The following is a 123497-nucleotide window of genomic DNA, read 5'->3' as shown; positions in this document are numbered from 1 at the left end:
GAACAAACACATGAGTAATCTATACAAAGTTCTTATAGATATAACTTTCTATTTTTTTACCATCTAAATAGACGTATTAATATATGAATATTCGCATCCTAGTCTTATGTTAAATCAGGGTATTTCAAATTAATTATTTTATATAATAAATACTTCCCAAAAAAAAATTTTGAAAAAAAATCTAAAACAATGAAACCTCAACACATCGAGACAAACACCTATAAAAACTTTCTAAGTATCTATTTGTACGATAATAAATATTTTAATAAATATTAAAAAGAGTTATTAAGAACATATAAAAACTTACATTTACACTTATCTAAATTACTTGTACAATTTATAAAATTTCGTTACGCCTTCACTTGTTTATTTGTTGTCATATTATAAATGTATGCATATGAAATAAAACACGTGCTATTTAAAATACGATTTATACGAAAAAGTAAACTAACGTCGGTGCATCGTGCACTGTTATGTAATTACTGTAACAACTGAAATACAAGGCCGACACAGTATGAACAGATTTCCAATCTTTCGATATAACTATATTTAAAATAAATAACTCACACAATTTATTAACTTTTTCTTCAATTTCTTCATTAATAGTTATACATGTAGTATATGTTTAGATACATATTGTATTTAATTAATGATTTTTAGAATGTCGTTATTACAACTATAGTAATGGGTAATAGAAACAGCAGTAACAAAAAACCTAATTCCCGCGTATGCCAACGCTGTCTTTCCTCATCTTCATTGGCTATAACTACTATACATGTGTTTTAAAATGTCTAGAAGTCTAGAACATTTACAAAACTATCGATTGATCGGATTGTAAGTTACTTATTATCAATAAATTTGTTGTTACCTTACGAATTCCATTACAAAAAGTACAATCTATAAAATCGTAACTTTTATTTTCCTTTATAAATGTAATCTATACACTGCGTTACTTTCTTGTTTGCTCGTTAAATGTGAAAGTATGTAATCATAGCCACAACACTGTTTAAACAATTATTAATATATAATAATAATAATAAAACTATATCGTAGATTAATTTGTTACAATTACAGTAATTATTATAATTTTAAATCGTGATCATTGTTTTAATTTGTAAAAATAAGTGACTTAATTATTTTGAAAATTATTTAAAATTTGTGTAATGACAATAAAACGAACGAATCATTCGCAGATAATTTAACTAAATAATCAAAAAGTCAAATCTAGCCAATTAAGTTATTAACAAAATAATAAATAATGCAGTACACTACATGCTACAATTTTTTTGTTAGGATAATAAATAAATAACAATAGATAATTATGTAGACATTTAGTTTCGGTGCTTTATAGATAATACTTTATTATATATACATGATTAAAATACGTCACTATGGAGTTATTTTATATGTAAATGTCGTTTTGCTCGATCCATTTTAGATACGTAAAGTGTTACATAATTATTGTTTTTAATAAATATACAATTTAATAGAAATAGCTTCTCTATATTTTTTATACCTATATATTGATAGATATGTAAACATGTCTTATTTACATCCGTGGTCTTTTTTACATATTCGTATAATTTTAGTTTATGTTATTCAAATTACAGTTTATATTTTTCTGTTTGAGTATCATTAAGTAAAAAAAAGTCTTTAAATTTTAAGTAAGTTTCATATTATCTATTTAATGAAAGAAATTATGAATTTTTTTTAATGTCATTAGGTCATATACATAAAGGTTATTCGCACTAACAATGTAAGGTATGAAAGTAATTTATTGTCACTTATTATTTTTTTGGATAAGAAAGTTTCATTTAAGCGATTAATTAAAATGACGGCCAATCCCTACGGGTAATAGGCGTGATTATATGTATGTATTATTTAATTAAATATTTTTATTATACTTAATCTTGTAAGCTTAGAATCAAGACCGCGTTTTCTGATTGTCATCATTTTATTGAATTTTTTGATTGCTATCATTAAAATTGAAGACTGACGGTATCAAATGAGGAATTTTTAGTTACATTTTAATCTAGAAAACCTTACAACAATCCTAAAAATATAGTATTATATTGCATGTTAATTTTTCCACAATAACAACTATAACAACATATATAGGTATATATTTTTATTATTTTTTTTTTTCGTGTTCCTTAGAAGGACCGGACCAGGCATGCCTGATCTGGACCGGATAAGGTATGTAACGCAGATTTGTCTGAACCTGATCAGGATGAGATGAGATTTCCTGATCTGGACCCGATCAGGAAATCTCATCTCATCCTGATCAGCCGGTTCGGTCCGGTCCTTTTAAAAAATACGAATGTATATTCTTGAAAAAAAATTTTAATAAAAAAAGGGAATTGATATTATATATAATAGATGATCCACTGAACTTCGAGAAGCGAAGTTCGATCATTATTATATTTCGTTATTTCATTCGAAGATATACTTATAATTATGTAGTACCTTTATCCTACAAGGCAGCTCGCACTATTTAAAAGACTTAAATCAATTGACGTGTCATTCAATTGTCAAAACTGTCATCGGATCCACTCGGCCAACACTGTCACATTAACTCATTCTTTTCAGAGAGTATAAAATTATATAAATCTTGTTTTTGTTATAGGGTAAGGTGGGCCGGGTGTTTATATCTTCGAATGAAATAACTCATATAATAATGATCGAACTTCGCTTCTCGAAGTTCAGTTAATCATCTATTATATTTCGTTATTTCATTCGAAGATATACTTATAACTATGTAGATGTTTAGAGATAGGTGTGCTAGTTTGAAATTACAAAACATATCAAACGTTTTCGTTAATGTTTATTTAATTTTATACAAAACAAATGAAAAAGAAAAAAATAATAATTATCTACAATTAGTTTTATCAGATAATCAATTAATTTAACAAATATATTGATTATTTTACAATTTTTATTATATTAATTATTTGTAACTATTTGACACACTGATTCAGCAAATAGCCTGCCTGTTCTAGATACAGTATCTGAAATTGGGCGATTATAATATTTTGCAAAGGTTTTGGAAGATTCTGACCAGCCAGCAGTTCTTCTTATTACGTCAATACAGATGCCAGCAGAGGCCGACGCCGACGTGGACGCGTGTCGCGTGCTGTGCGCGCTAAACACGCCAACGTCGACCCCGCCCTCTGCCAATGTCTGCTTAATCCATCTGCTAATAGTCTGAGAGGATGCTTTTCTATAAGGCTTTTTATATGTAATAAGAAGAGTTTTTGTGTTGGGTGGTCTTAAATCTTTTGTGATATACATATAATCTTCTAAAGCCATAGCAGGACATATATTAGGGTTTTCTTTAAAGAAGGGTAAGAACAAATGGGGCTGTTCTTTACCAGCTGAAGACGTCTTTATCAAATCGGTTATTAATATTTTATCCATATATCTGGCCCATGTTGAAAGTTCCCACTCTATATCAATATTAAGTTTTCTAGATTCTTGGTCAGCTTCGATGTTATCTTGAGAATTTATATATGAAGCAAAAAACCAGATATTGCGCTTCTCACACCACTGCCTATGGGAATTGAATTCCACCCATTCGATTAATGTAGCATATTGCTGTTGTGTTGTCTATACGTAACAGAATAGAGCCGTTTGAAAGATTCTTAGCAAAGCACTTAAGTCCCATTAATACAGCTAATAACTCTAGGTAATTAATATGTAAGGAAAATTCACTGTCTTTCCATCCTCCATTTACCCGATTTCCATTACAGAAAGCTCCCCAACCCGTCTTCGACGCGTCTGAGAATATTTCTAACATAAATTGATTATGTGGTCTTAGAGAGTTATTAGACGAAGTTATGTTATTATTCCACCATTGTAGATCAGGTAAAATATCCTTAGGAAGCTTAATTTTTGTACTGTAATCATCATTCTGTTGCAAGGCTAAGAATTTTGCTCTTTCGAGACTTCGTGTGTAGCCAACCGTATTTTATAGCTGGGCATGCTGCTACAAGTACACCAATTAGTTGTGAAAATTCTCGAATTTTGGTAACGTTAAATAAATATTTATCAACTTAGAGATCTTATTTCTTTTGTCTACGGGCAAACCTAGTGACATTTCAACTGTATTAAACGTGAATCCTAAGAATCTGCAGTTTTGTTGGGGCAACAACATACTTTTTCCCAGTTAACGACAAAACCTAAGCGCTCTAATAAATTTAATGTTTCTGTGACATTTCTGACACATTCACTGAACGTATCACCGATGCATAAAATGTCATCAAGGTATATAACAGATCTATATATAACCCTTGGATCTCAGATGATTCATAACTTCTTTCATTATTTTTGTAAAAATACGTGGAGCAACAGATAGACCATATGGTAGACATTAAAATGATAAATAAATAAAAAAAAATAAATAAATAAATTAAAATGATAGATTTTTCCATCAAAAGCAAAACATGAGTACTTGCGGCAACTTTTGGCGATGGGGACTAAAAAGTATGCTTCCTTAAGATCAATAGTAGCCATAAAAGCGTTTACTGATAGAAGTTTAATCACTGTCCTATGGTCTTCCATTTTAAAATGATTATTAATAATAAATTTATTGAGTGGTTTTAAATTGAGGATAAATCTTTTATCGCCATTAGCTTTTGGGGCCAGGAAAGAGCTAGAAATAAAAATATCGTCGTTTTGTTTAGACAACGAGATAACACCTAAGTCTAATAGTTTTTTGATTGCAAGGGACATGTAAGTTTTTTCGTTTGTGCTTAATATATTTTGGGGAATTTTCCCTTGTTTTACAGTGTTATTAAATTGTATAGAGTACCCCTCGCGAACCCATGTAAGAAGGTAATATTTTGCCGATTATTATAGAAATATTTTAATCTACCCGCATGTACCTGCAATGTTGTTAAGTTGCACGTGGGGTTGTCTTCGTTAACTTCGACTGGTTCATCAGGTGACCTCTGCGGTAGCTGCCTCCCGCAGTGTTGGGTTTCCTTAAACCCCCCCCCCCGCTCCCCCCCGTTTGATAGGTAGCGAGGAGGGCCCGTCCAGTTTGCCTGGAGTCTAGTGCGACTCGTAGATGGCTGAGGTACAAACGATGAAAGAGGTTTAGGGGTAGGGACAGCCCTTTTAATTTGTAGACCTTGCTTTTTTATGACTTTGGAAGCTTTGATTTGTTCTGAAAGCTTACTACCGAATAGCATTTAATCTCTGCTTACCCCTTGTACCATTGTCTTAAACGATTTATCAAGGCCAGTAGTTATAATTTTTTTTCTAGCTACAGTCTCTACGTGATGGAGGTCGCATAAAATGCGGCAACTATCACTAAGAACCTTAATTGCCTCCAATTTATTGTTATCGCCGTTAAGTAGCAGGACAAAGGCCCTGTTAATGGCTGTGACACCAAGACCTAACTGTTGTTGAATTGATTCAACACGCTTATCTCTAGCTCGAGATGGTTCTGAGATGGCAGCTGCGATCTCTGGATTGAGAGTAGGTGGTTGTAATAGTGGACAATTTTCGGGAATCAGCTATTTCTTTAAAAGAGTATCTTTACATTCCTTGGAAAGCCCTGCCCGTAGTATCGGAGTCCACAGGCGCGCCAAGTTGTCGTATATTTTTTCTCCGAATTTTGGTGCCTCCTCTGTGGTTTCCCCTAAGGCTTGTATGATCTCAGGGTCTAACTCCTCGTGTTCTGTCGCTTGAGTGTCGCCTGTTGGCAACACACCATTTTCAGAATTCTGATGTGTTTCTTCATCGAGAACGTCCGGTTCGACAGGCAGTCCTTCTGGTTCTGGAATTAGCAAATATATATATATATATATATATATTCCTTCTCAGTCTATAAGCTTCCCACTATTAAGCTTATCCCTTAGCTGGCTATTACAGCACAAATGGGAGGAAATGGGGTGATGACATATGTATTCTTAATAGAATATCCGTCACCACACGTACAACATATATTTAAACTTAACCCCCTGTTTGTGGGATTAAGTTAACAGCGTCATATGTCGCTAACTGTATAAGCCACGTGTTAACCCACGGTTAACCTCTAGGCATGATCTGATCCTTGTGTTCACCCGCAGTCAACCTCCAGTCATTAAAAGCAAAATTGAACAACTAATATCCTAATTAGTTGCTATATGCCTTCGTGATAAACCGCAGTTAACCTCTAGGCTTTGCTTAAAATTTTCTCACTAAGAAGTCGGTATTTATGCGAATAAATCACTTATAGAACACTTGCATAATAACATTGTTATATACCTGAATTGTTTTCAGAATCCGACGATTCTATTATTCTACGACGTTTCCTATTTTGTTTTTCTTTTAATCGTTTTAATTTTCGTTTATAACGATTAAATTTTTCTTGATAATCTTTCGGCATTTTTTAATTTAGAAAATGTGGGTAGATGAATTAAAAGAAAACTAGGAAGCAGGTGCGTGTGCGAACGTTGCCTCGCACGAGAAAAGAATGAGTTAATGTGACAGTGTTCTTCTTCTTCTTCTTTGGCTTTAGCACCCTTGCAGAATTGCCAGTATCAGAGTAGAATGTGACAGTGCTGGCCGAGTGGATCCGATGACAATTTTGACAATTGAATGACACGTCAATTGATCTAAGTCTTTTAAATAGTGCGAGCTGCCTTGTAGGATAAAGGTACTACATAGTTATAAGTATATCTTCGAATGAAATAACGAAATATAATTTATTTTATTTATATTATTTATGATTTATTGTATATAATTTATTTGTATGATTTTTATCTTATTTTGTTTGATGTACGTTTATTATACACCACCTACTTATTTCTTTTTTTTTTCCTCTAATCCTAACCCTAAGGTTGCCTGGAAGAAATCGCTATCGAACGATAAGGCCACCTCATTGTGCATTATACTTTTTTTCTTTACAATTTTGTATTAAATTACTCTATGCGGTGTACAATAAAGAATAAATAAATAAATGAACAAATTATAAACATGTTACCTAACATAATTATTATGATATTTATTTCCGTTTATTTTTTCCAATGTATTATTTATTTATGTTTTTACTTTAAATACTATTTTTTTATACTATTTATTAATTACTATTATTAATTAAATTTTATTTGTTAATTTCTAATAATTAACTACTTCCTACTGCTTACGAATGCTCCACTGTGTAGAAATGGAGAGCTCCCTGCTGGACTGTCCTGATAACTGTATACATACTAAGTGCGCTTAAAAACATTGATAGCGCGATTCAGGCTCAGTTCGCGTAATTTCTTTCGGGCTATCCTGATCTGGACTGGACCGGGTCCTGATCCAGTAGTATGCCTTACCATACTTGATTATATTTTACATCAGGCTATCCTGATCAGGACCGGGCCGGGTCCTGATCCAGTATGCATTACCATACTTGATTATATTTTACATTAGGCTGTCCTTATCTGGACCAAACCGGGTCCTGATCCAGTATCCCTTATTATACTTGATTATATTTTACATCAGGCTATCCTTATCTGGACCAGACCTGGTCCTGATAGAGACGGATTTGGCATGCCTCATTCTATCCTGATCCGGTCCAGATACATGATCTGGTTAAGCCTGACCTTTTCCTAGTCGGGATTAAACGTGTTGAACGGTAATGCTTGACAGATTGATAGAAAGTTATTCTTAGTACTGGTATTTTGTGCTTGGGTAAAAGGAAGTTAAATATATCGAAATTTGAAAAAAAAATGTTCAAAATTTTGGATTTTTTTGAACAATGTGGTATTATAAAATTTAATATTGGTTTGATAATGATAGTATATCTAACAACTAAAGTCATAAAATAAATGTAATTATTGTTTCATAATTTTACAAAAGATGAAATACTGTTCCTGCCTTGTCTTGTTGTTAAATGCCTCTAAAGTATGCCTAATGATAGATAGACAATAAATTACGTAGTCAACATTGTATTCCATGAGAAAATCGAAGAATATACCTACTGGTTATTGTATTTGACGGAAAATATAAACGTGAATTTAGGTGTCAAGGACTGAGAAAACGAAACATCCTTCCCGAAGAACAATACAATATTTTACTATGCGTTTTGATAAGAAATTACCATAAACGGTACGGTCAACATAAGTTCGTTTATAGACACAAGAATGTTTCGTTTTATTGATTTTCCGCCATTCCTTACACGTTTTTGTTTCTCAACTTCTACGTATTAAAAACTGTACGATAATGTATGAATATCTTATTTTTAAAATGTTGTGAAAAAGTTTATTTATTTTTATATTAGTCCTTTTATGTATTATTATACTAAAAAAATAACCATTATTATTAAGATTCAGTCAATAACATCCCACTGCTGGGCATAAGCCTCTTTCCCGATGTAGGAAAAGAGTCGAAACATAATTAACCACGCTGTGCGTACGCGCACGGTGTCTATGATAACAACGGGGACCGACTGTTTAACGTGCTCTCCGAGGCACGGTGGCAGACCTATAAGTACAGACTCTCAAAAATATTCATCCGGATCGAAAATCGAACCCGCAATCGCCAGTGTATGAGCGCCCACATCATGCATACCACTACACCAGAGCGATGTCTAATTAATAACCTATAAAAAAAGTCTACATGACATTGGCGAATTCATCTGTACTCATTTGGTACTATTGAAAGCCATTAACCCTAAAGAAGAAAAAGAAGAATAATAAAAATACCGGACCGTGCTTAATTGACTGCCAATCGTGGTGTAAATGAAAAGTAATAAAAAAGTAAAAAAAGTGAGTGTGTTTTAGACCACTCGACTGAAGTAAAACTTCTTTAGCAATGGGCATGCACAATAGGCCTGCACTGTGTCTTAGATTATACGAAACTTAACTGGCATGAGAGAAAGAGAGAAATAAATGTGTGCTCACACTCTCTTGCTCCGTTCGTCCCGACCGATCACAATTTTCGTAACGCTCTCGTCACGCATTCACCAGCTTACTCCCCAAGTCAAGCTCGCGTAAGGAAGTTATACTTCAAAAATAATTAATTATTGTAATTATTTTTACAAGACGTAGCCCCATATTGAATCGTGTAAAAGGATGTAAATGTGAAGTAATCATCGCGAGGCATAATGATGGGACTCACATATAGTTTTGCATTAGCAATATGAACAAGCGATCTGCACTGACTTTTCATAAACATAATTAGGGAGTTTTTTCCTTTAATTAAACGTCATACAGTGGTAAATTTTATGTCATAATCCCTCAATTTGTGTCGGATTCGAATTGTTTTTGTTTACTCATTTTGAATTTTGTGCCCCATCAAACATAATTTAGTTATAAAAAAATAGTTTAGTCAATATTTCGCAATTCAAGACCAAGAAATGAAGGCCGATGCCGGCAGAAACTATCAATGAAGATGTGACCGCAGAAATGTGAGCAACATTAAGTACTGCACGAATAGTTTGTACACAACAACAAACATTCTTTGAGACTCGCTAAACAAATATTATGTTTTCACAACTTGTTATAATGAGGACAATGTTCATCGACACATTTCAGTTTTCCTTCCTTGGTATAAATCAATATTAATGATATTCGAAAATAAGTACATAATATGTACATAATTTACGTATCTTCTTTTTCATACCCAATGTTTGTTTAGAATAAATCGTTCTTAGAGCGATAGACACCCATTGTAAAACTTTTTTTTTTATAATTATGTTTTAGTATATTTGTTCTTTTTTTGTGGTATACTTACTACAAAAATATTACTAGTAATATCTAAGTCGAGGTTTAATTTCCTCATAATAATAAATAAGTTTGTTTATTGATAAATTTCTGAGGGTTATTTGTGTCAGTGGCAACAACATCTGTCCTCAACATCACGCTGAGGTTTCAATTACCGCTTGTAAATACAAAATATTTGTGACGGTTTAGATATTTTTTTGGTTCCAACACCACATACTCGAAATATTCATTATCGGCTTAACGCGAAAATTATGAACGTAGGTATTATTTAAGTTGAATCGTAAAAAATCTTATCTTTTATAAGAGGAAATGTCGTCAAACGATGACGAATAATGGGAACATCGTTTTAAAATTAACCTTTTCATTATGTTCCGCTGAGAGATAATTTTTGCATACAATCACCGTTTAACGTAAAATCTTCAAGAAACATAAATACATGTATTGAGTTTTTTTTTTTTTAAATTAATATACAAATTATTTATTATAATATATACGTAATAAAAATGAGAAAAAAGACTATAGTCGTTATTCATTCATGGCCTATTTTGTCCTATCTAACAAACTTTTTCCCGATATTTTTTATCGTTCTCTCTATTTTAGATCTCGCAAATCTCGTATTCTGCCACCTTGAAGATATTTTTTTTAATTAGTCCGTCACTATAATTATTTTTCCATCAAATGGAAACAACTTACTCGTTAGTTCATAGTCGCATATATTTGGTTAAAAAATATACCAATATTATTTTCATTGACGTCATCGGGGCTTACAATGACCATTTTACTATAATACCTTCAAAAGTGATTTTGTCTTCAATGGGATATCCTCTATGAAATCAGAATTTATTATTGTTACGTTTTATTTATCTACTCTAAACTCTGGACTGTTTCATTTAACTATGCTTTCGATATAATCATTACCAAATGTGTATAATTTTTGATGAATTAGATATAAATATCATATATAGAAAATGTTAGTATTATTAATTTTTAGGTACGAATTTTGCACAATTGGGCAGTCCACCTAATGATAGATCTAAAATGATGGCCAAAAAGGGCCGCGAATAAAAATTAATTTAATAAAAATGTCTAGAAGTTCTTAAGGAGTGTGATTTTATTAAATACATTTACAATACACAAAAAGCTTTCCGTTGCAGAATAATAACGTAACAAAGAGCGGTATAAGTGTGCTTAGTATGAATATTTATTTCTTACATATATATTATATTTATTATTACATATTATATGTATTAAATAACAGCAAATTTTTCTTAGAAACTTACGTGACGACATTGAAATAACTCATTAAAATAAAATTTATTTATCCACCGCGCGATTATAAGGTAATATTTTTTAATTTTGTGTATTTCTTAGTATATGTCTATTATCAATGACGTCAAGTTATAGTTACACTGTAAAATGGTTTAGATACTTGATATTGATATCTGTTCATATGTTAAATTTATCGATAACAAGAAACAATGTTAATCAATAGAATAACAATTATAATATTAGTTAGTATAAATAAATAAAATATACAAATATCAAAACTACTCTAAATAAGATATATACAAATTCGTGAAACGCACAAAGCATTTTCAGAATTGAAGTTATAACCGTTACAGGGTCACTTGAGGTTTAATCTCTCAGAGATTTTCTGTTAGAACGACTTCGAACCCTAAGTTTAAGATGTGATGTTTTATGTGACCGGTACTATTAATAAATTTTGTTGTTATGCGTGTAAATAAAAGGAAAAAGGAAGAATAATAATAATAGCTTTAATAAAAAAATTAACTTAGATAATAAATAATTATACCACGTCAGCGTAGAACGATACGATACTAATTCAACATATGATGGTGACGCGTCGCTTCTAAGTTGTTGGGTCATTCTTGAATGCTGTGAAAGTGGGTTGATATGTGTGGTTAGAAGATCGTACAGTCCTTATCAACATATTTGTAGAATAAAAATAAGTACTGGTGATTATCTGTGAAGACCTGACACGGAGTCGAGAGTGAAATATTGAACGTAATTTCATCAAGCCTCGCTAGTGAGAGATAATACGTCACCGTGACGTGTTACAATGCAGTATTGTGATATGATAGATTATATATGTTGTTATAATCAAGACTCATCCTATTTATGAATATCCATCCCTAAATAATAAAGGTGTAGTGTCCTTATTTGTTTTAATACGCTCTCGTTATATAAATAAACGAAAACCTTATTGTATTAGATTACTTTGTTAGTTAAGGAAGTTCATCGACGATGGAGTATCGAACGGCGAACTCCAATAATGGGAACAATAATAATGATAAATTGTCAAAGAAAGGGACAAGTATTGAAACTCAGTGTAGGCGGAATTGTGCGGAATATCTGTTGCCATCTATCTTCTGTCTTATAAAATACGATAATATGTCCTGTCCCCGATAGCTTAAAAAGCGCATTTTCTATTTTGCGTCTGTGTTGTGCAACAATAATAGGTGCTTCTACTTACTTTTATTTTGTATATTGTACTTGTTTTAAAAATTAAATAATAATTTATGTACAACTTAATCTAATTCTACATTTATCTAGACATGTTATTTCTTCAATTTAAAATGTAATACTTTTACCAACGAAAACAAGTAATTACAATTTACGTTTAATACATACAAACATTTTTTTCCTTGTTTCACATCTTACTACTCTCGGGAGCAGCGTTATACCTCCAAAAAGCTTACTTCTTTTTGGGAAAAAGAAACCTCAGGTATACCTTTTATATTACGAGTATATCTGTTACTTTAAATTTTTTTAAATCTATAAAAACAACAATGAACCATTTTTTTAACAAACGGAATAATAAAATAATCTAAAACAGGTTGACTAGCCCCTTGGTGCCGTTTGCAGTGGCTGCTTCGAGGGTTGAGGGTTCGTTTCCCACCTGAGTTTTTTTTTTTTTTTTATACATAGATAGGCTGGCGTTTGCCGCTATTTCACCTGATGTTTATTTTTATCTTTATTTTGGATGTTTTATTCAAATTTATTTACCTCTATATTTTATTTCTATTTATATTTATATATGTATATTTGAATTGAAGATTTCGACATGCAAAGAAAATTATATTTGTATGCACCTTTTATGTAGCAAATTTATGGTCGACTCTATCTAGCACGTATGGGCTGTAAAGTAGAGACAAAGTCGAATTTCCAGTGAGTTAAACATTACAACAATCATAACCGTCGAGCAAGTACCATTGTATAGTCTTGCACAAACTAAACGTACATACTTATCTGGAATTCTAATAAAACTCAGTACCAGATGTTGTTTAAGTTTTAAGAAAAATCAATAGATTATTATTATTACCAATAACTAATTTGATTACGAACAGGGTTTTTTTAAATTAAATTTAAGCACAAGTATTTACATTTCATTAAAAGTTCTATTGCCCTGTTCTGATATCACGAGTATTGATATTTCTAAAGGCTTTATTATAAATATAGTTACACATAAATATACATTATTAATATATTCTTTATTGCAATTAAAATCAATAAAAATACAGTATGTTAAAATTTCTGTGAGCTAAGGCGGTTTAGTTTATTTAGGGCTTTCTGCGTTAATTTATTGCATTTATAATATTTTACCTGACACATTAAATAATTTCAAAGGTCGACTAACCGTAAACTTTAAGAAATATGGAAAAATAAACGTATTATTTTCGTATATTTTTTAACATATAAAGCGGTCTGGGTGGTAAATATCATAAAAAAAAATTATAAAAAAAATCACAACGCATCAAAAACGTGTAAAATTTAATGTTCGCCTATAAATAAAATCTAACCTACATATATAACTCATTTAAAATAAATAGGTATGAAAGTTACAATAAATAAATATAATTTAACAATAAATAAAAGTAATAAATATAAGTTACAATAAGTAAAGCTAATTGAAATAAGAGAAAATTCAGGCGAAACAGAGATAAAACTATCAACTAAGTGAAGTGAAACTTGTTACGGTGTGATCTTGACAACCATCTTTGGACTAGCATTTGCATGATAGATATGACATGTAAATAATCTATTCATCAAATCATCGTTTCAAGTTAATATTTCCCATCGAAAATTGTAATTAATGAAAAAAGTAAATTATAATTTGTGTATTATGTACATAACGTAGATCATGATAACATTGTTTAAAACCACTCGTCTACTAGAAACTTACATGTATTTAAGGAACTACCAATTGTAATAACAATTAGTCAATGTATCTCAATAATTTCTCGAAAAATCATGATAACAATATTTTGATCGTGTAACAAAAATTCGAAAGCGTTGTTGTTTTAAATTAACTGTAAAAAGTCACGGTAAATTCTTCGGAAATTCGCTATGTGCCGGCGGCTGTTGATCTTAGTGTGTCGAGTCAGAACAGCGGTGAAAGTGATGGACTCACTGCCACAGTCGAGGTTAAGCACTAAACAGGTTTTGTTATTTAATTTTTTAAAGGAAGTAAAAGTGCGTCAAACTTTACGTCCGAATTGCTTTTCATTGTGAAGGTCAAAACCAAACAGAAAAATGGGGTCGTTTGAAAGTTTTATCATATGTGTCTGTATGGCCAAATGATACTGTATTTATTTTCAAATATACTAAGAAAACGGGTCGGTATAATCATTATAAATTTAGTATTTTTTATACCTTATTGTATAAAAATAGTTTCAGATTGTGTCGTAATATGGGCGGACTTACGGCTATTTAACTATTTCCCCTACAAGACCTAATAATATTTCATTATATATTTAAGGTTATATGATGGTTTTCGCAACTTTCCTTGACATATATTAGCATAATCTAATAAATTCTACAAATATTAATTTCTCTACGACATGACATTAAAAGCCGAAAAGTTTTATAAAAACGATTATTAAAATATTAATATTGTTTATACCTATGATATTCCTGAGACTCGATTTGCAACGAAGCCGATCATAAATTAATATATAAAAATTATACGGTTAAATGAAAAATACAAATTTCATCTCTTACGGGTTTACATGTACTCTCTTACAGAAGCTTTCATGCTTGAAATTATAAGTATTATTGTTATATAAATTGCCAAAGAGCTGTTATTGGTCAGGTACCTAGGTATGCGATCACTAAAAGCTTTATGGAATCAATCCTATTATCGGATTGCATTAGAAATTTCCTGTTCTAAATCTGGAGCAGCTCATTTGAGGAAGCATCTTAACCTTACAAAAGAATACAGCTAAATGATATGGCTCTCAAGTATTGTGTTCTGTGGTGAACAGGGTAGTTAGAACTTCTAGGAAGCGTCCTTGCGATGCTTCAGGTTGGCAGGCGTAGATTAACTACGGTAACCATTTACTATCAGATGGGCCGGGCCGTACACATGTTCGTCCTGGCCTTGTATTTAAAGTATTTTTTCGTATAATAACTTTCGTTTTATTTATTAAGTTTTATAGTACGTCAGGTCTATTTAGCAATGATTTATTATGTAAACAGTATGTCAGACACAATAATCCTAAGTTAATTCGCTTACTAATTTCTTACCTGACAGCGGAAATTACTTAAAATTAGTTTTCATTTTATATCTACGAGAACTTGTGATGAATTGTAGATGAAATTATAACGAATGAATTTTATTAAAATATTTGTATATTATTTGACAAACTAATATACATGTCCCGACTATAATCTAAAACGTTATGAAAATATTATTGATTGACTTATAAAATACCTGCCGTTAATCCCTCTAATTGTTAGTTAATATACAAATTCTTATCGTCATCATCTTCATCATAACCGTTTTATTATATGACTAGGTCACCAAAAAAGGTTACTGCCCACCAAGGTAAGCGCTTATTGTAGCCTATAGACGGTTGAAACACCAGAAATATCGCAAGCGCTTTACCCACCATACCCACGGACCATCCAGTAGCTCTGGCCTTACTCACCAGAAGAACACTTACTCTACTTGAGAGTAGTGTTATTTAGCTGTGATCTTTTGTAAGATTGAGGTACTTCCCCAAATAGGCTGCTAAAGATTTTGAGCATAATGTATCCTGCTGTGCACTACCTCAATAATGCCATATATATTGTTCCCGCAACTCCTTCCGCGTAGAATCTAAAAAAAGCTATTGTTCAGTTCGCAGAGTTATAAAATAAATAAATTTCTAAAATAAGTACCCTAAGTTATTCCTTATTACATCAGCTATCTGTGAGTCAAAGTCCCATCAAAATCGGCCCAGCCGTTTTAGAGATTAGCCGGAACAAACAAACAGATAGACAGACAGACAGACAGACAAACAGACAAAAATTGTAAAAAACGTTATTTTGGTATAAATATCGTGTATACATCCATATTCATTTAGTAAACAGCGGTTATTTTAATTTTACAAACAGACACTCCTATTTTATTTATTTGTATAGATTCTTGTGCATTTCCATGACTTATTTTGATCATCTTGTAATAATAATAAATTTGAATTTGCTGTTCAAGATTTTTTTGTGTGCCACTTTTCACAATAATAACATTTACTTTTATAAAAAATCATTACTTTTTTAACCCAAATTTCACCCATTACATACTTAAAAATAAAACTTTTGGTAGAGTACACTGTATTTGACCTACATGAGGTGGGTATTCTGTTGAAATTTCTAAATCTATTATATTATAATAGATCTATATCTATATCAGATCTATATATCTTTTACAAAAAGCTCTAGACTAGACTAGAAAAGTCTAGACTGTTTTTTCTCAGAATCATGCTCGAACACAATTCTCTACGACAGTAAATTGTCGTAGGTCACAACTATATTTGATAATAATTACACTTTTTAGGATTCCGTACCTCAAAAGGTAAAAATTTAACCCTTATCATTAAATATGCATAAATATAATATAATAATAAAAATAATTTTAACAATTTTGTTTATACGGAACCCTGCGTGCGCGAGTCTGACTCGCACTTGGCCAGTTTTTTGTTTTAAAAAAAATTAGAACGTTTCTCTCTTCAATTTGTCGTCAAGCACGACTTAATCGTCGTTGGCGCTTTTAGATATTGATTCGCCTGTACGAGATGTAACAAAATTATATATAGGCTATAGCCTACACCAGCAAATAGGCTTTGTAATACTAGAATTAGTAATTAACTTGGCCTGGGTACCAGAAATAGCGCTTTTATGTAATTTATATATTTATTATAATTTTACTTTGTAAATAAAAAACGCAATGTAATTATAACAATATTCCATTAATTGGAAAAAAATGTACAAGTCGTGACTTTCTCTAACAGTAAATGGAATAAGCAATTCAACATAACAAAAATTTTAAAAGGAACGGTACTTTCTACACCGTTCAGATATTATATACACATCAAGTGTAATAGTACTTTGAATAGGTTCTTGCGGAGATCAGATGCGTCAGACACTTCACCTAATTTAGTTTACACAAATCAGCTGATTCATGTTTATATGTAGCCCAAGTACAGTGACAGTTAGAGTTTTATGTAAAAATTGTATTTGTGTATGTGTAATGCTTAAATAGTATGAAGTGTGTTACGGGACTCGAGCTGTGTTAGAGGGAAAAACAGCTTGGTAATGAAAAGCTTAATAAAACATGCTTATTATTATTTTGGTTTTATTGTTTACATTACTTATTGTTTCTTTAACACGTGGTTCAATAAGTCCCGAGACTAAACACTAAAAAAAGGTCTGTTTTATAAAATTAATTTTTATTCATCAACATAGTCTCCTCCCAGAGCGATACAGTTCCTCCAACGCTTTTCTAACTTTTCTATTCCATGTGTGTAGAACGATTTGTCTTTGGCTTCAAAATAAGCCTCCGTTGCTGCGATAACTTCACTATTTGAGTCAAATTTCTTACCCTGAAGCATTTTTTTGAGGTCTGCAAACAGCCAGTAATCGCTGGGGGCCAAGTCTGGCGAATAAGGGGGATGAGAAAGCAATTCGAAGCCCAATTCGTTAATTTTGGCCATCGTTCTCACGGACTTGTGACAAGGCGCGTTGTCCTGGTGAAACACCATTTTCTTTTTGTTCATGTGAGGCCGTTTATCCGCAATTTCGTACTTCAATCGCTCCAATAAGCACATGTAATAGTCACTATTTATATTTTGCCCCTTTTCAAGGCAGTCGATGAAAAGTATTCCATGCGCATCCCAAAATATAGACGCCATAACCTTACCGGCCGATTTCTGAGTCTTTGGACGCTTCGGGCGGCTTTCACCAGCCGCTCTCCACTCCGCTGCCTGCCGATTGGATTCCGGAGTGAAATGGTATATCCAGGTTTTACCCATTGTTACATACCGACGTAAAAAATCCTTTTTATAAACCAAGCGCGCTAAACATCGCTCTGAATCATTGATACGTAGTTCCTTTTGATTAGTTGTAAGCAAACGCGGCACCCACTTAGAAAAAAAGCTTTTTCATGGCCAAATTTTTATGTAAAATAGTGAAAACACTACCAGCTGAAATCTTCACTATCTCGGCTATCTCTCGCACTTTTACCTTCCGATCTTCCAATACGATTTTGAGGACTTGGTTAATATTTTGTTGAGTCACTGCTTCATTTGGACGACCTGAGCGTTCCCCATCATTGGTGTCCATGCGACCGCGTTTGAAGTCGGCATACCACCGACAAATGGTTGCTTTAGAGGGAGCTGATCCTGCATAACATTTTATAAGCCATTGCTGTGCTTCAACGGTATTTTTTCCCATTAAAAAACAATGTTTTATCAACACGCGAAACTCGTTTTTTTCCATTGTATCGAAATTACAACCGTAGCGTCACTTAAATGTTTCAAAATCAATAATTTTATTGTTCCATTTTTAAAAATTTGACACATATTCTTGTATTGATAGCCAGTACTTTTTAAAAATCAAAAGAGTTTTTAATATATGCGCCATTTCCAGGTTAGTCTCGGGACTTATTGAACGATCTAGTAAATAAATATCGTTAGTCTCAAGATCTAGCGACTGAGAAAAAAGTTCTGAATTTTACTTACATGTGCGCGAAATGTGTGAAAATTCTTTTTAAACTCCTGTATATCAAAAACAACCTGTCTGTACATATCTGTGAAAAAAGATAAAGAAAAATGATATTATTAAAAAGTTGTCGGTAAAATTTGAATTTATGTTTGTAGTTAGTCTAATTTATTTTCATTGTTTTCAGGAAAATAAAAATTAGGCGCGATGACAGCATCTGCTGTTCACAACACGACGTATACAAAAAGTGCTGACTGCGGCACACAAATAGTCACGACTCAAGGCAAAAGAAGAGATTATGAGTAAGCTAATTTTCGTACAAACTAAGAAATATTTAACTTAGGTATTAAAATGAAAGTTTAAGGGGCTACACTACCTCAGCTCGAATTCAGATTTCACCCGTACTAAAAACACATGAGAATTGAGAGCGCTTGGTTGTTCATCGCGCGAATTATATGTATTTTCTCCCCACAAACATAACCAATAGTTATTTTTTTAAAAACGCAACATATAAAATGTTCTTCATACTTATTTCAATTACCATGCTTAATCTCAAGTCCATAACTTCTATATTTACTGAGATATTAAGGTTTTAATACAAAAATAGAGGTAACTTTGCGATTTTTTTGTATCGAGAAAATTTAATGGAATCGTGTTTTCGAAACATATGAAAGATATTTTATGTCCTGAACTTTACCATACATAAATTTCAAACTTAAATATTCAGTTTTAGTTAGTTTGGAAGATATGGATATCCTGCCGAGTGGAAAATAAGCAATTTGAGGTAGCATACACTCTTAAGTATAGGAACTTAGCTAGCGACACGTTTTGTCTAAGTATACAAACGTGAATACGTTTTTGAGAATATAAATATTTTTACTAGTCAAAGATAAAAATATGTACATTTATTTGACACATAAACATAACTTTAAAAAATTGTTTTTAATACGCTTAATCCTATCTAATATCTTTATTTCTTTCAATATTTATTGGGTAGCATTTAAATGGTGATTTCATATTTCATATAAGATGATATTCATTGTTACGTATCCTTTTTTCTCACTGATTGCTTTCCAATAAAAAAAATGAAAAAAAAAATAAGACGTGCTTAAAATTTTAAAGTAAATTTAGCTGATCTTCTATAAGGTTTAGGTACTTCTGCCGTGGGGCTGCTCTATATAATGAGCAAGATATTGCCTACTGTGACCCAGCTCAATAACAAATTAAATGTCAATTTGCTATCAGATTTGCTATTAAAAATAAAATCAAACGTAAAATCTTTAAAACGTACACGTACCTATATTTACTCAACATCTATGTCATTAGCGTCGAATACACGAAAGTAGTATTTTAGAGTAGCTTTAAATCAACATATCCAAACGCAAAGTTGTGGAGATCAGAGCCTTAGTATAAGTAAATAAAAATATACTATGTATTTATAAAATACACAAGACTAATAATAGCTACGAAAAACATCGTATTTACCTAGTACTCGTCTGTTTTACTCCTAAAGTACTTTCTGTGTGTTTAATTTTAATCTGTATTTTTAAAATACACAGTAAAAACTCTTTATTTAAAAATATATTTATAGAAAAACATTCAGGCTGAAAGTCTCTTTCATTTAAAATGTCGCAATGTTGTTAGGAAAAATTTGGGATTTTTAACCCATAAAAACCATTCTCTGATAACGTAAATATTTACGTTCCGCTTCCGTATGTCGTTTTCAAAGTTTTACGTACAATAAGCATTAAGTTGTGTATTACAATAATAAGCAGCATTTGCTTTAAATGCCTAAAGAAAATGTTAGAAATTATGTGCTAAGTAATCGTTAAATTTTCAGATGGCAAATAGTATGGAGAAACGTTCTGGCGTTTATTTATCTGCATGTTGCCACACTCTACGCTTTCTACCTTATATTTACTGGAAGAGCAAAAGGAATAACGGTAGTATTTGGTATGTTAATTAATTTTATCTTATATGCAATTTCGTATGCGTAAATCATACTTCATTACAATTTCACTACAATTATTTATATATCACTTCAGCCTATATTCAGAATTTTTTGAAATTTATACCAAGCATTTTTTTCTTTTAATTCCAAATGTCGATATAAAACAATTTTTACGTCATTATAGTTTAGATAAACTTTACGTTTCTTTCAGGAATGGTTATTGCTATAATGGGTGGTATGGGTGTCACCGCAGGCGCGCACAGACTGTGGGCACACCGAGCTTACAAGGCACGATGGCCGTTAAGGTTGTTCCTAGCCATAATGCAAACAATGGCATTTCAAAATCATATTTTCGAATGGGTACGAGATCACAGGTAACATTTGTAAATTTTGTTTTAATGCTTTTCATTTTCTTTATGAAAATCTAAAAATGTTAGAGATACGGAGTTATGAAAATATTACACTTACCGCTTTACTCATATATTCATACGTTCTTACACATATGGTTGTAGTTCATCTAAATTAATGAAACCACAAAAAGTTAGGGCGTTCAAATATACCATTTAACAAATTTATTAGCTTCATTATCAATTTAATTAAATCAGTTTGCTAATTTGAATACAAGTTGCAAACGTAAAATCATGGTAGGACTAAATCGATGTAGGTTAATAAGCCCTCCGGACTTAAAAACACGAAAGGAGACTTACGTAACTAGGACCGGCTACTGCTAGTGTATCATTATTATGATATTTGACATTTTGTATAGAGTTCATCACAAGTTCACGGAAACGGATGCTGACCCACACAACGCCCGCCGAGGCTTCTTTTTCTCGCACATTGGCTGGCTGATGGTGAGGAAGCACAAGGATGTGTTTGAGAAGGGCGCCAGCGTTGACATGTCTGACCTCGAAAAAGATCCCATCGTAATGTTTCAAAAAAAGTAAGTCAGAGATTTTTTTAACATATATACTGTCGCCTGATCCTAAGGTCCAACTTAATGCCTATCTTTTAGATAACAGCCGGTCCATATACCTACATTAATACCTTTTTAACAAATGCATATATATCTAAGTTTATTTATATTCTCATTGAATCAAGGCGAGAATTGAACCCACAATCCATACAGCAGAAAGTACTGCAAACCGCTCTAACGGGCGAGTCGAATGTTTGGCACTCGTTTTGTAATCAGCTAGACTAAATTATGCCGTTTATATAATTCTTGTCCTCAAAATAAAGAAACACAAAAAAATTATTTAATTTAATGCAGACTCAAAAGTTATGTGCGTACTCACCGAAATACATATTTCGGCGAATTCTTATCTATAATATAAAAATGAGTCGCTGAATGTGTTGCTAAGCGCAAAACTCGAGAACGGTTGGACCGATTTCGCTAATTCTTTTTTTAAAATGTTCCTTGAAGTACGAGGGTGGTTCTTACGGAGAGAAAAATCCTAAAAAAAAAAATTTAAATTTCCTGAAGAAGTCTAAAAACAACACTTTTCTATACTCCCCTACAAAAGATTTGTGATAATACTTAAAAGTCAATTTGAACTTTAATACCGTACGATAAAGTTTGTGTTAGGCGATACGAAGTTCGCCGGGTCAGCTAGTTATTTATATATTCATAATTATTAATTTAACTAATTGACAAGGTAGCAAGCAAATAGTCACCTTTAGGACCTTTTTCCAAATCCTATCTCTATTCATCCTGTAACACCCCACTCCTAGGCATGAGTCTCTTTCTCCATGTAGGAGAAGGATTGGAGCTTAATCCACAAGAGCTTAACACACCATCCACTCTGTTCCAATGAGGGTTTTCGGATATATATTTTCCCTACCAAAGTGAATAAATCTAACTACATATAATAATAAATTGCATAGCTTCAATCAAACATTTTGAACGCTTTCGTATAGCAATGTTGTCTTGAAGTATATTTATAACTTTCACAGGCGCCTGTGAAAATGGATTCATTTGAAACAATGTCGCATCGAATACGTTTATATGCTCATACATTTTGTTTTATATTGTATTAAAACATTAGTTAATAATGATAAATATGGCGGCATGTTCGCACGTGTACTTTTACTTGAGAAATTCTTAAGGCGTATTTCACCAGTTGTGAATAAAGTTTATCCTGCAAATAAGCTACGGTTAGATTTTAACAACAGGATATATAATTATATTTGCTCGCAAACGAAAAAAAAACCGACTTTAACTACATCGACAAGTAATAAAACGTAAGTAGACGAAAAAACAGTCAAGTAAATACGCATTATCAAAGATTACTCACAAAGTAGTAATCAGATCTCAATCAAATTTAAATACAACTACATGACAAGTATAAGCTTTCGATTAAAGTAAGAATTATCAAAATTGATAACCCCAGTAAAAAGTTATAAGGATTAATATAACGTAGGTCGACGAAAAAATAGTCAATTAAATACACAATTTTAGATATAACTCTAAAAAGTACTTGTCAGATCTCAATTAAATTTAAACGAAACTAAATGACACGCAACACCTTTCAATTAAAATAAAATTAATTGAAATCGGTTCACTTAGTCAAAAGTTCTGATACATTTAAAAAAAATACAATGGAATTGAGAACCGCTTCAATTAAGAAACTCCAACTTTTAGGTTCATAATTGCGAATAAAATATACCAGAAATACAGTGGAATTCGATGGTAAAAAATAATAATACAGCAAAACTTTTTTATACGACGGAGATCGTCATCCGTAAAATAGCGTTATTCACAACTGGTAGAAAACATGAACATCTTCTGATTGGTTGATTTATTGACTTCTGTCTTATTGCTGCCTTAACTGATTTCCTCTGTGCGTGGTCTGTCAATCTAAGGCTATCGGTAGTTGTATTAGGAAAATCATTTGGTAGTTGTATCAGGAAAATATCATCCTTAGTTACGAAATTTCTATGGCATTTAACGATAATCTTTTCTCACATGCCTTGTTTCAATTGTCGGAAACACCAATGAACCAAAAAAAAGCAAATAGTAGCATATCGTTTTTATGTACAGAAGCCTGTTAATCAGACACTTAAATAAGTTTTTTTAATGTGACTCAAAGACTAATTAAAAAATTAAAAGGTGTGAAATGTAAAATTAAAAATTCAAATAGGCTTCAAGAGCACCTTCGAATCGTCATTTAATAAATTAAAAGTTATATTATATTTTAAAGTGAAGCTATACAGTAAGAATACGGTCTAAATATCTGTAGTATTACCCCATAGTAACAAACTGTAAGACATAAGATGTAAATTGCTAAAATATATTAAACTTTCAGTAATAACGTCAGTCAGTGTTCTAACTTTTCTAAGTACATATCCTGCGAAGCTCAGTCTACAATTCGTGGATAATAAATGGGAATCCCATCGATATTTTGAATCCAAATTTATCCATAAGAAAACTGTACTATCATTGAAAATAAGCCTCTTGTTATTTATTTCTACATTATAATTCGGATCCTTAACATTGGGCGACGCAAACACAACACACTTAATTTTCTTGACGTTCAAAATCTAGTTCATTGTTTCAAACCAATCTTGAATTCGCGATACAGAATTGTTTACGTCATCATAATTTACTTTTTTTCCTATCGACTTTAAAAATGGGTGATGTATCATCAGCAAAGACCACTATATCATATTTTTTTTTTGTTTATTTAACATACACACACGGTCGTCTGTTCTTGTGGTAAGCAACTTAATGCTTGTATTATAGATAACAGCCGACTGTTATAACTATATTTTTTTTTGATCAATATACATAGAAATCATACATATTTAAATACAAATATCATATCACACCCAGACTCAGATGGGAATCGAACCCGCAACCCACAGAACAGAAAGCAGGGCCACTACAAACTGCGCCAACGGGCTACATAAATATTCTTAACATATAATAGCAGATCATTTTTTATATTTGAAAAAAAAAGAAAAGAACCTAGAATCGAACTTATTATCGATCGAATGCCCATTTTGACGCACATATCTAGTAGATTTCGTTCCATTAATTGATACATGTTGAATTCTATTAATTAGATGTGAAGCAATAACACCAAGAGCTTTACCATTAACACGGTAATACTAAAGTATATACTTAATAAAATTGGTGGTCCACACTATCAAACACCTTTGATTAGTCACAAAATACACCAATCGTATTTTGTGACCTCTTTGTTTATTTTTATAAGAACTTTCCTTTTTATTAAATATTACTAAAGAGCAGTCCTTTACATTCTACATTCGATACATCTAACATTCGATAGTTATTAAAACATTCCATAAATTTTGCACAACAATAATTACGTTATAAAGGCAAAAACTACGTGTAGTTGATCACGTAGACAGGCGTGAGTCAGGCATTAGTTTGTAGTATATTGTAACCAACGAATTTAAAATCAATTTTTGTAAATAATAAGAAACTTGGGAACAAATTTGAAATATAGTATGGAATTTTTTCGTAGACTTATAGAAAAAGTATTTAATATACAGCAAGAAGGCCACGCTACTACACTGTTTATTAACCGACTCAACGACTCAAATATTGTTGTATTAATTGTCGATAAAAGGTAAAGTCGTTTTTATTTTCATTTTTGAGCAAAGAAAATTATTGGTAGATTTTCTTGTTATATTTTTAAACACCACATCGTAAAGTGCAAAAAAGAAAAAAAAAGAAGCGCTTAAGTTAAATCCGGGGATTTAACTTAAGCGCTTCTTTTTTATAAAGGCTGCATTAAATGATCCGTGAAGATGTACAAACATATTATATTTATAGCACTGATTCCCATTTTCCGTAATAGCCACAGGGTAATGAATTCGTTCGCACGTTACGCATATTACGGATAAATATTATTACAGATGTGATGAATCTGTTTATTTTATAAAAAAAGACTAGCCCGTTGGCGCAGTGTTCAGTGACCCAGCTTTTTGCTCTGGGGGTGTTGGTTGTTCGATTCGAGAAAAAAATATCCGTATAAAATTAAATATGATATTAAATAGCTATAGTATAGTATAAGTTCCTAACCCTAGGAACAGACGATCGTGTGTGTATGTTAAATATATTTATTTTTCATTTATTTAAAGTAGGGTAACTGAGGTAGGGCACAGCAGGAATTTCCTGCTCAAAATATGGAGCAGCCCGACTGGGGTAGTACCTCGACCTTACAGAAGATCACAGCAAAATAATACTGTTTTCAAGCAGTACTGTGTTCCTGTTGGTGAGTAAGGTGACCAGAGCTCCTGGGGGGATTGGGGATTGGGTCGGCAACGCGCTTGCGATGCTTCTGGTGTTGCAAGCGTCTATAAGCTACGGTAATCGCTTACCATCAATGAGCCGTACACTTGTTTGCCGACCTAGTGACATAAGAAAAGGGTGTACCCTACTGAAGGAAATATCTTGTTCAAAATTTTTGTAATAAAAGTTCTGTAATATCTTACTATATCAAGACGACTTAAAAATTTACCATCCTATATCACTTTTAATGATCACTTCAAATTTCAAGCAGATCTTCATAATTTTCTGTACTGTATTAACAACAAACTCTCACTCAACTCAACTCAATGTAAGAAAGTGTAAGCACATCACTTTCACTAAAAAGAAATATGTTAGTTGATTTCAATACGAGCTATGCAATGTACAACTAGATTCTGTTAAATTCATCAGATATCTTGGAGTTTCAATGGATTGTAAGCTACATTTTGATTTGCATATCGAAAATATTAGGAGTAAAGCTGTTGTGTTGTTAAAAATTGTTCGATTTTGTTATGCCAGCATTCACTGATTTTAAATAGCCATCCTCTTATATCTCTCTATATAATGCTCTGGTCCGCTCTCTGGATGAATATGCTATGCTTGTGTGGAACTCGTTTTATAACTAAATATTCTAAGATACTCAAAAACATTAAAGAAAATCCTTGAAGAATATACATTACAGGTGTTGTCTGTGCTGACTACCGTATGCTCACTTGATTAAGAAATATAAGCTCATTACCCTAGAAGCTAGACGTAGTCAACTTAAATCTATGTTTGTGTATGATTTGTGTCACAGGAAGTTTGATTATCCTAGTCTTGTGAACCAAGTATGTTGTAGAGTGCCAAATAGAACCCACTGTCACAATATTTGTAAGATGTTAGCCACTTCTCGCTACCGTACAAATGCTGGTAAGCGATCTCCACTGAATTTTCTTATGAAAACCGGTTTAAGGCTTAGGTTACTTGGATATAGATACCTTTTAATTTTGGCTGTTCATTTTGTAACTATGCTCGATTTATTTATTAATGTTTGAAGTTATCCGTGGTAAACGGTGTTGGTATTAAGTTAAGTATTTTTTGTTTATATATTAATTATATTATACCTACTGTAATACTGTTTGTTCAAAAAAACAAAGAGAACAGACTTCTTTTGAAGTAGTCTGTTTGAGGAAATACTTCAACTTTACAGAAGAGCACAGCTAAATAACACTGCTCTCAAGGTGTGTTGTATCCCTATGGTGTGAGGTAGCCAGAGCTCTTGGGGAGGGTCGAAAATAGCATCAGCAACGTGCTGACAACGCTACTTTTTCCTATAATACATGATATATCCTATGAGTATCTAGCGTCCATAAGCTACGGTATCCACTTAACATTATGTGGACCGTGTGCTAGTTTGCCACCCTATAGTAAATATATCTTTACATCGCACTTCAGCCTGTAATATCCCACTGCTGGGCATAGGGCTCTTTAGGGGAGAAGGATCAGAGCTTAATCCACCACTCTGCTCCAATGCGGCTAGCGGATATATTCCCTACTATGAATAACGATCGCTATCAGGTGTACATGATAACAACCGGGACCGACGGCTTAAGGTGCAGACCACGGCAAAAATCCGTATGGCCAATACAAATGTTTGTCATGTACGGAGATCGAATCCGCAACCGCCAGCACAACAGCCACAAACCAGTGCTGTGACTGTTGCGCCAACGCGGTGTCTGGCGGCGTTACCGGCAGTTACCATACTCCTCCAAAACGGCTGGACCGATTTTTATAAAATATTGTGTGTATATCGGGTAGGTCTGAGAATCGGTCAACATCCATTTTTCATATCCCTAAGTTATATGGCAAAGCAACGTTTGCGAGGTCAGCTAGTCTATACATAATATTTTTTTATTGTATTTGGCAATATTAAGCCGTTTTGAGATTTATAAGAAAAGAACTGTTTTTATACAAAATTTATTTCAACTAGCATTAAAGTAGTTATTTATTTTATTAATTAATGTTTTAATAAAATAAATATTTTTGTTGATTTGATTGAAGCGAAATGTCTACGGGCAATTAAAAACTTTTCATTATATGTCTTATAGAAAACTTGATCCTAAAAGTATCGGATAAATTATAAGTGAAGACTGTTATGTGTAAAAAATAATGTATTAACATTTCAATAGTGATACTTATAGAAGTTTAATTGGTATAAAAGTGATTTTAAAATTGTTTTCAAAGACTTTGATTCAAAAGAAAAAGCATAGCTTGTTAAAAGTTTACAAACATGAAACACGTTTGTTTTAGAATTAATGTATACGTTATCGATATTTTAACAAAGAACAGGTATATATCTTTTAACATACGGAGACAAACGATCTTTTACTCCTAAGGTAGTAAGCTTAACGCTTTGGTTTTAGATAACATCCGGCTGAGATATATTATTTTTTTATACATAAAAATCACACATCGAAATGAAATGAAATGAAAACATTTATTTCGTCATAAGGTGATATACACACTTAACGAAAGGCAAAATAATGTGTACTACAGTAAATATTCAACTTTCTGCAGATTTTTGTAAGATTAACTTTCATCACTTATTAGTCAAATGTAAGAGAGAGAGAGAGAGAGAGAGAGAGAGAGAGAGAGAACTTTAGGGACAGTGTTGAAAAACCTAACGATAAAAAAGTATCGCTTCTTCAAACCGTATCCTTCAAAATTGTAATGATTTCGATTGGTAATGATTTTAGTTATTCTTGTTTTTCGGTACACACATTTAAGAAATTAAACTATACCTAGTAAAAAAATCCGTTCTGTGTTGCTGAGTAGAGCTAAATGTTAAATTACAAAGAACACTAAGTTACCTTTATACAAGCATCAGAGTATTAGGTCAATATGATAGAAAATCATTACAGCATCTGTAGAATATTTTCATATGATTACATTATAAAAATACATGAAATCGCGTGAATTAAATTGAAACATAATCACGTGTTTATTAGTAAAGTACCAATGAAGTCAAAAACAGTGACGTAGTTTAAAAAATATTGAATAATATTTAAAAAATCATTTCTTGGGCTATTATTCTAAATAAGTCGATATATAACACTTATTTTAATTAATGATACAATTAACTGTACAAGTTTACAGAATTCATTTATTTTCTGCATAGTTCTTTAATTTTTCATTCCATAAGATCGTTCGATATCGATATTTTATTTCAATTTTAAACTTTTAAAATACCTATCGAGGACTATTTTTTCATTCTCGCATAATTAACGCCTATTTTTTTTCTGTATTTCAGAACATATTTGGTTATTATGCCACTCATCTGTTTTGTAATACCCACGTGGATCCCAGTGGTGCTATGGAACGAAAACCCTTGGTCATCGTGGTACGTGGCTGCCATCTTTCGCTACACCGTTTCTCTCCACTTTACTTGGCTCGTCAATTCTGCCGCTCACATCTGGGGCAATAAACCTTATGATAAGTAAGTGAACGTTTTGTATATATAATGCGTATTCATAATTATATGTATTTAGTGCTTTAATAGATATTTCTTCTTTCTTTTTAATAAAATTGTACACCTATACCATCAATATACCAGTACCTGCATCCTGAGATTGTCTAGAAGAGATTGCTTTAAAGCGATAAGTCTGCTTTTTGTACTTATTCCTTTTTTTGTTGTTTAAAAAAGTTTAGTTATCGTTTTATACTCACATAATATTTATTTCAAGAAATGTACATTACGAGAATATTAGATTTTACCGTGCAGAAAAATAAATGAGGAAAAATTATTTGCCTTCAAATTAATACGTAAACAGATTCTCGTAAATAATTTGCATAACGATTAATTGATGCGTATGATAAAGGCTTTCGTAGAATTAGTAAATAAATACATCATTCATTTCAAAGAATACTGCGTAAAAGTTTTTTAATGTTGACCTACTAAAATAATTTAAAATAAAAATTTAATAAAATTATTTTTACTATCAACTTGACAGAACGAAGTCTGTCAAGAAAAATCAATGTATTAGAAAAGTATAATGTAAACATTACAGTAGAGTCAAGCCATTAACTATCAAGAAACAACCTGCAAAACTATCGATTTTACTTCTCATTCTTTTAATTTAACGAAAACTTTATTTTATTTAATTATAACTATAATTTATGGAAAAAACACTTAATAACAGTTTGTAATTAGCATATATTACTTTAAATCGATCTTTGTTACTTTTGTTTTGAGTACAATAAATCAAAATCTAACTTCACGTTGTGTTGTGTTAGTTATAATGTTTAAGAGTCACTTGTTTATTCAGTGAAAGTTATAATGAATGAGTACATCCGACACTCGCGCCCGTCACTGACCCCATTTTAACTATTAACCGTCAGATTACTAGACTTCAAATATTAAAGATTTAGTATATAATGTGCGCAAGTACAGAAGTAGACACAATTTATATGGAAATTCAAAAACGCGTGACTGTTAACACATTCTTAACGTCCTCCGATTTTGTTTAATTTCACGTTTAAATAATTAATTAGGTTTAAATTAAAGTGAAAATTGACGAATGAAATAAATAAATAAACGATTGAGTGAATTTTTAATTTTTATAATTTTATACAGAATTCGTAATTGTGATATTAAATAAAACTGCAATTTAACCATTAAGATCATATGTTAATTTTCACCTTCTACCTAAGTTTTATAAAACTTTCTTTTATCTGTGTTTTTTTTTTGTTATTTAGATGTCATATTTTAATGATTTAGATCACTATTTATTACAAATACTAATTATTTATATTGCTAAAGTTTTAGAAATCTATATGGGTTAACTACATCTAAGAAAACTTAGAGAGATTATGAATAAACAAATACCATATGTAGGAAAAAAATAATCCTTTCTATTAATATAAATATTTTAAAAATATATATTATCTACTACGTAACAGAAAAAGCGTCATTTATTTTTAATCCTACAGCGCATGATTATTTGTTTTCCTTTGAAAAAAAAAATCATATGTGTTTATGACTGCGGTCCGGGTATCATGGAAAAATAATTTAAATAAATAAAATCAAGTAAATAATTACATTTTTTGATTTTATATTCTGTTCCATATGTGGTACATTAAGCACCAACACTTGCATTTGATCTTTAATTGGAACAATTGTCAAAATCTAATATTTTTAGAGATTATTCTAATGCCGAACCTTTTAAAAACCGCTCATTATCTTTTTTGAAGCCTCAGCAGGAAATTTGCAGAATATGTTGTAATATATAGACATGTTTCTCTTTTATGTTCAGAAAACTGGCAGCGTTGTCTCTTCTTTCGTTTCTCTTCTTCAAACAGGAAAGTGATCAATTTCGTCATGCCTTACATCTCAAGTAGGTGGAATAACTGGATAACACCTGGATTTTAATCATGTCATTTGTCTCAGATGAGATTGTCCTTTTTTAATTTACATACACAGATTTTTTATATATCTAATTTAAAATGTCTGTTTATTTAGTGTTAGTGTTTTCTTCCAAGCATTCTATACAATGGCCAATAATGACAGCAGTTTGTAATATCATCTATGAAGTTTTGTTTGGAAGATACTGTCGCAGGATATAGGTTGCAGACATATGTTCATCCTCAGCCAAAGTTTTGCTATAGGGTTAAATTTTAGTTTTTTTTTTGTCTGTCTCCTTATTTTAAATAGACAATCGCGGCCTGAAACACCTGAAGGCGCTGTATAAAGTGTCGTCATTGAGGTGTAGCAACTATGTTTTTTTTTATATTTTAGTTAAAGCTTTTAGGGTGATTGGCGAATTAAAACATCACAACACATGTCTAATAATCGTTTATTACTTACCATAATCTGAAATAAAGTCATAAATAACCATTCGAATAATTTTGACTTTTCCATTATTAAAATAAGTTTTTCTGTGTTTTAGATATGGTCCACCATGCAATACATACATTTTTTTTTAAACTAATCGTGTTCCATATCTGAAACAGCTAAAGAAGTTGATATTTTAGCATCAACATATATTATATTATACCTATATAAAACTATCAATTTCATCAACGGGCCGTCACTTCTGACTGATTTTAAGGCTTTCTATTGACATAAATGATTAGAAAAGAAATAGAAATTATTTATCGTAATAGTATATTTACATTTATTTTTAAGCAATAATACAATTTAATTATAATAGATATTATAGTTATAGGCGGATTTGGATTAGGAGAAATTTGAAGCTTAACATAATTTTAAACATGGTCACTACGTATATATTAACTTAATTGATTTTTGGTAATTATAATAATTTTTAACCGACTTCCAAAAAAGGAGGAGATTCTCAATTCGACTGTATTTTTTTTTATGTATGTTACATCAGAACTTTTGACTGTGTGGACCGATTTTGACAATTTTTTTTTAATCGAAAGGTAGTGTGTGCCAATTGGTCCCATTTAAATTTATTTGAGATCTAACAACTACTTTTCGAGTTATATCTAATAATGCGTTTTTACTTGACGCTTTTTTCGTCGACCTACGTTGTATTATACCGCATAACTTTCTACTGGATGTACCGATTTTGATAATTCTTTTTTTGTTGGAAAAGGGATATCTGTAGTTTGGTACCATGATAAAGAAACTAGGCACTGATGATGGGATCCCAGAGAAATCGAGGGAAACTCTCGAAAATCCGCAATAACTTTTTACTGGGTGTACCAATTTTGATAATTTTTAATTTAATCAAAAGCTGATATTTATCATGTGGTCACATATAAATTTTATCGAGATCTGATAACTACTTTTTGAGTAATCTTTGATAACGCGTAGTTACTTGACAATTTTTTCGTCGATCTACGTTACTACTACTCGTCGATGTAATTGAAGTCGGTTTTTTTTTCGTTTGCGAGCATACACAATTATGTAGTTGTATTAATTAATGTTTGTTGCGTTTATTCTTTGTTTGAAGATTTGATCATTTGCACTTTATACTTAAAATAGTGGAAGGTACACATATATAAGTCGTAATTTTTAGCCAATTTTAAATCTAACCGATTGGAAATAAAGTTGAAAATTAAAAAAACATTACAAAGTATTAATAAAAATTGTATATATAGGCACCTGTCCACAATATTATTACCGTTTATATGGTAAAAGTAATGTATTGGGGCGAACAAAGCAAGCTCTAACAATATCCCACAACCCATACATCGTAGTTTTGTGGTACGTATACTTTACGAATAAACTATCACATATTCAGGTTTGAGATTTAGCATAGTAATATAACCACAGTTTATACAGGTTACTCCGTTTGAATGAAATACAGTATCATCAGCCATGTAGCTTAACATTTTAATTTTATAATAGACGACATAGTAGCACAAGTCTAATTAGGTTGACAAATCACTCGATACAACTCGTCTAGACATATATTTCAATTATTATACGCTTCAGCCTGTAATATCCCACTGTTGACGTAGGCCTCTTTCCCCATGTAGAAGAAGGATCAGAGCTTAATCCACCACGCTGCTCTACTGCGGTTTGGCGGATATGTTCCCTACTTTGAGTAACGATCGCTATCAGGGGCTTATGATAACAACCAGGGTCGACGTTTTAACGTGGTCTCCGAGACACGGTGGAGAGATCCACAAGGACTGCACAAACACCCAGACCACGGCAAACATATGTATGGCCAATACAAATGTTTGTCATGTGCAACGGCTATAAACCAGTGCCATGTTCGTTGCGCCAACGCGTCGTCAGACTGTTACTGTTAAGGTTAAAAATTTAATTGAACATCAAATAAATGATAATAGATAGTTACAGAACAAGCCTAACTGACTTTTATTGGTCTTGTTTTTTTTTTTTTGTTTTAAATTAATAAAAAAATAATCATGGAATTCTATAATATTGAAAATACACGACGCAATAGATTTAACATCGCATGTTTCTTTCATTATCTTTAGTTGGTCCTTAAATCACCTACGCGACAATGTTTTTAAACAAAACTTGTAGCCTTCGAAATTGTGGACCTTACCAGTAATCGATTAGAAGAGCTGCCAACTACGTTTTGTTAACAAGCAACTAAACTAACTGGACAGCAAAGAAAAAGGGTCAGTTAGAAAATCATCAATATTCTCAAAAGTACCTGACCTATTTTTATGAAATAAAAACTAAATTAAATAATATTTTAATGTGCTTAAAATAATATAAAAAATGAATTCAAGCTTTTAATTTTTAATAAATATAAAATAAATATAAATGCATTTAATATACAATTTTTCAGTATTTTCGTAAATGTAGATTGGATTTGATGTGCCGTTTTCACGCATTTTAGTACTTTGTGTTGCGTGCTGCGCTGTTATTATACGATGCTAATACAGAAAAATATATCTTTTTTTTTTATTTTTTGGATAACGTTAAATCTTAGATAGCTTAAGCAGCAACCGAAGAAAAGAATAATTGGAAACTAGAGATGAAACATATATTTGTTACATAATACGAGTAGATTTCCATATATAACTGGGCTCTTGCCACTAACATTTTCTTAAATGTTTTTAAAAATCAGGCTTGACATCATTAAAATATTTTAAAATTAAATATATCGTCATACTATTATAAATATATTATTATTTTTAACGTATTAACGCAGTCGTAGTCATTTTATATTGTACGAAATTAGTATAAATTCTTTAAAAATTACAAATTTCCTCTTTGACAGTCGTTTTTGTTTATCGTTAGTGGCTATTCCGATAAACCAAAGTTCTGTTATAAAACTTTAGATTGCTGTTTCTGATAACATAGTCCAGAAAACCTTAATAAACCACCCCGCGTAATCTATTATCAAAAGTATAAGTATGATCCATAGTTATTTTATCTAATATAACTTATCTATTGTAAAGCAGAAAAAGATAAAAAGTCAAAAAGAAAGCCAAATTTTACATAAGTACAAACTTTGACAAATGAATCAAGTGTCCTTCACTAAAAGTTGAATATAAAGACAATCAATATGTTGTAGATAACTTCATTATAAGTTATTAAATTAAAATTTAATTTTACCCCACAATTTTACCATCTCAACCTTATTGGACTTGGAATACGAGGACAAAAAGTCAATATTGTCTCAATTCTTTCTTCAGTCCGTCCTTAATATCTATCTTTATACCAATCTATAAATCTACACGTAAAGTTACGTTAAAATAAAAGAATAAGGATGTTCATCATGCATCCAACTATGCTCAATCACATCATTTAGAATTTTTTTTAATAATATTTATAATTATTTATTATTACAGATACATAGGCGCTACAGATAATAAAGCTGTTGCGATCTGTGCGTTTGGCGAGGGCTGGCACAACTACCATCACGTCTTCCCTTGGGATTACAAAGCAGCTGAGCTGGGAAACTACAGCACAAACATGTCGACAGCCTTGATTGATTTTGCTGCTCGATATGGTAATACAATATTTTCATTATTTTTTAACCGACCAGGTCAGCAAACAAGCTTAGCCAGGGTCCACCTGGTGATAAGATTTTGAGCATAATATATTCTGCTGTGCCGTACCTCAATTATTTATTACATAATTGTAAATTGAAATAATCAATCACAACAAAATCGAAAGCTTTTTTCGTGTTGTTTCTAATTTATAATTTTTAACTGATAAAAGATGGATATCTTTAGTGTGTTATGTAAATTTATCTTTTTTCTTGCTTCTTCTGCACTTATTATGTCAGACTTTTAAGGTACCTTTGCAACGGCATCTTTTCCACTAATGAAGATGAATACAGAAACTGTTAGCCTTGTATAATTTTCTTAATCAATCGTCTTAATTTATTTTGCAATTTAGTAATTTTAATAATTTTACAAAGAAACATAGCATTTTGTGTTTCAAACGTATGTACGTGTAACGTAAACGTATGTACGGAAAATAATAATTAATATATAGTATCTAATATATCTATTAATTATTTTAATTATTTACACTTTCTCACACCAATACAAGATTTTAAAAGTATGAAAAATGAATATGAAATATATAAAAATTGATGTTGCATCAGTTGCAACAGGCGGCCTTATTATCGCTAATACAGCCATCTCTTCCAGGCAACTTTTGGGCAGAGGACAATGTTTAATGTTTTTAAATTTTGATGTTTTTTATTGTAAACATAGGCTAATATATTACGCTACAACTCGTAGGAACGAAACAATGATTTTATATGTTAACAAATATTTTGTACACTAAACCTAACTCAGTTGAAAACACCCGAAAGACCAGAGAGGAAGACGCCTCTGCTGGCCCACTCCGGCGCAGACGTACGGGGGCAAGGAGAAGGCGGTTTGCCCACCTCCTCCCCCCCTTGTAATAGTGGGGTTGGCGGCCGATAGTCGGGGGACTTCGGCCGGCTGGACGACACGACCCCATACGTCTGAGGGGTGGCCTTGTTGTGAGCGAGGCCACCCCACCATCATGCCGAGGCCCGGAAGCTTTGTCCGGACCTACCGCTGAGGCGAGGTGGCGAATGCTAGTGCGACCCCTCTCGCCCCACCCAGGCGGATGACTGCTAACACGTGGTGGTTTTTAGTCAGTAGGAGTCTGACATAACCCTCTGGCGCCCCCGCGCTGGAGGATATCCATGATGGATTTTCCCCACGTAAAAAAAAAAAAAAAAAAAAAGGTGAAAACACCCGAAACATCTACATATCATATCATCTTTAATAATACTCAAATCACGCAAATTTAAAATAATAAGGTTTTAGAAATGAAAAAGTATTATGATAATGCCTAGATATATTAAAACTTGCTTTAATCACAATATTTTTACTATTGACAAAATGATAAAGTTAACAAAAGACATTTATACAAAAAAAAAAAAGCTTTTGGCATTAACTGAGCAAAATTTTTAGTTGAGATATCTATAGTTGAAGATCCGAACCTAAATTGAATGAGAATAAAACGAACTTTATAATAAATTTAGTATATTAAATAATATATTAAAAATGGGTTGCCTGAAAAATCCTGAAGTGACTGGGTATAATTATTTAAAAAAATATATTTAATTGAAAGCTGTGACATCAAGATAATAAGAAAATTTAATCTCCAATCTCTAATGAATCTTTAACTTGATAGTATGAAACGTAAAGAATGTACGTGAATGAACGTAACGAACTACTGAGTTATCAAGTATTTGTATTTGTATTTGTATTTGTGTTGGGCTCGATTTTCCGCATTTAGACGCAAAGGTGGTCCATTATGCGTGAAAAGTGGGCTGACTAGTTCAGCCAGCCCAGCTCCTTCCAGAAGCTCAGAAGCCTCCTGGGGCGTTCACAGGCTTCTCGGAGCGTCCTTATATCCTTAAGGATGGTAGCTTGGTGTGCGGCCACTCCCTCGCATTCCAGGATTACGTGGGCGGCTGTTTCTTCAGCAGCCAGACAGCCCCTGCAAAGAGGGCTGTCTGTTGCATTCATGATGAATAGTTGGTGGTTGAGTGCCATGTGGCCGGTAATCGTGCCAACAACTATTCTGATGTCCAGGCGGTTGAGACTGAGCAGTCGGCACGCTAGGTGCGGTGATACTTCTGTGAGTATCAATTTGGACTGTCTACAGCCGGTTTGGTTTGCCCAAAGGGCATTATGATTTGCACGTGTACGTTGCCTTACCCACGAGCGCAGTTGTCCAAAAGGTAGCGGCAATAGGATGGTTGGGCCGGCAACCTTTGTACTGGACCCCTGTCTTGCAAGCTCGTCGGCAGCATCGTTTCCGTGCGATCCACTATGTCTTTTTATCCACTGGAGGATTACCTCATTGTGTGAGGCTAATACTTCCAGGGTTTGATGACATTCGTATATAAGACTAGAGTTAGTCGAACTGCTCTCTAGCGCTTTAAGTACGGCCATGCTGTCCGACAGAATACGGATATTGCAATCCCTAATGCCTTTTGACAGGACGGCGGTGGCTGCATGGGTTATCGCAACACACTCACATTGAAAGATGGAGCTGTGTTGGCCCAGCGTTAGTGATAAGTTGATATTGAGGTCTTGTGAGTACACTCCGGCACCGGTGCCAGACCCCATTTTGGAGCCATCCGAGTAGATGCGGACCTCGCGTATGCCGGATTGGTCTCTTTCAGCCTCAAACGGTTGTATATGGTACTTTCTTTCGAAAATATGTTGTTTGGGAATCCTATCACAAGGAGCAGCAAGTAGTGGCTCATAGCTCACAAGGTTGCTCCAAAGTCTATTGTGTGGACCCTCCTGGTTGCACCACAAGCCCAAGTGTTTCAGCCTGATAGCTGACATAGCCGCCTCCTGTTGTATGAACAAGTCAAGCGGTGCCAGGTCAAGCATAACCTCAAGAGCTGCTGTGGGGGCGGTACGCATACAGTCAGTGATTGCAGAGCATGCTATTCTCTGAAACCGCTGGAGTTTGTTTCTAACGGTTGTAAGTTCTGTTCTCTGCCACCAGATTACCGCACCGTAGGTGATTATAGGCCTGACAATAGTTTTGTAAAGCCATAGGATAATTTTAGGTGATATGCCCCAGCTTTTGCCGAGGAGCCTTTTGCATTGGCAGAGGATTATGCTGGCTTTGTTGATTTTTGAGTCTAAATGCCTGTTCCAAAGAAGCTTACTATCTAGGATTACTCCAAGATATTTGACCTCCTTGGTTAGGGCAAGACTGGTGCCAAATAATTTAGGGAGTTTAAGGTTTCCTAAATTCCGTTTATTTGTGAACATCACAAGTTCCGTCTTTGCGGGGTTCACTGTTAGTTCGTGGTCCGTACACCACTGTTCAACGACTTTTAGTGCGGCCCTCATTTGGTCGCAGACTGTCCTCTCAGATGGTCCACTGATGAGTACAGTTAAGTCGTCTGCATAGCCCACTGTTAGAAATCTGCGGTCGTTGAGCAAGGTGATCAGTTCGTCGATCACTATGTTCCACAGAAGTGGGGAAAGGACCCCCCCCTGCGGACACCCCCTCGCTACAACGCCTCTAGTTATTTCATTCACAGTGAATTGGATGGCCCTGTACTTCAGCATGCTGTCAATCCACCCGGCAATCGTGTTATTGACTCCATGCTTGGTCAGGGCACGGCTTATGCTGGTGAACTTAGTTTTATCAAAGGCCCCTTCAATATCAATAAAGGCGCCTAAGGTTGATATTTTGTGATGGAGATTGCCCTCTATATAGGATATAACCTTATGTAGGGCAGAGTCCGTTGATTTGCCCATTGAGTAGGCATGTTGGTTGGGATTCAGGGGTTGCTCAACCAGAATTGTGCTCCTCAGCTCCCGATCTATTAGCCTTTCCAAAACTTTCAATAGAAAGGAGGTAAGGCTAATAGGTCTGAATGATTTTGGTTGTGAGTAGTCTCCTTTGCCGGGTTTAGGTATGAAGACTACCTTAACTTCCCTCCATAACTTTGGGGTGTAGCAATAAGCTAAGCAACTCCTATATATGGAGATAAGGTGGTCGATAAGTTTCCTATCACTCCATCTTAGCAGACCTGGAAACACCTTATCCAGTCCTGCCGACTTGTATGGTAAGAAACTGTTGATGGCCCATTTTACTTTGTCATGTGTGACAATTTACTTGGCGGTGATCCAGTCCACCATTACAGGTGTCTTCTTTGGCTCTTCCTCCCATGCCGCAATTCTTTCGATTTGGCATCCTGGGAAGTGTGTAGTTATTAACAGTTCTGAAGTTTCCAGATCCGTTTTGGTGTATGTTCCATCCGGTTTTTTCAGGTTACCCAGGTTGTGCACCGGTTCGCTGCACAATATATTCTTAACTCTGTTCGCCTGATTGTTCGTTTCTATGTTGGTACAAAAGCGCCTCCAGCACTCCTTCTTCCTTATTCTGATGCGCCTTTTGTAGTGATATTGGGCCTGCTTGTAGGCATCCCAGTGGTTTTCTAGACGAGTATTCTTTGCTCTGTTGAACAACTTCCTCACCCTGCGTCGTAGCTTTTCGAGCTCCGGTCCCCACCAGTGCCCTTTGCAGAACTGTCGCGCTCTAGGTGATGAAAGTGGGCATGTTTGTTCGAAGCTGGTGATTAGGCAGTCAGTTATTTGGTTGATATGATTATCAATGTCCTCCGTGCCTTCATGGTTATCGGGTAGTTCGACGCCTTTGAGTTTCTCCGCTGTCAGAAGCTCATACCTGCCGCGGTCCATCCTCCGAGGGTTACGGCGGGGTGCAGGTGACGTCAGCGTGACTTCTAGGTTGTATTTGATCCACCGGTGATCAGAGCACGACACGTCGTCAGACACATGCCAATCTGAAATATATTCGGACACATGCTCTGTCGCCAGAGTTAGATCAATGATGGTTTGGGATCTCGAAGTTACAAAGGTTGGTTCCGATCCTTTATTAATTACATTAAGCTTAGTTGCGAGTAAAAAAGAAACAAAATCCTCACCTCGCTGGTTGTTGTCCTTGCTGCCCCATAGCGCATGGTGCGCATTGGAGTCAGCGGATATGATGAGCTCCAGACCCTGGCGCTCGCAGTACTCAGCAAGCGCGGCCAGCTCCGGAGTGGGGATGTCAGCGTCGCCCGGCAAGTAGGCGGATGCCATCACCACATCAGGCAGGCCCGAAGAGGGTTCCTTTTGGAGCCTAACGGTTGTAAGATCTCTGCTGCAGAACTCGGTTATTAAGGTGATGTTCACGTCCCTGTGTGCATAGATACAAGTGCGTGGGTGGTATACGTTATTATTTAGAAGTAACTTACCTCCAATGTTGTTTAGACCGCAGATTCTCCCGTTCCTGATCCACGGCTCCTGGATCAGGGCCACGGTCTTCGTTTTTCCCTCCAGCAATCTGCGTAGGTTAGCCGTCGCAGTCTGGCTATGCTGGAGGTTGATTTGGGTGATTTTTAATTGGTTTCTAGGTGGGGCTGGCAGCGCCATCATCGCTGGATAGGATGGCGTCGTCAAGATCACCTGGCTCATCCTTGGAAAGATCACCCAGATCAAACTGGGGACTCACCTCAGACGAGCCGGTGTCGACGACAGGCTCCTTACTGGAGCCCGGCTGTCCCTCCACCATATTGTTATTTGCACTGCCTAGGTCACTACGGACCTTCTCGTCCGCACCGAGATTCGGCAGTGCAGTAGTGCGGTCATCGTGGAAACGAGCGTAGATATTACCAAACTTGTAGTATTCTACGCTCGCTTTCCCTCAGCTTTTCCGCGTCATCCTCCGGGATGCCAAGGAGGAGATACATCGTCGCCTTCTCCTCCGTTGGCACCGCATTGTAAAGCGCCCAGTTGGAGACGCGGAACTACAGGTTCTGGCACATGATCCGCAGGCGGATCTTATCCAGAGTATCCTCCGGTTCCACCTGCGGGATCAACAGCCCTACTTTGACGCGCCGCGGGATCTCAGACTGCTTTCTCACAACCAGTCTGGTTCCCGCGCGTGGTGACGAAATCCTCCCTATGGAGCGGCGGAGCCATTGGAGGGCAAAATCGTCCCTGCACCACATCTTAAGGGTGCCCTCACTATGGAAGGCTTTCCCCCTAAACTGTGGTGCAGCGACGGGTGTTGTGGAAGTGGTGGGTGAGAATATTTCCTCGTCCATCACCCCCTGCAACTGCCTCTCAATTGCCTCAGCCTGCTCTTTGGAGAGGTCGTGGTAGGGTTCCATCATAATCGCGACGCAGTAGTCGTTAGACTTTAACGCGTCAGCGTATTTGATAGAACCGATAGTGTGGGTAGGCTTGCGACGCTTGCCACTACCCTGGGGGGTGAAGGAGTCATCCGGTCGGTCCCGCTTCGCGGGTTTTGACCGACTTGGATGCTCCCCGTGGTTCTCCTTCGTCCCATTCTTGTTTCAGCGTCTGGCTCGTTTGGTTGTGGAGGCGCAGGCAGCAGCAGTTGCCACAACCTCCGAGGGTGCCCCCATAGGTGCAGCCGGCCCGGCTTCGCCAGGGACCGGCGCAACACTGACAGGGGCAGCGTGGGTCCTTTCGTTCCCTTCGGCAGCTTCTAGCGGCCTACTCCCGTCGTTAGTCGGGCGTCGCGTTCGCCGCGCCTCCGCACGGACTACAGCCCGCTTCCCCTTGCGAGCCGACACCTGGTCACGTTTTTTGACCTCTCTTCTCTTAACAGTCACCGTCCTGCCAGGGTTGGGTGGCTGTCGGCATTGCTGCCTTCAGAGAAGTGAGGTCAATAGTGCTTGTACTTACCTCACTACTCAGGTGCTGCACCTGAGGTGCAGCCAGTAGCTGGGTTGGCGCAGCACTCAGGTTGTGAGCCCGAGGTGCAGCCGGTTCGATTGTTGGCGCAACACTCAGGTTATGAGCCTGAGGTGCAGCCGGTTGGTTGGTGGTAGGCGCTCCAGCAGGGTTGTTCGCCCCCGGTGCGGCCTTGGTATTAGGTTTTTTATTTTTGTTTTTGTTAGCCATGAGTGTTAGTATAAAGTTCATCCTGAGAGTGCTTCCACCCTCCTTCGAGCCCTCAAGTGGGGACGCTGTTAGCGCCAGAAGTCACCTCAGGATATAGAGCCCCACCCCGCTAGGAAGCAGGCCGAGCTGGGCGAGATGATTTACACCGTCCCACCCGTCGTCCACCCCCGACGGGACAGAGCTCTCGCCTGACGGCCCTCTGACGGGACGTCGCAGCCGATTGACCGAAGGTGGCTAGCCTCCGGCCTCCCGTGTCAGGAGAAATCCAGACCAAAGTTGAGTGTTGTCTTGGAGACGTACAACAGCCGACGCTCTTTCGGCTCAGCCACCAGGATTCCTTCATCCCCCCTTACGGGTCCCCGCGCACGGCACAAACACGCGGGTGGTCAATTGGGGCCAACCCTCGCTCATTGTTGCGACGGAAGGTCCGCAGGAACTTGACCACACCATCCCTGCAGAAGTGTTATGTTTAAACCTTGTTGTGAGTGTCCATTGTGTGTAGAAAGTGTATAGGTGCATGTTTAGTATGTACGCACTTGCGCGTATGGGGGCCTGTGAGAGTGTATCTGTGTAGTGTAAATGTGGTGTTCTAGGTGAGTATATTATTTATTTATTCATTTATTTATTTCATACATACAAGTTTACAGAGCTTTGCTCCAAACACAAGTAGGTCAATCAAAATTAAAAAAAAAAACAAAAACACAGGTATGACAAATGAAGTAAATAATGGTAAATGTAGAATTAAAAATATACAATCTTATCAAAATACAATAATTAAAATTTACAATGTCAATAAAAATATACCTACTTAGTTGATAATATTAAAATAACTAAATATCAATAATTTTGTTAAGAAATTCATATGTAGAAATTACAATATCAATGTCAAAATAAAATATCTAGTCAAAATTCAGAATTCTGTTTATAAAAATACATTCGTGTCAGTATATTAGATGTCAAAACGAAAAAAAAAACGTCAAAATTAAAAAAAATTAAATATTACTAATGTCAGGATTAAATTATACAACAAATTAAATTTATAACGTACAAAGATATTTATAGCTATTTTTACAGAAAACAGAGATCTTATCGGCAAATAAGTCTATGTCCTCACAATGAGTGAGCAAATCGCTGATCAAATGTAGTGCGCGTATTGTCGGGGCGTGTGCCGCGTACCGCGTGCGAGTAGGGGGCTTTTGCAGTAAGCGCGGACGACGCCGCGGTGCGACAATTCCGAAATTATTTTGGGGAATACGGGAAGGAACTAGAATATTTAAGCTCTCCAATAACACTGGACTATCTACTTTGTTATGTAAAATTCGAAGATAGTGTATTAAAAGAAATAGTTTACGTCTAAGACATAGCGTTTCTAGCCCAACCATACCATACACGAATAAAGAGGGGTAAAGATAAGGATAGTACCCATACTGACGCTTGTACAAATATCGAGCAAATTTCCGCTGAACCCGTTCAACAGTAATATTATGTTTATCTACATGAGGGTCCCAGATGATAGCCGCATATTCAAGTTTACTACGAACGTAGCAATTAAACAGTATTCTAGCTACATTTAAGCTACTAAACTGCGAAGAAGTCCTTATGATAAAACCAAGAGACTTGTTGGCAACCTCACAAATATTAGTCACATGTTCACGAAAGTCAAAATTACGATCCAATGTCAATCCAAGATCACGAATAGAATTAACTCTTTCCAAAGGAGCGTCACATAATTTATATACTACTTGGATGCAGTTGCGTTTACGAGTAAAAGTAATGGATTTGCACTTGTCAATATTAAGAGGAAGAGAATTTCTACTACTCCACTCTGCAACTGCGTCAATATCAACCTGTAAGGCTTGCGCGTCAGCTGCATCGGTAATTCCCATGTATAATTTCAGGTCATCGGCAAAAAGAAGACACTGTGCAGTTTGAACAATATCAGGGAGATCATTGATCATAATCAAGAAAAGCGTAGGTCCTAAGGTACTACCTTGACTCACACCAGACCTTGTGTAAAATTTAAATGATTCAAAGCCATCAACCTTGACAAACTGACACCTATCCTTGAGATAGTCACTGAAAAAGTCAAGTAATTTAGGAGTAAAACCCATCAGGGCCATCTTATTCAAAAGAATATCATTGTCAACCAAGTCGAAGGCCTTCCTGAAGTCAAAATACGCTGCGTCGACTTGGCGCCTTAAATCAAGTTGAGAACATACATAGTCAGTAAGTGCTATTAAGTTTGTAGTGGTAGATCTCGCTTTACGAAAACCATGCTGACTATGGTGCAATAGGTCATTAATTTGATGGCTAATGAGATAGTTAAGAATGGTTTCAAATATCTTGGCAAACACAGACTGTACCGCAATTGGTCTAAACGTGGTAACATCGTTACCTGAACCTTTGGGAATCGGAGTGACTCTCGACAGTTTCCAGGAGTTGGGATACCTCGAATGCTTGATACACAAATTGTATAAGAACAAAAGTGGCTTCTGTAGGACAGATATACAATCCTTACCTAAGAACACGGGAATGCCATCAGGTCCACTACATGATTTTGGTTTCAGGCAACTTACCGCAGTTTTTAAGTCCCTTGCATCCACTACGCGTATTGAGACAGATCTAGCGTCAGATAATGCATCCGCAGCCCGGGCGGCTTTAGCAGGGTTTAAATATGGTTCACGATCATGAAATACAGACCTAAAGTACCTAGCAAAAGCATCAGCAGCAAATTGTCCAGTGACTTCTGTATTTTCGTATACATACGATTTAGTACGATTCCTGCTCCTTTTCTTGTCTTTTATATATCCCCAAAATTTTGTAGGGTCTTCAATAATTTTATTTTGAATGTAATTTAAATGTTCCTGATACGCTTTCGTTATTAGAAGTTTAACACGCCATCTATAGTATCGGAATAACTCTTTGTTAAATAATTGACCTTCTGATTTAAATTTTTTCAAGTGGAAAAATTTATTTTTTATGTTTTGAATGATTTCTTTGGTAAACCAGTTAGGATAATGTGCCCTCATTAGCGATGATTTTTGCTTAAAGGGGACATATAAATCTATTATACTATATATTTTAGAATAAAAAATAGTAACAGCTTCATTGACATCATCTACTTTGTAAATATCAGACCAATCAAGATTGATAAAAGCAGCGTATAGCGATTGATAGTCAGCCTTCCTCCAATTCCACTCCAAAGGTGCAAAAATATTGGAAAGCTGAGGAGCCTGCACCGAGCAACAAGAAAAACTTACAGATATTTCTAACGCGGGATGATAACTATCTATGGGTATTAGAGGATTATCACTAATTTGAACACTAATTCGATCAGAATCCACATCACTCAATATAAGGTCCAGCTTACTGCCATGGCTATTAATGACAGTATTGTATTGAGTAAGATTACAAAATTTTGAAAACATGTTAAATTGTCTTTTTATATGTGCACTAAAAGAATTTAAATTAAAATCACCCATTATAAGGACATTCATATCAGGACATAAATTAACTGCGTTTTCAATGCAAGTTAATACATTAAGGTATTGGTCGTCATTATAACGAGGTGGAAGATACACCACACAACACAAACATGTCAGAAGTTTACTCGAAATAACTGCGAATAAAACTTCTTTATCAGATGTTAGACCATCGATATTTCCGAGTACATGCACGGAATAGCAATCACGTACCGCAAGCAGAACGCCCCCCCAACCAGTATCACCATCACGATCATTACGAATCACAACGTAACCAGCAGGGAAGAGCTCACCATCGGTCACCGAGCTCGTTAAAAAGGTCTCAGTCAGAGCTATGAGGTCATATTTCGATTGTAAAATGTTATTATAGAATATAGAAGTCTTAGAACGCAAGCCTCGTACATTTTGATAAAAGCACTCTATTGTTTTTGACTTACGTGCTCTTATTTTCAACCCTTTTAGAGCGAAAGTTCTGACGCCAGGGCTTAATACAAATGCCTTCAGCCCAGTTATTGGGAAGCATCACTAGATCTGCCAGCCTGCACGGAACACCTATTTTGAAAGATGCGTAACTACCACGAGACTTCAGGGCCTCGACAGTACAAACATCTTCGCCGCATACAGTTTGCAGATGGGCACGCACTTCGTCCTCTGTTGTACCTTCTTGAACGTAAAATAGATGCAAAAAAGTTTTTCTTTCTGCAGCACGGAGCAACGTAACACCAGGACTAGCAGTCCCACGAAGGACGCCAGATTGCGACGCACGATCCCTCCTATGCTTTACTTGCTTCCATCCGTGGGAGTCCTCCCGGATTTCATCGACTTGCTCACTCTGATCAAGCTTTTCAGCGGGGAGTCTTTCGTTCTTACCAGGTTCTTCATTATTAATTGAAACCTCCGGTTGTTCAGCTAGCGCCACCCCAGGTTTATCTTTTTTGAGAAGCCCTGTGGCATCTTTAGTGACAGTTGTTTTCGGTTTATCTAATGACGATGGCTTGGATAACGTTGCATCAGATGATTGTGTAACAGATTGAAGAAGAGGGACCCGCGGCGCTAAAGATTTTAGAGATATTTTGGTTTTAGTGGGTGTAGTTGCAAGCTGCTTTTCTTGTAGTTGATTCAGTACAGACAAATGAACCTTTTCAACTTTATTTATACAGTGGATCATATTTTCTATCGCTATATGTAATTTAGGAATTTCTGAGAAAGTTTCGAGCAAAACGGCCCGTAACTCTTCTCTTATCGTAGATCTCAAGACGTTAGGATCACTACAAATACAATGGCAACCACCGTTTGTTTTTTGTCGACGCCGCAGTGTGATATTTTCGAAGTCGAAGCTAGAATTATTTTCAACGCCTTCATAAACTGAGTCCGAGTCACAAGTGTCTGCCTCTTTAACACCCATCAATAAGCGAACAGGAGTATCCAAATTGCTGATTTTCGGTACTTTACTTCTACAAGATATACAGGTCCAAGATCCTTTAGCATCACTTGTCAACTTGGAATATTTTTCAATAGTCAGTCCAGAGCATAATATGTCATATGATAAATTACACTTGGAACAATTAATTGAGATATCTTTTTTTTCAATTCCTTGGTTACAACCAGCACAAATCGCCATATTTATAAAAATCTGTTTTCAAAATTTAATTTAATTTAATTTAATTTCTAATTTTTTAATTTTTACAATGGGCAATCCAAGAGACTTTGTCACCTGTCAAATGTCACTTGTCAGATGTCACTTGTCATTTGTCAGAAGTCAGCAAGATGTCAGCTGTCAGCTTTACGACGTGAAATGTCAACTATCAGATGTCTCAGGTCTAGGATGTGTCAAGCATCAACAAACGGCTGTCAACTGTCAGCGACCGTTTGATAAACAAAATGTTTTATAGTGTTGTGTTGGTAGTACTCACTTTGTTTATAGTTTAACTACCCTCGATGAGAATGAAATAACGAGGACTCTCGAGGTAATTATTGTGCCTTTTCACTACACCTTTTGTTTGCTACTATGATTGATGTTTGCCAGCTTTACTTTAGCACCAATTTACACTTTAGAAATGTTTTCCAAAACTTTCGAGGAGTTATTCTGAAGATTTCGTTGAAAAATTGTGTGAGTAGCAATAATACGTGTTTGCTCAGTCTCATTATGTGTGTGTGTGTGTGTTACGGGAGTGCCCGCGCCGGCACTGCCCAGGGTTGCTTGCGCAGGCACTCTCGGCTTGTTATTCATTTAGCACCACCCAGGGGGCACGTGTAGGGGCAAGTGGTTAGGTAGTACCTACGGACGCGAATAACTTTACCCCCCTGAGTTATCAGGTATAAACAGATAGCTCGATGCCAGTTATCTTCTAAATTTTGGACCACTATTAGGTCAATATTACTTGCGATATTTTTACTTAAGACATGCATAGAAATTTAGGTACTGTTGATAAAGTTAGAGTAGATATTTTTTTAAGATATGGACACTAACTAAAAATGTCATAAATATTTATCCTCGTCAACTCAATTTGGTTTTCAGGGCTAGCATACGACCTTAAAACAGTGTCCCAAGAAATGATCCGTAAGCGAGTGACGAGGACAGGCGACGGTAGCCACCCACTTGACAGTGAGACACAAAAATCTGACGAAGATCACAACCATCCGGAAAACCCTGTGTGGGGCTGGGACGATCAAGACATGACAGAAGAAGAGAAAAAATTAGCTGAAATTGCCCATAAAATAGATTAAAATCTCATTTTGAATAGTTATATTTTAATACGTGGCCATTTTTTGTGGTTTTCTGGTTTCTTTTGGTACTGTTTGCTTTATATTTCGACTGATATATATTAATATTTTTTTTATCTAAATATTTTGATATTTCGCTTATAAGACTAATTAAAATAATCATTGAAGGGTGACAAATTTGGAAGGGTAATTAAAAAAGAATACTTCTTATCTTAGGAAAATCATATCACGAAACATGATCAGCTTCGAAGTTTTGATATTCGATATTGTATCTGAATAGTATTAAACAAATATGTAATACATCCCAAAGATACCAATAGAATAAATATTAGTGCGTGTTTTCGAAATCTCTAACTAACTTTCCAATTATCATTTTGAAATCTTATACAGTTATGTTTTAGATGACGAAGTCGCTTTCAAGCAATTATTAATCTATGAATTTATTAATGTGATCATTTATTATTTAATACTAATACGGTGTAGTAAGTTAATATTAATTTATTTTCACGACAGAGTCAAACTTATGTCTTAAGTGTTAATTGTTAAGATATTTATTTTTAAGGGATAATTTTATGATGAACAGGTATCTCATTAAATACAAATCAAATTACATATGATGTGTTTTATTACAAACTTGTGTATATCATCCGTTTAATAAAAAAATATTACACTTTTTAAACTTTCTAAGGATAGCCCTAAAAATGTAAATAAGGATTTTCGAGATTTTTAAGCATATGTGTGTGTGTTTATTATTTAAAGATGATACATTAATCTAACCAGTGAGCTTTAAGGTTCAGCTAGTTTTAGTTAATTTCAGGAATTTTTCAGCAAATCTTTTCGCCATTTTTTTTATATACTAAAATAGACATAAAATAACTTCTATCCATTAAATAGATGGGTGAAGATAGCATCTAGTTCAGATCTTAGACCACAGTAAAAACTATAAACACGATATTTTTTTATTAAATCATAATTTCATCACGTACATATGTATACTTATAATTAAACAACCAATTTTTAAATTTATTTATCCAATCATTATTTCTATATTTACTTATTAGACAAGTTATCAAATTTAATATAGTATTCATTTAAAACGTACTTTTATTTTGTAAGTTATATAATCTAAACGAAATCTTTGCTATAAGGGAGATCGAGTAGAGTCGAAACAGTTTTTAAGTTAAGACCCTCTCTCTCGGCTCTCAGTTTTGTTGAAACAGTGCTCTAGGAGCGTAGGAGCATAGGAGCTAAATAATATTGTTTTCAAGCAGTATTGTGTTCCTGTTGGTGAGTAAGGTGACCAGAGCTCCTGGGGGGGATTGGGGATTTGGTCGCGCTTGCGATGCTTCTGGTGTTGCAGGCGTCTATATAAGCTACGATAATCTCTTACCATCAGGTGAGCCGTAAGCTTGTTTGCCGACTTAGTGATATAAAAAAAAGGTGAAACCTTTTTTTTTACGTCCAAGGTATCGTCCAAGGAAGAGCTGTAGTTTGAACAGTACGACAATCTAATACCTCTAATATAAATAATCTAAATTCCTAGAATATCATAGGTTATTATGATAACATATCTCTCATATCTAAGCATAACATAATGACCAGAGAAATTTTATCTTAAACAAAAAACACCTATGCAAGTTGAATGAGTTGAAACCGACTGAATCAATTCTCCTGGCGTATAAAAATCGGTTATCATTAGGTATGCACCGATATAGCTTCGTAAGGCAACAATGTAATTCCAAATCTTTATTAGTATTTTAATCTTGGATTAGGAAACTGATAATTATCATAAAACAGTTAGGATAAAATATCTAATTAAACAAAATTGAAGTGAAGCTATTATATGTAAAAACTTACTTTTGTCGTGGTCTGGTTACAAGTCTTATGGAAGAAGTTCAATGGCAAAGTTGTAGGTAGTAAAATCTACAAATTTTTGATTTACACTTTTTTCACATAGCCTGAAATTCATGTAAAAAATTACAAAAGAAAAACAAGTTGTCGGTATTTTATTTTTATCTTTTACAAGAATTTTTTTTTATATAAAATTTGGTGAAAACTTACCCTTTTATTGTTCCAAACACACTGTAATTATTTTATTTTTTTCACCTTATTTTGCCCTCAAAATCGAAAAAGCGCCCGCATTTTCAATCGAGAATTCTCACGTCAATATATATCAGCTTTTTTAAAAAATCGGTAAGCTTTTTGTTCGTTGAAATCTCTATTTTCTGATGGTGTAAAAAATATACATCACTATGGTAAATGTTCTCAGAAAATGCAAATAAAATGCTCAGAAAATGAAACGAATATTTAATAAGATATCTACAATATTTTGAGAAAGTTGTAGAATCATCTTTAAATTATATAAGTAGATGCTTATTTATTGCTATTTTAAGATGACATATGTACCTGGGTGACCCGCGAAAAATTTTAGCCTATCAAAAGCTATTTCATAGAGAACTGGGAAAGGGGCTAGGAGGGTCTAGCCCTTGCTACCTGTAATTTCTTTGCATTTTCCACCACTTCCCGACCTCAGATTGCCTGTAATTTATTTTTCCTTTTATTTTCATTGTATTTTCTTTCTTTCACAATGGATTTCATACTACTATATTTTTTTTTGGTTTCAAAAACTAAAAGAACTGGTCTAGTTGACCGCGACGAGTCGATTCTTTTTAAATTTATATCTTTCAATTTTTGTCTGGATAATAAAGAACACATAAAAATAATTAGCCAATTTACTGCAGCAGTTCCTAAAATATATTTCAAACTACGTTTTTAACCGACATCAAAAAAGGAGGAGGTTACTCGATTCGACCGTATATATATATATATATATATCTTTAAGTTAACTTCGTCGTTTCTGAACCGATTTTGATAATTCTTTTTTTGTATTATTTGTATTATATTTATCATGTGGTCACATTTAAATTTCATCGAGATCTGATTACAGCTTTTGGAGTAATCATTGATAATGCGTATTTACTTGACTATTTTTTCGTCTACCTACGTTGTATTACTTGTCGATGTAATTGAAGTGGTTGTTTTTCGTTTGCCAGCAAACACAATTATATTTATAGAAAATACACTTATCAAACTAATTCAGTTTTCAGTATTTCCATATGATTAATTTGAATCGACCGAATTTCGTACAAAACTATCACATTCAAAAACCAATTCTACATATTTACTTATATAAGCAATGCAATAATTGTAAAGTTTTGAAACTTTAAGATTTTCTTTTCAGTTGTTTGTTGTCAATCGGTCAAACTTTAGAAATATGTATATTATTTTGTTATTTCCGTTCAAAACTTAACACTAAAATATACAAAATTAATTAAGGAGAATAACTTTTTAATATAGTTTTTACAATAAGGTTTTCTTATTATCACTAAATTATTTAAAATAAATAATCGATTATTAAAAAAATTCTTTTATTTTTAAATTAATAATAAATAAATAAACATTAAACTAAACGTAACAACTTCTAACAAATGACTAAAGGTTACTTTTGTTCAGATTTACATTGGTTTCTTTGAGATCCTTAATTATATCATCTTGTTTTCTCCATTCATTCGTCCTGAATTTTTCTGGTATAATTTTAACATTTTTCACTTTTTCTTGAGTTACACCTTTCAACCATTCCGAATTTAATCTATAATCGTTATCAAAAGGTAGTTGATTTTCAAAGAAGTGGTAGTCTTTAACATCATGAGTTTCGAAATCATTAAATTTAGTATTAAAACCTCCATCAACAATAACCTCAGGTGGCGTATCGGCAAGCGGTTCATATTTATCATTAATGTAACCATCGTTCACGTAAATGATTTTCTTTCGATAATTATCGTTGAATGCATTATTTCTAAGAAGTGTAAAAACTGCGCCCGTGAGAGCCATGTTGTTTAACATACCAGCGGCTAGGGTCATCATTTTTAAGGAAGGCAAGATAAACGGCAAGACGGCGGACATTATAAGACCTGGTAATAGTAATAATGGCATTATGTTGTAGAATTGTTTTTGAAGTTTCTTCGTACTGCTCCTTCCTGAATCTTCATCGTCACCTGCAAATCATAAAAAATATGACATCTATTACTGACTGTATTCGCATGAATATATTTGTAGGTACATTTATTTTATTGAAACGACAATAGCTTAGAAAATAAAAAGTAAGTTCATAGTTAAATTAGATGATATGATGAATAAGTAAGTTAGATTTACAAGCTATTAAATATAAGCATTCTTAACATAACAAAAAAAAATTTCTGCTACTTCAAAAAAATGTTGATTAAAAATCACCCTAATGTATAGGTACTCGTATACCATACATACATATGTTTTGCTAAACATATTAAATATTAATATTTTGTTATGAAACAATGATAATGATATAAAAAACAAAGAAAATTGATTAAGATCAAAACTCGATCGATTTTTACGAATATGGTATGTTTTTAATCAAATTTTACTTTAATTACAATTGATAATGTGAGTTAACTAGAAATTTATTATAACAATTAACTTTGTTATAAAAAAAGTTAAGAGATTAATCAAGTAATATTACTAAATATATAATAAGTTACATTTTAGGATATCGACGCTTAAAGATCCATTTCCTTTGCTTCCAAGTTCCAAGCTATAGCTTTGACTAAGGTCCAATTTAAGCGATCTACGTTCAAGAAGCCTTTCGGTATTATCACAGAGTTTTATATAAATTTCATCATTGGAAATGTTTCTATACATTTGCCACGGAAACTTGTCACTGCGTCCATTTCTCCGATGCACTTCGCCCCCGAGAGCTCGTTCTGCACGCCAGTCACCGTAAGCCCCGATACATTTCGTTACACCTAAATTTTTTATGCACGTAGAAATTTGGCGAACTGCATTATCACTTGTATCCGCAAAATTTGAACTTGTTTCGTGACTCGAACGCGGGTTTATCGCTTGAATAATACATGGCCAGGCCGAGAGAATGAGAATGGCAGCGCGTGCGCGCATCGCTACTAACTGACTGACTTGATGAGGCACTCGTTCGCGATTACTTTAGAAAGGACGTATACGCAGTTATTTACAATTTTGTTATGCTGCAATAGCTCCGTAATTACTGTATACTTTTAAATAAAATAGATTAACTTTGTACACGAATGATAATCTAACTAAGAATATACTATCTATACTTAGTAGTAAACAGCAAAAAAGAACACGTTAATATAGTTTTTGTCTTTGTTAAAAATAACTCAATATTTTTTTTAATACATTATATAATTATGGTAATGTTAATATTTTAAAATAGATCTATTTCTATTTTTTATCGCAAAATGACTGTGATTGTTTATGCTATAGTGTACAATAAATAATATTATTATTACATACTCCCAAAAATGGAATAATATACAATGTACTTTATATTACTATTTTCAGACTTATTGTTGGTACTCCGTCGAAAAGTTAAGCCCCATGTTATTACATTTCATATTATCGCCATTAAGTATATAATAACACGTAAATGTGAAATTTTTAGTTAATTTAATGTTTAATTTTATATTTACTCGCTACAATTAGATTTATAAATGGCTTTAACCTTTAAAAGAAATTTACTTAAAAATTTTGTAGGTCGTTGTTTGTTTGTTTTATTCATTTTATTCATTTTTAACATAATTATGTTTTCTATGATAAAATTTGTCATAGAAAACATAATTATGTTAAAAATGAATAAAATAAAGAGTGCAATAGACAGTCAAAAATAATTCCAAATGTTTGGCGAAAGTTTTTTTTTTCTGTATAGCGTGCTGCCAGGAAATGGCCCATATTATTATTGTCAAATGCATACCATTTGCATAGGCTCGGTCACGGACAAGCACGGACGGAACGCCTTGTGTCATCGCCCCCATAGTTTCACCACGACATACGTGCTCGGCATCTTGATACGATTGTTTAATTATACGACACACACGCGAGACATCATTTTCTAAGGTAATTAATTCAAAGTGTGAAAAGAAATAAACGAAATGAAAAGTCTTAAGTATGAAATTACTTGTAAATGAGATATATTCAAATGAATTACGGTTCTCGTAAACGGCTGTATTGTATGCTATCATGAATCTTTTTGTATAACATGGGACGTGGGTATGTGTTCTACGACGATTACCACGCGTTACGCCCACGTACTATAGGGATACAATTACACGTGTGAGAGAAACTTTTAGGTAGTCAATAGTCATTTGTTGTTAGTCATTTACGTGGTTACTCATTATCTATTGTTAGGAAAATTTCGTGTAACTTTACCCAACGTAGTTAATAAAATAGTTTGTTTTAAAAATAACTTACATAATGCTTTAAACATTAAACTACAATAATAATATTTATTGACTAACATATCTTTCCTGAATGGGATTAATAATTTTTATGACATGTAAAAAAAGAATATTGAAATTTATTTTAAGGTTCTGAAGGGTTCTTCTTATATAATAATATGATTAGAGATAATTTTGTTAGTTTTTATATAATTGTAGAATAATGTTCAAATGTTGCGCAGTGATGCAGCGTGGTGGATTAAGCTCTGATCCTTCTCCTACATGGGGAAAGAGACCTATGCCCAGTAGTGGGATATTACAGGCTGAAGCGAGCGTTTAAATGCTCCACGATTGTAATTCCAATGCATGTAACACGTTTCTTTACGTCTACCAGATATGCTGCCTACCGCTGATGACCTTCTAAGGTCGCATTTTCCTACGAACTGTATATACTAGACGATTAATGTACCTGTTTAATAGTCACTTTCACACACGCCCGACCAATAGGGATCGGAAGTTCTCATTGTCCGAGGGGAGTGTGTGTGTCCGTTAATGATACAGCATTAGTCCTTAAGCGGCGGTCAATATCTGGGTCGATATTTCTACGACACGATCACGTTGTCCTGCACTTTCTTTTTGCAGTTTGATTTTGCCGCCTATTGTCTTCCGTAGGATACTTTATATCCTGGGAATCGATCATATCGACACCAGTCAAACTCGAGCAGGCAGTCAGAAATCACAACTTTTTTTCGGTATTCTTTAAATCGTTGTCAAAATGTGTAGAATGTTTGGTGTTCTATCTTTAGCCTATGTCGCTATTTTTATGTTAACAGTGGTGCACTGTGAAGAGGATTTTTCGAGTAATAGCGTTGTGGATTTTCTTAGTAAAGGTATTTTTGTGTATTTGTTTAAAATTGTAATTGAGTTTGTAGTGTTTAAAGGCCTCTAAAATATGAAGATACATAACATTTACGTGTAAATTTACTTACACTACTAATAATTAATTAATAAGTACCTCTAAGTATTTTTGCTATTTTATTATAATTTGAATATTTATTTTATTATATTAATAGCAATTTTTAGTAGAAAATGAAACAAATAAAGTAATAAAAATGATTTAATAGCATATTTAAATTTTAGATGCAACTGAAATCAAACATTAATTACTCCAGTTTAAAACACTTTTAATAGAAATAATGTAATATATTTTATTATTAAGTCCTTAGCTTAGAAAAGAAAATAATAAAATACTCCAAATTTTAGTGACAATTATTATTTAAATATTAAAGGTTTGTTTGAATAATTTTAATTTAAAATTGAAAATTTTAGAATTTACGGGATAAATTATTTTTTGCTGGAAAGCCTGACGAACAACAATGATCCCTCATGGTGGTCACATATTGTGGAGCAGATCTGTAAAAATATACTTTAACATTTTAGCAAGTAATAATTTAATTCATTGTTCACTCATCTTCTAAATTGTTCGAAGATTTGAGCTAAAAATAGCAAAAAATGTCGCCAATCGATCCTTATCACCATTTGCTAACCATCACCTACAATCAAAGTATTAAATCAACTATAAAAATGCGATTTACTAACAATGAATTTCTGTAACACGTAGATTCGTGGTTTGTGTTACCTTTCTTTGAAAAAGTTTCATTTTACTGGTAAAACTATAAACGTCCAACCACAAAAATCTCACATCAGATTCTAAATCACGACTGAATAAAAATTTGCTACTTCTAACTGACCAGTTATATAATAGAAAATGATTACTAATTCTCATTAACTTCCATATATATTTTCATGATTATTCCAAATAATACTGAATCATATAAAATGCGAGACTTTAAAACAAGATTTTTTTTTTTAGTTTGGTTTAAATATTTTTTTCAGATGCAAATGTCGGACGCACATTTGGCCACAATGCTTTGAAACGTCTCTCTTTTATCTTTTTGCCTGTGATGTTCACTCTGGGTGTTATCTCAACTCTATTGATGGCTTTAGCGGTCATATCTGTCAAGAATCTCGCTATTGGAGTTGTACTTCTAATTGTAGCAGTCAGCCAGGTAAATAACTTTTTCTATAATTTAATAATATATATAATATCATGGATATTTTGCTTAACATATACAAGATTAATGAATTATAATTTTTTTTTACTTCACGTGACATTTTGTTTTGTGGCGTAAATAAAATAAGTTTGCATTTTCCTTGTAATAAACAAGTTATACATAAGTACCGCAAAATATTAGCAAAATCTGCCGAATGTTGATTTCACGTACTTTGTAGTACTTAGTATTTTTTCTTATTTAAAAAAAAAATAATCCAACATGTACCAAAATATTCTTGTAGAGCCATAAGTTACACTATTAGAGTTATACTTACATGAATTAAAAAATCTTTAATATTTAATTTAGGCGGTGTCAAGATTGTTTTCTGCCGGAGTAGCACCCGCTGCACCTCTCGTGTTCCATCCAAGAGCTGAATTCCTTCCTGCACCAGCTTTGCCTGCACCCTGGCCTGCATCAGGACCGCTCCTCTCACCCTGGGCCCGATCAGACAACGACGCAACTATATCTGATTAAGATATAGATAACACGAAACTAGAGCGGAGTTATATCGAAACGATTTTTAATTTATACAATTATATTTGTATATTTTTGTGCATTTATTAAACGTTAAGGTTTGTGCTATTACAAACGATAAAGCACAATGCCATACAAATGTGCGAACTTCGTCTGCCTCTCACGAACAATGTTTTGTGACAGACAGACGACGCCTTAGTATTATTATTTACTTATTTAAGTACAGTAACAGTAATAAAAAATTTAAAAAAAAATGTCTCTTACAATTAATCTTCTTTCTCTCAATTTATTAATTATTTTGTTTCGTAAATGTCTAGATTTTAGACAAAATACGATTATTTAGTTAAATTACCAATAAATAAACAAAATTAAATTACGAAATGTGAAATAAAATAATTTTGTTTGCTGACAAACGAAAAAACCCGACTTCAATTACATCGACAAGTACTGCAACGTAGGTAGACGAAAAAAAGTCAAGTAAATACGCATTATCAAAGATTACTCCAAAAGCTGTAATCAGATATCGATGAAATTTAAATGTGACTACATGATAAACAACGGCTTTCGATTAAATTAAAAATTATCAAAATCGGTACACCCATTAAAAGTTTATGCGGATTTTCGAAGGTTTCCCTCGATTTCTCTGGGATCCCATCATCAAATCCTGGTTTCCTTATCATGGTAGCACACTTAGGATATCTCCTTTCAAACAAAAGAGAATTATCAAAATCGGTTCATAAACGACGAAGTTAACCTCGAACATACATTAAAAATATATATATCATAGAGGTCAGAAGGTCAGAGATCAGAAGAGTCGAACTGAGTATCCTCTTCCTCATTTTTGGAAGTCGGTTACTAAGGAAAAGTAAAAAATTGTTGGCTTATATTCCAACACGGGGCAAAGGTATTTTCTCCTTAAAGTCAACTGTAACCTTCATCACAAGAAAAGTAGATTTCAACGTAACTTTATTTCCTAATACCCGAGGGTTTAAAGACATAACAAAAATGAGGCTCTATTCCAATTTGGACGATATCTTAAATAAAATTGCCGCTGTCTTATAACTTTCTTTTTTTCTATTCGTATTTATAAAATAAATACTTTTTTAATACACAATTTCTTTCATGAATAAATTAGCTGAAATAATTTGTTTATCTTTTTTAGATAGACTAATACGATAAAAATAAAGTCTAAATCTTTTTCACGTCCGCAATTAAAAGTTATTACAGCATTCAGACGTGAGCAATTTTTAACGTACCGCAATTTTTTTTTCTTATATGTACATGGTCTGTTGAACTAACGGTATTACATTTATCAATATTTTTTTATAAATATCAAAACACAAGTACACACACACACACACACACACACACACATATATATATATATCTATAATAATATATATAAAAGCGAAAGGTCACTCACTCATCACGAAATCTCCGAAACTATAACACCTACAAACTTGAAATTTGGCAAGTAGGTTCCTTATAAGACGTAAGCATCCGCTAAGAACGGATTTTACGAAACTCGCCCCCTAAGGGGGTAAAACGGGGGGTGGAAGTTTGTATGAAAGTCCTATGTTTTTGAAGTTAGAGACTTGAAATTTAAAATGTAAGCTCTATAGATGGTGAAAAGGTGGCCAAATAGCATATCTTTAGAAATCAACCCCCTTTTGGGGATAAAACGGGGGATGGTACGCTGACTCACTCATCGCGAAATCTCCGAAACTATAATAGCTACAAACTTGAAATTTAGCAGGTAGGCTCCTTATAGGTTGTAGACATTCGGTAAGAACGGATTTTACGAAACTCGACCCCTAAGGGGGTAAAACGGGGGTTGGAAGTTTGTGTGAAAGTCCCATGTTTTTGAAGTAAAAGACTTCAAATTTAAAATGTATGCCTTATAGATGATGAGAAGGTGTCCAAATAATGTGTCTTCAGAAATCAACTCCCTTTTGGGGTTAAAACGGGGGATAGTAGGTTTACTCGCTCATCACGAAATCTCCGAAACTATAACACCTACAAACTTGAAATTTGGCAGATAGGCTCCTTTTAGGGCTTAAACATTCGCTAAGAATGAGTTTTACGAAATTCGACCTCTAAGGGGGTAAAACGGGGGTTGGAAGTTTGTATGAAAGTCCTATGTTTTTGAAGTAAGAGACTTGAAATTTAAAATGTACTTTCTTTAGATAGTGAGAAGGTGTCCAAATAATGTATCTTTAGAAATCAACTCCTTTTTGGGGTTAAAACGGGGAATGGTAGGTTGACTCCCTCATTACAAAATCTTCGAAACTATAACAGCTACAAACTTGAAATTTATCAAGTAGGTTCCTTATAGGGCGTAAATATTCGCTAAGAGTTGATTTTATGAAACTCGACCTTTAAAGGGCTAAAACGGGGGTCGGAAGTTTGAATGAAAGTCTTATGTTTTAGAAGTAAGAGACTTGAAATTTAAAATATATGCTCTATAGATGGTGAGGAGGTGTCCAAATAATGCATCGTAATCTATATATATAAAAGAGAAAGGTCAGTGACTCACTCATCACGAGAACTCAAAAACCGCTGGATGGTCTATCCATCCAGGTTGGACAAAGATAAAGTTTGGCAGGGATGTAGATTATAGTTAGCAGACGTCCGCTAAGAACGGATTTTACGATATTCCATCGCTAAGTGGGTTTAATTGGGGTTGATAGTTTGTATAAAACATATACAGCCTGAAAATAAAACCAAAAATGTGGTGTATGAGGTGAGATGTGGTGAGAGGTTTTATAAAAATAACTATTAAATTATACTAAACTGTGCCTTTTAAAAAGTTACTCAGTTTGATAAGCATTTCAAGTGACTGAAATAAAAAAATAATTTGCGTTAAACGTCTTAATAGTAATACATATCTTCATAACCACGAGGACGTAATCGCGGGCAACAGTTTATTAGTTATTAGTATTATAAGTCCCCAAAAGTGTATGTGATCGATTCGTTCAAAATTTACTGAACGGATTTTCATGCGGTTTCAACATTGTAGAGAGGGCTCCACCATTGGCAAGAGGAAGGTTTACGGAACGGCTAAGCCGATTTTGATGAGAGTTTCACTGGAAGTTTGCCGGTAAAACTTTGTGACACACTAATTCCAACGCGGGCGAAGCCGCGGGCACAGCTAGTATATATATATAATCATTAAAATTAACTGTTGAATCAATAATTATGTTCAGGCAAACGAAGAAAAATCGACTTCAAATTAATAATATATATATAATTAATATAATTATTATATAATATATAATTAATATTGTGTGTACCCAGACTTCCAACACAGCAGAAAGTTCTACAGAGTGTTGTTGAGTGTGAAGCGTATGGTTATGATATATTAAAATATTAAAATGTTTGTTTAGTAAAATATGCTGTGTGGTTACGGCATCAAAGAATATAGCCACCCCCTCTCTTCACGTGAGTGTCGTAAGAGCCAACTAAGGGATAAGACAGTTCCACGACCACCTTGAAACTTAAAAAGCCGACCGATGGCGGGATAACCATCCAACTGCTGGCTTTTAAATACACAGGCCGAAGAATGGCAGCAGCGTCTTCGGTGCGACAAAGCCAGCAATGCGGTCACCAACCCGCCTGCCCAGCGTGGTGACTATGGGCAAAATATATAAGTTCACGCCATTTTTGGCGCGAACTTGTGGAGGCCTATGCCCAGCAGTGGACTATATTAGGACGAAGTGAAGTTAGTAAAATTTGCAAATCAGCTTTTTACGAGACGGACTCGCATCCGTAATGTCCCATATCAAAACTAAACGTTAATTGTAAATAATACTTTATGATGAGTATACAGAGATAATTACGTCGCATAATGAACGAACGTAGGTACTTTTTTTTTTGGTTCACAAATTGAATGATACAATATAAGAAAGTTTATGTGTGTAACAATTTGACAGGTACCATGTTCATTCTTATTACAGTGAACACAGCATACAATTTTGACATGTTCAGCTTAAACTAATCACAGAATATTAAAAACTATTTAAGCAGTCTATGAACAATATTCTTGACCGTGGCCAAGGAGCCATTGAAAATATCAAAGTTTGGACATAAACCATTATAGGATGACAGAATTCTATATAGAACCGAATGATGTCCAATATTAGTACGAAAATGTGGTAATTGAAAGCTATACATATTTGACAGACGACTACCAGAACGTGGTATCTTTAATTAAATTTAACTTCAAAAGTTTAGACAGATCATTAATCCATGTATAATTTTGTATAAAGTCAAAATATCTGCTATTTTCCGACGAGTACTTAAGGGTTTGAGATTATAATACTTTAGTCCGGAGTCATAAGTTACTAAATTTTTGCATTTATTTTTAATGTAAGTTAAATGATAAATGTATGTTTTTTGGATCCGCTCAATTCTTTTGATGTGCACTGCATACCCAGGTGACCAAAATGGGCTGTTATATTCTAAGATGCTTCTTACTAAGTAGTTGTATATGGGGATAAGAACTTTAGGGTCTTTAAAGATTTTTATTTGCCTTGATATAAACCCAGATAGTCTAGAGGTTTGTTTAACAATGCTATCTACGTGACTTATAAAGCTTAAACGACTATCTACTATAACTCCTAAATCTCTAATTTCATTAACTTCGTTTAGATGTGCTCTCTGTAATGTGTATATAGCTTTAATGGTTTTTTTTACGCGTGAATTTTATGTGATAACATTTTTCAATACATAGTTTTCAGTCTTGATACATTTATATATCTTAGATCATCGGCATACATCTTAAACGGACACTTCAACTGCTGAGCCAAGTCATTATATTTTTAGTTATTATATTTAGTATAAATAAAGCATTTTATCTACATTACTCTAAAATAGATGAAAACTTAAATAAAAATATCATCATTTTAATTTCTGCTAATGGATGTAAGCAATGTACAAATTAGTATAAATTATTATAAGTAATAGTATGAAACAAAGTCGCTTCCCGCTGTCTGTATACTAAGATCTTCAAAACTACGCAACGGATTTTGATGTGGTTTTCTTTAATAAATAGAGTGATTCCAGAGGAGGGTTTATATGTATATACATGCATTATATAGTAGAGGAACACTGATAGTTTTTGCAAACGTGCGATGCCAGGGTGGGTTATATTATATACCTATACACTTTTATTTCCCGCAAATACATTCATATGTATCTATTAACTTGATTGCATTTCTAGTAACTTTACTTTTGCTCACATATTATTATTTTTGATATCCTAATTTATTTTGCTTTCATGGACTTGTCATAATTTTCTTTAACTCCTTTAAATATTCTTTTATTGAATGCTAAAGGATTACAATGTATACTTTCACCAACACTTTTATATTAATTTATAATACTATATTTTCATATCACGTATTTAAAGTGAAGCGTAACGAAATATTATGCTCTACGTAATATGAAGTCCAGCTCCTAAGGCCTGTGATAGAGGTCAGCCAATGGTTACTTGAAACCAGTCTAGTAAGCAGTTTCTAACCAGTTCTTCATAAAAACCCTTTGCAGGTAGAAATGATTCCTTGAATAGATTAATACGAGTTTCTTTTTTATTATTAAACCATTTGACAATAAAGATTTTAAAAATAGATTTGAAATTGATAAATGTGTTCATAAAACAGTACTCGTACATTTTTTTACATGATGATGACTTTTTAAATATTTTTTAAACAGATATAATAAATACATGTTTTGTTCTGGATTAAATAAAAAAACCATCTCTCGATATACCATGCTATAATATACCATAATATAATTTTAATTTATAACATATTTTGCACTTATAACTTTAAATAAAATCAAGCGCTTACAAAATTAAATTCATATAACTCAAATTTACAGTTATTACTCCTAAAATTCTTGACTGAAAAAATTTGTAAAACAAATTAAATAATGTTATTGTATTTATGTAATAGAAAGTGTAAGCATCGTTAAATTAATTATAATCAAATTATAAGCATAGCTGCAATTGAAGTTAAAGAGAAAACATTTGAAGTAAGCCGTTGATCTCGATCAGGATGATGCATTATTCAGTATCAAGGAGGGGCACAAACGCAGTACATTGACTGTGTGGCCGTCAACATGAGCGCACCAAGTTTACTCCGCTTGATATATTTCCTAACCTTGGTTATCCTATGTGTAAGTGCTTCTAATAATGACGTTAAAAATTCCTCACATGTGCACAAAATTGAACTCTACGACGGTGTATACGTGAAAATACCCGAACAAAATAATGATAAAAAAGAATTATTGTCATTGGAAATAGACACTAAAAACAATGATGTAGTTGAAGGTAAGCTTTGTGATTATTATTATTATTATTATCTAAGGAATTTTTTAACTGTAATGAAATAATAATGTTATTAGAAACATCGGTCTACAATTTTGAGGAAAAAGTGTATACGAGTGGTATTTACGAACGTAGGCACACACACACACACACACACACACACATATATATATATATAGCTAAATTCTAGAGGTATATGTCTAGTAAATTAAAACTGGATTCATAGAAAATAAATTATCTTCCTAATGAACATTACCCTGTTATAATAATTTATACAAGCATGCGTACTGGTTGACGTCAGTTACTTTTAATTTATTTATTTATTTCCTATTTCCAAAGGCTAAGTTTCAGTTATATGTAAAAATATATACGATTTTAAAATTATATATCGTATATTTTACTTTATGAAGGAATTCATTATTATTCTACTGCATCAACTGTAGGCAGTAATCAGTATATTATATGACATTATAAATATGTTCACAATATTACAGCCTCTCTTACATCTAGGTAACGAGCCTTTCTAATAGTATTGTAATTATTAATCTTAATTTATCTGTCTACTAGTTACAGACAAATAAATTACAAAATTTTTCTTTTTATATTATCAACCGTTCATGTCATTTTTATTTCATACTGTCATACTAAACACGACATGTAACATTTTTGTCATTAAAACTGATAAGATTTATAGACCACTTCATACTCATTGCACTCTCTGCCGTTGATGTACAGTTACGTTGATACGCGTAGTGGAAATAAAAAGATTTAAACCTCAATGTAGAGTCGGACGCCATGTTTTTCTTTTTTCTTTTTTAAGAACGTAATGATTTTGCGTCTTTTATTTTTTATTTTTACGCTATTTTCGTAGTAATTTAATAGAGAAAGTAGCGAGTGTTATCCAGACATAAACAATAAAAGCAATCTGATCATGGCTGAGTTCTGACTATTCGAAGATGCTTGTTAATCGGATTAACCAACTAAAACCTTTCCGTTAGAAAGCGGTATTATGATGAATAATGATAATTTATGTTGAACAATACTTGTTATTTTATGTTGAATAATACTTGTTATTTTATGTTGAACAATACTTGTTATATGATTATTTGCTAATTCAAAATATTTTCGTTTTCGTACGGCTTAAAACCAACCCGTTGGTGCAGTGTGCAGTGACTCTGCTTTCTGCATTAGTAATAGTAGTTCTAACGCAGGTTCTATTCCTGCCCTGATTCTCAGTTTAATATATATTTATTCATGATTTATTTATGTACCCATTTATTACTGAAAGAAATATATAAGAATCTAAGCAACCAGCTATTAATTAAAACACTGACACTTAGTTGCTTATAATAAATATATGCTTATAATAATAATAAATTTTTGAAAACTAAAAGTAATATTTAATCACATTTGATAAAGACATTTAAGAATATAATCTATTGCATATCTCAAAGTTAAAAGTCATCTTGGTAGAGTACGTTTTCAAAAAGAAACAAAAAACAACGCCAATCGGCCCAGAAACCTCAATGAACCGCAAAGCCTCAATTTGAAATAAAAAAAAAACACACGCTCCTAATACAAACACAATAAACAGTGGAATAAATTGTATAACCAATAAACACTTAAATAGTAACTAAATAAATAATCTATAATATTAAAATGAGTCGCTGAATGTGTTGCTAAGCGCAAAACTCGAGAACGGTTGGACCGATTTCACTAATTCTTTTTTTTAAATATTCCTTGAAGTACGAGGATGGTTCTTACGGAGAGAAAAATTCTAAAAAAAAAAAATAATAAAATTAAAGAATCGACTGTTAGGCGATACGAAGTTCGCCGGGTCAGCTAGTAAACTAAATAAAAAAATAAGTTTCACTTTTAAGAAATCATTTAGTGGTTGTCGCTTAGCAACAGAGACTGCACAAATACAATCTAAAAGTATTAATTTAATAATGATGATATAGGTATTATTCTGAGAAAAAAACAAATGTGCTTTAGACCATACGATTGAAGTAAAACTACAGTAATATTTAACTGAGGTAGGGCACAGCAGGAATTTCCTGCTCAAAATATGGAACAGCCCGACTGGGGTAGTACTTCGACCTTACAGAAGATCACAGCAAAATAATACTGTTTTCAAGCAGTATTGTGTTCCTGTTGGTGAGTAAGGTGACCAGAGCTCCTGGGGGGATCGGGGATTGGGTCGGCAACACGCTTGCGATGCTTCTGGTGTTGCAGGTGTCTATAAGCTACGGTAATCGCTTACCATCAGGTGAGCCGTACGCTTGTGTGTCGATGACATTAAAAAAAAATACGAAACGTGACTATCTCTCCCCCTTTCCATCTTCACTAACTTATATCTCCCTCTCAACTTCCGTTCGCCTCGCCCGATTACACTTCTCGTAATGCTCTCGTCACGCATTCACCAGCTTACTCCCGAAGTCAAACGTGCGTAAAGAACTTAAAAAAATACTGCTAAAATTGGTCCAACCGTTCTCGAGTTTAGCACTTAGCCACACATTAAACCATTTTTTATTAGTATAAGAAGATTTGCATAAAATAAAGCTATAAAAGGAAGAATTAATTGAAAATGAAAAGTTTTGGATTCTTATAACTATAAAAACTTTGGATTTGATTTATAATGCATGCAACCGCTATACCAGTCTGGTATAGCGGTTCGTGTATTCACCTAATTACCTTTGGTCGCGAGTTCATTCCTACTCGGGGCAAATAATTTTATATGTACAAATATTGTTTCTGATCTGCGTGTAGGTATTTTGTTATGAGTATTTCCAAAATAGTTTGAAGAGTACATCAAGCTTTCGCTCCCGATCGTAGTTACCAGATATTGATTTTTACTCGTAGTGGGGAAATTATCCACCTACCCACAATAGAGTAGTGAGACACAAGAAGTTTCGAACCTTCTTCTTTAAGGCTATGTCCACTAGTAAGATATTTCAGGCTATTTAGATAATGTTCTAAAATGGTGTATGTGTATTGTCTCCTACATCTATTTTATTAAAATTGGTTTCGTCTGTGAATACGTATATAAATCTCTACTAATGTAATAAGTGAATTGGAGTGACCGTTTTTTTTTTTAAATACGCGTATTCTCTCATGGGAATGTTTTTTGTCCATCTTAGTCATTTATGCTAAAAATTCTGTTGGATAAAATGTTTTGGACTACAATGTATGCAGTACAATATATAGTCTTAATTATGGGTCTCCAAACTTTGAAGCCTTAAGGCATAATGAATTTTTCAGATAAGCCAAAACATTTTTAATTTCTCTACCCTAACATTGGTTATCTATTTATTTATTTATTTACACTTTTTTGCACACCAACACTTTTGTGTTAGTAACATACATTTAATTAAGTAAACAAAAATAATAAAGTTTCATTAGTTGCAACAGTCGGCCTTATCGCTCAAGCAGGGATTTCTTCCAGGCAACCTTTGGGCAGAGGACTAGAATTAATTGCTAATTGGGATAGGGGCGCAAAATATGTACTATCAGACATAAACATAAGTAGATATTATTGGTTAGTGCGATTAATTTTAATGATTTATTTTTAAATACCTTTATCTCCTTGGAAAACAGAGATGTTACTTTCTTTTTTACTAAATAAATTGTACAACCAAAGTAAAAAAAGTGTCTTTATATGCGAAAAAAAATATTTTTTAAGGAAACAATAATATTCTATTTTTGGTATTTAATACTACTGACTCCTATAGTATATACGCGTAAAGAAATTAGTGTCACACCACCATCACTTAGTTTAGCCACGCATCTTGATTAATTCAATTAATGTACATTAGAACACCAGCCTGTTGAGCTTAACTTAACTGGTTTTACTACTTTGTTCCAATTAACAACGATTTCATTGGTCAAAGGCGTGATTAAGCTAACTGACAGCGATGAATCACTTTTTCCTTAACGCTAACAAACTATAGATAGATAGAAGGGGATAAAAACACAGAAGACAGGACGGGAGACAGGAACTCATAGAATTAAAAAGATATATATAATATATATATATCTATATATATATATCTATATATATATATCTATATATATATATCTATATATATATAAATATATATATCTCGATATATATATTTTGTACGAAATTATTAAAGTCAATCCACTCGTATGCAAAGCTCATCTCACTAGATTAACTATACCTACTGGATTATTTCGGCTCTGTCGTCGTTTGAATTTTTTATAAAATTAATATACACACAGTCCTTTATTCTTAGTTTACCTAACTTAATGCTACAGGAATTATATCATATAGCACCCGACTATTATTTTATTGAACGACCGCACTGGTATAGTGGCGCGTGTGCCGTGTAGACAGACACCTAAACACCAGCGGCTTGCGAGTTCCCATAATCCTGGTGCGAGTAGCAAGACAACCGCTTAATTCACCAACGAGCTATTCATTTCTAATTTGTTAAAAAAAATTAAAAGTTTTGCTATTACTTTCAGGTCGTGGCAAGCAAAAGAAGTTGATGCAGAGGATACTCCCTATGTTCATCTTGCCATTCGTTCTTCAATCTACAATTGTACCTTTATTCCTTGGAATGCTTAAATTTATGCTGTTCAAATCCTTGATGGTTGGAAAATTAGCATTAGTTCTTATTATAATAAATGCCTTTAGAAACAGCAACTCTTTTAAAGGCAGACAGGACGAAGAAATAGCAAATGTCCATTACGGTTACCACGCAAATGGTATGGGTGAATTCGGATCGTACTTTAATACGTAAAGCTTTAATATAAAATTTGTTCCTTAGCATCATACACGAAATATGGCCAAAGATTATAATAAATCTTACTTAATATTCAATCAAATTAATACAATTTTAATTTATTTATTTAAAATTTCATCACATAATTGATTAATTCGATAATACTCGCGCTACTATATACATAACTATACAAGTTTAGATGTAAATATTCAAGTATGTATATTTATTGAATACGAGAATGTTATATAAAATGTGAAAGTATAGCATTAGAAATCATAACAAAGTTTATAGTGACTATAACGGATTTAGTTATGAAATTCTGTGTTTGATATTACGTAATAGAAAAAAACTGCGGAAATACATTCTATGCTTTCTATTTATTGCTCGTTAATTAAAATTTATAAACAAAAGAACAAAGAAAAGTTAATTTATTTTGTCGGAAGTACGAACTGTAACGAAAATTGTATTAATTACTGTTATCTGTTATGAAACAGACGGTCGACTAACACGAAAAGACAAGGAAACGTGTCAGAATAAAATTTACATAATGTAATAACTTTTTTCTTGAATATTTACGATTTATTTTTGGATAATTTCTTTGTTTATTAAAATTATTTTTATTTCTGTATAGATGTATACAATTATGAACTTGTCAATTTCTTCTGATTAAGGCTCATATCCATTAGTTTAAAATTATTTCTAATTTGATAAATCAAAATATGTCGACGCCTAATATTGCCTCATAGATTTTAAGGTTTAATTAGTTATAATTCATCGAATGCATCATTGAGAATTTAGGAAAATCTGTTGACGACTTTCTATCTTTCTCAATTAATATCATTTGTGAAAGAAAAATTGAAGTTTTAATTATTTTAAGTTATTTATTTATATAGGGATATTAAGTTATTTATTATTTTATTTTTAAGTCATTATTTTTAATTTTATAATAAAATGCTTAGTATTTATTTGCTTGTTTATTAAATGTTACCAAAAATAATAAAGCAGCTTTCTCTATTTTAAGATCATTATTATTTTTATTTTCAAACCATCTACAATTAATCGCAATAATAATATACATACACTAGCTGTGCCCGCGGCTTCACCCGCGTTGAAATCAGTTTGTCACAAAGTTTTCCCGGCAAACTTCTAGTGAAACTCTTATCAAAATCGGCTTAGTCGTTCCGTAAACCTTCCTCTTGAAGCCCTCTCTTCATTGGTGAAACCGCATGAAAATCTGTTTAGTAGATTTTGAGGGAATCGATCACATACGCTTTTGGGGACTTTGTTTTATAATACACTACCTGATGCCCGCAACTACGTCCGCATGGTTATGAAGATATGCATAACTATTAAGATGCTTAACGCAAATTATTTTTTCATTTCAGTCACTTGAAATGCTTATCACTCTGAGTAACTTTTTCAAAGGCACAATTTAGTATAATTTAATAGTTATTTTTATAGAACCTCTCTATACACCACATTTTTAGTTTTATTTTCAGGTTGCAGTATAAATAACCTATCAGGCGAACTTATAGCTGCTGTATATGTTTCATACAAACTATCGACCCCAATTAAACCCCCTTAGCGGTGGAATATCGCAAAATCCGTTCTTAGCCGACGTCTACTAACTATAATCTACCTCTCTGCCAAATTTCATCTTTGTTCATCTTGGATGGATGGACCATCCAGCGGTTTTTGAGTTCTTGTGATGAGTGAGTCAGTGAGCTTTCTCTTTTATATATATAGATTACGATGTATTATTTGGACACTTCCTCACCATCTATAGAGCATACATTTTAAATTCCAACTCTCTCACTTCAAAAACATAGGACTTTCATACAAACTTCCAACCCCCCTTGTATCCCTTAAGGAGTCGAGTTTCGTAAAATCCGTTCTCAGCGGATGTTTACACTCTATAAGGAGCCTTCCTGCCAAATTTCAAGTTTGTAGGTGTTATAGTTTCGGAGATTTCGTGATGAGTGAGTCAACCTACCATCCCCCGTTTTAACCCCAAAGGGGAGTTGATTTCTAAAGATAAATTATTTGAACACCTTTTCACCATCTATCGAGCATACATTTTAAATTTCAAGTCTCTTACTTCAAAAACATAGGACTTTCATACAAACTTCAAACCCCCGTTTTACCCCCTTAGGTGTCGAGTTTCGTAAAATCTGTTTTCAGCAGATGATTACGCCCTATAAGGAACCTAAATGCCAACATTTAAGTTTATAGCTGTTATAGTTTTGGAGATTTCGTGATGAGTGAGTCAACCTACCATCCCCCGTTTTAACCCCAAAAAGGAGTTGATTTCTAAAGATACATTATTTGGACACATTTTCACCATCTATAGAGCATACATTTTAAATTTCAAGTCTCTTACTTCTAAAACATAGGACTTTCATATAAACTTCCAATCCCCATTTTACCCTCTTAGGGGTCGAGTTTCGTAAAATCCGTTCTTAGCGGATGCCTACGTCTTATAAGGAGCTTACCTGCCAAATTTCAAGTTTGTAGGTGTTATAGTTTGGGAGATTTCGTGATGAGTGAGTCAACCTACCATCCCCCGTTTTAACCCCAAAAAGAAGTTGATTTCTAAAGATACATTATTTGAACATCTTCTCATCATCTATAGAGCATACATTTTAAATTTCAAATCTCTTACTTCAAAAACATAGGACTTTCATACAAACTTTCAACCCCCGTTTTACCCCCTTAGGGGTCGAATTTCATAAAATCCATTCTTAACGGTAGTTTACGCCCTATAAGAAGCCTACCTGCTAAATTTCAAGTTTGTTGGTGTTATAGTTTAGCAGATTTCGTGATCAGCGAGTCAACCTACAATCCCCCGTCTTAACCCCAAAAAGGAGTTGATTTCTGAAGATACATTATTTGGACACCTTTTTACCATCTATAGAGCTTATATTTTAATTTCAAGTCTCTTACTTCAAAAACATAGGACTTTCATACAAACTTCCAACCCCCGTTTTACCCCCTTAGGGGTCGAGTTTCGTAAAATCCGTTCTTAGCGGATGCTTACGTCTTATAAGGAGCTTACCTGCCAAATTTCAAGTCTGTAGGTTTTATGATTTCGGAGATTTTGTGATGAGTGAGTGACCTTTCGCTTTTATATATATTATTATAGATATATATTAATAATAGATTATAATATAAAATTTAAAAAAAAATTGTATTTAATAAATTTTCGAATGGTGAATTTTTTGTGTTTTATATTTATTTTATTTCTTTTATGATCATATTTGCATGTTTTTATTTTTATTTTTTTATATTACACAGGTGGTAAACAAATACTACGGACGTCTGCAATACCAGGTTCGTTACTTAGTAACACTACACTACTTAAGATCAGTTTTATTTAGCAGTGAATTTCTTTTAGATGACTTCCCCGGTCAGGCATTATATTAATTAAAATAATAAAACAATATTATAAATTTTTAGTAAAGGGATTCATTACCAAGATAATTTTAACTATATTTAAAAATGATTTTTAGTTACTCACTATTCATTAGCTATTCATGTGCTACTTCATAAGTGCTTATGAAGAACATTCACATTAAATTTTATGTTTCTGTATCTAACTAATAATAAATATTTAGTTATTACAAGATGTTAACCTTTATCTAATGCTCCTTGCTGACATGACTGAGCTCATCAGACCAACATATTTGACATATATGTCATTTTTACTAACCCTAAACATAAAAGTAAGGGTGTAACACCGTTTTCGTATTTTCTATTTACCTAGTTTGCCTGTTTACCTTTATCTGTCGGTCTATCGATTGGAAGAATCGTTAGATTTCAATCAAAGTTCTCGCTCGTGCTAGTGAAAGGGTCTCGAATATTAAGCAACAAAGTGAGAGTATCATGATGAACAGCCCAGAAAATTAAATACACTAAATTGCCCATAAAACTACGCATCTCGTTATTAAAAAATTTTCGACAGCACTTTCTTAAAATGTATAAAATAAAATATTTTAGAAACGGAATTATCAGTCGGTAATTAGAGATAAGAAAATTTATTTGGCACTTATATCATAAAATAGTTTTCAGAATTTTTTTTAAACATTTACACTAAGAGAGAAAGTTTCCTAAAGGAAGTAGGAATACAAACAAAGGTTCCTGGAGCACTACCAAATGTTATTAATTTCATACACCCGTGTGACACAACTTTATTCTTCTATGGTTAAATAAATAGGTTCATTTTGCTTATGCTCCCGTCCTCCCTGAAATCTGACTGAAACGTACGTACCAAAATTCAGATTCAATAACAAATAATTTGAATATTTATATATTTTTAATAAGATGATGAAGTGATGAACTTTCCTTACTTGTTTTTATATAAAGTATTCCCAACTGAGGTACGCCGCGTTGGCGTAACGGTCACAGCCATGGATTGTACCTGTTGCGCTGGCGGTTGCGGGTTCGATCCCCGCACATGACAAACATTTGTATTGGCCATACAGGTGTTTGCCGTAGCCTGGGTGTTTGTGCAGTCCTTGTGGGTTTCCCCACCGTGCCTCGGAGAGCAGGTTAAGCCGTCGGTCCCGGTTGTTATCATCTACGCCTGATAGCGATCGTTACTCATAGTAGGGATTATATTCGCCAACCCGCATTTGAGTAGCGTGGTGGATTAAGCTCTGATCCTTCCCCTACATGGGGAAAGAGGCCTATACCCAGTAGTGGGATATTACAGGCTGAAGCGAACTGAGGTAGAGTACAGCAGGAAATTTCCTACTCAAAATATGAAGGAGTTTGACTAGGGTAGTACCTCGATCTTGCAGAAGATCACAACTAAATAATATTGTTTGAAGTAGTTGTTTCTTTTGGTGAATAAGGTGGTCACCAGAGCTCCTGGAGGGAATTGGGGATAGGGTCGGCGCTTGCGATGCTTCTGATGTTGCACACGTCTATAAGCTACGGTAATCGCTTACCATCTGATGAGCCGTACGCTTGTTTGCCGACATAGTTATATAAAAATAAAAATTAAAAAAGAAACTTTCATTTATACCTAGACATCCAAACTCATTCTTAACTATTATAATTTTCAAAACATATATGTTATTACTAATATAAATATAAAAAAATGTTAAGGGAAAATGTATTAATTCGAGTTGTCTATGATGTGCAATTTGTCGCGAGATCAATAATTTTGATAGAAAAAAAAATATTTGAATTGTATGTTTTCATACCTCCAACAGAGACCTACACGTCTTATTGGGGGCCATTGAATGTAACTCATTTTTTTACTTTCAACTTATTACTTCCTAAAAAGCTATACAGTAATAGATAACATTTGAACATCACTCATCATCACTGCAGCCTATCGCAGTCCACTGCTGGTCATAGGCCTCCGCAAGTTTGCGCCAAAAATAGCGTGAACTCATGTGTGTTGCTCATAGTGTCACCACACTGGGCAGACGGGTCCAAAAAATTATATTATTATCTTCGTCGGGTTAGGGTAAATACCTCATCTGAGCCCACTGTGGGTACGCCCATGGTGGGTAGAACATTTTTATTAGTTCCAGACAACCTCGTAAACAAAGCAGTGATAGCACCGCTAAGATTGTTTTTGAAATTTATCACATGTTCAATGTCAACATCGTCAGGAATGGTTCAAAAAAACAATCTTAAGACTCTATTAATACCAAAGCAAGCGAAGCGAATCTTCTGAACCCTTCTTTTTCTTCATAACTATGTATTACGATCTTCAATAATTAATTCGTCTTAGCAGAGTCTGCTTTCCTAATTATATTATATTCTGAAGTACTAAACTTTATCAAAGTAACTATTACGTAATACTTATTCTTGTCTTCTATTTTTATTGAAATCTTTGTAAATAAAGTAAAAAATAAATTGCTATTGCACCAAAGAAGTTTGGTGCATATGCTACTATTATTGATCTACGAATAAAAATCTGGGAGATAATGTCTGACACTCCATGTTTCAACACAGACGATCCTTCAATTTTCTTTAATAAATTACTCATTTGGTATTTATATTGTAAATATTTAGATATTTTAAAAAAAAAAAGCTCCGCACCTGTCTACCTGACTGGTCACGATAAAATAATTATGTACCTAATGAACTGATTTTTGGATAGTTTTTACCTATAGACGAATGTACGAAGCCGACCTATGTAACGAAGCGTTAGCACAACGGTCACATCACTAACTGGCTTATGGCAGTTGCGCTGGCGGTTGTGGGTTCGATCTCCACATATGGTGTACATTTGTATACTAATACAAATGTTTGCCATGCTCTAGGCGCCTGAAAAGTTTTTAACCGAAATCTGAAAACACTGAATGTTTATTATTAAATTGTTGTTTTGTTTAAATTTATACACTTCCTTTGTAATATATTATAATGGTCAATGGAAATTTTTTTGTCTGTGAAATAGAATAATCCGAAATTGTATAGTTTGGTCAATAGCGATTTTATGTAATCAGTATACTCTATCTGTAGTAAATATCATAGAGTAATGTGCTTTCTTAATTTTTTGTCTAAAGAAAATAAATCACGTATTACCACGACTGTAATATCTTTTATTTTCATTTTAATATTTTCAATTTATAGTACTAGCGATAAAAATGATACAAATTTCAAAGCTTTCTCAGTTTTTTTTTAAATTCCTATGTATCTTTGATATCTGATTAAGATATGTATGGAAAGTTTCAAAGTTGTTTTTTCACTTAGAAACTAAGTATCTCTTAAGATCAAAAAGTGCACTATTACTGTGCAGTAATAGCGTATTATTTTCTGCTTATTTTTAAACATTATCAAATAAAAACCGGTCAAGTGCGAGTCCGACTCGCACACGAAGCGTTCCGTACATCCGTCCTAGTTAATGGACTAGGTAAAATTTTAACACAAAATTGTTTTTTCTTAATATATATTTTTTAATTTTATTATTAAAGTAAATATACAATTAAGTTTTTTGTGAATATTTCAAGTACCTACCTGTTACCACTTATTTATATCGAACAAAAATAGGCAACAAATTATGTTTTTTATATGGACCCCCTTAAATATTTAAATATTTTGTTTTTAGTATTTTTTGTTATAGCAGCAACAGAAATACATAATTTTAACTGTCTAGTTATAGCGGTTCTTGAGATACAGCCTGGTGACTGATGGACGGACGGACAGATAGTAGTAGATTACTAAAATAGGGTTCCTTTTTTACTCTTTTACGTTTGGCGGCCCTTTGTGGCGGGGCATGCAACCCCCCACCCCTCTCGCTACGCCACTGCGTTATGCACATGAATAACAACCTCGAGTACATTTTATTTGAATTTTCAATTAAAAGTTAATTTAGAAGTGATTTGATATATTAAATCAGGGCAAATCGTTTTACTTTATTATATACTTGTGTACAGAATTACATACATTACACCAGTCGCTATTTTTCTCATTACTTGTTTATCCACTTTTGTGTTCTAAATCTTACATTAGAGTCTCCTATTACATTCCCAGAATTAAATGGCATTACGTTGTTGACGTAGTGAAACGACAAAATGTTCGCGTTTCTATTAATTATTGAAAATTTGAAGGTGACGTGATCTGAATATAAAACAAGGTCGAAAACAACTGAAACAGTTAGACGATTCCATTCACCTGACAGCAGCTAAACACAAAAAAAAACGCACATTAAGACACAACGGTGAAGCGTCACGACGACGAGACGTTCATGCGACTGCCTTATCGTAAATAATCGTCTTTATCTAAATCAAATCAGGTTTCTGTGTATTTACTTACGCTCAGTATTTATTTATTTTAATACTAACTATACACGCAAATATAATAATTTTATTTAATTGTGTATATTTTTTTTATATTTACATTTAGTAATATTTTAAGATATTATTATGTCTTGTAGAGTTTGAGTTCTTATCATACATGAAACAAAACCTAATCGCCTTTATTATGTACTTATAAAATGAAATGAAAGAAAACCAAATGTGTAATTCTAACGACAAGGGTTTTATCGAGAATTTGAAGGTGACGTTATCTGAATATAAACAAGGTCGAAAACTACTGAAACAGATAAATGACTCAATTCACGTGACAGCGGCCAATACAAAAAAAAACACCACCACATTACGACACGGTGAGATGTCACGACGACGATGCGTTTATGCGACTGTCTTATCGTCAATAGTAGTCTTTGCCGAACCTTCGAGAACAAAAACGGGCATGGATATTTTCGCTTAGTATTTATTTATTTTAAATAAAATTTCAATAATAAATTCTAACAATAATTTTACTAATTTTTGTATTTGTAACATTCTTAATTTTATTTTTCATATTTACATTTAGTAATATTTTATTTTATGTTAAATTAAGGTTCTTATAATAAATAAAACTAAACCTAATCGCCTTTATTATTTTGGTACATATAAAATGAAATGAAAGAAACCAAGCGAGAAATTCTAACGACAAGGGTTTTGTGATAAGAGAAAAAGTGGAGCGTAAAAGGAGAAAGTAATAATGGTCGCGAGCTTAATAGCGAATTTCAATGGTATACTCTTTACAAAATAATTATGTATCGATGATCCAATTTCTGTAATCTAAAATTTATTTTATTTTGCGTTGACCAAATAACAATAACTGTTTTTTATAATAACAAATGACCTACTGCTGTGTACTTTTATTAGAGTATGTTGAAAGGTGCGCTGCAATTGAGTACCTACGCTACGGTTGGATTAATCATCATCTAGTTAATATGATAATTTATTTTCTTCTTCGAATGTGAAATTGAAAAGGTAAAAATATTATAAATATCCGTATTTCTTATCGCAATAATTTGTAATTAAATTAGGTAAAATAGCCTATGTACCTACTCGTATCGTAAAGTAACTAAAGTGCCTATTATGAGTTAAAACGTCAAATGATGTGAGTTGAACAATACAATTAATAGTGATTGATATTAATCAATCACTATAACTTCTATAGAAAGTACGATAAATAAATTTACACAAAAATATAATTTTGAATGTTTATTAAACACTAGTTGCACGGGGAAATTCGTTCTGCCAAAAGTTAATAGTAATATTTTTTGTTTTCTTTTTTTTTAGTATTAAAACCTTAATAAAACAAAAAATAAATTAGTTAAAGAATTTTTATGATCGGATCAATATTTGTGAAGATTACCCAGTACAAACAAACAAAGTTAGAAACTTTACCTCTTTATAATATTAGTATAGATTACAACTTTTAAAGTAAGCTTCACAAGTTTCCAAATACGCGTTTTGGGTAGGATTAAACTCGCGGATTTATCCCAAAGAAATCACAAACAAAGGCATATTTTTCAATACAAAACAATGACATAATTTGTCTATTTATTGTTTTTATACTTATTATTGTATTATATTTGTCTACTAGCAGTGCCCGCGACTTCGTCCGCGTGAAATTTTAAAAAAATATTGCTCAGTTCGCAATGACAAAATAAATTAATTTCTAAAATAAAAGCTGTCTACGTTACTCCTTATTACGTCAGCTATCTGTTATCTGAAACTGGTCCAGCCGTTTTAAAAATTAGCCGAAACAAACAGACAGACAGACAGATATAAATTGTAGGAAACGTCGTGAACTCATGTGTTTTTTGCGAACAAACGCAATTATATTTTACCGATTTCTATTATTATATTTTACTTTTGAAATATTTAACTTTTAATAGTAATTAAATTTAGACAATGAAGGCTTTATAAAGTTCACCAGAAAAGTAATAAAAGTTACTTATCACAGTTTCTATCTACTTATACAATTGATTCAATCATTTTAAAGTCATATTTTTTTGCAGCTATAAGAAAATATAGGTAATAAAAAGGCTTTTCCTCGCTGTAACCTTGACAGAGCAAAGGTCATATCTAAAATAAAGTAATAATATTAAGGGAAAAAATGTCAAACGAAATTGAAATAAGTACTAAAATATAATTTAGTGACCCATTTTAATTACCTACTGTGGTCGGCCACAGTTAGATTTAGTTTTGTTAGATTAGATTCTATATAGAAAATTACCTATAGTTCAAATTAATCATATAGATCTTGTAACAATTGCTCTTTAAAGCGTTATCTGAAATTCTTATCAACAAAAAAATACCTGTAGAAAAGTTTCAGTGCTGCTGTAACTCTTAACGATTACTGTTATTCTTTTGAAACTGAAAATAAGTGTTATATTTTGAGACGTAAGTGGTACAGTACTTTATGTTTACATTCGTAATGAACGCTAGTTATATAATTTTAATGTTGGTCACTTCCCTCCAGTGCATTTGCTGTCATCAGGCAATCAAGCTGTCGATTCTGCGAGTGAAACATAAACGAGAATGTCGTAACTTACTCGTAACTATTACGCATTGTCTTTCATTGCACTAGCAACTAGCACTTCTTATTATTATATCACTCTTCAAAATATTCAGAAGTTAAATTAAAGTGCACGTGTTCAGTTTAAAAGCGTTTAAACTACGATCTTAAGTGAAAGTGAAATAATTAAGGTTCGTATTTTAAATAATTTCTCGTGTTTTTCACATTCTTAACTTTTCAAATATAATTAAACCTTTGGTTTAGTGGATTACGTGAGTGAACTGTAATGATTCTGATTTTAAAAACAATATTTCTTTTCATGATAATCTTCATTTAAAGTTATAAGTTAAGTCTTCAAGAAAGTCAAGTCGTCAAGTCAAAAAGTCGCCAAGAAAAATTTATCGAAGGCTATTATATTTTTTTAAATACCCTCTTTTGCGATGATTATGAAATTAAAAAGAAATAGAAAGTCTAAGACTCGACAACAACATTATTATCTTTTCTTCATATAAGGAGGGAAATGTATTTTCTATGTACATAATTATGTACCCGAGTAGAAATTTTTTCGTCTTCCTTAGAAGGACCGGACCAGGCATGCCTGATCAGGACTAGATAAGGCATGTAACGCAGATGATTGGTCTGGATCTGATCAGGATGAGATGAGATTTCCTGATCGGGTCCAGATCAGGAAATCTCATCTTATCCTGAACAGCCAGTTCGGTCCGATCCTTTTAAAAAATACGAATGTATATTCTTGCAAAAATTGTTTAACAAAAAAAAAGCGAATTGATATAAATATGTTACTTAACATAATTATTATGATATTTATTTCCGTTTATTTTTCCCAATGTATTATTTATTTATGTTTCTTCTTTAAATATTAATTATTTTTATTTATTTTTATGTTATTAATTAATTAAATTTTATTTATTAACTTCTAATAATTAACTACTAATTAACTATTTCCTATTACTTACGACTGCTCCACTGTGTAGAAATGGACTCCCTGCTAGACTGTCCTGATAACTGTATATATACTAAGTGCGCTTAAAAACATTAATAGCGCGATTCAGGCTCAGTTCGCGTAATTTCTTTCAGGCTATTCTGATCTGGACCGGACCGGGTCCTGATCCAGTATGCCTTACCATACTTGATTATAATTATTTTACATCAGGCTATCCTGATCTAGACCGGACCGGGATTGATTCAGTATGTCTTACCATACTTGATTATATTTTATATCAAGCTATCCTGATCTGGACCGGACCGGGTCCTGATCCAGTATGCCATACCATACTTGGTTATATTTTACATCAGACTATCCTTGTCTGGACCAGACCTGGTCTTGATAGAGCTTGCCGGATCTGGCATGCCTCATTCTATCCTGATCCGGTCCAGATACATGATCTGGTTGAGCCTGACCTTTTTTCTAGTCGGGTATGTGTGTCTTCTAAAATCTGTTATAACTATCTGTGATAACTCAAGCTTAAACTTGATGGATTTAAAATTATGAGTTGTCATTGTATTCATCTTAATGGTGGGAAGTCATGGAGCCTATTAGAAAATACGTTGTTTTATCTTTAGTTACCTATAGGTTTACTACTTTTTTTGTACAAATGTGAAAGGTTATTTTTTCTCCCACAGCTATGTAAAACAACCTGCATAGAAATAAAATAACATCACATCAATCATTTTCAACAATCAAAATTATTAAAACTCGTGTAAAATTCAAACTACCAGGCACATATAACGCATTATTTTCAAAAAGTTGAGAGATGCGGTACATTGTCTGTAATTGGATATTTTATACTACGTCCAAATCAAAACTAGCAAAAATTTGTAAGTTACTCGACATAATGTTAGCAAAGTAATAATGTAAGTTAAAGCAGGGACGTCAAATATATCCGCTTCCGGGAGACTGCTACGGGAGCGAGAATTCTGGAGATCCCCGGCTCCGAAAGGAATGAGAAGGCGGACAGGTTCTCGGAATCACTTCGTGTAGCCCTGTCCGGGGTAGCAAATATCGTCAGGCCCTTCAAATCTGGGGAGGTGCGGATTTCGAGCATAGACGAGACGGCCACCAAGGAGGGAGTGGCAGCATCGGTATCGTAAAGGTTGGAGCGTTACGCCCCAGCTTCTATGGCACGAGCTCCATCGTGGTCTCCTGTCCGATTTCTGCAGCGAAAGCGAAGGTCGGCAAGGAGAGGGTCGTCCCTTCGGTGGCGAACGGGGAGGAGGTTGTAATGTCTGAATAGTATGGACCATTTTAGACATCGCAACTTCCTCCAGGTGAACCTGAACCACTGCGCCCAGGCCCAAGATCTGTTTATGCAGGCCTTGGTGCAGTGGCGCATAGACGTGGCAGTGGCAGCGAGCCATACTACGTTCCCAGCTCACACCCATGTTAGGCTGCGGACCTAAACGACTCCGTTGCCATTGCCACATCTAATTTATGAAACTATAACTAATGCATAGCTTTGTTTCTCTTTGCAACGTTTGACCTTCGAAGTGTAGTTCAAACTATACAACGACGAAAACATTCACAGTTGTGTCTTATTGTTAAACCCAAATTCTAACATTGTAAAAACCAATGCCAATGATGTTGCAATCTTCTCACTATTGTAACACTACATGACTAGCATTGAAATAGCTGGAAAGAGACTACTGGCAACTTGTAATTTCTGCTTATCTTTAAAAATAAATTTAAGTAAAATTACGTGTTAGCTCAATATTCATAGCATTGGCTGTTGCGTTAGCGACCACGAGCTCGATCCCCGCTCTTACAAAAAAAATGGTATAGCAGTCCTAAAGAGATGGTCTACACAACTATCTACTTAATACTCTTTGGTAATTTCACTACCTCTCGAGCTTGACTTGCATCCTGTTCCTATCCTCGGTTAGCAGCATTATAAATATATTTACTACGCTAGCCAGAAGAGGCCACGGTCAACTAGCATCTTTTACTATCGATGATGTCTTACATAGGTATAAGATAAGATAATAATAATAATCGATGTTCTACTTACGCTTATTCTGTATTTGTCTTTTGATATTTTCAATTTATAAAGAAATTTTTATCTTATTGCTCGTCAAGAAAAGTATCAAAAAACCTAATCTCTAAATATCTCTACAAGTTTTATTTTTTCGACATTAACTTGCTCGATTAAACGGATGCAATAAACATTACAGAGGTTCGAAATTCCTTGCGTATATATGCACATTGTAGACAGTTTTACGTTTTCATTTCGAAATGATATGAAACTCATATTATATCATTATTATACATTCCAAAAGGACGCCAACCTTCCTTAAGGGAATAAGGACGCTCCGAGAAGCCTGTGAACGCCCCAGGAAGCTTCTGAGCTTCTGGAAGGAGCTGGGCTGGCTGAATTAGTCAGCCCTCTTTTCACGCACAACGGACCACCTCTGTGTCTAAATGCGGAAAACCGAGCCCACTACAATACAATACAATATACATTCCAAAAAACATATTTTAATTAATATTTTTTGTTCCAGATGGCACAGCTCATCATCAGATGGATGTTTACCAACAAGATACTATTATTGTTAGCAGCATTATCGTTTTGTTTATTTATTTCGACTTTAACTTTGTCAGTACAAAATAAGAACCTAAAAAAGTCAATACAGACCAACAGACAAGATATATATGGATTGAAATCGGAACAAGTGAATCGGAGTTTGTCAGAGGTTTGTATATACCTATATCTAAATAATTAAAAAAAATCATATAATAGTATTAAAAATTGTTGTTATTTTGTTGTAACATATACTTATCTAATTTACTGACCAATATCTTGATATCCTTTGCGTCTTTTCCATTTTACATGACATTGATCAAATAATCTGTGCTATCTTCGCACTACAGTCATTTTATTTTAAAAAACGAGTACTGAGTATGTCTCTCGCACGCATCAGATTTTGACAGAATGAGATGGGTTATTGTTAGCAATAGCGCCTGGTGGCGGTGGAGCGCCTTTGTCCTTGTTTTTAAATTGTAAGAGCTCGTTCATATTGAATACTTCTAAAAGCCATTATTCATAAATACTAATAACAATTTGTAGTAAGCTAATTGATAACTGTTTACTCCTTTTTTAAGGTTATGTAACTCTATTATTATTCCACTATCAATTTGTACGTTCTTCTGGCATTGGATTACATTTTTGTATAGGTATCGGTACGGATATTGAGCGCTCGACGACAAAGTGGGGATCGCTAAATAGGCTGTTCAGTACATAAATAAAAATAATTAAAATGTGAAATTGGTGTGTTTAATGCTCATTATATATCTATAGCTATCTTCATAATTTTTTGAAATAAAATTGAAGGTCACAGCTCACTTTCCATGGTAATAACTATAACCGCAGTCACTTTGATTAATATGTGAGTTAGAGGTAAAAGTTATGGGATCAGAAAATGTGTGTTTTCGGATTTTCGATTCACTTTTTAATGTACCTTCATATTTTATTTTTATACTACAATACCTGCTTCCTAATAGTAGATAACAAGTAAAAAGTGTACCTACTTAATATTAAAATAAAGTAGCGCGTTTTCATCTCTTAAGTACTTTGCATACTTTGTTTTGAAAGATATAGAACAACTATAAGTAAATAATATATAGTAACGCTGTGTGGCTACGGCAGTAAGAATATAGCTTTCCTCGGACGGAATCTCTCATTGCCGAGCGTCGTAAAAGCCATGCTCGACAGAGAGAGATCGTGGCAGGTGGCGTGCGTCATTACCTCTTCGCAGAAGGAGGCCGCGGAGCGGGCCAGGGAGAATGATGTCTCCGCTGACCCGCTCTGGCGCAGACGTACGGAAGCAAGGAGGAGACGGTTTGCCCACCTCCTCCCGCCCTCGTAATAGTGGAATCGCCGACCGATAGTCGGGGGACTTCGGCTGGCCGGACGACACGACTCCACATGTCTGAGGGGTGACCTTGTTGTGAGCGAGGGCACCCTCACCATTGTGCCGGGGCCCGGAGGTTTCGTCCGGGCCTACCGCCGGGGTGAGGTGGCGAATGCTAGCGCGACCCCATCTCACCCCACCCAGGCAGACGACTGCTCACACGTGGTGGTTTTTTTAGTCAGTAGGAGTCTGACATAACCCTTTGGCGCCCCCGTGCCGGAGGTTATCCATGGTGGCTTTTTCCCACGTAAAAAAAAGTAAGAATATAACCTTCTTCCTAGCTCTCTTCCCGTGGGTATCGTAAGAGGCGACTAAGGGATAACACAGTTCCACTGCTACCTTGGTACTTAAAAAGCCGACCGATGGCGGAATAACCATCCAACTGCTGGCTTTGAAATACACAGACCGAAGACGGGCAGCAGCGTAGTGACTATGGACAAAACACATGAGTTCACGCCATTTTTGGCACGAACTTATGGTGGTCTATGTCCAGCAGTGGACTGCGATAGCCTGAAAGGATGATGATGATGATGATGATGATAAGTAAATACTCTAATGTATCTACTTTATTTTTATCTGAGACATTTTTAATTTTAATTGTATAATATCTAACAAGCACAACAGCCATAAGTAGTTAGTTATTAATATGTAGATATATTATAAATTAATTACCTACATTTATTTTTTTTGTTTTCAGAGCACAAAACTTTCACAATATATAAAACCTACAAATTATGTTTTACAATTGTGGCCAGATATTCAACAAAAGTCTTTTAATGGTCAAGTAACAATCAAACTTAATATTTTAAGTGCTACACGATTAATATCCTTGCACTCCAAAGATTTAAATATACATAATGTTGAATTAAAAAATAGTAACAATAAAAGTATTCCAGTTACATCTACGAGTATATCCACTGTGGCAGAATTACTTATTGTGAATTTGGGAATTGATATAGAGCCTAACACATATTATGAACTTGAGATTAAATTTTCTGGAAGATTAGATAATGGAATAGTTGGATTTTATTCAAGTACCATGAAAAGTGGAGCGTAAGTATATTATAAGTATAATATATATATATATATATATGCACTTCTTCGGATATTTAATCTCATTCTATGCAATCTCATTAATGTGTATTTATTTGTTTATTTATATATTTATTTATTATTTATTTATGTATGTGTTTATTTATTTATTTATAATAATACGCCAACAAGGTACTACAACTAATACATTCACAATAATTAAGAAAGATAATTAACACTAGGGTACAAACAAATTGAGTGTTACCTCAATTATAGGTAAATACGCCTTTCTTGAGTATTTCATTTCAAAAACACGTAAAATAGATAAGTAAATTTAAATTAATACAATACCAATTAAATCAATTAAAATAAAATTATTACAATAAAGTTAATAATAAAACAATCAAATTCAAATAAATTAAGAATTTAAAATTGATACGATTTTAAAATTGACACAATAAAATTAAAATTGAAATACAAAATATTTGAAATAAAACAATCAATTATAAATTAATAAAATAGAATATATTGTTTTCAAGCAGTATTGTGTTCCTGTTGGTGAGTGAGGTGACCAGAGCTCCTGGGGGGATTGGGGATTGGGTTGGCAACGTGCTTGCGATGCTTCTGGTATTGCAGGCGTCTATAAACTACGGTAATCTCTTACCATCAGGTGAGCCGTACGATTGTTTGCCGAACTAGTGAAATAAAAAAAAATATATAAACCAAAATTAATATATTCAACAAAATTAAAAATGAATACGAAAAAACTGAAACTGATACAATACAATAATATCTACATAGGTAACAAGTGAACGCCATTGAACTCAAATTTAAATTTTTTTAATGAGAATTACGAAATAATATTAGTCATATTAGAAAAAAAAGAAAAAAGACAACTGTTACACATCGTTAGTTATACAGCAATTTGATAAAAAAAAATAAACCTTTACCATTCTTAAAACTCAAACACCAATCAGCTCAGTCGCTAATTTTTCAAACAGTTTAGGGTAGTTCGAGAAAATATCTATTACTTTACTATCAGTGACTTCTAAATCGTGAATCGTGATAACTCCTTAGAGATCGATTAAACGGAGAAAAGTGGCTTAATTTCGACATTGCATTTATAATTTTAAAAGGAGGTTTTATATGTCGTCGTGGTAATTTTGGGATAGCAAAATTTAATATAGATAAAATGTTAGGAGTACCTAAAATTCCATTGACAAGTTTGTATAAAAACTTAATATCCTGCAGCTTCCTACCATGTCAAAGTGATCTAATGCCAAAGTGAGCTAGGTGTTCGCTATAATGAAGGAGATTTTCAGCCACGTTGCAACTATAAGACAAGTACCATAAAAATCGCTTCTATACACTCTCTAAGCGATTAATATATATACTGTAATGTGGATTCCAAACAACACTACAATATTCCAGAACACTACATACGAGGCAAGAGTATGGTGTTATTTTAAAATATCGACGAAAGTCTACGTGAAAGTTTTTTTTTTAACTAATATCCATGTGCTCAAAATGTCCATGCTTTTTGTTATACATGCATGCATACAGGCGATTTTTCATTATAACTAGACGATTTTTTTCCTTACAATTACTCTTTTAAGAAAAAGTATACATATCATTCATTCATTCGTAAGTTCCTAAACATATTATTATTTTTATTATCTATGTCTATAATTACACTATTTGCTAGTTATCATATCTGTACACTTATTTCCTAGTTACCATATATGTAGATACACTTATGCTCTACTTACAATATACACTTAACCTATGTTACTGTTTATTAATATTTATTTATTTATTTCTGTTATTTACTTACATTTTACTACATTTCATACTTATGTAAATACACCTATATAATTATATATCTATATCTACTTTATTTGTACTCCAAACGCCGCACTATGTCACTAATTAATAAACCTGGACCTCACGCCTGCCCTTAGCATCTTGAACAGAGCTCTTGCCATCGTTTTTTTAAAAAAGGTCAATATCTTCGAAAATTTGCTGTTTACACCCTAAAGTAATTTGACGTGATTATAACTACATAATGTAGTATAATAATCTTGGAAAACGTAGTATGGGACGTCCTCCGGCCCGTTCAATCGAAGATCTACGTAATTTTGCCGGTGTAGGCTAGATGAGGATTGCGGAAAACCGGGATGTCTGGCGCGATCTTAGGGAGGCTTATGTCCAGCAATGGACTGCAATAGGCTGAACTGACTGACTGACTGATAACTACATAATTTTAAAATATGACCATCCTAACAAATAAGGGGCGTTTGATTACAAAGTATATAAGGGACAATGGTACGCTAAAATTTAAAAAGACTTCAATACTAAGCCCTGGTATAACATCATCAACTGTGGATCAAGAAAATTTATTTCCATAATGACTACAATGAGATTTAGACATTGTCTAATTCCCTCTCGTCTTTTCAAAGTAAAAATTATTCAAGAATTCTAAGTGCACTTAATGCAATGAGCCATACGCTGACATAAGCCACATTATTTTTAAAAATAGATTAATCCTGTCTTCGAATATAAATAATATTTGCTCAAAAAATAAAATTAATGTTCCCCGCCACCCAGAAGAAATATTAGCCAATCCAAGATTTTTAAACCCTTATTCAGGTTTATATGTTCGGCAATAGAGAAGAAATAATAAAGAAAAAAATATGTTAAGTGTACAAGATTTTGTATAAACGTGAGTTATTTTTCGATCAATTATCAGATCAGTTAACCCCCCCTAGGTGAGATTTAGTGAGATTTGTCTGTACCCCTCCCCCACTCCTACGTGAGATTGACAGGAAATAATAAACTGTTTAAGTATACTATAGTTAATTTATTGTTGTATATTTTTATTTATTTAAATTAAATAAAATTCAAAGCAAAAACTAAATTATTTTACTAGCCATGAGATTTATTTTTGCGGGCAAAATGAACAACCAAAATATTTTTTTTTGAGGTTGATGTGATATTTTCAATTCTACCCCCCCCCCCCCCTTTTTTTAAATGAGATTTGTTGCGATATTAGCATATAGAACAGACAGACAGACAGACAAAAATTGTAAAAAAATATATTTTGGTTTGGTACCGTGTATACATACATACAAATTTATAAAAAAGCGGTTATTTAATTATTACAAACAGACACTCCAATTTTATTTATTTGTATAGATGTAAAAATTTGTACAGCTTAGAGCGAAAAACTGGAATCCAGCTCTCAATAAATTTAAATAAAATAGTGTTTGACTTTGACATCCTGTCAATCTGTGATCTATATAGCTGATACAATGAATTAGCTTGATATTAACGATAAAAGATTTGTTAATATGATATTATAATGCTATCTATTTAAAAGACATGTAAATCCTATGATATTAAATATTTTATTTGGACATTTGATTATTTTTCTTTTTTTGATTTTTAGTTATCAGTTCTAACATATATTTCAACTATATACAAACATATTATAATTAATAATAGATGACTATAAAGATAAAAGAAAACATTTTTGGTTTATATGTAGTAATCTCTAGAGTGTCTAAACAAATTTATCGATTCAAATCCATAAACTGTTGCGAAATGGCAAATTCACATAAAATAAAACTTTCTGAAAGGCTTTCGTTGTCGATTCGTCCTTCACATTACCAACTCCTGTTAAATCCCGATATGAAGACTGGTCTTTTTCAAGGAAACGTTAAAATAGATGTTAACCTAGAAGATAAGAAAAATTTTCTCTCTTTACACACAAAATTTTTAGATATAAGTGATGTGAAAGTCTTTAAAGGTGTTACAGAAATACCGGTGATTAAATTTCTGGAAAATAAGTATCTTGAACAACTTTTAATCCAGTTTGACAATGACCTTAGCCCTGGAAATTATCAGTTGTCCATTAAATTCAATGGAAACTTAACTCGCAATATTGTTGGAATTTATTTGTCTCATTTAAAAAATAATAGGTAAATACTTCGCTATGTATGTTTTAATGTAGATAAATACAATTAATTATCATTATTTTTCACTTAAATTTTAATTTAATTTGTTTCAGTACCATGGTAGCAAGTAAATTTCAGCCAACTTATGCACGGCAGGCCTTTCCGTGCTTTGATGAGCCAGAATTCAAAGCCACATATGATATCACTCTTGTGAAACCTGTGGATTATGTAGCCCTCTCTAACATGAATGTAAGATAACTTTTTTAAGGTAATTTAGTTATTAAGTTACCAATAAAAATTATCATCTTAAATCATAATTTACTTTTACTTAATTTACTATTTCTGAAAAAGTTTTTGCCAAATTTTCAAATGATAAGTTTTAAAGACGAAGTATTGTGAATAATGATTAATTTAATATAATATTGTTTATACTTCTTCCATTGACTTTTTTGTTAATAATTTTTAATGAAATGATAGTAACAATTATTTTAGTGAATGTATTTTTGTCCCACTAATAAATATGAACATAAGACTGAGACTTATTAGAATGTACAATATACATAATGTTCAACTCCTAACTGTGTTCCTTCAAATGCTGAGTTCTGAAGGTGTTACCCTTTTCAAATTTTTCTCTGTCGTAACATACATGTTATTCTAACAATATGCATATAAACCGTCCAATACTATTTCTCTTAGCCCTAAAAACGTCGATAATGTTAAATATTAATACTAACTACTGCATACAGTTAAAGAACTGCATATGAAAAAGAATTACGTTCTCATAGAATGTTTTTTAATGTTAATTATTATAAGCGTGCTTACTAGCTCACGAAGGGTATGCGGAATTCGACTATCAAAACAGCTCGTTTATTTAAACAAAGTCAAATTGAAAACTGGCCTAGGATTTTTTTTTCAGGCAGAACAATCTCGCACACCTACAGAATTCCCGATTTGAAGTAATGCAGTAAGGAGTCTAAGTCCTTATATTTTTAAATTTCGTTATTATTAAATCAGAACAATAATTGCTAAAAGTACTTCTAGTATCGTAATAAACAAAACAATAAATAAATAAATACTTACAGGAAATATCAAAACTGATAGATTCTTCAACAAACACTGAGGCTGTGACATTCGCTACTAGTGTTCCGATGTCAACATATTTAGCCTGCTTTGTTATATGTAATTTCGATTACAAGGAGGCTGAAATACAAGCAAATGGAATTGGAAATAATTTCAAATTGAGGTCATTTGCTCAAAAAGATCAAACTCATAAGATTGATTTCGCTCAAGACATCGGAAAGAGAGCTACTGAATTTTACATCAAATATTATGAAGTACCTTTTCCACTTCCGAAATTGGGTTAGTATAAACAATTTGTCATCACAACAGTCGGCCAAAATGCATGTTTGTTGTAACTGGTCAATTTGAACATAGTTTCTTATTAACCAACTTCAAAAAAAGGGAGCAGTATCTTGATTCGACTGTATTTTTTTATTTGTATTACCTCATAACTTTTCACTGGGTCTACCGATTTTGATGATTCTTTTCTTTAATCGGAAGCTATTGCTTGTCATGGGTTCCTATTTTAATTAGATCGAGATTTGACGAATACGTTTTTTGATCTAATAGTGCATATTAAATTGAATGTTCTCATATTCTTGTCTGTGTAATTGAAGTCGGTTGTTTTTTTTCGCTTGCGAGTAAACAATATTATTTGTTAAGACAGAGATGATTCACTATTTTCTTAATGTAAATGTCTATTAACTTGAGTATATTAAGACTATAAATTTTACATTTCTTGAGAATGAATTTCTAATAGTTTCAAACTTCAACAACCAAATTCACAAATACCAATCTGTTGCACGTGCTTATTATGATATTGCCTACATCTGTCTACTAAATAAAAGATTATATTTAATTCTGTATTTATATACTATAAAGCCAGAAACCAACAGTATTTTAGCAATATTTTTTATAATATTACAAAATAGAGTCATAAATGTATTCCAATTTTTTTTTATTTTACAGATATGATCGCTATTCCTGACTACGTATCTGGTGCTACTGAACACTGGGGGTTGATAACATACAGGGAAACCTCCTTTTTAATTGATGAGACAACAGCATCTTCAAGAAATAAAATCAGTGTTGCCAACACCGTAGCCCATGAACTTGCTCATATGTGGTTTGGAAACTTAGGTTAGTATAAGTTTTGTTTTATAATTAATTTTTTAAAGGTTTTTCGAGACTATTCGTAAAATTTACTGTGATGATTAATATAGATAATTAATTGAGTGATGAATAAGTCAGAAGAAAAAATTTAAATGATGTTTAATAAATATTATTAATGTTTATTCTATAGTTACCATGAAATGGTGGGATGAGGTCTGGTTAAATGAGGGCTTTGCGTCATACATGCAAGTAAAAGCTTTAAATGCTATTGAACCCTCATGGACAATGGTATGTATGCATTATATACTTTTTTTTATTTATAATCACCATGAGATATAAAAACTATTTTTTACTATTTCAGTTGGATCAATTTTTAACAAGAACATTACACTCAGTTTTGGTTACCGATGCAAAACTTTCTAGTCATCCAATAGTTCAAACTGTTGAGACGCCAGATGAAATCACTGCCATTTTTGATTCTATATCTTATTACAAGGTGAGAAGTAGTAATTAGCTGGAACATTCCACCCAAGATCAACATTACTAGTAGTTACTTATTATTTTTTATTGGTATGAAAACATAGAAATGCCTAACAGATTTTTTAAGTACAAGATTAATTCAGGAGGGATTTCTGTCTTTAAAAAATGTTATCTGTCCTAATATTTAAAAAGTCAATGCATATTCATCTTGAATCTGTAAAAGTTTTTTGGTAATTATCTGTATAGGTTGTAAAATGAAAAATATTATGTAAATTTATTGTTATAGTAAATTAATATTTAATTCAATGTATTAAAGGGAGCCTCAGTCTTAAGAATGTTAGAAGGATTTACTGGAGAAGAAAACTTCCGCCTGGGCGTGTCGGACTACTTGAAGAAGTATGAATTTGGTAATACCATTACAAAGGATCTGCTTTCATCTCTAGAACCATATTTTAAGAAAAATAATCCACAATTGAGTCTAATGTGAGTTGTAAATTTTTATAAATATCTTGAATTATATTATATTGTACTTAATTATTTTAATCTGTAGTTTCGTATCGTACTTTTTTACAGAACTATAAAAATAACATAAACATACAGATGCAAAAGTTTTAAAAATAACCGTTTTACACTACGATAAATAATTAAAAACTATTATTTTTAATAAATTACTCAATCTGCATATTTCACCTAATACCTGACCATGCCTTACTATGATTTTATTTTGATATTTTTTTGCTGTTAAGTGCGTTGACAACATAAATTCCAAAAGGTCATTTTTATTAAATTTATTGACAATTTTGTAAATTAAGTTTTTTTTTTTAATTTCAGGTACATAATGGACACATGGACAAGACAAATGGGTTATCCCCTATTAACTGTCACGCCAGGCGACAAAAGTAATACTTATGTTATAACTCAGAAACGTTTCTTAATTGATCCAGAAGCTGAGGTCAAAGATGATTCAGATTATAAGTAATAAAACATTAAATTTAATGTCTATAAATATTTTACTTTTGTGTTATATTTTGATTTACAGGTGGATGCGTTAGTGCTTGTTTCTCTTGCACATGAAAAATATTTGTATGAGCCATACAAGTGTTTGTCTAGTCCGGTCTTTTGTGTTTGTGTAATGTGTGTTATGTTAGTACAAAAATTAAAATAGGATTATAAATTTTTATTTCCCACAGGTATCGTTGGTTTGTACCAATCACATATACTACTAATAATGGTCCAAAAGAAAACATTCTGTGGTTCCCAGATAATTTTGATAGTGGTGAGTAGAACCCAAATAATAATCATTAAGGCAAGGCACAGCAAAAAATTTTCCACTAAAAATATGAATCAGCCCAACTGGTGAAGTACCTCAAACTTACAGATACTGCGATGAGATAATAATACTGCTCTCACGCAGTGCTGTGTTTCTGTGATGAGTAAGGTGACCAGAGCTCCTGGGGAGGGTCAGCAACTCGTCTGCGATGCTTCTGGTATTGCGGGAGTCATCAGGTGGGCCGTATCCTTGTTTACCACCTTTAAAGTATAAAAAAATATGAAAATTAATTTCACCCTACACCAATGCTGCTAGACTTTAGCAATGCGTTTAATACTGTCGATTTTGATATCCTACTGGCTATCTTGTGTTCTCTTGGCATATCTCCATCGGCAATTGACTGGTTTCATAGTTACTTGTACGGACGGCGGCAGCGTCTGTGTGTCGAAAATTCATTTTCAGACTGGTTAAACGTAATTGCCGGCGTTCCACAAGGTGGCGTGTTGTCTCCTCTTCTTTTTTCGATCTTCATAAACTCTCTCGGTCCTCATATATCTTCTCCCTATCACCTGTATGCAGACGATCTCCAAATTTACTCTCATGCAAAATTAGTGGACTTACCGACCTCTATAATTGAGTTGAATAATGACTTGGACAACATTCATAGTTGGAGTAAATCATACGGTCTAAACGTCAATCCTTCTAATCATTATCATCGATAGTTCAAAACTAGTGTCTCGAATTGACTGGTCACTTATACCACCCGTCATTTTTAATAACACCGTTATTAATTACAGCGATAAAGTAAAAAATCTCGGTATAATTTTTGACAGTCACCTCTCGTGGACACATCAACTGAGTGAGTTAAGTCGCAAATTATTCGCAGCTATCGGATCCCTCCGCCGGCTTCAATATTTTCTTCCTATCCCTACCAAAATTGCGTTAGCACAGTCACTCCTACTACCGATTCTTGACTATGCTGATATTTGTTACCTAGATCTTAAAGAGGAGCAGTTAAATAAGCTTGAGCGCCTCCAGAATCTCTGCATACGGTTCATATTTGGTCTTCACAAATATGACCATGTCTCCGATTTTCGCAATCAACTCAAGTGGCTCCCTATCCGCTTTCGCAGGAATACTCACATCCTTTCTTTACTATATTGTGTACTTTTCCATCCAGATACACCGCTTTATCTAAAAAATCGCTTTGAGTTTCTCTGTGACACTCATGAACGTTCCCTCAGGTCATCTTCAACCTTAACACTCAAAATTCCTTCTCATACTACTTCATTTTATTCAAACTCCTTTTCTGTTAAAGCTGTACAACTTTGGAACTCTCTTCCTCTCTCTATAAGGAAAGCTCAATCTCTTGCTTGTTTTAAAAAATATCTAAAGGCGCATTTTTTGTCACTAAATACCTCATAAATATCATTATCAGCTTCATAAATATATATATATTATGTAGTATTTGTTTATGTAGTACATATGTATGTATTTATTTGTATATATGTATGTGTATGTATATTGTGTGTATATGTATGTGTATATGTATATTTACTTCTGTTAATATCATACTGCTTGTTAACTATACGCCAATTCTTTATCAACTGTTTGTACACTTCCCTCCCGCTTCTCTTTTTCTTCGCTATGTCCTATGCCCAAAGGTTGTCTGGAAGAAGTCGCTCTTAGCGATAAGACCGTCTTTGTACATCTTTCTTTTCATGTATCACTTTTTGTAATGTTTCTGTGTGGTGTACAATAAAGAGTATTTATTATTATTATTATTAATGCTAATTGTCTGGCCTGAAATATAAGAACTATAATTTTCGATTAAGTCTGTTAATGTGTTAAAAACTAACGAGTGAGGTGTGGCAGCACAGTGAGTGATGTTGCTATATTACGAAACATGTTTAATTTATATAGTAACGACTCGTGTACATTTTTTTTGTTCCTTTCAACAGTTATATTGACGTTGGAGGATGGTGAAAAATGGTTCAAAATAAATAATAATCAAGTAGGGTTCTACAGAGTGAACTACACGGATAGTATGTGGCAAGATTTAACAGAACAACTCCAAAGCCAGACTAAACAGGTGGGTCTGTTTTTGAATTTTATACTTAAAATTATTCTAAAGACTTAGTACCTTTATAGTATAGTTAAAGTAACAAAAAAGTAAACGTAAAGTAAAAGTAACGTTTGTTTATTTGTTTACTTTTTTTTTTCAAAAGTACTTGTTATTACAGTAATTTGTATTTTATTCTTTCACACAAGATTTGTATCTGAAAGGCGTTAGATAATGACATATTATTGTATTCTAAGCTAACACTAAATTCCAAGTTCTATACTAAATTTCAAAATCTGATTTATCTATATATTAATACGTGAAGCAAAAACTTTGAACCCCTTTTTACGAAAATTGCACCCACGTATAGTTTATATAAAAAAGGAGTGCAGAATGCTAAGAAATTGGTTTTGAATTATGCATAAAAATACAATAAATCAGTTTAAAAAACATTACACACTTTTCATATTTGACACACACACGCATATGTACTCTTTTGCTTATTATTACAGAATATTCTTTGACAACAGACCCTAAAAACGTTAAATTTATAATTTAAATTAATTATGGTTGAATTTCGACCACTGGCTGACCACTAGTATATATAAATATTTGAATTTGTTTCACAGCTGACAATCTCAGATCGGTCGAACCTTCTCGACGACGTGTTTGCTCTAGCGGAGGCCCAAGTACTGCCCTACTCGGTAGCTCTAAACCTCTCCACTTACTTAACGGTTGAGAATGATTTTGTTCCATGGGAAACTGCGACATCGATCTTCGCCAGTCTTTCTACGCGACTTTTGAACACTACGGCTCATGACGATTTACAGGTATGTTATTCTAATATTTAGAAAAAGACATTGGATTTTTGCAGTTTTTATTTTTAACCGACTTCCAAAAAAGGAGTAGGTTCTCAATTCGACGGTATTTTTTTTATGTATGCGACATCAGAACTTTTGACTGGGTGGACCGATTTCGAAAAAATTCTACAAATTTTGTTTTTATCGAAAGGTGGTGTGTGTCATTTGGTCCCATTTAAATTTATTTGAGATCTAACAACTACTTTTCGAGTTATATCTAATAATGCATTTTTACTTGACGCTTTTTTCGTCGACCTACGTTGTATATACCACATAACTTTTTACTGGATGTACCGATTTTGATAATTCTTTTTTTGTTGGAAAAAAGATATCCCTAGTTTAGTACCATGATAAGAAAACCAGAATCTGATGATGGTGTGCGTGCAGGGGGTTTTTAAAAAATTTAGGAATCCAAGGAAATTTAAAATAAAAGACTGAGATCTTACTATGAGCAGTGCTAGCAGTATATTAATAAAATAATTTTTATTCACCGTCAATTTTGATAGGCTGACGCCTTACGAAATAAAAAGGCAATCGCGTCTTGAAGCGCAGTTGAGCCTGATGCTTCAACAGATGGGATCCCAGAGAAATCGAGGGAACTTCTTGAAAATCCGCAATAACTTTTTACTGGGTGTACCGATTTTGATAATTTTTAATTTACTCGAAAGCTGATGTTTAAAATTTTATCGAGATCTGATAACTACTTTTTGAGTAATCTTTGATAACGCGTAGTTACTTGCCTATTTTTTCGTTGATCTACGTTGTATTACTTATCGATCTAATTGAAGTCGGTTTCTTTTTTGTTTGCGAGCAAATATAATTATGCGTATATATACAGTTGAAAATCAGTTGCAGTATTTTTAATGTTTTTTTTTTTTCATTGTATTAAGCTTTTAACACTTTAAAAATGGTTTAAAAATGGTTTTTTGGACATAATAGCCTTTATTGTGCCTTTTCTGAAACATTCTGCATCGCCGTGTTAATTTCTAAAACTCTGGGTCTGAAAATTGTAGATTTTTTTTTTATTTTTCAGTAATTGCATAATGTAGTTTTAGTTTAGTTTTTAAAGTAATTTTAACTTTTCTTCTCTTTCTCTTTTCGATATTTTTAATTATTAGTAATGAAACCATGTATTTGTTTCATTTAAAACTTACGGTCAATTTAACAAATCCAATCCCAATAATGAACGGTAACCCGGTACCCTACTGATAAAAGCTTATGATATATTTTTCTTTTACATTTCATGTTGTAAAATATTTCCATTCGATCCCATTAATCCACAAATTGTAGTTCACCTCTTATTTATTTGTAAGATTATTATCTCTTATAAGCTATCAGCATCTCATAGCTTCTCTATGAGAACTTTGCGATTAGAAATACAATTTTTTTATAACTTTATTTTGTTTTTTTATGTTGTTTGTTTATGTTGTGCTGTGTGACTACGGGTGCTGTGTGGCTACGGCACTAAAGAATTTAGCCACCCCCTCTCTTCCCGTGGGTGTCGTAAGAGGCGACTAAGGGATAACACAGTTCCGCTACCACCTTGGAACTTAAAAAGCCGACCGATGGCGGGATAACCATCCAATTGCTGGCTTTGAAATACACAGGCCGAAGACGGGCAGCAGCGTCTTCGGTGCGACAAGCCAGTACTGCGGTCACCAACCCGCCTGCCCAGCGTGGTGACTATGGGCAAAACACATGAGTTCACGTTATTTTTGGCGTAAACTTGTGGAGGCCTATGTCCAGCAGTGGACGGTATAGGCTGTAATGATGATGTAATGATTTATTTTGTTACAGAAATATGTCCAACGACTCGTAAGTCCGTTATACGCAAAACAAACCTGGGAGAGAACGAACTTAAGTGTTATTGACGGGTAATCGCAGTTTTAGTTATTTTAGTAAAATTAATCAGTTATTTCTTATTACTTTACTTTTCTGACAACATGTGGTGTAGTTATAAGGAAAGAGAATTATTAGAAGTTAAATTAGACTTAATAAATAATTATATCAATCTACTATAAAACCATATCCTGTTTAAATAACTTGTTGTTTCATGCTGCAGAAATAAATACAGATTTGTTGCACTCTATAAGAGATGTGTGTGTAAACTCTGACCCTTCTATGACAGACAGACCCTTCTATATGGAGGAAGAGGCGTTTTGCCCAGCTGTGGGACTACACACTTTACTTCAGCTTAATTCATTATGTAGAAATATTATTAATATCTATGTTCAATCCACAGTTTATTACGTACGAGAATTCTATCGCTATCGACAACGTACCAATTACCGGATGCTGAAGAAAAGGTTAGGAATATTTTTCTGAAGTGGCTAAACTCACCGAAAGAAATCACAATCGAGCCGGACTTGAGAGATTTCATTTATTACTACGGTAAGTTATTATATTTTTTTTTTTTTAAATTAACTACAATGGCTTCTCGCAGCCGCCATGTTTGATTTTTTTTAATGTCACCTATTTAGGAACACTTGGGCAGCTAAGACGAACCTAACGATACCTCAATTATGTAAATCCGTTCAGTGGTTCTGGAAATATGAGGTAGTAAAGAATATTACATACATACATACAAGATACCCGCGAAAAACATAACCCTTCCTTGGCAGTCGGGTAATAAAATAAATAAACGCCTTACTCAACGACCCCCAGTAGGATGTAATCCCGTAGCAGAGAGTACAGTAACAAGTAACTGCACATACACAGGCTTGTACATTATGTGTGTTTCTATAGTACACCCAGAACACGACAAGCTTCTATATAGCCTATGGCCCTATCTCATGAGCCGTACAGTGAAATGATTCTTACATCAAACTTGAATTGGTGTTGGTGTTGATTAATTTAAACTCTTTCGATCTTAAATTTATTTAATTGGCTGAATCATTAAATTTTTTAACTAATCAATAATTAAAATTGTTTAACTAACACCTATTACATTTTATGACTTCGCCAAATCAATGGCTATAGCTGTTTAAAATATCACACTCGGTCAACTGTTGCTAAGTAGAAAACTTAAGGTAGACTGAAATATTATTAAAAATTATTTAAAAAATAAATCTATTATTCGCTTGCTTCTCAATTTTGAATATTATTTGAAAGGAATGAAAGCAGCATCGCAAGACGAATGGGACAAACTATGGATGATATATTTGGAAGAGGACGACGCTCAAGAACAGTTGAAACTACGAAGTGCCCTGTCTGCACCACGGGATGTTAACATATTGAAGAGGTTTGTGAAATTTAGTAAAAGAAATACTAATAATTTTAAATGTAAAAGAATTTTAACTCGTATGTACCACAAACTTCTGATTAACTGCAGCTAAACTATTAATTTAATAGATTTCTAAAATTAAGGTATTGTGATATTTTTCTAAATATAAGGTATATTTAAATTTTAGATACACGGAACTCGCGTGGGATGAAAAGTACATAAGAAGTCAAGATTATCTCAACGTTTTGACTTCTATCAGTTCGAACCCATCTGGTACTGATTTAATTTGGCAAAATGTTCGAGAAAATTGGCCGAAACTAGTCGAACGGTTCACGCTAAATAGCAGATACTTAGGGAGCCTCGTACCTAGCATCACTGACACTTTCAACACGGAAATAAGGCTAAAAGAGGTAAATATTTAATATATATATCTGAAATAATATTGTCAACGAGAACGTTTTAATCTCTAATGATAGATGGTTGTTACCATTTTAAGTTTATTTTCACGACAGATTGTGAGGAAACTTGAATAAGACAAACATTTTTATTTAGAATTATATTGGGATTGGAAATGGCCTTGATAAAACTTTGAGAAGCATTAAGATCTGAGGAACGGACATTATTAATATCTATGATTTTATTTTTGTGTTACCCACACATTAGGAATTCTAAACATTTTTGAATATCATATCAAAAATTGACCGCTCCATTATTACATTTACATTATTACTTGGAACATTGAATACTCTCAAGCAGTATAAAATTTACGTAGAATCTCATCTCAAAATGAATTGCACACATCCAGCTCTTTTCTTTCCTCACTTTGATAGTATTTCACTTATGTACTATGGATATATTTACATGAAATTTTTTGGACAATTGTATAGAAGCTTTAACTAATGTAGGCCCACAGGAGAAAATATCTTGCTCAAAATCTGCCCAACTAGTTTTAGACTTTACAGAAGATGATAGCAAAATAATACTGCTTTCAAGAAGTATCGTGTTCCTGTGGTGAGTAAGGTAACTAGAGCTCCTGGGGGGGGGGATTAGGGGTAGAGTCGGCAATACTCTTGCGGTTCTAGTGTTGCAGGCGTCGAATATAAGCTATAAGCTACCATAATCGGTTATCATCAGAGTAGCCGTACGCTTGTTTGCCGACCTAGTTGTATAAAAAAAGAAAATAACTACTAACGACTTGCTCCATCGTCGATCATAGTAAAATAAATTATTCAAAAAAAAATAGCAAAAGCTGATCCACGTGGATCGGCTGTTATATAATTCTATTGATTGAAAATAATTTTGAATTCATCTTCACACATAAACTAAAAAATGACAGAAAAGTCGCACTTATAATATTATAATCGATTTTTTATTATAACCTCCGATATGTTAATCGGTGACCGTATGATTCTATTCATAGCATTCTGATTGCCATTGCGTCTTTATCGCACTATGGGTTGTTTCGTTGAATCTTATTACAGTTTATATTTTTACTATTACTATTTACTTTACAAATAGTCGCGGGAAATAAAGGCTTACATAGCAAGTTCGTAAAGGTCTTTATTTACTCGTTTTGGTCTTCATCGACTTAGGTCATAGGACTCTTCAATGGCACACCATTGAGGTTGATCTTCAGCTCTCAACTTTCACCAGACGCTACCCTCTTCCTATAAATTTATAATTTAAATTATTAAAATTATTTATAATGTTTAGATGGAGTCGTTTTTCGCTCAGTATCCCGAAGCAGGCGCTGGCGAGTCGTCCCGTGTTCGAGCTCTCGAAAATGTTCGGAACAATATCAAATGGACGAAAACACATCAGAGCAATGTGTCTGATTGGTTAAAAAAACAAGTTAATAAATAACTCTTGTTATATGTTCTCAGAACCAAAAAATCAACAATTAAATTGTTAATTTGAATATGAAATGTTTAAATATTTGTACTGTTTTAGTATTATTTAAATACAAATAAAGATTTTAAACACGATTATTGACTATTTAGTTATTATCAGATAATCTAGACCATAGGTTGCCAACCTTTTTATGGACTACCCTACTTACAAGAAAACAAAATTCCAACGCCCCTTTTCACATAATAGTTAATTAGACAAATTTTATATTATTATCTAGTAGTAATCACAAATTAAAAATAATTCTCCCTCTCTGTAATCGTGCTACTCGTGGTCGTGGCTGAGGGTCGTGATTATTATAAATTAGATTCGTTTGAATAGAATTAGTTTTCCCACAAAAGTTGTTTCGACTTTTTTTTTTGTTTCTATTAAATTCAACTCATCACCTTGCAATTATAAATTAAGGTAATTAAATATTTTAAAAATATCTTTCAAATAAGCGTTGTCATTTTTGTACGTCACCAAGTTTCCGCACAGTTCATCGTCTCTGTTATGTTTTCAAGGAAGTCTCGGAAGACAAACGCCTTTCGAGAGCAATCGTTCTCCTGTGTAAAACAGAAGCGATCATTTTCGCTACAAAGTGGTCAAAATAATCGATTATTTAAATTATTATTTATTTATTAAGGATGGCATACAGCACACAAAAATTTATAAAAGAAACAAAATCTATACTAATACTATAAAGCTAAAGAGTTTGTTTGTTTGTTATTTGTTTGAACGCGCTAATCTCAGAAACTACTGGTCCGATTTGAAAAATTCTTTTAGTGTTAGATAGCCCGTTTATCGAGAAAGGTTATAAGCTATATATCATCACGCAAAGACTAAAAGGAGCGGAGCACCAATGAAGAATGTTTCAAAATCGGGGGTTCTTTTTTCCTTTTAAGAGCTTCCGCTGCGTGCGCTGTGAAAACAGTTAAAGATTCGCAAAAATCATGTATGACAGATTTGATCCTTTTTAAAAGTACTAAAAAAAGTCCGCGACAGCATATATCTATCTTTACAGGTAGGCTCACTATAACCTTTTTTATACTAACCAAATTTGTTCTAAAATAATGCATTATTTGTGAAGATGTTTTTATAAACATGATATTAATCCTTATCTAAATAAATACGTTATTCATCGCAAGTATTTAATTTAAAACAAAATAGCCCTTTACATAATTCGATTTCAATGAGTATCTCAGGAGATATCGCAGTTTTAAAATAACATCGCAGCAAAATAATGATCAAGTATTGCGCGCGCCTCTGTTTTACGCGGACGAAGCCGCGCGCAGAAGCTAGTGCAATATAAGCATTAAGGCAAATTACGACCTTCGTAATGTTGAAATTAAATTAAATAGAACAAAAGTATAAATAAGAAAAGGAAAAACAATGAAACAATACGAAATCGAAAAGAAAAAAAACTTATTTTCATATTAAACAATGAATATATAAATACCCTTGGGAACTTTAAATTACAAACAATTTACGGTACATTGAGAGAGTAATATAGGATATATAATAAGAATAAAAATGGTGAGTAGCATATTATATAAAATCGGGATTAGCTCCCCTTGCACACATAACATAACACCACCTAAAAAATGAATGGCTTCTTATTGACTGCTCTAATAAAATAACAGAGCGACGCATTCAGGTGTTCTTTACTAAGCAAGGAAAGATCGCTCAGACCATTTTGAATGAAATGGAAACCATTTATAGTGAAAAGTACCACAGTAAATCAATGACTTACAAATAGCATGGTCTTTGAAACATGTTTGGGAGTCGATTGAAGGCGACCCCCGCTCAGAAGGCCGGTTGAGACGACCACATCAGACATCGTCGAAAAAGTGGAAAAAATTGAACTGGAGGACACCCGTTTGAAACATGGGTTGATGAAACACTGAGCCTGAGTCCAAACAAGAGTCCATGCAATGGCATAAAAAGGGACACCACCACCAAAGAAATTAAAAGTGTTCGAGTCGACAGGAAAGTTGATTGCTATTGTGTTTTGGGATTGTAAGGGGATAATACTAATGATTACAAAGAAAAGCGAAGGATCATACCCGAAAAATACTACGCAACCATACTAGAAATATTAAAGGAGGCATCAAGGAAAAACGTCGAAGAAAATTGACCAAGAGCATGTTGCTCTTGCAAGACAACGCACTGGTTCACAAGCAAATTACAATGGCTGCTACAGCCCTGGTCTGGTCCCAAGTAATTTTTGTTTCCCAATTTAAAAAAGACTTGAGGAATAAGAAATTTTCCCACGACAGTGGGCTAAAGGAGGTAATTTGGGGGTCATTTTAACTGAATTTTAAAAAGGAGGAGGTTTTCAATTCGATCGTATTTTTTTATGTATGTTACCTCAGAACTTTTGACTGGGTCGACCGATTTCGTTGTATTTTATTTTAACTGAAAGGTGTTGCGTGTCATTTGGTCCCATTTCAATTAATTGAAATCTGACAAGTACTTTTAGAGTTATATCTAAAATTTAATTATTAACATATGCCACTTTTATTTAACTACGTAAAATGCAGTGCCTTTTAAAAAATAAGTATAAAGCACATTGAATAGCGTAACTAAAAATAATGATAATTTTGATTTCGTTCTCTCCGGACAAACATTTTAAGGACGATCATAAATAATAAAAACGCGCAGAATCAAGAAACTCCATTTTTTCGTCGCATCAGTTAATCGTAAATTTTATGGCTTACCTTCATAACTACCAATACACATCATAAATAATAAAATATTTTGACGTGATCCGGGACACTATTCGGCGGGCTACACACAACCGATAGTTCAGTACTAATCGTCACAACTGGGCTGTAAAGTTGAAAACATTTAAAAAATATATAATAAAGTAGGTAAATAAATATTTAAGGAAAAGACCTCGATGCTTACCAATAATTAGTTGCAGTTCCATCATGCGCCTAAACGAATATGAACATCAAAACTTAAATGCTGTTGCATGCGTTCTGCATAATTTCTTGTATTGGATGGCAAGGCTTAGGGATGTAACATTCTGTAATCTACTATGATATAAGTATATTATTATTGATTTATTTCTGCTGCATTTGATGCTATTATATATTCAAGTTTTTATGTTACGTGTGAAAAAACAATGGCAAAGATTCATAAATCTAATTGTGGACATAAAGATAAGTGTAATAAGTAGATAGGTAGTAAATAGATTATATTCGTGCTAATACTAAAAGTGTAATAGCTGCCTTTATCAAAATTTTAGTTTTGTTATAGCTATAATATATAGGTATAGACCTATTTAAAAAATTCAACATTATCTAAATATTGTAAATCGGTATTACAATTTCAGAACTGACTAATACTTATACCTAATTATTTTTATGAAATATAATTGATCAAAACCGTAGGATCAAGGCATAGTGGCTGCATAGCACTGCGCTCTACAAACCTTTAATGTAAACACATTTAATAACCAGTATTTTAACCGATTTTAAAAAAGGAAGGGGTTCTCAATTCGGTTGTATTGTTTTTTAATATGTGTTACCTCATTACTTTTTACTGGGTGGTCCGATTTCAATGAATTTTTAATCGAAAGGTGGTGTTTGCTGTGTCGTCCCATTCTAATTTGATCGAGATCAGAAAAGTGAGTTCTCTGTAATAATGCGTATTTACTTGACTATTTTTCGCCGACCTACGTAGTATTAGTTGTCGGTGTAATTAAAGTCCGTTATTTTTTCGTTTGCGATCAATTACAATTATAAATTTCAAAGCTAAAAATATGACTATGAATATTCAATTCTAGCAGAACTAAAGTTAGTTTATTTTAGAGCTCAACTTTTAGTAGTTACAAGACCAACTTAGATTATTATTTGTATAAAACTTTCTAAAAACACTAAAACACTTCAAGATATTTTAGATGTCTTAACGATGTACCAAGTCAACTTTAGTCTATAATCTATATATACATTTAGTTTATTATGTAAGTACGTATAATCTATTAATTTATAATATATATTAATTTATAATATATATATCTATAATATATATAAACGCGAAAGGTCATTCATCACGAAATCTCCGAAACTATAACACCTACAAACTTGAAATTTGGCAGGTAGGCTCCTTATAAGACCTACGTCTATGCCTAAGCATCCGCTAAGAATTTTCGGATTTACGAAACTCGACCCCTAAGGGGGTGAAATGGGGGTTGCAAGTTTGTATGAACGTCCTATGAATTTGAAGTAAGAGACTTGAAATTTAGAATGTATGCTCTATAGATGATGAGAAGGTGTTCAAATAATATATCTTTAGAAATCAACTCCCTTTTGGGGTTGAATCGGGGGATGGTAGGTTAACTCACTCATCACGAAATCTCCGAAACTATAACATCTACAAACTTGAAATTTGGCAGGAAGGCTCCTTATAGAGTGTAAACATCCGCTAAGAACGGATTTTACGAAATTCAACCCCTAAGGGGATAAAACGGGGGTTGGAAGTTTGTATGAAAGTCCCATGATTTTGAAGTAAGAGACTTGAAATTTAAAATGTATGCCTTATAGATAATGAGAAGGAGTCCAAATAATCTATCTTTAGAAATCAACTCCCTTTTGGGGTTAAAACGGGGGATGGTAGGTTTACTCACTCACCACGAAACCTCCGAAACTATAACACCTAAAAACTTGAAATTTGGCAGATAGGCTCCTTATAGGGCGTAAACATTCGCTAAGAACGGGTTTTACGAAATTCGACCCCTAGAGGGGTAAAACGGGGGTTGGAAGTTTGTATGAAAGTCCTATGTTTTTGAAGTAAACGACTTGAAATTTAAAACTCCATAGATAATGAGGAGGTCTCTAAACAATGTATCTTTAGAAATCAACTCCCTTTCGGGGTTAAAACGGGGGATGGTACATTGACTCATTCATCACGAAATCTCTGAAACTATAACAGCTACAAATTTGACGTTTGATAGGTAGGTTCCTTATAGAGCGTAAACATCCGCTAAGAACAAATTTTACGAAACTCGACCCCTAAGGGGATAAAACGGGGGTTGGAAGTTTGTACGAAAGTGCTATGTTTTTGAAGTAAGAGACTTGAAATTTAAAGTGTATGCTCTATAGATGGTGAGGAGGTGTCCAAATAATGTATATTTAGAAATCAACTCCTTTTTGGGGTTAAAACGGGGGTTCGTAGGTTGACTCACTGATCACGAAATCTCCAAAACTATAACACTTAAACACTTGAAATTTACCAGGTAGGCTCCTTATAGATCGTAGACATTCGCTAAGAACGGATTTTACGAAACTCGACCCCTAAGGAAGTAAAACGGGGGTTGGAAGTTTGTATGAAAGTCTTATGTTTTTGAAGTAAGCTACTTGAAATTTAAAGTGTATACTCTATAGATGATGAAGAGGTATCCAAATAATGTATCTTTAGAAATAAATTCTCTTTTGGGGTTAAAAAAGGGGATGGTAGATTGACTCATTCATCACGAAATCTCCGAAACTATAAGAGCTACAAATTTGATATTTGACAGGTAGGTTCCTTATAAGGCGTAGACATCTACTAAGAACTGATTTTACGAAACTCGACCCTTAAAGGGGTAAAACGGGGGTTGGAAGTTTGTATGAAAGTCCTATGTTTTTGAAGTAAGAGACTTGAAATTTAAAATGTATGCTCTATAGATGATAAGAAAGTGTACAAATAATGTATCTTTAATAATAACCTCCCTTTTGGAGTTGAAATCTCCGAAACTATAACAGCTACAAACTTGACATTTGATAGGTAGGTTTCTTATAGGGCTTAAACATCCGCTAAGAACAAATTTTACGAAAATCGACTCCTAAAAGGGTGAAATGGGGGTTGCAAGTTTGTATGAACGTCCTATGATTTTGAAGTAAGAGACTTGAAATTTAAAATGTATGTTCCATAGATGGTGAGGAGGTCTCTAAACAATGTATTTTTAGAAATCAACTCCCTTTCGGAGTTAAAACGGGGGGTGGTACATTGACTCATTCATCACGAAATCCCCGAAACTATAACAGCTACAAATTTGATATTTGATAGGTAGGTTCCTTATAGAGCGTAAACATCCGCTAAGAACAAATTTTACGAAACTCAACCCATAAGGGGATAAAACGGGGGTTGGGAATATGTATGAAAGTTCTATGTCTTTGAAGTAAGAGACTTGAAATTTAAAATATATGTTCTATAGATGGTGAGGAGGTGTCCAAATAATACATCGTAATCTATATATATAAAAGGGAAAGGTCACTGACTCACTCATCACGAGAACCCAAAAACAGCTGGAAGGTCCATCCATCTAGGATGGATAACGATGAAATTTGGCAGGGAGGTAGATTATAGTTAGTAGATAATAGTAGTAGAGTAGAGAGATTTAGCGATATTCCACCGCTAAGGGGGTTTAATTGGGGTTTGATAGTTTGTATGAAACATATACAGCCTGAAAATAAAACTAAAAATGTGGTGTATAGAGAGGTTTTATAAAAACAAGTATTAAATTATACTAAATTGTGCCTTTTAAAAAGTTACTCAGTGTGATAAGCATTTCAAGTGACTAAATAAAAAAAATGCGTTAAACATCTTAATAGTAATGCATATCTTCATAACCACGCGGATGTAGTCGCGGGCAACAGTTAGTGTATTATAAAACAGTCCCCAAAAGTGTATGTGATCGATTTCCTCAAAATCTACTGAACGGATTTTCATGCGGTTCAAGAGGAAGGTTTACGGAACGGCTAAGCCGATTATAATGAGAGTTTAACTGGAAGTGTGCCGGGAAAACTTTGTGACACACTGATTTCAACGCGGGCGAAGCCGCGGGCACAGCTAGTTAATTTATAATAATAAGAACACAGTGTTTCTCAAGCTTTTATTTTACTGTTTTTTATTTCTATTTAATTTAATTTAATTTAGGGCTTTCCATTTGTGTATCTATTAGCTATGTGTATTTTTCTTATGTTGTATAGTAAAAACTTGACTCCATGATAAAAACAAACTATGAATTTAGTTTCTGTCCTTTGTTTATCTGACATAGTTCACATGTCCGAATAATTGTACAAGTTTTGTTGGAAGGTACTATGAAGGTAACTATGAGGATAATAAAACCAAATATAAAATAAATATAAATTAGATATTTTTTTTAAATGGATTACATGAGTTCTAAAGACATCATTCTTAAATATTATTTATAGTATTGTCAGCGTATTTCTTACGTAGTTATTTTTGTTTTTATTTTACTTTTATTTTTATTCGGATAACAAATGATTATTAAAAAGTGTTTGTTTCAATTTTATCTCAAGCTTCCCTAAATACGATATAGGTTATTATAGGGTGTATAGGGAACATACCTAACTGCTGTGTGGTTACGGCAGTATAGAATATAACTACCCGCTCTCTTTCCGTGGGTGTCGTAAGAGGAGTATAAGGGATAACACGACCACCCATAACACGATTACACTACCACCTTGGAATTGATAAAACCGACCGATACCCATCCAACTGCTGGCTTTCAAATACACAGGCCGAAGATGGGCGGCCACCTCTTCGGTGCACTATTCCCGACTACGGCAGCGGTCGCGTTAACGTTGGGGAAGAGGGTGCTAGGAATCACCGGGTACTGGAGGCTGCCAAACAACACTACACCTATTGTTTTCTAATGTTTACGTGAATTTCACTCATTATTATAAAACAATTTTTTCGGGAGGACTCCCATCAAACCACGATAAAATCCGAAAAAGTTGTTTCATTATAATGAGTGAAATTCGCGTAAACATTAGCTAACTATTCAAGTAAGTCATTAAATACTAAGAAAATTATTAAAAAATTTATTACTTGTATAATAAGGATTACTATGAAATGAGAATAAGAACGGGTTCAATAATTTTTATCCCCAGAATTCCTATAGCAGTACCTACTAGTAAGCAACCTTTCATTAAGGGTAAAAAAATATGTAAGTAAGTAGTTCCGTAAATTGTCGCAATATTGTTATTGCTGTCACGTCATTAAATGCGAACCTGCAGTCGGTGATATAAGTAAACAACGCGATTACTTTTTGCTTACTTATTTTCTAATTAAGATTCTAAAAGCTTTATCAACCAGTAACGTCAATTTTACTTAATTTTGAATTCCTATTTAATGGGATTCCACTTTTCTAAATCAAATAACTAAATCATTTCATTTACTAAAGTCATATAAACACCTAATAAAATTACCCAAAGTGGCTTTATTTATATAAGTATAGGTATCCATACACATCACATACACGATTCAACTATTGCACGATTTCAATTATTTTAGATTTTTTTTTTTGTTTGTAATGTACAAATTAGTTTCTTTTTTATAAAAGTGATATGATAATATTATATAATAAAGATTCTACATATTAAAATGTGAAATGTGCAACTATGAATATGTTTAACATATTTTATCCGGTGGTCCAAGTTCGTCTTTACTTTGTACTTTGACGTAAAAATGCATAATAACTATATGTAGTGCGAATTATCTGAAACAAATAAACGTGCTAATTAAACAATTTTACAATTTTGGTTTTATAATAATAACATTTTATACAAACGAATCGTTATGCATACAGTTGAATGCGTTTATTATGCTTATTTGCATATTAAATCCAATTTTGCCACTCGCCGTGTTTTAAACCCTACATTTAAAAACATACTTGCATAACGAATATTTTAATACTAAAAAATATAGATGTAATGCCAATTTGTTTTTAGCAGGATCAATATTAAAGTAAATCGTTACCAAAAAATTACAGAATTACAGAAAAAAAAATATTTTGATATCATTAAAAATAAAAGATATGTATATTTAGCAAAATTATCAGCCGCATCTTTTTATTGGAAGAAGTTTGATAAAGTACCTATTTTAGTAATTGTAAGACAATCAAATATGAAATATGTGATATAATAATTCCAGTACGTACCTAGTTACTTTCTGTGTTTGTACATTTAAAAAAAAACTTTCCTTAATAAAAGACGGTATCTAAAGAGGGTTTATTACCTGAATAAAAGAGGATAAATTGAGTGAATTAAAAGGCCCAGCACTAATTTTGTAGCAACGAGACATTCCTACACACAATATGGCTATTTCGCGTCGCACATTCACACTGAGGCACCAGATCGCTGAACAGAACGGACCTCTGCCATTAGGAACAGAACTCTGTAAATAATAAAGGTAGTAAATACTTTTTAAAATGAAGAATACAAATATTCAAAAGAAAAAATTACAACCTAAGTTAATACTAAAAAGCTGTTAATTAAATTTTCTGAAAGGAACATTATCCTTCAGTTACATAACGAAGAAGATTCTAGTATAGAGAGAAACATAAAATTCACCATTTAGTAACCGTAATAATAGGTCATCAAAGATTCTGGGGTTCATAGTGTAAGGGTTTATATTATAATGAAAACTTAACGCGCTCTTCAAATCACGTAACATGACGTGGAATGGATGGTAAAGACAAAAAATCTACACCTCGAAGCATGTACTTATACACATAAAAATAAACGGTGGTATTTTTGTTTATTTAATGTATGTAGTAATGTAGATAAAATTACGGAAACGTGAGTGGGCTTTTTAGAAAATAATCAACAAATTATACATATATCAGTTAAAACGAATGACCGAACCGCAGTGTATGCTTTAATCAACTGAATTGTAATTATATGAAAATAGCTTTTACCCGCGGCTTCCCTCGCATTTCATTTTTTAAAAGTATTCTATATTATTTCTTATACCTCCAAGAATATGTGTACAAAGTTTCATGATGATCGCTTAAGTAGTTTTCTCGTGAAAACGTAACAAACAAACTTATATTCACATTTATAATATTAATAGGGATACGAAAATATGTAATGGTTCCCAGGGTATGGAGGCAATTCGTACTACTGAAATGCTGATCAAGCGTTCTCTCCTCGGTCGTTTGCTTCATTGCTGAAGGTCGTGTCCACTAGGATCCAGGGTCTGGGTCACGATCTCTGTATATTTTCTCCAGTCCGTCCTGTCCTCTGCTATCCTCAGGGCTGCGGTCACTTGGAGACCCGTGAGGTTGGTAACTTGGTCCGACCACCGTGTGGCACAGCGGCCACTTGGTCTTTTCCCGTCTACTTTGCCAAGCACCATCAGCTTGTCTAAGCTGTCAGGCTGCCTTCGCGCTATATGACTAAAATAACGGAGGACACGCTGGTAGAAAATACTTGACAGTCTCTTTTTTATGTATATTTTTTCAGAATCGAGACATTGGTTCTCCTGGCCGTTCACGGTATACGCAGCATTCTTCGCCAGCACATTTCGAACGCGTCGATCTTCTTCCTCTCCGGGGAGCATTGTCCAGGATTCTGAGCCATAAAGGAAAATGGAGAATACCAGAGTCTGAACGAGTCGTTTTTTTCGTTTTATTAGATAATTTCCTGTTCTGCCATATTCGGGTCAGTTTGCTCATTGCAGACTTGGCCATTTGGGGTCGTCAACGGATCTCATTTTCACAACCTCCTTGGTCAGTCAGTAATGAGCCGAGATATAAAAACTCGGACAAATTCAAGGTCAAAGTCAAAAAAGTCAAGGTCAAACGTTACGTAGCTTCTATTATCCTCTAGTCTTGACCCAACTGATATTTCCTTAAATGTTTCTTGTTTTTTTTTTTTAATAGTAGTTCCAATAATGTACTATTTCATTTTAAACTGACCCTTCTAAGTTCGTTAGAGACATTTTTCACTGACTATGGGGTGAAGGGCTGTAAAACTCAAGTTACGACACATGTAATAAAATAAATTATTATAAAAATGACATTGTTTAAATGTTAGAAGGAAAAAAGTATTTATGTTTCACATTCTGAGTATACAGTACACGCTCATAAAAGCCCGGTTACTATGTTAAAATAAAAAACGATAAGCTTTACCTACGAATGGAATTATGATTATAGGAACCAGACTGGCGAAAGTCAATAATACGATTAATACCATACGTGAAGTTCGTACTCTATCAAAGTTCACACCTCATTTAATACTGCGTTTCCGTAATGACAGAACAGGAACAATTGAGTTATCGAAGCGCCCATATATTGAAGAAGAGATATTAAGTGCGTGATGCTAGCATGCTCCTATAAGAAAAAAGTGATTATTTCATTTGAGTACTTATTTGTCTTTGTTATAAAACCTAACTTTCAATTATCATCACTTCAGCCTATCGCAGTCCACTGCTGGATATAGGCCTCCACAAGTTTACGCCAAAAGTGGCGTGAAAATAAAATTTCATGAAAATAAAAAAAGGAAAACAAAACAAGCTGGACAATAAAACCGAACAAAAAAAAACTTGTTTTCATATTAAACTAATGAATAACCAATATAATGCATATCTCACCGAATTAAGCTGAACCGCAACTGAACACAGTGTGAGGGCAGTCACGAAAAAGTATATGCCCAAAATATTATGAATTAAACTATCAAGTTCGTGAATTGTCCTAAAATAAAATTGAAATGAAAAAATCTTTCACAGCTCAATCAAAATATTGTTGAAAATTTTAAAAAACTTACTTTATTAGCAAAACATGAAAACGATGGCATTTCTTTATTCTGTATAACGCGCGTTCGTCTCTTCTAGTAGATATGTCGCATGATTTCCCTTTACCACCTATTAGCTCGCTATAATCATGTAAACATGAAAACTGACCGCGAATAAAAATCATCAAACCTATAGCTGTTACATCATATACTATATGGACACGTACACAGTAAAATGCAGCAACCATTTCCATAAAAATTGTTATGATGTAGGCGAACGTATATCTGTCTAAAGGATACCATCCTGGTAATATGTGAGGAATACTTTTAACAGGTTGACCGGTGTACAAATATATTCCGTATTCAAGAAATGGTGACACCACATACACAATCGCTGTGAAAATATAAATTTGCGACAAACGATTTGAAACTAAAAAAAAATTCTTTGTATAAGAATCAATGTGTTTACTAAAATTGTTTTCATTTTCGTCATCTGATTCATATTCGTAAGGAGTATAGCTGTTGTTCAACTGCTCGTATTCCAAAGACGACGCCTGGGTGATAATGGAACGCCAACATTTTTCGTTCCAAAACAGTGACCACATTTTCAGAAACCCGATAGTGCAAAATGGTAATACGCTGAAGCAAGCATATAGTTTCTTTGCGTTGTCTGTGGCCATAACAACTGCTATCATTTGGGTTAAATTCGTTATTAGAAAACAAAGTATACATATTTTAGCCAACCCGTAAATGCCATAAATTTTCGGACCATACCAAAGGCCTATTGAATGGATACTTTGCAAAATAATATTTTTGCAGCTAACACTTCCATGGTAGGACCAAAAGAAGTCTTTAAAAAATACAAAAACCCGGTTCATTCTTATAAGGTCACTTTTGTTATAATATGTTGATTATAAAACAAGACTGCACTGAGTCAGCAGTCGTGATAGTCTGTAGCTTGATAGGTATAAAATTATATAATAGCTACTAGTTACAGATTTCTTCAATAATTGCGCTGTAATTTTGTAATTAGTTTGTCAGCTACAACGCTGTCAAATACTTGTTTTAATGTGTGTATTTTTTACAAATATTCATTTATTTAGTGTTATTTTTCACAAGTTTTGTTCACAAAGAGTACCTATATAAACTATATAATACATACTACATGTAATACGTATAGAGTACAATTACGTCTAGCTAGATGGGTAACTATAGAGCATAACTACAATTGTAATATCTGAATAAATATTATAAATGACTTAGATATAAAAATTTAAAAATTAAAGGGCGACTTAATAAAAACTGGTCTTAAACGTATATCGGCCAGATATATATATATATAAATTTCGTGTCACGATGTATGTGGGCAACTTGGGAGATAAGGTAGTTTTATCTCAATTGGACCCAGTAGGTGGCACTGCTATCGGTATGTAACTCCGAAACTACTGAACCAACTTTTATCAAATTTTGTAAGCATCTGTAATTTGGTCCAACTTGGGAGATAGGGTAGTTTTTATCTCAATTGGACCCGGTAGGTGACGCTGCTATCGGTATGTAAGCAACCAAATTTGGTAGCTATTTTCCGGACAGGACAACGTCTGCGGGGTCCGGTAGTGTTTGCTATAAATAATTAAGGATTAAGCTCCAATCCTTCTCCTACATCGAGAAATAGTTCCTATGTCCAGCAGTGGGATGTTACAGGCACAATGCGATGCGATTTAAATTTAAATAGGAAGACAGCAGTGTTTTGGCTACAGCTCGTGTACGTCAAAAGCAAAATCACTACAGGCACATTTTATGATAGCATCAATGAATATCTTAATGATGAAAATGGCACGGGACTGAAAAAAGCTCGACCAGGCTATGTCTATGACCCGCCATGTAAATAGCACAGACACAATATTGTAAGCAGGTGTCATGTGGTGATTTCAGTACACACGAATGGCTGTCTCGTGTTTATCCTGATAATTTCATGGTTATACTGTTACGTTTTTTGTCTTGTATATGACTTTAGATTTTAAAAAAGTACCGAGAGTTTTTCCTCAGACTTTTTTTCTTTCAGCCTACATTATTGTCCTCGTGATTTTTTATTTAAATAAGCAGTTCATATTTTATATTATTATGTCGGTAAAATCGGAAAATATTATTCATATTTTATCAATATGTAGTTCGTATTTAAATATGATTTCCAATAATTGTGTTTGCTCGCAAACGAAAAAAAACCGACTTCAATTACATCGACGAGTAATAATACAACGTAGATCGACGAAAAAATACTCAAGTAACTGCGCGTTATCAAAGTTTACTCAAAAAGTAGTTATCAGATCTCAATGAAATTTATATGTGACCACATGACAAACATCAGCTTTCGATTAAATTAAAAATTATTAAAATCGGTACACCCAGTAAAAAGTTATTGCGGATTTTCAAGAAGTTCCCTCGATTTCTCAGGGATCCCATTATCAGATCCTGGTTTCCTTATCATGGTACTAAACTAAGGATATCTTCTTTCCAACAAAAAAAGAATTATCAAAATCGGTACATCCAGTAGAAAGTTATGCGGTATAATACAACGTAGGTCGACGAAAAAAGTTTAATAAGTTTGTAATGTACCTAATGTTAAAATGTAAATTTTTTTTATTAATTAATATTTTTGCTACCTTAATTTTCTTTTGTTTTTATGTTTTTTTGTGAATGATATTTTTTGACGTTTGTTAAGTATGTGTAATTTACCTTATGGCGGAATAAAAAATTTCAGTCTCTCTTCATTGTCACATTACATCTACTCAAGCAAATTTAATATTTTTACGACGCCGTTGATGCTGTGATTTATTGATTATTTAAATCAATTATTAAAACAACTAATTATTATTGCAAAAATATTGAACTTAAAAAGAATACTTTGAAGAAAACGATATTAAAGTAGCTTTATTACACATTACATCTCTTTTCAATTAAATCATGCACATTTACTATCTCTTTTTAATGAAAAGCTAAAGCTGTTATAATACATAGCCATCCAGCTCAAAAAATATATGTTATTCATTTCTTTAAGTAAATCACGCTGTATAAGTATTTTAATTGAATATGGAAACTCAGTTATCGAAGTTACAAAAGAAAACTTTTTAATTACCTAATTCTTTCAAAGTTTCGTAATTATTATCTTCAATATGGTTAACAAATATTAAAGGTTCCATGTTATAACAAGGTAATTCATTATTATGATCATTCATCAACGTCACAATGTAATTTCTGTATTCGTTTAAAGTCATTAGACGATCTCTTTGGTTGTTAGTGTTCTTGTGGTTCAATCGTTGCCATCTATGACATTTTGGAATTAGACTGTATTCTCAGATTAGCTTGATCCAACAAACGTATGAAGCTTTCTAAATAATTACTTTTAAAAAAATGGTGTCTTTGAGATATAAATTATTTGATGAATCGCTGATAATGTGTTAGGTCCCTTGTAATTGAAAAGTTTGTAAACGCGGGAACGTAAAGCAAATATCTTATTTTTTGAACAGAACCTTCTTTAGGCGCATGAGGGTAAAATTTTTACGGATTGAACGGCAACGTTTTAATGAAAAGGTAACGTTTTTGTCGAAGGCGCTGGAACGGAAATCTAAAGCTTTAGATTTTTATACATATAAACGTCACTTAAAAATTAGTTTGTACTAACGTTTTATGTATGTATACTGTTCTGAAATGTGTACTTTGTATACACGCACTTTTTGTTTTTAAAGCAATGATGATTCACACTAATATTGACATTTATGACTTTTTTTTTTGTTTCCTTATATCCTGGAAGGTTCTGAATTTTAAAATAAAAAAGAAAAAATACCTTGAAAAGTAATATTAACATATTACTTGTATCCAATGAACACGTGGTAATTATTAGGGGGACTAACTACGTAGCGACCTTCTCCGCCTACACTCTGACTAAATGCTATAAATTTTCGAGAAACACGTGACCTTCCTGGAATCGATATTGAACGACGTTTATCTTGAGTTAATGCTTATAATTTTGATACGATTTTGGGTATATGATATATTTTGAAGCCGATATACTTTACAACAAAGATTTAAATCGTTGCTTTACAATGTTTATGAATATCATATGGCCCTAGCCGGACTCTGAGCACTTAGGTATGATGGAACTTTCGTAGGACTAATGGTTATATGTTCGTATTATACAAGTGTAATTTAATAAGAACTAAGCCTCATGGATTGGATACATGCCCAAACTTTTATTAGAGAGTAATGAGAATCTAATGGTAGTATTATAAAATAGCCATCTCGTATATGTTGTGTATCTTGAACGTATCTCCAAAATACATTTCATCTTTATTATAAGATATATTTAGAACTCTTCATTTACATATTCATATAATTTTGAGACCAGAAAAGGGGACAACGTTTAAAAACTTTTACTTTTAATATGGCTGTTATAAAATTTTCTGTTTATTCAGTTGTTATTATTTGTGTACTAAGAATCTAAAATCTTCAATACTTAAAAATTCACTGACACCTCCCTAAAAACACTTCAATTCTATATAATTTGTTCCACGTAACGTTTTCACTCGAACTTAATTTAATGATGTGAATATTTATAATAGCAGTCACAACACTTAATACTTTCGTAGGTAAATCAGCTGGTTTGTGATGAGAAATGATAATAAACAAACAATGTAGTCAAGAAAATGGAGTTGAACTTAGCTACTGAACAAAGTAACTACGAAATTTCTTTTAATTCTCATTTTGTTTTTGCTAATAATTTAACCGTTTTAGTTCGTCACTCTTAAACTTTTTATTTTTGACGAAAATATTCGCTGATAAGTGATTAGTGATAACGTACACGTTCAATGATATAAAACATACCTTTATTTCGTCGACTCATGCAAAACAAAAACAAATACTCGCCGTTAAGTATTAACAAATACTCGCAGTAATTCCTTATATTATTATACGTATATGAACTCTGATTAGGATTGAAAGTTATAAGCGAGTATATAAAACAATATAAATATATAAATAAAAGCAAATTTCCGGCACGGTTTTCTATCCTATAACCAATTTTTGGATCTGCTGTGCACTCTAATGGTTTGTAACATTTGTTGAAATTCAATTCAGTAGACTTATTTTGCCTATCAATTAGGAACAAACGACTATATATTTAAGATATTAGAAGGCTTTTAGGAAACGAGTACTAAGACAAATCTCGTAATTATTTATTTATTAAGTTTTAGATGTTTAATATTACTACGTAATAAACATGATAAACTTTCCTTTGAAAATCGTAATTGGAATTTTATTACTTCACTTTTTCTATTTGTTAAAAATTTCATATCTACTAAGTAAAATATCAAATCAAATTGAGAAAATGAACTAAATTAACAAAATACCTGCATAGCATTAGGTATATATATACAGCTTAAGTCCAAAATGTCCTCAAAATAGTTTTAAACAAATACAATCATAAGAATGTTCTAGAATATTGAAATTATTGAAAATTTGTTATGAGCACATAACAGTGTGTGTTGTGTTTCTGCTATTACGCTGATTAGCTCCTTAGAAGGGGTGGGGGTAAAATCAACAAGGCGCATGTAATACTCGTGCTGTTGCCTGTGTGAAGGCTGATGTAACCGCTAACCACTAGGTGGACCATACCTTATATAGCCCCTTGTGGAGGAAAATAATTAATCTGATCCAATCTTCTGAAAAACATTCATTTTTATACTTACAAATTAATATTATTGTATCGTTATCTCCCCACGGAGGTTCTGTGGAAGAGATCGCTGTTTATCGATAAGACCGCCCGTTGTACATTTCTTTTTGTGTATTGTTTTATAAAATCTAAACTTCTTTTTATGTGTACAACAAAAAGTTAATTATTACTATTTTTATTATTAGTAGTGTATTGGAAATTCACAACACACTCTATATCCTCAAACTATAAACGACCATAATTTACTACGAGTACTCTCCCTACGACGCAATTATCTAATAAAATTATCATAGCGTTGTTTTGCGAAAGCCACCCTTTTCATGTAACAAAGAAAACAAACAATCGGCTCAATATACTGCGTTCTTCCAATTCGCTAATAATAGCGAGTTTTATACGAATCGTAAACAGTGGTTATCGAAAAAAATATATTTAAGATTTATGAAATAATGAAATAATATAAAAGTAATATTTTAAAATCACTTTTCTAGAGTAGAATTTAAATAATCTAATACTATTAAACGAGCAATTCTTGTATATATATATAATCTGAGTCTCGGAAACGGCTCTAACGATTTCATAGAATTTAGTATGCAGGGGATTTCGGGGGCGATAAATCGATATAGCTAGGATTCATTTTTAGAAAATGTCGTTTTATCCCTGTTTTTAGGCAATGAAAAAATGGCTACAATACGAAAGTTAAAATACGAAGGTAAATTTCGCAATTTTCAATAAAGTTATAATAGCTCAGGTTACCACCGGGCAAATTACGATCGGCCGATCGGGATCGACCGAGAAGACCACGGTTCAAATCCCCATGTCTCCAGATTGATAATTTTTTCGTTTTTTTTTTTTTTCTAATTGCACTCATGATTTTTAATTTAAATAATCAGTTCATATTTTTTATTATTATGTCGGTAAAATCGAAAAATATTATTCATATTTTATTAATATGTAATTAGTATTTAAACATGATTTCCAAAAATACACGATTTACTAAATATACCGAGCTAAGCTCGGTCACCCAGGTACTTAAGGATTAAGCTCTATAGGATTTCTAGTTTTTTTTAACCTGCTCTGAAAATAAAAATGATTCGATGTATTTGTTTATTTTATTTTTTTAATATTTTGTGTTTATTATACGCACATATATCGGGTTGGTATATATTTTCGATCTTAACGCAAAATAATCATAACTTTACCACGATGAAAAATAACTGGTAACAGAATCATTCCAACCATTTGAACTATACCAATCATTTGAACCAAAATAATTAGAATCATAGATCCTGTTCGAACTGTTCCCGCGTGAGCCACTCCATGAGCTAGATCTGTATCTGTCAGGTTTTACCCACGTCACGTTTGTCCAAAGTCAAAATCAGGTAGATTTTGTCAGGTAATAGAAGATCAGACTCAATTTGACGATTTGCGTTGCGATGTTATTTTGCATTGCCGCCTGAATTTATTGCATATAAAAAAATACAATAAGTAAAAAGAAATGCAATATAAACCTGCTCTATTTTGAAGAAGAAAGAATGAGAAGAAATACATTTCACGCGCCTTTAAAATTAATTGTGAGTTATTTATTATCTTATATGTAAAATTTTCGTACTAACAATTTCGTCCGAAACGGCTCGACTGATTTTTATTAAATTTTATGTGCATATGGGGTAGGTTTGAGAATCGGCCAACATCTATTTTTCATACCCCTAAGTTATTAGGGAGGATTAAGGAGGCCTATAACATATATAGCAAAACAAAGTATGCAGGGTCAACTAATATTAAATAATTTTCTTTAATACGTTCGGTTATATGTCTATTTTTGATTCTAGGATCAACAAAAAAATATTTACTCTTTTAATGTAGAAAAGGTTCGAATTTTTTTCGAAAGCGCGCTCTCTCATGCGCCGAGGCCACGTTTTGCCGGAGTAGGGGCTGTGGCCACCCTGGCCTTTGCCGACTCAGGTTGGTACTGTCAGCCCCGGGCTACGCCTGGGGCGTCGGGGCGGCGCGAGAAGGTTATGCCCCAGGGGCGCGGTGCTGAAAGTCGCGGTGTTGCGGGCGGGGGGCTTTCTCCTCACTTACGGGGCCTGCGGGTGGTGGGTCAGGTGGTCTTTCCATCATGTTTAGTAAGAACATCTAGTTAGAATTCTATCTCATTCATTCTTTCAATTCTAGTTTGTACGAGTATCATAAGTATTTAATAACGGTCGCCAATAAGGTAGAATTTTTTTTGTCGTCTAAAGTATACCTGACTTGGTTTTAACAGAGGTATTCCCTGATTCAAGTGCGAATAATAAGCAATCCAGATAAAATTCGGGTAAATGCTAGGTAAAAATGAATAAAAAATTTAGAGATTTATTTTACAGGGGTCGGTTTTATAAAATGAAGAATTTGAATTTAACTTCGCATTACTCTTCCCTCTTAATGTTTAATTAATGGTTTTCATAGATTATCTCTGTGTAATTTTGGCAATTTCGTAACTTAAACTTTGAATATCATTCTATGTTATCTCTTTAACGTATTTCAGTTTAACCTAAAATACTTTTCTTTTTTATTTTAGACCCTTTGAGATCACTTTATTTGTATTCTCTACTTTAAGTTTTTTTACGAGAGCATTTAGTTTTGATATAAATATATACATATCTTGATATTATTCATATACATATATACGTATTTACATATCTTGATATTATTTTAATAATGTGTTAAAAGTAAATAAGTATCAAAATCGACTGTACAGTATAAGAGTAATTTGAGAGATCTAATATTTAATTTAATCTTATTAAAATTTAAATTGCATCATTAACAATGATCTTTGAAAAAACAGTATAAAGGGAGATATAGATGCTCAGAATTACATGAGTTTTTACATATTTTTTTTATATCTAAAAAAACCAAAACTTTTGAAACTTTGAAAGGACTATTTTATTACTATTAAAGTATAGAAAAATCATTATTATAATAATTGTGTTTGCTGGCAAACGAAAAAAACCGACTTCGGTTACATCGACAAGTAATACAACGTAGGTAGACGAAAAAATAGTCAAGTGAATATGCATTATCAAAGATTACTCCAAAAGTTGTAATCAGATCTCGATGAAATTTAAATGTGACCACAATATGATAACATTGGCACAATAACATTGGTTTTCGATTAAATTAAAAATCATCAAAATCGGTATACCCAGTAAACAGTTATGCGGATTTTCGAAGGTTTCTCTCCATTTCTCAAGGATCCCATCATCAAATCCTGGTTTCCTTATCATGGTACTACACTTGGGATATTTCCTTTCCAACAAAATAAGAACTATGAAAATCGGTTCATAAATGACGAAGTTATCCCTGAACATACATAATATATATTATGTATGTTCAGGATATATATATAATAATAACTTTATTTGCAAAACACACTGTTCCTAACATACACAATATATGCATATACATATAACATCAGAGGCAGGCATTACAATAAGTCTTAGGTCTAATACAATATGTGAGTAATAAAAAAATAAAATAAAATAAAAAATAGACGATAAAAGAAGACAGTAGCGCGGCAACAGTGTGTCTCACAAAAAGGTGGGACCTCAGCTATTCTCAGGACTAAAAGCCCTGGAGACACTGGTTTTCAGGACCACCATTCGTTTTCCCATTTTGGCGGTAATAGTAAAAAGGATAATTAAATAATAATGCGAATTTAAAGTTAAACAAATATTAATTATTAATAATTATACTAATATATAATAAATACACTAAGGAAAACAATAAATTATAATATGTGACATATTAAAGACAAAATATGACCTACATGACAATACACATATTCATGAACACATACACACACACATACAATTATATAATACGATGACACACAATAGTACTGAACACAGGTGACCAAATCAACAAATGCTGCTAAATTGATAATGAATATATATAATTTATCACGTTTGCCATGATCAGACTATATATATATATATATATATATATATATATATATATATATATATATATATATATATATATATATATATATCGGCCATATGGTCGAATTCAGTAACCTTCTCCTTTTTTGAAGTCGGTTAACAAATTAAAAAAAATTATATTAACTATTTATTTTAAACATGGCGACTATTTTAAAGAAGTCAGCCTCCTTAAAAAAACCTGAGCGGCGCGTTTCTATTATTATAATATTACACTTATTGCAAGAAAAAATGATAAAAAAAATGTTTTTGAAGAAATGCAGTTGAAATTTGTAGTTCGAAAATTTCTATTTTTAATCACGTTTTGCATGTAAAAAAATAAAAATATTCAACTCAAAAATTTTATTTTTCGTCCTGCGATAGCTGTTCGTGTATTAAATAACATATTAAAATTTGAAACGAATCGACTGAGTGGTTTTTCTTTTATGCCACGCGCCAGGCGGAAAAAGTGGTTTTGTAAACGTGTTTAAAATTTTAGTCAAGGAAATTCTCAAGAAAATTAGATTTGAACGTATACTTATAATTAATCCGATATTTCAGTACCATATAGCATATCATCATTCCTTTCAAAATCTTCATTCTCTTCACTTTTTTCAGCTCTGAAACTAAAATACTTATTTTTTTACTATAACTCAGGTAAAGAAACCGAAGCACCGACCAATTGCTTTATCGTTGACCTTTTAAATAGGTTTTACAACATGAAACACTGAAAATATCGTGACCAATTTTTAACTGTACCTATACTATTGAAATACTTTCGAAATATGAAAAAAAAAATCGAAATTTCTAGACCGGGTCCTCCCTTAAGTCGTAATTCGTACTAATGTTGTAAATGTGATTGTAGTTGTCTGTCAGAGGACAGAACACAGACGTCATTTACGGTTTTACGCCTAACGCCACCTAAACCATTGAACGGATTTTGATGAAATTTCTTATAGAGGCTAGTTAGACTTTGAGAAAAGATAAGGGGTTCCTTTCCTAAATTTTGACCCGGGCATGCAATTAAGAAAGCGTTTCTAGCTTCTTCCAAACCAGTAATCTCAAAGTTTGAAGGGGATGCCCTTAAAATTTTACTTATGAGATTTGCTGAACTATGGACAGAAGATAGGAAGACTGATAAAGCGCTGATAAGACTCATAAAACACTGGAAATTTTGCGAATCCCTAAACCACCATAACGGATAGGTAGGGATGCTTGGGTCCAAGATTGGGCGTTCAGTTGCAATTAAATCGTCTAATTGTGTTAAAAGATCTGGGTGATTCCAAAAGGAACAGCAACGGAGCGCATACGTAAATTTTGGGACGAAAAGACAGTATTTTAAGATGCAAAGTGCATAATGTGGACTAATTTCAAGGAGACGGTCAACCGAATTTTGAAATTTAGTGATTGAATTATTAATATATTCAGAAATAGATTCATCAAAAATTGGAGAACCTAAAAGGTAAAGAGAATTACTGTTAACTATTTAAATATTTGGAGCCAAAATATTAAATTTTTGTTTTACGTCCAACCATTACACGTTTTTAATATATAATAACAAACTTTTTATATAGCCGCTTCCTAATACGTATTACTTTCACATTAGTATTCTAAGAGGTACTGA

The 123497-nt window shown here is 33.2% G+C and overlaps 6 protein-coding genes across 6 annotated transcripts; 4 read left to right on the top strand and 2 right to left on the bottom strand.

Moving 5' to 3' along the window:
• The first annotated feature begins 18905 nt into the window (after positions 1–18905).
• On the top strand, positions 18906–48911 carry LOC123655738 (acyl-CoA Delta-9 desaturase-like). The gene is made up of 7 exons (XM_045591492.1): positions 18906–19000; positions 20539–20651; positions 20861–21023; positions 21416–21589; positions 29214–29399; positions 35207–35367; positions 48323–48911. Exons 1-7 carry the CDS (start codon positions 18906–18908, stop codon positions 48529–48531), a joined length of 1101 nt encoding a protein of 366 aa, XP_045447448.1. The 3' UTR covers positions 48532–48911.
• A 2951-nt stretch (positions 48912–51862) lies between these two features.
• Positions 51863–53527, bottom strand: LOC123655739. The gene is made up of 2 exons (XM_045591493.1): positions 53103–53527; positions 51863–52583 (listed from the first exon to the last, which is right to left on the bottom strand). Exons 1-2 carry the CDS (start codon positions 53515–53517, stop codon positions 52021–52023), a joined length of 978 nt encoding a protein of 325 aa, XP_045447449.1. The 5' UTR covers positions 53518–53527; the 3' UTR covers positions 51863–52020.
• A 2060-nt stretch (positions 53528–55587) lies between these two features.
• LOC123655740 lies at positions 55588–57686 on the top strand. Its single transcript, XM_045591494.1, has 3 exons — positions 55588–55702; positions 56709–56881; positions 57233–57686. The coding sequence occupies exons 1-3, from the start codon at positions 55588–55590 to the stop codon at positions 57398–57400; spliced, it is 456 nt and encodes a 151-aa protein (XP_045447450.1). The 3' UTR covers positions 57401–57686.
• A 5834-nt stretch (positions 57687–63520) lies between these two features.
• On the top strand, positions 63521–68494 carry LOC123656017. Its single transcript, XM_045591740.1, has 2 exons — positions 63521–63731; positions 68217–68494. Exons 1-2 carry the CDS (start codon positions 63521–63523, stop codon positions 68492–68494), a joined length of 489 nt encoding a protein of 162 aa, XP_045447696.1.
• A 19845-nt stretch (positions 68495–88339) lies between these two features.
• Positions 88340–100715, top strand: LOC123655504 (glutamyl aminopeptidase). The gene is made up of 16 exons (XM_045591281.1): positions 88340–88731; positions 88821–88956; positions 89790–90066; positions 90736–90906; positions 91070–91167; positions 91241–91375; positions 91676–91842; positions 92191–92334; positions 92550–92635; positions 94591–94721; positions 95321–95521; positions 97349–97425; positions 97794–97942; positions 98663–98792; positions 98962–99184; positions 100488–100715. The coding sequence occupies exons 1-16, from the start codon at positions 88355–88357 to the stop codon at positions 100635–100637; spliced, it is 2652 nt and encodes an 883-aa protein (XP_045447237.1). The 5' UTR covers positions 88340–88354; the 3' UTR covers positions 100638–100715.
• Positions 100716–108876: 8161 nt separating this feature from the next.
• On the bottom strand, positions 108877–113067 carry LOC123656016 (odorant receptor Or2-like). The gene is made up of 5 exons (XM_045591739.1): positions 112223–113067; positions 112050–112149; positions 111685–111789; positions 109692–109850; positions 108877–109173 (listed from the first exon to the last, which is right to left on the bottom strand). Exons 1-5 carry the CDS (start codon positions 113065–113067, stop codon positions 109120–109122), a joined length of 1263 nt encoding a protein of 420 aa, XP_045447695.1. The 3' UTR covers positions 108877–109119.
• Between the last annotated feature and the right edge of the window lie 10430 nt (positions 113068–123497).

This window comes from Melitaea cinxia, chromosome 8 (genome assembly GCF_905220565.1).
Source record: "Melitaea cinxia chromosome 8, ilMelCinx1.1, whole genome shotgun sequence".
NCBI lineage: Eukaryota > Metazoa > Arthropoda > Insecta > Lepidoptera > Nymphalidae > Melitaea > Melitaea cinxia.
Note: the sequence above shows the minus strand (reverse complement) of the source record. Positions and strands in the feature narration are given on the sequence as shown.

Coding starts and splice junctions, on each gene's coding strand:
- LOC123656017 (XM_045591740.1), top strand. CDS start 63,521: ATGAGCGCACCAAGTTTACTCCGCTTGATATATTTCCTAACCTTGGTT. Junction 63,732..68,216: donor AAACAATGATGTAGTTGAAG/GTAAGCTTTGTG, acceptor TATTACTTTCAG/GTCGTGGCAAGCAAAAGAAG.
- LOC123655504 (XM_045591281.1), top strand. CDS start 88,355: ATGGCAAATTCACATAAAATAAAACTTTCTGAAAGGCTTTCGTTGTCG. Junction 97,943..98,662: donor AGATTTCATTTATTACTACG/GTAAGTTATTAT, acceptor ATTATTTGAAAG/GAATGAAAGCAGCATCGCAA. Junction 99,185..100,487: donor CGGAAATAAGGCTAAAAGAG/GTAAATATTTAA, acceptor TATAATGTTTAG/ATGGAGTCGTTTTTCGCTCA.
- LOC123655739 (XM_045591493.1), bottom strand. CDS start 53,517: ATGCGCGCACGCGCTGCCATTCTCATTCTCTCGGCCTGGCCATGTATT. Junction 52,584..53,102: donor AAGCGTCGATATCCTAAAAT/GTAACTTATTAT, acceptor TATGATTTGCAG/GTGACGATGAAGATTCAGGA.
- LOC123655738 (XM_045591492.1), top strand. CDS start 18,906: ATGACAGCATCTGCTGTTCACAACACGACGTATACAAAAAGTGCTGAC. Junction 19,001..20,538: donor GGCAAAAGAAGAGATTATGA/GTAAGCTAATTT, acceptor TTAAATTTTCAG/ATGGCAAATAGTATGGAGAA. Junction 35,368..48,322: donor TGATTTTGCTGCTCGATATG/GTAATACAATAT, acceptor TTTGGTTTTCAG/GGCTAGCATACGACCTTAAA.
- LOC123656016 (XM_045591739.1), bottom strand. CDS start 113,067: ATGAACCGGGTTTTTGTATTTTTTAAAGACTTCTTTTGGTCCTACCAT. Junction 112,150..112,222: donor TTTCATGTTTTGCTAATAAA/GTAAGTTTTTTA, acceptor ATTTTATTTTAG/GACAATTCACGAACTTGATA. Junction 111,790..112,049: donor TTGCGGTTCAGCTTAATTCG/GTGAGATATGCA, acceptor TTTTTCTTATAG/GAGCATGCTAGCATCACGCA.
- LOC123655740 (XM_045591494.1), top strand. CDS start 55,588: ATGTGTAGAATGTTTGGTGTTCTATCTTTAGCCTATGTCGCTATTTTT. Junction 55,703..56,708: donor TGTGGATTTTCTTAGTAAAG/GTATTTTTGTGT, acceptor TATTTTTTTCAG/ATGCAAATGTCGGACGCACA. Junction 56,882..57,232: donor TAATTGTAGCAGTCAGCCAG/GTAAATAACTTT, acceptor TATTTAATTTAG/GCGGTGTCAAGATTGTTTTC.